The sequence below is a fragment of the Drosophila ficusphila genome, unplaced genomic scaffold (assembly GCF_018152265.1).
Source record: "Drosophila ficusphila isolate 14025-0441.05 unplaced genomic scaffold, ASM1815226v1 contig_668, whole genome shotgun sequence".
Classification (NCBI taxonomy): domain Eukaryota; kingdom Metazoa; phylum Arthropoda; class Insecta; order Diptera; family Drosophilidae; genus Drosophila; species Drosophila ficusphila.
Window position 1 is genome coordinate 614739 of NW_025064601.1, and position 144179 is coordinate 758917.

Sequence of the window (144179 nt, forward strand, 5' to 3'; positions counted from 1 at the left end):
ATTCCGCCATTGACAATTATAAATACGAATTGCGGTTAAAAGAAAATTTTTGTCGGTATTTATACATACATAGAGCTCTCGGTTTGTGATGTTTATTACTGAGTTCAGATCAATTAGATCGCCTACTGTCTGAACAGGAAACTTCCTAGCCACCTTCTGCCTTTCTCCTTGTTGCTTCGTCATCCCCTTGACAGTGGCTGTTTGCTCTGAGGAAACTTCTACTAGTACCTTGATTTTGTCCTGCGTCACTTGTTGGTCAGCTAAATATAAATATTGCATATATTAATGCTTATTTTATTAAGGGATCATTGACACGATCTTATACCTCTTAAAGCATGAACTTCATCAGCAACTTTTTCAAGAGCCACTTTTGTTTCGGCTGCAAATAAAAAAGAAAGAAATATTTTATTCAAAGCTCAAATTAAACAATAAATTAGACTCTTACCTCGTGAGGTGCTAACTAGTTCAGTTAGATCGACTATCATCTTCTCAAGGCGCGCGATGGTTTCCCCACATTTGCAGTCGGCTTTCTTATCTAAAAATTTAAGGTTTTAATACTATATTTATTCAAGATCTTAAAAAAAATTTTTTTAACTTACCGGTGTTAAGAAACTTCATTTGCATAATTTGTCTGTCTGGGTTGTTTGACATATTTTTCCTTTTTGCTTGTTTTGTGTTTCTTGGTGTCTTTTTTTATTAAAATATAAGAAATAGTTTAGAAAATAAAAGGCATTATAATTAAACCATTTAAGTAGGGAATAACGATCGCCTTACAAATTAACTGGTCTAATTTGAAAATTTCTTCTGAAGATGAGGGCTCCGCATCTGCTAGGTAAATACCCTTATCCAGTGGCGTAGCGTGCCTTGTCTGGGCCCCGTATAAAAAATTTTTTGGAGGCCCTTATATAGAGGTAAAGATTTTTCACAAAAGAAAACAAGAAAGGAAGCTAGCTTCGGCAAACCGAAGCTTTTATACCTTTGCAGTCATCAAATACATATGTCGAAAAAAATACATAACGGCCAAACAACATCGAAGCTAAGACGATTTTTCTATTCATTTTCTATATTTTCGACTATTGTTCAAATGATGGCTATATGATATACTCGTCCGATTTTGATGAAATTTAATTCGGTATTCAAGAGTCGTTAGAAAACTCTATATTCATGGTTAATCATGGTTGTCTGATGAAAAACAACGATGTTACAGTTTTATTTCCGTTATTTCTATATAGATTTTTCGATCTTTCCTATGGCAGCTATAAGATATAGTTGTCCGATTTTTATGAAACTTCTTTCTCAATATAAGAGTTTTCAAAAACTTGATATTCAAAAAATCATGCTCGTGGGATAAAAAACAACGATGTTATCAATTTATTTCCATTAATTCTATATATACTTTTCGATCGCTCCTATGACAGCTATATGATAGAGTTATCCGATTTTGATCAAATTTAATCCAAAATTTAATAACAGTTAGAAAACGTCATCTTGAAGAAATCAAGTCGATCTGATCAAAATAACGGGCTGAGAATTTTTTATTTCATTCTCTCGTATGGGAGCTATCCGATATAGACTTATGTATATACAGTCGACTCTCGTTAATTCAAACCTGCGATAACACTGTGCGACAAAATTTAACGAAATGTTTGTTTGAGTTACTTTTTTGATTGTTTTCGGTTAAGGGGCATAAGTTATGCACAAAAATATTTATGCCACCTTCTAAGTGATAGGATTTCTTTTTTTATGATAAATTTTATGAAATTATTATTATTAGAATATTTAACACAAAATATTATTTTTTTTTTTACTTCCAATAAACTATTATTTTTTTTAAAAGTGAAATTTTTTTCTGATTTTTTTTGGATTTTTCAGAGGTATCCTCGCGTAACAAGTTCCATACGTAGTCGCCCAGAGTATAGAGCAGGGAGAAAAAAATTTTAAAGCATTGTTATAAAAGCCTAACGGTATATTTGCTTAATATATTTTAATTAATAGATATTGAACTTGCATAAAACGCTTATAACGGTGAACAAATATTTTCCCAATATGGTATTATAAGGCTGTGAAATATGCAAAAACACGCGTTTTTGGGACCTTTGAGTGTGCGTAGAAGCTGATTGGCTATTGATATTAACAAATCCAAAAACTTGTATTCTTATTTTGGCTAGTAGAAGTGAAAAATAAGAAAAAATCAACTCAAACATTTTTTTGTCGCACAGTGTAATTCGAACCTCTCTATAATTCAAAGTTATAACGAGGTCCCTACGAAATCTCTTTATATTTCGAACTAAATCAATACATTTTCATACACTTGGTAATTCGAACGAAAAAATCATAGATATTTAACAAAACCACGCGTTAATTCGAAGTCATCAGCGTTTAACACTCGACAATTCAAAGTTACAGAGAAAAAAGGAGGAAATTTTGGGACAAGTTCAAACTTGCCTTTGTTTTTGTTTTGATTATGTAGTTTGACTACATTGGTTTGTGTAGTTATTCAGTTACTGTTACTCTTTCGTTGGTATGCATTTTAAAAGTTAGTGTTAGCTATGAGCCCTAGAAAGTATAAAGAACCTTTGGCAGAGGTGTCAGTTAAGGAAGCAAGATCCTCATTTGATACCTTATAAAGCTTATGTCTACAAAACGAAAGTGATGAAAAAGCATTTCAGGCACTTTTTCTCTTAAAAAAGTTATTGAGCAGTGTGAGCAACAGAATTGTGCTTTAAAGCAAACCAGTATAACAAAGTTCTTTCGAAAGATTAATTGATTCACATTACGAATACATGTATGTACTTCCACGAATGTACCTCTTAATTCTTATCATTTTTATATTAATAAATAAAAAATTAAGAAACACTTAATAATTCTAAGTTTTATTTATTTTCTGTCGCAAATTTCGAACCATTCGATATTTCAAACACTCGATAATTCGAAATATTTCAAGAGTCCCTCGAGTTTCGAATTAACGAGAGTCGACTGTACTGCGTGCAATAACTACACACCTTTTGGGAAAGTTTCAGCAAGTAGCTTTAAAACTGAGAGACTAGTTTACATAGAAACAGACAGACGGACAGACGTGCAGACGTATTCTGATTCTACTCGTGATGCTGATCAAGAATATACATACTTTATGGGGTCTGAGGTGTCTCCTTCACTGCGTTGCAACTTCTGACTGAAATTATAATACCCTTTTGCTCTGCAAGGGTATACAAAATATTGTGAGAAGAAATATTTATGTATCACATTATTTACCCATTTTAAAAATAAAAATCAAATTTTAAATATTCGCTCTTACACACTTTGGGGGCCCCCTTGGCCCGGGGGCCCCGTATAATTGATACGGCATATACGGCGGTAGCTACGCCCCTGCCCTTATCACACGAGTTTAAAGGGTCAGTATAAAAGCTCCGCAGATTTTGAAATCGTCTTGCCCTAAATTGATTTTCTGAATCTTGTACAATTGATACAATTTCTACTGGAACATCGCCTTCAATATAACAATAATTGTTAGGTTCCTTCTGCATTAATGTGCAACCTTTAAGGGGCACAACTAGTGTGACGGCCAAAACAAAAGGTTTTTTGGGAATTTTTATTAAAAAAACTAGTCAATCGATTATTTTAAAATTTTCAGAATATATTTATACATGCTTGAAGAATATACAGTGAAATTTTTAAAGAAAAAAATTAAATATTTTTTAAGTTAGAGCCGATCGCCAACGGCGCTAAAAAAAAAAACACCGGTAGCACTCCGGGAGTGCCGGCAGAAGTGAAAACTTCAATATTAACGTTATGTTTAATTATAAGTATAAAAGTACTATCATTTATGAGGTAGAATACAATGTTTATTTATTGCGCTATCGTACACAAATATGACAATTTATATGTTGTTTATATATTTATATATTACATTAAATTTTATCTCTCAGAAAAATTAACTTCCATCCATAATTTCGAAGACTTTTACACCATCGTTATTATCAGAATCATCATCGCAAATTTTTACAACTGATACAATTGGTTTATGATAACTGAAGTAAGAAACAAACAGTTTTGATTCGAACCTAATTTTGTATTTCGTTGTGCTAAAATTGCGATCATTTGACATAGTTAAACCAAATTCATTATTTAAAAATTCAATTAATGATTGATTTTTATCTTCTGCAAAGTTTATATTGAAATCTCCACTTAAAATCATTGGCAATTTATCAAAGCTTTTTCCATTTTTTTTTTTGAAGCAATGCAGATGCGTCATGAGAATAAATAAATAAATTTTCGTACAAGAAGTCTCGTATAACACGCAAAGACTTATTTGGAGAGATGTAAACAGCAACCATAATAACCCTGCAGTTCTGGCTGTTCACAAGTGAATTTCGGCAATTGCCAATCATGTGTGTAGGAAAGGGAAAGGGATATTCCTAAGTTTCCCTCTCTTCCTCACTCTTATAATACGATTTCGTTGCTTGCACCCGACGGCGGCCCGACTTTAAATTTGTCTTCTATTCTTTCGTTTTTCTAATTGCACTGTTGTCATTCTCCGTTAGAAACAAAAAATTGGGTTTCGATGGAAAATACGGCTGAGGGGCGCTCGACTTATGTATACTCTTCTGATGTTAAAGTTCTTCAAATATAAATATAATATATTATATATATATGTATATATATATATATAATATTATTTAAATTATGGAACCTAGGTAACCATAACATTGATTACAAATGTATGTGGATACATATAATATAACTCGCGTGTCATTTATGGTCGGTTATATCTAAAAAGAAGGGTATACTAAAAGGGTGAAAAATAAAATTGAACTGCGTCATTCTTTTGCGTAGTGCGTTGACAATATGTTGTCAAATTTCTTAATTTGTGCAACGGGAAGCGGAAATGTTTAAAAATCATGTAAGTGTCGTTAATATTACAAAAATATTATGTTTTTACTACAAACTTATTTAAATCTTTTTAGGATTAAGCCATACACATGTATGTCCGATAAATTCGTTTGAAAGGTAAGTTTGCGCTAAATTAAAAAAAGTAATATATAATATGTAATAACGAAAATATTTTTTGTACCATAGATGGACGCAAAACAGCCGATGTCCTGCAAATACTCTACATAAATGATAAACAAAAACTTTCGAATTTCATATTTTTAATGTGCTTATCTCTTATGTTACAAAATAAGGTATTTTATAAAATAAAAAAAATATATATATACATATATATTGTTTTTCATATGAATTTGGGGATGAAATTTTGAACATTGGCATATATGATTTCCCTAAGGGCGATCCTCGAGGAAAACCCCGCTTCCACTTCCGCTACGAATTCCTCTATGCCTTATACGAATTTTTCCACACAAAATTCGTATAAGGCACCGAGGAATCGTTCGATGAAACGGCCGAAAAGTTCATCGAGAGCTGCACCTATGAAGAAAACTTGAATCCCATACAAAATTCCTCGCGCAATTCCTCGGTGCGGGCATACCTTCGTACCCCGGTTCCTCGGTGCTTCCTCGCGGATTTCATATAGGAAAAAGCTATTTTGGAACTGCAGGGAATGAACTGATTATCACCACCCTGCAGTTCCAAAATAGCTTTTTCCTATATGAAATCCGCGAGGAAGCACCGAGGAACCGGGGTACGAAGGTATGCCCGCACCGAGGAATTGCGCGAGGAATTTTGTATGGGATTCAAGTTTTCTTCATAGGTGCAGCTCTCGATGAACTTTTCGGCCGTTTCATCGAACGATTCCTCGGTGCCTTATACGAATTTTGTGTGGAAAAAATTCGTATAAGGCATAGAGGAATTCGTAGCGGAAGTGGAAGCGGGGTTTTCCTCGAGGGTCGCCCTTAGGGAAATCATATATGCCAATGTTCAAAATTTCATCCCCAAATTCATATGAAAAACAATAAATATATATATATTTTTTTTTATTTTATAAAATATCTTATTTTGTAACATAAGAGATAAGTACATAAATAATATGAAATTAGAAAGTTTTTGTTTACCATTTATGTGGAATATTTGCAGGACATCGGTTGTTTTGCGTCCATCTATGGTAAAATTTTTTTATTATTACATATTATATATGTATTACTTTTTTTAATTTAAAGAAAACTTACCTTTCAAACGAATTTATCGTACATACAGGCTGAATCCTAAAAAGATTTAAATAAGTTTGTAGTAAAAAACATAATATTTTTGTAATATTAACGACACTTACATGATTTTTCAACGATTCCGCTGCCCGTTGCGCAATTTAAGTAATTTCACAACTTATTGTCAACGCACAACGCAAAAGAATGAGCAGTTAAATTTTATTTTTCACCCTTTTAGTATACCCTTCTTTTTTTGGGTATAACCGACCATAAATAACACGCGAGTCATATTATATCTATATTTGCAATCAATGTTGTGTTATGGTTATGTTGGTTCAATAATTTATATAATGTTGAATATATATAATATATTATATGTATATATAAGTTTATATATATATTATGTTTAATATTTGAAGAACTTTAACATCAAAAGAGTATACATAAGTCGAGCGCCCCTCAGCCGTATTTTCCATCGGTAACCAATTTTTTGTTTCTAACGGAGAATGACAACAGTGCAATAAGAAAAACGAAAGAATAGAAGGCAAATTTGGAGTCGGGCCGCCGTCGGGTGCAAGCAACGAAATCGTATTATAAGAGTGAGGAAGAGAGGGAAACTTAGGAATATCCCTTTCCCTTTCCTACACACATGATTGGCAATTGCCGAAATTCACTTGTGAACAGCCAGAACTGCAGGGCAGAGTGGCAACGACTTATGTATGTATATGTACAAATATTACCAACATCAGAAACAGTAGCATTAAACATGCTATTGTATTTCACATGCACATCCATATAATTTGTGCAATAATGAATTGAGTTCTTATTTTGATATATAGCTACTCCTCCCGATGGACGATAATTTCTTCTTAAACTCGCAGCATAGTTGAAATTCAGAATCTCAATTATTTCATCGTTACCCATATGAGTTTCGTCAATTGCTAGATCATCGTCGTCTCGTCGGCTGCAGAATTGTTTGGGTTTACTCATGGTACAATTATATAAGGTAGTCCCGTCGGCTGCAAAATCGTTCGGGTTCTTTCCCCCTATCGACCCGAACCCATAGGAAAACACTCTCTCTCTCGCTCTAATTGTAGTGTCGATAGGGGGAAGAAAAAGCCGACGGGACTACCTTATATAGTTGTACCATGGGTTTACTCCCCTATCGACCCGAACGCTCGGGTTTTCGTAGGAAAACACTCTTTCTCTCGCTCTAATTGTAGTGTCGATAGGGGAGTGACGAGCCGAAGAGACTACCTTGTATAGTTGTACGGGCACGGTAGAAAGAGTGGGAGATACTAGTTCCTCTCCCTTCCCCTCGATCTTACGCTTTTTCGATCAGCATTACGTGACCCTGACGCGAGTTTGAATGTTTTTACCCATACAAAAAAAGTGCTCAGCACCGCTAAAGAAGTTTTCACTTAAAAAAAAAGTGCCTTAACTGCTGCAGTGATTCCGGCCCTCTCCGTGGATGAAATCACAAAATGAAAAATTCTCGTTAAACTAGAAGATATTCAGGCAAGCTCCGGTTTTCACTTTCACAAGATTCTCTCGTTTTCGTTTTTGAAAACGAGAATTGGTGCTCCCGTTTTCACTTTCACAAGATTTTTTCGTTTTCAAAAACGAGCAAGTTTTTTTTGTCAAGTAAATGCCTTTTTCTACATCAAATCGGTTCTTAATTGCAAAAGGAAAAAAATAGTTGACTCCTTGGCCTATTGATGTTCATTTCACATCATCTAATTCGTATTTATTTTTTAAATAATTATTTTCTGAACCCATCTTGATTTTATACATAAAATATTTGCCGTCGGCAACAACAACTTTCGTTTTGCTGAGGGGCCGATAAATCTATTGCCAAAAGTTATCGTCAATGCTGCCGTACTTGTAGTGGAACAAACCAACCACTTAAAAATTCTTATAAAATGAAAACGAAGCTAAAATATTTGTATTTTATAAATAAATATTACTAATTTCAGTTGTTTGAACAGTGAGAAACGATGAAAAAATAAACCGTTCCGATAACGGAACGATGACAAAAAGTTTGTGAAAACCGGAGCACCTAAAACGAAAACGTACGTTTTCGCCCAAAAACGAAAACGAGAAAAAAGAGAAAACCGGAGCCTGCCTGATACTCATGTCTCATTTCCATATTCCTTTGTAGAAAGTAAGGAGTTTGTTAATCAGTTTTCCGCAGTGAAGAGGTCTGTAGGTAACTGCAGGAATTGTTTTCACTCTACCTAATCCCCAACTTTAAATACAAAATTTGAAAATACAGGCAGGCTCCGGTTTTCACTTTCACAAGATTCTCTCGTTTTCGTTTTCGAAAACGAGAATTGGTGCTGCCGTTTTCACTTTCACAAGACTTTTTCGTTTTCAAAAACGGACAAGTTTTTTTTGTCGAAATGAAAAGTAAATGCCTTTTTCTACATTAAATCGGTTCTTAATTGCAAAAGGAAAAAAATAGTTGACTCCTTGGTCTATTGATGTTCATTTCACATCATCTAATTCGTATTTATTTTTTAAATAATTATTTTCTGACCCCACCTTGATTTTATACATAAAATATTTGCCGTCGGCAACAACAAATTTCGTTTTGCTAAGGGGCCGATAAATCTATTGCCAAAAGTTATCGTCAATGCTGCCGTACTTGTAGTGGAACGAAGCACCCACTTAAAAATACTTATAAAATGAAAACGAAGAAAAAAATATTTGTAAAGAAAAGTTAAATATGCTTTTTATAAATAAATATGATTAATTTAGTTTCTTAAATGGCAAAAGTGCAGTAAAAAAGTGGTTGTGGAATGAAAACTGCAAAAAAGGTGGCAGCCCCTTATTCTGCGAACAGCTTATTTGAAATTTGGAAAATGTAAGTAAGACAACTTAATTTGTGTATTTAAAACTAAATGCAAAGCTATTGTTTTTAGGGGGAAGCATAAGTCGTCGCTCCAGGACGAAATTATTCTGGATTTCATGAAAGACAAGCCTGATCTGGCCCGAGGCTTTGTCAAAGGAGATCGAGTGGCTGCAGATGCGAAGTGGGCAGATCTTGCTGGCGCGTTGAACGCAATTGGGCCTCCCATTAAAGACGTTGCAGGATGGAAGAAGGTATGACTATTAATTAGGGGAGAGTGGGGATAGGTGAACCACTTTTTTTGTTGAACATTATTATGTCTGAACCATTCGACTTTAGGGTCTGCTGTTTATAGGAATCTAAAAGAGCATTCATTCCTTTGCATTTAAAGTATTTTGTGAAAATAATATGTCACGTTTTTTTAACTTTATGAGCATTTTAAATTTTTGTCTCAAATGGTTCAGGTATCCCCATGGGTGGGGATAGTTGAACCACCTATCAAAATAACACAAAAACTACAATTGTATAAAAAAAGTGTAATTTATTTCTTTGTGCATGCCTGCTTTCTGTTCGAATATTATGTTATTGTGTTTTTCCGCGATCAATTTTTCTGCGGTGAGTCTGTAGCAATGATACTCCTTCCTCGTTTTCTTCCCCGAGTCGTCTGTTTTCGTGGTTTAGCCTTTGGGTACCCTCGTAAGTCCTCTGGCGATTTTCCTGACAAGAACCCACGCTTTCTGATCGACAAAGGAACATCATCCAGGTCAATATTGGGAGACATTGCGGACTCGACTGAGTTATTGTTCCTCGCAGGAGTGTTCAGGAGCACAATTTCATCTTGTACGATTGCCATTTGTTGAGAATTTTGATTGTGAGTGTTTTCTGTGTTCATGTCTCTGTTAGTGTAATCACTCCCAAGAAAGTCAGATGCAGAAAACTTTTGTGGGTTGAAGGGAAAAATTCCACTCTTTTCAAAACCTGATTTGATATTTTTCGGAGTAATCCCAGCATCGTGTGCGGAATGCACACATTCTGCAACTTCGTAAATTGTTAATGGTTGCTTCAAAGATTTGATCATTGCATCCAGAGATCGGTTGTAGGCAGCTTTGAATGGATAATAGCAAGTAATGTCCAATGGTTGCAATTTATGAGACGTGTGAGGTGGCAGAGTCAAAAGTGTGATGCCATTCCGTTTCGCTAAATCCAAAGCACGGATAGATAAGTGACTTTCGTGGTTATCCAAAATTAGTAACTTTGGACTTGTCAGTGATGAGTTCGAATATTTTATGAAATGCTCCAACGTTTTTTCGAATAGCTCTGCATTCATCCATCCTGTCTTATTTGCTAGGCCAAGCGTATTTGGAATACCGTTCTTGAGCATTTTGGGAACAAATTTTACACGTGGGAAAACCATCGCAGGCGGCAAGAAACCTCCAGCAGCGTTGATGATACAACATGTCGTAACGAGCACACCTTTTTCTCCACTTGTCGCTTGCGAAACTTGCTTTGTATTTTTGGCAGCAATGACGTTTGGAGTTTTTGTTGGAACAGTTGTTGTTGCTGTTTCGTCTAGATTGAAAACGTTGGAAGGGTCGGAGAATCTGGGCTCCCGATCGTAGACCTTTTGTAAATTGTCGTAAAAAATCTTGACGTTATGCTCATTAAATGACGTAGCTCTAGTCAGGCTGCAGTTCTCCGGTTTCCGAAGAGTAATGTCTGGATTTCTTTTGCGAAATGAATGAAACCAGTCTTTACCTGCTGTTTCGTTCTCTTTCCACTGACGTGGCATTTTGATGTCAAATCAAATTTGGAAAGGTGGTTCATGTATCCCCACAAAAACTGGTTCATGTATCCCCACAAGTCATTAGCCAATTAGAAGTGATTTGAAGAAAACATGAAATATTTAAACTGCCATAGCTATCCGTGAAAATATCATAATTTGCGTCTACTTACGATAAAATAAAATTTTATGAAGTTCAATGCCACTGGCGAAGCACGATAAAATTTTTCCAAGAAAACATTAGGTCACAAATGAAGCTGACAAAGGCTAATACAAACTTCGATTAGCGATAAAAACGACAACAATCGTTTGACGCGACTGTGGGTTCGTGTGAGGTTAGGATATCGACTAATTAAACAACACACATATTGATTGGGCACAAAATCCTGATAGAAGGTGAAATATTACTAGTGGTTCATCTATCCCCATGGTTCACCTAACCCCACTCTCCCCTACTATATAAAAGAAAGCTAATATATAAAAAAAAATATTCCAGGTTTGGTGCGACTGGAAATCCAACATCCGAAAGAAGATAGCCAAAAACAAGGCTGAGGCCACAGCAGGTTATAACGGACGTGGAGAAGGAGGTGGCCAAGATCTGCGGCCTGTACGAAATGGTGGAGGGAGTGGCTGGGCCATCACATGGAGTTTCGCCCACCGTGAACCCTGATTTAGAAGGGGAGGAGGAAGAAACCCCAGATAAGGACCCGGTAGCCGAGGAGCCAAGCCGAAGCGTCGGCGCGGCCCTGAACATGATCTCCAAACCCTTTGCGCACCACAGCTCGAAGTTCTGTCGCAGATGAGCAACTCCATGTCCGAGCACTTTCAGAGGATGGAGGCTCTGCAACGGGAGGACATAAAGTTGAAGAGAGAGCTCCTCTCAAAATTCAATGAAATAATTAAAAAAACTAGGAGAATAAATAAAATAAGTAAATGTAAAGATGTTTTATTTATATAAACTTGCAGGGTTTTTTTAAATTTTATTCAGAAGTTTGCAGCAGAGGAACAATCAGTATTAAGTTTATACTGGAAGAGACAGAGCAATTTCGTCGCGTACTGATTGTCCGGCATTATTTTCCTCTGGTTCATTTTCGTCTAAAGTCTCTTCTGTATCGTCAAAATAAAAGTCCTCAGTAATTAACACATTTCGTCTTCTACAAATGTTGTGCAAGGCACAGCATACATTGACAATATGGCAACAAAAAACTGGCTCGTAATTTAAGCATCGTTGCAGGCAACGGAAACGGCTTTTAAGCACCCCAATTGTCCGTTCGATAATATTCCTGGCTCCTGTATGTCTTAAATTAAAAGTATGCTGATGCGTCCCAATCTCTGCGCTTCTGTAGGGAGTTAAAACGAAACTCTCTAGGGCGTATCCGGAATCCGCCAAAACAAAATGCCCGTTTATAGTCCTGGAAAAATATTCCCTGATGTCGGAGTGATTCCAAATAAAAGAATCATGGCAGGACCCAGGGTGAGTGGCATCAATGGCGATGATTTCCATATTATAGTTGCAAACCTAAGGAAATAAAAAGGTTTTTACATAACTTCAATTAACAGATTTGGTCGATATACTTACCACCATGGTTTTAAAAAATTTTTTTTACATTTTTTTTCTGAATGATTAATATGTCGAGAACATTGTGTACAAATTTTGAGTCAATTAAAGTCAAACTTACGGAGTTACAGCGTTTTAAACAACAGTATTTGGACGTATTTTCACGTATAAAAATACTTTGAATCGATTTTGCCGAAGACGTTATTTTAAAAGTCGGTGAACATCAGAACTCAAAATCTACTGAACCGATCCTTTTCAAATTTTTAACACAAAATCTCAACATAAATACGCAGGTAATCAGGAAGAGATTTTTTTAATTTTTAATTTTTTTCTATTTTTAAAAAATAAATTAACAGCGACTTTTTAAGCTAAAATCGCACTTTTCACTTTCAAGTGCTCCCAAAAATAGACAAAAAATAAATTTAAAAAAAACTCTTCCTGATTACCTCGGGAAATTCATTATCTTTACAACGCATATCACGCTTTTTTTTAAGATGATCCGTTAACGCCCTATGATGTTCACCGCAAAGCAACTTTTTCTTTGGGCGCTTCGGAAGATTAACCGCCACAGGCTTATTTCTAAATATTTTTTAATAATTTTTTTTTCTAATACTCTTCAAAAGTTAAACAATAACATGTAATTAAGCTCAAAAAAATAAACTTACTCATTTCGCCGCAAAAAAATCAAACATGGCCCTTTTTTTGGCCTTTAAAACCTTTAAAACCGAGAAAAAAAAGTGAAAACCGGAGCCTGCCTGATTGTCTATACAATGACCTACGATAAATAAAAAATATCAAAATTGACAAAACGGCGGTGTTTAAAAAAAAAACGAATTTTACCCAAAATTTTGGTTGTTTTTGGCCTGTCAAAATTTGATTTTTTGATCCGATCAAAAAATCGATAGGTCATTGTAGGGATAACTATATACAGAACATGTAAAAAAAATTGATTGATCGTGATCGGATCATTAGTTTTTGAGTTATCACTGCAGCAAATTCGGAAAATGCTGTTTCGAGAAAAACGCGTTTAAAGATAAAATCATCGTATTCACTGTTATACGACCGGCTACTCTTAAAATTGCTATAACTCAAAAACTATTTGAGATATCGATCAAGCACAAAAATCAATAAAAAATTGTAGATGCGCTCGTCGCTGGCTGTTAGTTGCGTCCCACAAACATGCACAGATTTGAATTTTTTTTGTAATTAACTAGTTGGAAATTGTGGATTTATATTTGCATAAAATGAATACTAAAATTTATAGCAGATAATATGCAAGATTTTTCTCCCACTCCCGGGATGGTATCCTTTCCTAAATGTCATCTAGACTTCCTAAAAGTGTCATGGCGTTCGGGAATCGGGCCTATAAAAAGTAGCCTTAACCCTAAGCTCGTCCTATTTGCCGCTACACCCTGGAGAAGACCACATCGTCAGAAAACACATCAAAAAGAATTTCTTTATTAGTATCCATACCGGTTGCAAGCCTAGACAGGCAAATTAACTTCATTATAAATAATACCCTTACTTGGGAAAAGGTAAATAATAATCGGCATTGAACACAACAAAAATTCCAAGTTCAGGGGATTTAAGGGGAAATTGCTTTTCCAGGCCATCATCGAAATCTTCCGATTTCCATTCGTCGCCAAAATTTCTCTCCGCAAGTCCAAAAAGCTTGCGGGGCGAAGAGAGAGAGGAAGAAGGGAGCAGGCGCCAAGCCAAGATAAGTTCTTCGGCAGCTTTAATAGTATTCGCCGACCTATAAATCGAGAAAGCCGCATGATCGTTACATAAACGCCGGGATCCGTTTTCGCTCGCATCACCAAAAAATGTGTAAAATGTGGTAAAATGCGTACCAAGTCCCGATCGTAAGGCAGCCCCAAATGTAGTCGGGAAATTCGTGGAAAATTAGTTCGAAAAAGTGCAGCAACATAACCCCTACGCTGACCATAGGTTATGTAATCGCCGCGAGACACCCCAAACCACGATGCCCAGAGCTGGCAAAAATCCGCATTTTTCTTTCCTAATTTTCCTTGCTTAGTTTGTTTTATAATTTCTTCTTCTTTTTTTTGTTTTTTGCATTTTTTTTGTTGTTTGAGAATTTGAAAATGAAAAAAAAAGGTGAAATCAATAAATGTGAGAGAATGGTGTGGTAAGTGAAATAATGTGAAAAGTGACTTAAAATTATCAAATAAATATATTAAAATAAAAAGGGGAAACATAAAGTGGCAGTCCCCAACGGCAATAATAACTCAAGTGAAAAATTATTAATAAATATGGGAAATCTTAGACCCTCTGATCTGGAAGCCAAAATAAAAAGTGCAGTGTACCAAAAGTGAATGAAATAAGATAAGGCAATGCAAGTGTCACCAAAAGAAATAAAAAGGTTTGAGAAGCATTGGCGAATAAAACTGAAAGTGATCTAAAATCAAAACAAAAATTCCTCTCCCCTCAATTCGCCGAAAGCGCTTTCGTCCGACTGGAAATGGAGCGGTAAGTCTTTTTTTTAAAGCTATTATCACTGTTTCGGAAACCTTTTTTAATTAAAGTCTTGCTGCCGAAATACAAAATATTAAATGAAAAGAGAACAAATTTTAACGTAAAGGAAAAAAGGAAAGTCAAAGAAAATAATTTTTGTTTGGGTTTTTTTGGAAAATATGTTGCTTAATAATAAATAAATTTGAAAATGAAGAAAAATCAAAGAATGAAAATCCAGTTGTAAAATATAAAAAAACACGCACCACTTTTCTTGTGTACGGTCCAGAAATGATGATGGAATTAAATAATACCCTTCATTTATTATTTGCCTTATATACACATATATTCCGACTTTTAAACTGTCGCAGTGCCAAATATTTTCGCTAATTATAATATTTTTATATATATATATATACCTATGCCATATTATTTTTCCCACAGCACCATTCTCACGATTTCTCACGATTAACAATAAAAAAAAGAACATCTTAAGATTATTTTTTTTGTTGCGAAAATTAAAATAAAATACCAAGCCTAATTAAACTAAATATTTTCATAGGAATTAATTTTAAACGCTACCACCACCGTAATGAAAATCTATTAGAATGAATAAATTGTGTACAATGAAAATGAACCACTGCTAAGCGTTTACCGTGGGGGGTCATGCCGAACAGCAATGTGGTAGGGTATTAAAGAAGCGAATTGAACATAGGGACCATTTAATTACAGACATAATTTCGGAGCCGGAGTAAATGGTCTAGGTTGGGTGGGCTAATGCAAGTTGCTGAACAACAACTACAGCAACAAAATTCAAGTCAAAATGTTTTAGGATTGTATTTTTCTCTTTTTCTATTGTCGATCGTTTCTTTCTTTCTTCTTTACCCTGTCAGTTTTGAGTGAGTTAATCCCTCCTACCCCAAAGCACGCGAAATCAAATAATATTACTGCATAAAACGCCAGCATTTCGAGTAGTACTCTCATAGAAACCCCCCCATCGAACCGATCCTGAGCAGCGCCGGTAGCAACGCGTGCTGTACTTCCTCGTACGTCCATCAGCTGGTCACTACAGAATACCCTGCTATTTTGTATACCCGTAATATGCTACAAAATGTGGACTTATTCGAATAAATTCAGAAAAAGGCAAATCACACATCAATCTTTAATCAGTACGTGACGTTTGATCTTTTATTATTCATTGTGCAAGAAAAAGGTACAGTGCAAAGTATAAGGTTACAATGAACAGTTACTATAATGTTAAAAAAAATTGAGGCATTATTTATGTTTTACATAAAATATGTATCTGCAAATAGCAAAATGTGAATACAGTATGTATTTTTCTTCAGAACATACACCTTAAATGAGTAACTTCCTTGATTTTTTCTTCGCCAAACGGTCGAGAACTTCCTCCGGATCAACAACAGTATCCCAGTGAATTGACATCATCGCGAGTGCACTTAGTCTGTCGTGGCCCATCACACTACGAGGTAGAGTTTTTATCCTCTTCATTGTTGAAAACGTTCTTTCGACGCTAGCTGTTGTGACTGGAAGAGTAGCCATGACCTTGAGAAGAAGATTTATCCCGCGAAAAAATGTTCCATCACAACACTCCAACAACAACAAATTCAAAGATTTCGTGCCTGTAAGCAGAGCCTTTAACTGGATCGCCAAAATACTCCACAGTTTCTTTTACATGGAGTAAACTATGTATATTGTACGTTACACTATTTCCCCCAAATTTTTTTTTGAAAATTTTCAACAAAATATGTTAACATGCGCTGAGAGGTTTGCAAATTTAATTGTCGTTGATATGGACAGCACAGCATCCTATACCCGCAATGCAACAACAATAATAAATAATATTGGTCATCAGACAATTCATTTTTAAATACGCAAATTCCTGTATAAAGTAAAAATTGTCTAAATTCAGTCGCTTTCCAGTTATACAGTTCATTTAGAGATCTTGGCTTCCTTGCGAATTCTCTGGGCATTTTTTTGTGTAAGTCAATTAATTTTGTAGACATACAGTAGAATCCGGTTATAACGACTTTCAAGGGACCGACCATTTTTCGTCGTTATAACCGGACGTCGTTATAACCGCACTAAGCAAAAGGAGGAAAAAAATTTTTTTTTGAATATTTTATGGTTGCTGTGTTTGTAATAGGTTTTTAAAATAAATCAAATTAATTTTTTAATTAAAACGAAAAATTTAATAAATTAAATTCAAAAACATAGGTTTTTCTCAATATGTACTGAAAACTGAATGAGCTTATTATTGCACATATTGCATTTGGCAAATTAAAACATTCAGTTTTACTCGGAAGAAAGCAGAAAAAACTAGAAATATAACGGCACATCTCATGGAATAGTCTATGAGGTCTGCACACACAGTGTGACGTCGGCATTGCACTTCGACTCTCTCTCTCTCGCAGCAGCGTTGTTAAGGCGACAGTTAAAACTAACAGAGAGTTGTGCCAGTGCAAGATCCTTCGGTCGCTGCTACGCACACAAGCAAGGGTGTTGATCACTGACAAATAAATACATTTCTAACAACGTGTTTTGATGCTTAAATTTTGAACTATGGCACTGTATTATTTCCGGCACGACGCAATATCCGGTTAAATTTTTCAATTTTCTTGAAAAATTTCATTCTTATAAGCGGTTTGTCGCTAAAAGCGGAAACGCTCTAAGCGGAGGCCCTTTCATATAACTTTGTATGGGGACCAACCAAACCATCGAGTTTTCGTCGCACAACCCGGACGGACACTATAAGCGGAGTCGTTATAACAGGATTCTACTGTATTATGTTTTTTGTCTTTCGTCAATTTATTATAAGTTTTATTAGTCATCAATCGAAAAAGGAATTTGCGCATGACTCCTAAATCAAATAAATGCATGCAGTCTAATAAAATTTGCGTAACCATTTTAACATTTAAAGTTTCAAAGGGTGTAATTTTTGTCAAAAACTGTTTTAAATGGTGGTCAAAATACTTTCTATTTTTAAAGTCCTCGTCTGTTATTAAATCTCCCCTTGTTGTTTTGTATGTTAACTTTTTATTATTAATTCAATTAATACATACCATACATACACACACACGTATTTAATATAATTAGTTTTACTTACCAAATAATTTGCGTTTGCTCCGCTTCTCTTCACTCAACTGCAATGCTTAGAATAACTTTGACAACCGGCAAACACAAATGCGTTTCAGCGAGAGAACGGCGCAACATAAATAGAACTAACTGTAATCAAAGTTATGCTTTCAACTTTTACTTTGCCCTTTTGCTCAAAATATCAAAAACAAAGGCGATGCTTATATTTTATTTTATGCTTTCGTGTGCTTACATATTTCTATTAGGTGATTCGGCGTTCGATAACCCTAGGGTCACCAAAGTAAGTACCCATGTAGAATCCAGCTAGTAGTTCGCAGCTCGTTTACCGTAGGATCAGTATAGTAAGTACCCATATGGTAACCGACGAAGTAAGCAACTACGCAAGGCCAATCGCTACCTCCAGTACTGCAGGGTCACTAAACTGAGCGAGCGAATATATTCCTTCCTTTTTGTTCTTTATTGTTCATTTGCTCATTTTTGCTTACTTGCTCATTTTTGCATATTATTAGGTGGCACTACAACCCGACTCGGGTTTTGGCCGACCTCAGCGTCTCCCTCCAGGCGCCTCTGTTACTCGCGCGCCTCCTTCAATCGGAAATACCCAGTGCAGTCAGGTTCTTCCCACTTGGTCCTTCCATCGGAGCTTTGGTCGTCCCCTTCGTCGTCGCCCGTAGTCGACCCTCGCTTCAACACCTTCTGAGCTGGAGATTCGTTATCCATACGCACAACGTGGCCGAGCCAGCGCAGACGTTGTATCGTGATGCGCCGGACCACGTCCACGTCGTCGTACAACTCGTAAAGCTCGTGGTTCATCCAAATGCGAAAGTCGTCCCCAATCCGAACGGGACCAAAGATCTTGCGAAGAATTTTTCTCTCGAACACTCCAAGCGCTGCTGCATCCCTCAGTGATATTACCCATGCTTCTGCGCCATATAATAGCACGGGTAGGATGAGTGTCTTGTAGAGTGTTAATTTTGTTCGGCGAGAGAGGTCTCTATTGCACATTTGCTTACTCAGACCAAAGTAGCACCTATTGGCAAGTGTGATTCTTCGCTTGATCTCCATCTAATGGCAGTGCCAAGGTACGTGAACTCCTTGACTACTTCGAAGGTATAGCTATCCGCTACCACATGGGAGTTTAGGCGCTGCGCCTCCCTGCTTGTTGACAGCATATACTTCGTCTTGCCCTCGTTTACCGCCAAACCCACTTTTGCCGACTCTTTTTCGATAGCCGAAAATGCAGCAGTGACATCACGCTTGCTGCGGCCAATGATGTCAATATCATCGGCATACGCAAGGAGCTGGACACTTTTATAAAAAATAGTGCCAGATCGATGTACACCGGCTTTCCGCAGTACCCCTTCCATCACGAAATTGAAGAGATCGCGCGACAGGGGGTCGCCTTGTCTGAAACCTCGAACGGTATTAAAAGGTTCGGAGAGGTTCGTTCCTACCTTGACAGAGCTGATGGTGCTCCTTAATGTCATTCTGCAAAGACGTATTAGCTTTGCAGGAATACCGAACTCAGACATGGTGGCATATAGGCGGTCCCTCGACGGGCTATCGAATGCAGCTTTATAATCGACAAAGAGATGGTGTGTGTCGATGTTATTCTCGTGGGTTTTTTCCAGGATTTGGCGTAATGTGAAGATCTGGTCTATGGTGGACTTACCAGGTCTGAAGCCGCACTGATAAGGTCCAATCAGTGTGCTGGTATACGGCTTCAGTCGTTCACAAATTACGCTCGATAGGACCTTGTATGAGATGGTAATCAGGCTGATTCCCCGGTAGTTGGCGCATATCGTCGGGTCACCTTTCTTCAGTACAGGACAAAGGACGCTGAGATTCCAATCGTTGGGCATGCTTTCTTCCAGCCATATTTTGCACAAGAGCTGATGCATGCACCTTATCAGCTCTTCGCCGCCGGCCTTAAACAACTCTGCAGGCAGTCCATCAGCACCGGCTGCTTTGTTGTTTTTGAGCCGCGTTATAGCAACTCGGACCTCGTCATGGCTAGGTAGTGGTATATCCACATTGTCGTCGATTGGTGGTATCGGGCTGCTTCCTCCAATGGCGGGATTGGTGCCGTCATCGCCTGCTAGCAGCTTGGAGAAATGCTCCCTCCATAACCTCAGCGTGCACTGCGTATCCGTAACCAGATTTCCATTTTCATCCCGACAGTTAGATGCTCCGGTCTTGAAACCTTGTGTCAGACGGTTGACTTGTTGGTAGAATTTTCGAACATCATTTCTGTCTCGTAACACCTCAAGTTCCTCGCACTCTCGCTTTTCTTGCTCCCGTTTTTTCCGTCTGAAAAGTCGCCCCTCTTCCTTCCTTTTCTCCCTGTAACGTTCACACGTAGCTCGCGTTGCGCCAGACTGCAGCGTTTTTCTGTGGGCGGCGTTTTTTGCAGCTGCGACGCGACACTCCTCGTCATACCATTGGTTCCGTGTGGGTGGGCGCTTGAACCCAATGCACAGTGGATCCGCTCGTATGGAAGAGCGGCCAAAAATACTAATAATGGCCATAGCGTGTTGAAATTTATAACAACAATTTTGAAAATTGGTCTAAACATATAACAAAAAAATGGGACATATCGAACGGCTATATCCTATAGCTCCCATTGGAACAATCGATACAAAATTAAAAAGAAATAATTGTTTAATGTAATTTATTATTATGTTAATGTTTACACACATAAAAGTAATATATTAAAAAAGAATGGAATATATTTATTTATACATATTATCAAAAAACTAAAATAAAAATCAACAAACAAAATATTAAGAAATCAAAAATATAAACTATCGTCAAGTAATTCATACACAGATGTAAGCAAACTTGACTTATCTTTTTTTGTAAGTTGTCTCTGTCCTGATAAAAATGAGTCTGAACGCAAAATTAAATAGTTCATGACATCTGTGTTTGTTAAGGTACGAGACACTTTCCGAATGTGCTAAAGTCTACATTTTTTGATTTCCTTGTTATTATACTCTGCAGCTTCCTCGGAAAGCTCCCCAATCGACAGTACAATAGGCAAAGGTCACCTTTAACTGCTTTGATATTTTTACTAGTAAACACACATCTGGGACATTCTTTTACAAACCGTACGGATTCGAGAAAATTTTTTTTTTCATGTCTCAGAATTGAATGAAAATTTTTTTTCAGCTTCTATGGAAGATTTTATTCGACACGTGTAAAAGGATTTTACTCAAAAAAAATAGTTTTTTATTTATTTTTTCTATACCTATATTAAATATATTATCTCCGCTTTCAGTAGTCACATAATACACATTTTTTTTTTATTCAATAGGTATTAATGTTGCCTTTCAAGTTTTTTACTTGAAATTTTTTTATTTGTTCAGAAAAAAAATTATAAACAATTTAATGGTTTCAAAGCTGATCCCCACAACATTTATAATTAGGAAAATTACAATTTAATTCTATACGTCATTCTTAAGAACAAACACTTGGATTTAGAGTGGGGTCTCTATTAGGTAATAAGATATAAAATAACATTGATCGCGCTGCGGCAGCATGTGGAGCGCGCGCTGCGCAAAGAGTCGAAAATTATTTAATTTCTCTTGATCTGATGAAGACCCCACTCTAATTCCTTTTACTGGTTATTAAGCGAAACATAGGGATAATAAATTAATTTTTTCAACTAAATAAGTTGTGGGGATCGGCATTGAAATGTCGATATAATGATTAATTTGTTACTAATAAATAAATAAAAAATTAAATTAAAAAATAAAATTACTTTTTGAAAGCTGAATTCTTGAACTAAATAATAAAAAAAATTGTAACGATACGATTAATAGAACAAGAGATAATTGATTTGACGTGTCCAAGGATAGAGAAAACCATTGATATTGTCAAAAATCATAACTTTGTAAAAAAATTTTTTAAGCAAAATACCGATACACGTGTCTTTTTATTTTGCTTCCTACACCTGGAAAAAAATTTTGACAAAAATCGGAATTGTGACACAAAAAAAGGTGTACGATTTGTAAAAGAATGTCCCATCTGCAAGTTTCTGCAGCTAATTTTAAAACATTTAATACCTTAAAAGTAAGACAAACACAATGACATACATGCCAATTTCTGGACTTTTTGGAACACAACTAAAACTTTAACTAAACATAAAGTAGACTTTCACAAAAAACACAAAAAAGGGTTAATCGATCAAATAAGTTTTTCGAAAAAACTGTGACCGCTAACTTAACTATTTTTATCTCATTTAAAGTAAATACCTTCCATTTCAAAATTAATTTCAATTCGAAACACTCCAGCTAACGTTTGAAGAGATCAAGGGCGATTTCAACTAGATAAACAACTGCCTGAGCAAAGGTTCGTTGCCAAAATGAGCCCGTGTTCATGATTTCAAAGCTATTTTAAAAAAGTACCGTTAGATTTCCAGTAAAATCCGGTATGTCATCGAAAAGCTTAGACTTTTAAGAGATAATTTCCTTACATTTTGCATAAAGAATACGTCATCCCATTTTTTGATTTTTGGCCTCTGACGGATCCACTGTGCACCTTCCCAATTAAGGGTTCGGACATTCCAGGTGCATATCCTTAAATCATAGTCCTTTTTCGTTTTGCGGTGGTCGTCAACATAAGGGGGGCTTCTTTTTTTACGAGGCGGGTTCCAAACCCTGCGCTCAACCGTTTAACGTCCGGTGACATCGCTGCACACATTAGCTTACTATCTAGCGGATACTAAGATAGCTACCCAGGAGGTGCCACGAGGAGGCTGTGTGTCAACTTGCAATCATTCGAAAACAGAGATCGCACTGGCGGCCACCAAGTTGACCGCGATCAGAAAACTTTACTCTGTACGAATGAAAGCCATCCCATCCCAATATTCCAAGTTGCCCTGTAGTGCCTGTTGGAATATTTTTAGGAAAATCTAAGCCTCATAGTCTCGACGAATTTCTTAGCGAATTTACTTCTGAGCTAAAACATTTATTTCATAACGGAATTGAAATAAACAAAAAACCGATAAAAATAAAACTGAGAGCTATTGTTTGTGATGCCCCTGCTAGGGCTTACATGAGTGGGACTCCAGCACATACATCTTCGCATGGATGCTCAAAATGTATTCAAGTCGGCAGGAAAATAAATGGTGTTTTAACATACAAAACAACAAGGGGAGATTTAATAACAGACGAGGACTTTAAAAATAGAAAGTATTTTGACCACCATTTAAAACAGTTTTTGACAAAAATTACACCCTTTGAAACTTTAAATGTTAAAATGGTTACGCAAATTCCATTAGACTGCATGCATTTATTTGATTTAGAAGTCATGCGCAAATTCCTTGTTCGATTGATGACTAATAAAACTTATAATAAATTATCTACAAAATTAATTGACTTTCACAACAAAATGCCCAGAGAATTCGTAAGGAAGCAAAGATCTCTAAATGAACTGAATAACTGGAAAGCGACTGAATTTAGACAATTTTTACTTTATACAGGAATTTGCGTATTTAAAAATGAATTGTCTGATGACCAATATTATTTATTATTGTTGTTGCATTGCGCGTATAGGATGCTGTGCTGTCCATATCAACGACAATTAAATTTGCGGAGGTTTGCAAATGCAGCGCATGTTAACATATTTTGTTGAAAATTTTCCAAGAATATTTGGGGAATAGTGTAACGTACAATATACATAGTTTACTCTATGTAAAAGAAACTGTGGAGTATGTTGGCGATCCAGTTAAAGGCTCTGCTTATGCATTTGAAAATTATTTACAGCATTTAAAAAAATATGTCCGAAAGCCAACAAAAATTTTGGAGCAAATTCACCGGAGAATTGACAAAGAAAATTATTTACCAGTCACACATATATTAGAAACTGAAAAAAGAAAAAATTTGATAATATTTAAAGATTGCACATTAATGCAGAAGGAACCTAACAATTATTGTTATATTGAAGGCGATGTTCCAGTAGAAATTTTATCAATGGTGCAAGATTCAGAAAATCAATTTAGGGCAAGACGATTTCAAAATCTGCGGAGCTTTTATTCTGACCCTTTAAACTCGTGTGATAAGGGTATTTACCTAGCAGATGCGGAGCCCTCATCTTCAGAAGAAATTTTCAAATTAGACCAGTTAATTTGTAAGGCGATCGTTATTCCCTACTTAAATGGTTTAATTATAATGCCTTTTATTTTCTAAACTATTTCTTATATTTTAATAAAAAAAGACACCAAGAAACACAAAACAAGCAAAAAGGAAAAATATGTCAAACAACCCAGACAGACAAATTAAGCAAATGAAGTTTCTTAACACCGGTAAGTTAAAAAAATTTTTTTTTAAGATCTTGAATAAATTTAGTATTAAAACCTTAAATTTTTAGATAAGAAAGCCGACTGCAAATGTGGGGAAACCATCGCGCGCCTTGAGAAGATGATAGTCGATCTAACTGAACTAGTTAGCACCTCACGAGGTAAGAGTCTAATTTATTGTTTAATTTGAGCTTTGAATAAAATATTTCTTTCTTTTTTATTTGCAGCCGAAACAAAAGTGGCTCTTGAAAAAGTTGCTGATGAAGTTCATGCTTTAAGAGGTATAAGATCGTGTCAATGATCCCTTAATAAAATAAGCATTAATATATGCAATATTTATATTTAGCTGACCAACAAGTGACGCAGGACAAAATCGAGATACTAGTAGAAGCTTCCTCAGAGCAAACAGCCACTGTCAAGGGAATGACGAAGCAACAAGGAGAAAGGCAGAAGGTGGCTAGCAAGTTTCCTGTTCAGACAGTAGGCGATCTAATTGATCTGAACTCAGTAATAAACATCGCAAACCGAGAGCTCTATGTATTGTAGCATATCACGGGTATACAAAATAGCAGGGTATTCTGTAGTGACCAGCTGATGGACGTACGAGGAAGTACAGCACGCGTTGCTACCGGCGCTGCTCAGGATCGGTTCGATGGGGGGTTTCTATGAGAGTACTACTCGAAATGCTGGCGTTTTATGCAGTAATATTATTTGATTTCGCGTGCTTTGGGGTAGGGGGAATTAACTCACTCAAAACTGACAGGATAAAGAAGAAAGAAAGAAATGATCGACAATAGAAAAGAGAAGATACCATTCTAAAACAATTAGACTTGAATGTTGTTGCTGTAGTTGTTGTTCAGCAACTTGCATTAGCCCACCCAACCTAGACCATTTACTCCGGCTCCAAAATTATGTATTTCATTAAATGGTCCCTATGCTCAAGTCGCTTCTTTAATACCCTACCATATTCTTGTTCGGCATGACCCCCACGGTAAACGCTTAGCAGTTGTTCATTTCCACTTTCCACAATTTATTCATAGTAATAGTTTTCCATCACGGTGGTGGTAGAGTTTAAAATTAATTCCTATGAAAATATTTAGTTTAATTAGGCTTGATCAGTACCACTTCAACCTCCGAAGAGACAAGTCGTATTAGAACAACATTTATCCCGCGTTCGCAAAAAACCCATTGAGCTTATCAGCAAAAAGTTGAAAAACAAATATTAAGCACAAAACAAAATATAAAAAGACAACAACAAAAAACACACCATTTTCTACCACGCGGGCGCAAGCCCTTTACAAGCAACCATGCACGAGCCACCAGACATAGCTAAATACACTACGAGATCGCATCAACTAGGAGAACCCAAATTTATTGTTATCAAAAGTAAAAATGAATCCTCATTTAAAACCGTTTCACCTTTCATCATCGCGAAATCTGTGGATTTTGCCTGCGGAGAAAGAGTTGATTCTGTGAAAAAAACCAGAGACGGCGGACTGTTGATAAAAACAAATAACAACACACAAGCCACAAAACTTCTAAAACTTACCAAAATCGCAGATATGGAAATAACAGCTACCGAACACAAGACACTTAATTTTTCAAAAGGCGTTATCTACTGTAATGACCTCAGATACATAGACGAAGAAACTATCCTCCGAGAATTAAAACCATAGAAAGTTATTGAAGTCAGAAAAATAATGAAGAGACAAAACACAAACAATAACACCAACACCAACAACTACAGCAAAACCACCAACAACAACAACACCAACAACAACAACACCAACAGCAACCTAACAGAAACCGGACTAATAATAATTACATTTGAAACCCATCAACTCCCTGAAATACTGCGAGTTGGCTATGAAACTGTTCGCGTACGCAACTACATCCCTCGCCCATTGCGTTGCAGAAAGTGTCTAAATGTCTAAATAGCGTAAACAATCCGGAAATTGACCACCAACACAGCCCTATGGACCGCAAATGCCCCACGTTACTTAAACAACAAGAACTCACCGCCATAAAAACCACAGAAAAAGTCGATCATAGAACTGCTCTGGGTATATACTTTGAGCGACACGAATACAGAACAAGAAACTCTTATGCAAACACACTTACAAACACCACAACCACAATAAGAACCCGATCCCCAAATACGCTCACATCAACATCTTCAAACGGACAAACAACATCCACATCCTGCGATCACAACCAAACAAACACACCTTCAACCTCATCTGCATCAATCAAAACAACACCGGCTCCGAAAAAAATTCTCCTAAACCACAACCAACACGATCAGGACGACACCGAAGCCATGGAAACGGACAACATTAGCCCCACCAGAATATCAACCTCATACGGATCTCAACTCACAAAGGACCTTAAACTAAAAATTTTCCCTAAAGATAAGTCAAACCCACTGAGTACTAACTTCAAACCTACTAAATCGAAAACCAAATCCTCTAACAAAAACAAACATACCACTAACAGCGATAGTGAATCGATTTAAAAGCCACAGATCTCCCCTACTTTAAGAACTTCTTACATTACCAGAATGTCACTAATTTTAATTCAATGGAACATCCAAGGATATCAAATAACTACAATAATCTCCTTATCCTGATTAAAAAATACTCTCCACATATCATCACTCTTTAAGAAACACACATACAATACACTAACAATATACCAACTCCTATAAATTACACACTACTAACAAACATAGCCACCAATAGATTTGGCGGTGTAGCACTATTAGTACACAAATCAATTCAATATTCTATAGTAAACATTCCAAACGACCTTGAAGCTCTAGCTATACACATAAAATCCAAGAAGAACATGCACATAAAGACCACATACATTGCCCCAAACAGAACCGTCACAAACCAAATGCTTGAAGACACTTTGTTCAATAACCAAACACCATCACTAATTCTAGGAGACTTTAACGGATGGAACCCTGCCTGGGGTTCCCCGAAAACTAATTCTCGAGGAAAAACAATACAACAATTTATTGACAACACACAGCTAATATTACTAAATGACAAATCCCCCACACATTTCTCAACACACAACACATACATACACACATATCGACCGTTCACTTTGCTCAGCAACACTTGCCCCACACACCAAGTGGGATATACTTAATGATCTCCACGGCAGCGACCATTTTCCGATAGTCATTTCTCTATTCCCTCCAAACACGATAAACAAATTTTCAAAACCATTTTTTATATTAAAAAAAAGCCAACTGGGAGCAATACGAGACTCTCACACATAAAAAAAAAGTGTGTGCGTACAAAGTACACATGTCAGAAGTGAAACTTCTTTGGCGAACTAATTTATCAGTCTTGTCTATATTTATACAAATCTAAAACTTTAGATTTCCGAGACTTAAGGGGTTATATCCAGTTGCGAGGCCGAAAAAATGACCTTTTTTGTAAATTATTTCTGGAGTGGCTTTTTATTGTATATATACGTGTTGTATATGAAAAGTTAGATAATTTCTTGTAGTTTCAGAATACATTTTCAAAAAAAAAATATATTGGTTTCCGTCGATCCTGTAGAGGATCTTCGAAGGGTCCACTTAAAAAAGGCGTTTTGCGGTGAGGAAGATATCTCTGATCCAAATTATCAGAAACACAAAAAACCAAAAGGATTACGCAAAGAATGGACAAATGCTGGTAATGAGACTTGGGATTTTCAAAATTTTGATTTTTGAGAAAACGGCGGCTTCCCAAACATAAAACTTTGTTTTTGGCACAAAAATTTCAACTTTGAAGTGGCTAAAAAAATCGAAATTTTTGTCGGAGCCAAAATTCCAAGTCTCATTACCTGAAAAAAAATATCTAAGAAGAGAATGTGAAAGTTTCAAGTCAATCGGTCAAGCCGTCTCTGAGAAATTTTCCTCACCGACTTTGAAGACATAGTTTCGAGAAAAACGCATTTAACGTTTTGGCTACTAGTTGAACTACATGGGAGACGTCTTTACAAATACACTGATTACTCCAATACTATTTACCGGAATACTTTGAAATTTTCAGATAATCTTCTTAGATATATATACATTCAAAATAGGCAAAAAATTTTTTTCGATTTTTTCAAAATCGCAACTGGATATAACCCCTTAAAGAAAGGGAAAAAGGAAGAAATGTTAGGATTTTAATTTTCATTAAAATATTAAAAGTGTTGAAAATTAATATAAATTATAAATTTAGTTTTTGAAGTGAAACTTCTTTATCGGCGTTGGAAAAAATTTAGCGTCACATTTTTTTTGGTTACGCGTCACATTTCTCGGTTACGCGTCACATTTTTCGGTTACGCGACACATCCCCATCCCTCTCTAACCACTGACGAACGATCTCTCTATCTTCTTCTATCCTCTCTCGCTCTCAGCGCGCTCGCACAAAGTTGAGAGCGTAAAAATTTAAAAATAGAACCAGTGTTGCCAACTTGGCTATTTTCTGGCCAGATTTGGCTATTTTGCATGACCTAAAACTAGAAACCACTCAATATGGCAGGAGCCTGTTATGTTGGCTATTTCATAAAAAAAAATGTGCTATTTTTTAGCTATTTTAAATAATTTGTAATATTTGATATTATTTATTTATTTATAGTCCACTAAAAAACCGTCGACCATCAAATTAAATTTTCGGAAATCGTATATTGGCAATAGAGACGTTGTTTGTGGCTATTGATACATAGACACCACGTTTACCGCCCAGCGTAACCGAATTGTGTATTTTAAATACTAAAATATTATTTACCCTTTTGTAGCTTTTGGGTACTTCGTGTACTTGTATAAACAAAAAGTTCGCGATGCTTGGTTGGAGGATCCCCAATTTAAGGTCTGTGTTGCAAAAGATTTAACTAACAAATCAAAAGCATTTTGCAAATATTGTAAGCGCACATTGAATGCAAAGTTGTGAAACTTTATATCGCACGTCCTGTTCCTCGCGAACTAGTGAGATGTTCAAGGGGGGCTTAGCTGAGGCCACCAGGCGGGTCGCAGGTTGCGGATAGCGAACGGCCTTCTTCGCAAGGTTAGTTGTGAATAAGCGCAAGCGAATAAGCAACCCCGGACAAACAGCGGGTACATCGGAGTCGGTGTACTGATAAGACGCTTGTTTGGCCGTCTTTAAATTGTAGCCTCACACACCCCTCCTCCCTCACAATTACCTACCAACTTCCCTTCCCGCAATCTCACTCCGGTGCCGGACTAAGGTGTCATCCGACCCGTGCCGATAGTCAGCCTGGCTGGGGGCCCGGATTAACAACTAGCCCAGTCTCTCACGGAGGGTTCAGGCAAGTGGCGACCGCCTGTCCTAACCGCGCCTTACCCGGGTATGGCGGATCTCTGCCCGGGTGGACCTTACTTTCTCCGCAACTCGTGGGATCCACTATGAGAAAGAATAACACAAATAAGTTACCGCAGGACATCCCTGCCTCGAGTGTCGCAAGACACTTTGAAAATCAACTCCTCGACGGGGAGCGACCACAGGTGGGACCATCCCCACCCAGGAGCGCAGCCACCGCCAGGAGTGCGTCTCGGACGCAAGATGTGGGACATCCCCCACAACGGTCTACTGTTCCAGTCCGGGAATGTGCGCGACCAGCAGGACCATCCCGGCTGGCTCGCCCACCCCCCGCGGCTGGACAGAGGACCAGGCCTGCCGCGAAGAAGGATGTCCTCCCAGCCAGAGGACAACCTGGAGGCATAGACGACCCCAACAGGAGAGGCCTGCCGGGGTCCAAAGCGAAATGGTACCTCAGATACCTCAAGCAGGGCATGTCACCTGACGAGGCACTGAGGAAGGCAAAGGAGCCACGACCAACGGCCCCAAGTAGTGCACCTGCCAGCAAGCGAGGTAACAGCACCCTCACCCCTCCGACAGACACCCCAAAAAGGTCGAAGTCAGAGGGCACAAATGAGGTCAAGGCAACTCCCTCCTGCCCAAAGCTTGAGGAGCCTTGCACCTCAAAGGCGGCGGCAGCACGGATGAAGCAGCCACCCTCCAGCTCCACAGCCCCTCTTACTGGCACACACACCTCCTATGCGGAGGCTGCCAAGAGGGTCAGAGTGGCGGTGCTACCTGCGGAGTTCCCACAGGTGCACTTGAGCCACGAAGAGCTGTCTGAGTTGGAGGAGGCCATCATGGACGACGTAATCACGTCGGCATGGGACACGGCAGTTGCATTTAGAGGCATCCACTTCAGGGTAGGATACCTCATAATCGACTGCCTGGACCAGGACTCAGCGGACTGGCTGAGGGGCCGTTGTGCCCTTGCTCAGGACGTGGAAGGGCGTGCCCCTAGAAACCAAGGTGGGAGAAGATATCCCCGCGGCATATAACGTCACGGTCTTCTGCCCCAGAAGCGCGGAAAGAGGTAATGAGGAACTCCTCATGATGCTCGGGCGCCAGAACAGGCTGGAGACAGACGCCTGGAGAGTGGTCTCCCGGAGGAATGATGGAGGCGGAGCACTCCTTGTTATCGGGATCGACCAGCCCACCCGAGAGGGCTAGAGGGCATCAGCTCAACTTTAGGTACGGTACCGTCTCGGTGAGTGGGCTGAGAAAGGCAGCAAAGGTGGCCGCAACGGAAGGAGCGCCCTCTGGTCCTCCAGATGGCAAAGTGGAGGTCGAGGAATCCCTCGACGAGCCACAGGAACCTATGGGTACAGAGGAGGACCCTAGCGCCGTTACAGTTGTGAGGAATGAGGATGAGGAGCATCCTACGCCCTCCGACAGTAACGACGAAATGGAGGCCGACGTCACTCTGACGGATGGCAGTGGAGGGGAACACCCGCCCCCTTCACCAAAGATGGAGCATCCGCTCCAATGATGGCTGCACACAGCAGCACGAGGCTAGCCCAGGTGAACCTACACCGAGCCAAGGCGGCATCAGCCGTCCTGGCCAGGTTGTTCACCAACCAACATCTCGGGCTAGCTCTCATTCAGGAGCCTTGGTGCAATCAGGGCATTAAAGGCCTGTACACCAAGGAATCAAAGGTAATATGTGACCAACGGGGTGCACACCCCAGAGCATGCATATTAATAAGAAAAGATATCAACTATAATATCTTTTCAGAGTTCCTAAGCAGGGACTGTGTCGCAGTAACTGTGAGCGGCGCAGGAAGACTACCAGCGATCGCCATAGCATCGGCGTATTTTGCTGGGGATGCAGCATGCCCACCACCGGAAATCATCGGGCTCGTGGAATGCTGCAGGAGGAAGAAGATGCCCCTAATCATCGGGTGTGACGCCAATGCGCATCACGTGATATGGGGAAGCACCGACGTCAACAACAGAGGTGAGCAGCTTATAGAATTTATAGTAAATAGTAACCTAGAAATCGGTAATGTCGGGTCCACACCGACATTCATTACTAGAGTAAGAGAAGAGGTCCTAGACTTAACCCTGATGAGCAGGTCTCTAGGACCACTTATTAAGAACTGGCATGTGTCGCCAGAGGAATCAATGTCGGATCACCGAATCATTAGATTTGAATTAGACTTCAACACCGCTAGGGACGCCCCCAAAAGGAATCCCAAGAAGACAAACTGGGATCGGTTCAAGTCCTCTCTTGAGCTCGATCTCTCTAACGAACCGTCAGGTATACCCAGACATTCCTTAGAATTAGATCAGGCAGTGGATAACCTCTGCAAGAAGATAACCAATGCTTTTGAGGACAGTTGCCCTCTTGGCAGACGGAAAGCAGATAGAGACGCCCCATGGTGGAACGACAACCTGGAACGGCTCAGAATCTCCACCCGCCGGCTCTTCAACAGAGCAAAAACGAGCGAGGATAACTGGAGAAAATATAGACACAGCCTGACGCTCTACAACAAAGAGATCAGGAAGGCCAAACGGAAGAACTACAGAGACTTCTGTGAGGCAATCAGCACGGCCCATGAAGGGGCAAGATTGCACAAGGCTATGGCCAAAGTTGCACCAGAAAGTAACCTAGCCCTGAGGAAATGTGACAACGCTTACACTTCCGACGACAGGGATAAACTAGCTTTACTCTTTAAAACACACTTCCCCGGGAGCTCACCCCTGGCGGAAGATACGTTCAACCCAATGGAGGCATCGTCCACTCCAAGACACTTCAGACCAAGCGCTGAGGACTGGGCAATTGCCAAGTCTCTAGTCTCTCCGGAGAGACTTAAATGGGCAATTGGGACCTTCCATCCATTTAAGTCACCTGGTCTGGATGGTATCTCTCCATCATTCCTGCAGCAGGGACTGGATTTACTCCTAACCCGCTTAAGGAGACTGATGCTAAGCAGCCTAGCAATTGGACACATCCCAAATGCGTGGCGTAGAGCTAGGGTGGTCTTCATCCCCAAAGCAGGGAAGAAAGACATCACCAACCCAAAGTCCTTCAGACCTATCAGCTTAACCTCGTTTTGCCTTAAAACGTTGGAAAAGCTGGTAGACTACCATAAAAGGAGCACAGTTCTTAAGGACTGTCCGCTGCAACCCACGCAGCACGCATACAGGGCAGGTCGTTCAACAGACACTGCACTGTACCAACTTTGTCACACCCTTGAAGGGGTAGTAGACAACAAAGAAGTTGCAATCTGCGCCTTTTTGGATATAGAGGGAGCCTTTGACAATGCGTCGCATGATGCTGTCTTAGCGGCCCTCGCCAGAAGGAATATAGACGCGACAACAAGAAGGTGGATTGGAGCCTTGTTAAGCTCCAGGCAGGCAATGGCGACCATTGGCAACAGCACAATGACCGTTGCCACAAGCAGAGGATGTCCGCAAGGTGGAGTCTTGTCTCCTTTACTGTGGAGCCTACTAGTAGATGAACTACTAAAGAAACTCGCCGACAGAGGAATACAATGTCAGGGCTATGCCGATGACATAGTAATAGTAGCCAAAGGGAAATTTGAAGAAACGCTTTGCGATATTGTCCAACTCGGACTCAAGATAACGCTCGACTGGTGCAGGGAAGTTGGGCTTAACCTCAACCCCGCAAAAACAGTCATTGTTCCTTTTACAAAGAAGTACAAACTGAAGAAGATGAGACAAATCATACTACTAGGTACTCCCGTAGCAATAAGCCGGGAAGTTAAGTACCTCGGAGTTACCTTCGACAGAAGGCTAACGTTTGCAACCCATATGCAAAAGACAGTGGATAAGTGCCTCAGGGCTCTCTTCACCTGTCGGAAAATTGCAGGGAAATCTTGGGGGACCTCACCCCAAATTATCAGATGGTTATACCTTATAATTGTGAGGCCAATACTCACATATGGGTCAGTAGCCTGGGGTAAACGAGCAAGGCTCGTTACCGCACAGAAACAGCTCCAAAGGCTGCAAAGACTGGCATGCATATGTATGACAGGAGCAATGAGAACCTGCCCCACTGCGGCACTGGAAGTTCTCATGGAACTCACTCCGCTACACTGCGTAGTAGAGTTACAGCGGAAGGCCACCCTACTAAGAATCACTTCTTGTGGGAATGGCAGTGACCGCATCCTTAGTTCTAGGGATGCAGCAAAACTACTAGTCGAACTTCCCCTGAGCTCACACCCCAGGGACGAAATGACAGTAGAATTCATCTTTGAAAAGAATTTCTCTGCTCATCTGAGCAACAAGAAAGAATGGACCACCATGAAGGAAGTACACTCCATGGCGAGTCACACTATAGCATGGTATACGGACGGGTCTTTAACACACCAAGGCACTGGCCTTGGAGTAGTAGGACCACGAATCAAATACCATGAATCGTTAGGCCAATACACCAGCATATTCCAAGCTGAAGTTTGCGCCATAGGACGGTGTGCAGAGCTCAATATGAAGCGTGGGTACACAAACAAGGACATTGCGATCCTCTCGGACAGTCGAGCGGCAATTACTGCACTATGCAGCAATAGAATCACTTCGAAGCTGGTTCGAGAAGTAAGGACAAAGCTGAACCTTCTGGGCAGCAACAACAGGCTGTCATTAAGATGGATTCCAGGACACAAAGACATATCCGGGAATGAACTAGCCGACAGGCTAGCAAAACTAGGGGCGGAAAGACCCCTTATAGGACCCGAGCCTTACTGTGGCATAGGCAGACACACAGTCAAAGAATACCTAAGAACAGAAGAGGTACATATGAGGCAAGCCTGCTGGGGAGACACCACAGGCCAAAGACAAGCCAAAACCCTCATCGTCAATTATGACATGAAGAGGTTTAAGAAACTTATACTACTAGGGAAGAGATCACTTAGGATAGTTACCGGCTTATTAACCGGACACTGTAAACTAAGGAGACACCTATTTAATATAGGGATTGCAAACAGAAAAACATGCAGATTCTGTGATAACGAGGACGAAACCTCAATACACATAATATCAGATTGCCCGGCACTAAGTAGCCTGAGGAGCAGAACCCTCGGGTCCAGGTTCCTTATACTTGGGACCTCTGGAAGCATCGACCCGATAAAGCTCCTTAACCTTATCGAAGGAGCCGGGTTGATGGGTGAGCTCTAAGCTCAGATAGGGGGGTACAATAGATCCAGTTGGGTCGAGGTAACCTTTTCCCCCCTAATAATAATAATATATCGCACGTTGAAACTAAAAAAAAAAAAAAATGCTGTTTTCAGTACGCCGTCCCCCATAAGTGTCTTTCACAGATTAGTACAATGGGAAAGTATTTGAGTTCCGAGGAGGTAGAAATTGGGCAAATTTTAAGCAATTTGCTTAGCGAAGAAAAATCATTAAATAATCAACACTGAATGTACAAAAATATAAGATTTTATTATTGAAAACTAACGGCTATTTTAATTTACTATTTTTGAAGAAATGTAGCTATTTTTGGCTATTTTTTTTTGCTTCCACTGCTATAAATGACCACTCAGAGTTGGCAACACTGAATAGAACACGGTTGCGTGTGTGAGAACAAGTAAGTGCGTATGTATGTATGTATGCTTACTTGAGCAAGAAGACGATTTTTAAGCCGAAATCCTTTCTGTGCCAAAACGAATTAATTTACAACAGTAGAAAAAAGGGTAAGAGGTGTGAGTGTCAAAAGAAATTCTTATTGAACAGGTTGCATACAGATATTAACAGTTTAATTGATGTATTAGCTTATTACAGCTTAACTATGCATTAACTATTTTTGATTGGCACCTTAATTCTTATCCATTTTTTCATCAGAGAAACATAATTTTTGGAACATAGAGTTTTCTAACCACTCTTGAATTACGAATTAAATTTTATCGAAATCGTATAACCATGTCATATAGCTGCCATATAAACAATAGTCGAAAATATGGAAAATTAATAGGAAAATCGTCATAGCTTCGATGTTGTATTTTGTTCGACATATGTAAATACATATGTATGTATTTGATGACTGCAAGGGTATATACATAAGCTTCTTTTCTTGTTAAAAAATAATATAGTAAAATCTCAGATGTTGAATATTAAATTAAATTCCTCGTGATTTTTTGTTAATAGTAAAAATACCTGACCTCAATATAAATTTATACAAAATCATTGTAAATTAATGATAACTATAAAAGTTCCAGATTTTTACTTATAACTGTTAAAGTTGCGCTTTAGGGGCTTTTGCTAAAAATGGGCTAGGAAATTTATTCATTTTTAAAAATGCTACCTTGTTATTTGTTAAAATAGCTGCGAGACAACCCGTTTTTAGAACATTGCCATGTTTTTCAAGCGAAAAACTTTACCGGAAAGAATTTATTGTCTTCTCAGATGTTTTTACTATATTATTATACTCTTGCAGAGCAAAGGGTATTATAATTTCTGTCAGAAGTTTGCAACGCAGTGAAGGAGACACCTTAGACCCAATAAAGTATACATACATATTCTTGATCAGCATCACGATCAGAATCGAAATACGAATGTACGTCTGTCCGTCTGTCTGTTCCTATGTAAACTAGTCTCTCAGTTTTAAAGCTATCTTGCTAAAACTTTCCCAAAAGGTGTGTAGTTATTGCACGCAGTATATAAGTCGGAACGGGCAGGACCGGTCGAATATATCTGATAGCTCCCATACGAGAGAGTGAAACGAAAAATTCTCATGCTGTTGTTTTTGATCAGATCGGCTTGATTTCTTCGAGATGGAGTTTTTCTAACTACTATTGAATTTCGGATTAAATTTTATCAAAATCGGATAACTCTTTCATATAGCTGCCATAGAAGAGATCGAAAAATATATATAGAATTAATGGAAATAAATTGATAACATCGTTGTTTTTTATCCCACGAGCATAATTTTTTGAATATCAGGTTTTTTAATAACCCTTAAGTTGAGAAAAGAGTTTCATGAAAATCGCACAACTATATCTTATAGCTGTCATAGGAAAGATCAAAAAATTATATAAAAATAACGGATAAGCTCCAAAAATCAGAATATAAAGTTTTCCCACGACTCTCGAATTACGAATTAAATTTGGTCATATAGCTGCCATATGATCTATAGACAAAAATATGGAAAATGAATAGAAAAATCGTCCTAGCTTCGTTGTTGTTTAGCCTTTATGCGTTTTGTTCGACATATTTGATGACTGCAAGAGTATTCGGCAAGCCGAAGCTAGCTTATTTTCTTGTTTTTAAAAACAATACTCATAGGAAACGTGTCGAATAGTGTAAATATTGAAGAAATAAATTTAAAAAACTAAATTTATAATTTATATTAATTTTCAACACTTTTAATATTTTAATGAAAATTAAAATCCTAACATTTCTTCCTTTTTCCCTTTCTTTAAGTCTCGGAAATCTAAAGTTTTAGATTTGTATAAATATAGACAAGACTGATAAATTAGTTCGCCAAAGAAGTTTCACTTCTGACATGTGTACTTTGTACGCACACACTTTTTTTAAATTTATTTCTTCAATATTTACACTATTCGACACGTTTCCTATGAGTATTGTTTTTAAAAACAAGAAAATAAGCTAGCTTCGGCTTGCCGAATACTCTTGCAGTCATCAAATATGTCGAACAAAACGCATAAAGGCTAAACAACAACGAAGCTAGGACGATTTTTCTATTCATTTTCCATATTTTTGTCTATAGATCATATGGCAGCTATATGACCAAATTTAATTCGTAATTCGAGAGTCGTGGGAAAACTTTATATTCTGATTTTTGGAGCTTATCCGTTATTTTTATATAATTTTTTGATCTTTCCTATGACAGCTATAAGATATAGTTGTGCGATTTTCATGAAACTCTTTTCTCAACTTAAGGGTTATTAAAAAACCTGATATTCAAAAAATTATGCTCGTGGGATAAAAAACAACGATGTTATCAATTTATTTCCATTAATTCTATATATATTTTTCGATCTCTTCTATGGCAGCTATATGAAAGAGTTATCCGATTTTGATAAAATTTAATCCGAAATTCAATAGTAGTTAGAAAACTCCATCTCGAAGAAATCAAGCCGATCTGATCAAAAACAACAGCATGAGAATTTTTCGTTTCACTCTCTCGTATGGGAGCTATCAGATATATTCGACCGGTCCTGCCCGTTCCGACTTATATACTGCGTGCAATAACTACACACCTTTTGGGAAAGTTTTAGCAAGATAGCTTTAAAACTGAGAGACTAGTTTACATAGGAACAGACAGACGGACAGACGTACATTCGTATTTCGATTCTGATCGTGATGCTGATCAAGAATATGTATGTATACTTTATTGGGTCTAAGGTGTCTCCTTCACTGCGTTGCAAACTTCTGACAGAAATTATAATACCCTTTGCTCTGCAAGAGTATAATAATATAGTAAAAACATCTGAGAAGACAATAAATTCTTTTCCGGTAAAGTTTTTCGCTTGAAAAACATGGCAATGTTCTAAAAACGGGTTGTCTCGCAGCTATTTTAACAAATAACAAGGTAGCATTTTTAAAAATGAATAAATTTCCTAGCCCATTTTTAGCAAAAGCCCCTAAAGCGCAACTTTAACAGTTATAAGTAAAAATCTGGAACTTTTATAGTTATCATTAATTTACAATGATTTTGTATAAATTTATATTGAGGTCAGGTATTTTTACTATTAACAAAAAATCACGAGGAATTTAATTTAATATTCAACATCTGAGATTTTACTATATTATTTTTTAACAAGAAAAGAAGCTTATGTATATACCCTTGCAGTCATCAAATACATACATATGTATTTACATATGTCGAACAAAATACAACATCGAAGCTATGACGATTTTCCTATTAATTTTCCATATTTTCGACTATTGTTTATATGGCAGCTATATGACATGGTTATACGATTTCGATAAAATTTAATTCGTAATTCAAGAGTGGTTAGAAAACTCTATGTTCCAAAAATTATGTTTCTCTGATGAAAAAAATGGATAAGAATTAAGGTGCCAATCAAAAATAGTTAATGCATAGTTAAGCTGTAATAAGCTAATACATCAATTAAACTGTTAATATCTGTATGCAACCTGTTCAATAAGAATTTCTTTTGACACTCACACCTCTTACCCTTTTTTCTACTGTTGTAAATTAATTCGTTTTGGCACAGAAAGGATTTCGGCTTAAAAATCGTCTTCTTGCTCAAGTAAGCATACATACATACATATGCACTTACTTGTTCTCACACACGCAACCGTGTTCTATTTTTAAATTTTTACGCTCTCAACTTTGTGCGAGCGCGCTGAGAGCGAGAGAGGATAGAAGAAGATAGAGAGATCGTTCGTCAGTGGTTAGAGAGGGATGGGGATGTGTCGCGTAACCGAAAAATGTGACGCGTAACCGAGAAATGTGACGCGTAACCGAGAAATGTGACGCGTAACCAGCGTTGCCAGACGTCCCGATTTTGGCGGGACGTCCCGATTTTTAAATAAAAATTAAATGTCCCGCGCGGGACAGGTTCAGTCCCGCTTCTTAATGAGAATTCGAACGTGCGGGCTGATAAAGCGCTCAGGAGTGAGAGAGGCGCGTGCGACTGCGACTTCCTCTTTTTCTCTTTCTCTTCGCTCTTTTCTTATTTTCATTTGCTTATAATTTTCTGTTTCAAGAAAACCTACGATTATCAACGAAAGAATAACGATTACCGTTTGTTTTAGTGCAGTGAAGCAGTGATCTTTTTATTAAAGAGAAAAAAAGAAACTTTAAAAGAAGTGAAATCTTCACAGAAATATCATGAACAAGTGATTGTTATAAATAGTTATTCTTTTATTGTAAGTTAAAATTAGAAACATTCACTCCTCAGACAATTGTTTAAAACGCCATATGGTTCTAATGAATAGTACTTATTTGATTTTGATTTCTGTTTATTATTATTTTTTTTATTCAGGGAACGAATAAAACCCAAATATTTAACGAAAAAGTAAATATCATTGGAAATATTATATTTTTGTTAAAATATATTTTCTATAGCTAATTTTACTATCTATTGTACTTTAGCTTAATTTGGATGGAAATAAAAAGATAAATATTTTAAAAACTTCTGGTTATATACGTTTTTTATTATGTCCCGCTTTCGACGTAAGAGTCCCGCTTTTTTCACTAAAAAAGTTCCTAAGTCCCGACTTGGCAAAAAAAAAACTGGCAACGCTGCGCGTAACCAAAAAAAAATGTGACGCTAAATTTTTTCCAACGCCGATAAAGAAGTTTCACTTCAATAACGAAATATTCCCCACTTCACTAAACGTCAACAAAGAAGCCGCACAACTTAACAAAATTATATTACATAGCGCAAACATTTCCATCCCACAGACCTCAGTAAATACAAAGCCCTACAAGGTTCCCTGGTGGAACAAAAAACTAGCACAGTTAAAAAAAGAGAAACAATTAGCTTGGAAAACACTAAATTGCAACATCAACCTTACAAATGTTATAAGCTACAGACGCTTAAACGCCAAGTACAGGTTCGAAATTAAAAAAAGAAAAAACGAAGCTTCCAGCTCCTTTACATCCACCATACAACCAGAAACTCCTTCATCTAAAATATGGAGCAACGTAAGGCGCTTCTGCGGTCTTAACCCAAGCAAACAAATTCACGCCATACATAATCCCCAAAACAACACAACAACAACAGATACTCTCGAAATAGCCAACTCCCTCTCGCAACACTTCTCAGAGCTCTCAAGTGACCTAAACTTCTCAGACGAATTCCGAAATAACAAATATAAAATCAACGCAACCAATTATACCCCGACCTCAACAGCCAAAACTATCGAGGAAAACATAACTCACCTTGAATTAATTGCAGCACTACAAACACTTAAAGGATCCACTCCATTATTAAACAGAATTTCCTACGAAATGATACGCAACGGCTCCCTTACGACAAAAATCAGAATAAAAAACCTCTTTAACCATATTTTCGACAGCATACCTCAAGCCTACAAAATAAGCTTAGTCATACCTATATTTAAACCAAAAACTGACAAAACAAACATCGCTTCGTACAGACCCATCTGCCTCAACTGCTGTCTAGCAAAAATACTAGACAAAATAATAGCGAAAAGACTATGGTGGTTTGTGACGCACAACAAACTTTTAAATACAAACCAATTCGGCTTTAAAAAAGGCAAATCGACTTCGGATAGTCTCCTATACGTAGACCATCTCATAACGAAGTCGAAAAGGCACACCTCCCTCGTCACTCTTGACTTTTCAAGAGCCTTTGATCGAGTAGGTGTGCATCAGAGAACTGCAAAAATCACTATTTTCTTGATTTAGGTAATCATACGCGAACTTTTTCAATCAACTCAACTCACTGAACAAAACACATCGATGAGTAAAAATCAACTCATTTTGCCGTTCACATCATTCCGATCATCTTGAGTCTTCGGTTCAAAATTTCTCACTCAATTCAACTCACTGAATAAAAAACAGTGATGAGTGAAAATCAACTCATTTTGCCGTACGCATCATTCCAATAAAAAAAAAAAACACCGGTAGCACTCCGGGAGTGCCGGCAGAAGTGAAAACTTCAATATTAACGTTGTGTTTAATTATAAGTATAAAAGTACTATCATTTATGTGAGAGGTAGATTACAATGTTTATTTATTGCGCTATCGTACACAAATATGGCAATTTATATGTTGTTATTTATAATATTATATCGTTATTTATATATTACATTAAATTTTATCTCTCAGAAAAATCAACTTCCATCCATAATTTCGACGACTTTTACACCATCGTATTATCAGAATCACATCATCGCAAATTTTTACAACTGATACAATTGGTTTATGATAACTGAAGTAAGAAACAAACAGTTTTGATTCGAACCTAATTAAGTGTAAGTACAAGGTAGTCTCGTCGGCTTTTTTTCCCCCTATTGGGCACTACAATGAGTGCGAGTGAAAGGGTGTTTTCCCGTAAGTGCGAAAGAAACAGAAGAATATGATGTCGTTTTACCCTTATTCTGTGCACGGGGTTTAAAAAGGACTGTTATATGACCATGAGTATTAATTTTTCCGAAATGTTTGGTTTTTACACAAAGCTGCCCTTCAGGACTCGCTCCCATATTGTTTACATTTCAAAATATTTTTCTGCAATATTACTTGTTACGCCTTGTATGTGCTTGCTGCAATAATTGCAACAAGTATTTTTCACAAGCACACAAGGGTTAACGTTTTGAGAAAAAATCGTCGACGGACAACCTCTCACTTCGAAATCCCGAGCGCACTGAACCATAGGGGGAAAAAACACGAGAGATTTTGCAGCCGACGAGACTACCTTGTATAATTGTACCATGACTCAGGCACGGTAGAAAGAGTGGGAGATACTAGTTCCTCTCCCTTTCCCACGATCTTACGCTTTTTCGATCAGCATAACGGGACTCTGACGCGAGTTTGAATGTTTTTACCTTGCTCAGCGCCGCTTAAGAAGTTTTCACTTCAAAAAAAAGGGGTGTGTCCAGCCTACGCACGACAGAAGTGGAACTTCTAGTATTCCTCTCTCACTTATCATTTCATTATCTCTTATTTTCTGTCTTAAGTTAGTTTGAAGATTAGAGGTTAAATAATTCAAGGACGAAGCATGAATTTTTGTATCTATAGTTAATCTATAGTTCCAAAAATGTTCAATTTATTTACAACTAATACAATATTACTTAAATAACAATATTATAATTAAAAATTACAAAGGAAATACATTGACAATTTACTTATCATGTGACATTTTCATTATCAATTGCACGATTATCTTTTCCCAATGTCGTGATAATTGAGTTATGGTAACTAAAGTGCGAGATATATACATGAGCACTCAAACCCTTAATAAATCGTGCAAAAACTGCATCGATTGTTGTTCCGTGTCTAGTCGTGCTAATGTTCCTTTCATTAACAATGTCCAAATTGAGGGTGTTAAATAAAAGCCCTTTTAGACGCTTAATTTTAGAGGTCTCGAAATGTGCTGGCGGCTCTCAAAAGTTAACAAACCGATTGAGAAGAAGAAGAAGACAAATACATATCGATATGTGTTTTCATTTCTAGGTCAAATAAAATGGATAGAAATTATGGTGCCAATTAATATCTGTATGCAACCTGTTCGATTTGAATTCCTTTTGACATTCACACCTCTCACCCCTTTTTTAACTGCAACCGCATTCTATTTTTAGATTTTTACGCTCTCAACTTTGTGCGAGCGCGCTGAGAGCGAGAAAGGATAGAGGAGGATAGAGACATCGTTCGTCAGCGGTTAGAAAGGGATGGGGATCCTCGCTTTTTCGTGACGGTCATGAATCGGTTTTACTCCGTCCCCGAAAATCCATAACGCGCCTAAGGAAGTTTCACTTCAAAAATGAGCATGTTTGACGAAAGCATCATTCGGATCAATTCGAGTTGATCGTGTATGAGTAAACGATTAGCGACAAGATGAGACGAAGTGAGCATTACGAATGCATAATTAAGTTTAATATAAATTTGAAATCAAAGTGCGACGAACCAATGAATATGTTCCTTATTTGTTTTAAAATAAAATTAAAACATGAAAATAAACGCTTTGTTGTGAATTATTTTCATTATGTTGTGTTTCACCTTCTTCTTCGCACATTTCATCTGTGCAAAAAAAGTTCCGTTTTCTGCGCGCATGAGTAAAATCATACGAGTTGATTTTTGTGAGTTGAGTGCTATTCTTGTTCAAAAAAATGATTGTTGAACCGAATGAGTAGCACCTGAAATCATTATGCTGAACACGAGCCGAACGATTTGGAGTGAAACAAAAAATCGCTCGCACCCGAGTTGATTTAAAATCTATATACAAATTTCATTTATTCACTGGAATCTGTTCAGTGCCTTCTGAACTTAACCTAGCGTAAATTACGAGCAAATGTTTTATGGGTACATAGTAGCCTTAAATACTAAGTAACAATTAATATTAGTTGCTAAGTAACAAAAAAAAAAGAAAAAGTGTGAATCATAAAGTGAGAACATATCATTTTATAAAATCCTACGAGTAGGGAGATCGGTGGGATGTAGCTTCTTCAGCCGTCGGAATGAAATTGGCTCAGCTAGGTCGTTCGCTAGCGAGTTTGGATGTGACACAATTCTGTCAGCGTAACGACTGCTGTGTAGGTTGGTTTGGTCCCCGATAAATAATAGCCGAAAGTCCCTCTCGATGGCAACGTTTGTAACGTACCAGGGGAGCCCGGATGCTCGCCCAGCTGCACGTGACTGCACTACTCTAAGCCTCTCAAGCTGATGCTTAGAAGCAGTGCCCCATACTTGTATGGCGTACGTCCAAGTAGGTGTGATGATGGTTTTGGTTAGCAGAGCCTTGTTTGAGAAGTGTAGTTTTCTCGAGCGCAGGAGCCAGTCAAGCTTTTGTAGCTTCTGCAGGCATTTGGCTTTGACTGCCGAGATGTGGGCCCGCCATACTAACGCTCTGTCCAGGTGTACTCCTAGGTAGCAATGGAAAGTAACATTGCTAATGGCATCTCCATTGAAGGTGAGACCATCCGCAGTAGCGGGCCGGAGGGCGAAAGTCACCTGGGCGGATTTAGCGCAGTTAATGGCGATGTTCCATTTCGCAGACCAGTTTTCCATAGAATGGAGCCAGGCCTGAACCGCGTTTGATGCAGTTTCCAGCGATGAGTGGGAGGCTAGCGTGCAGGTGTCGTCAGCATAAGTGGCCAGGAGCAGCCTCGCAGCGGAGTCGTCATCATTGCTGCCGGGGGCCGGCATGTCAGCAGTGTACAGGGTGTACAGAAAGGGTCCAAGTACACTTCCCTGTGGAACCCCAGCATTGATCTCGCAGACGCTGGAATGGGAGTCTCTTATTGCCACTTCAAAGGTCCGATCAGATATAAACGATCTCAGGATTGCAAAGAAGGGCGCAGGGAGAAGATCCTTTATTTTATACAATAGACCCTCATGCCATACTTTGTCAAATGCTTGTTTGACATCAAGGAAGACGCCGGCGGTGTACAGCTTGTGCTCAAAACCGTGTGTAATCTGGTTGACCAGGCGATGCACCTGTTCAGGGCAGCCATGGGATTTCCTGAAACCAAATTGGTGCGCCGGAATGTAATTCTCTACCTGCGGAAGATCCATCAGTCGGCTAAGGAGGATGCGCTCAAAGATCTTGGAGAAAGTTGTCAGCAGGCTGATTGGGCGATAGGACTCAATATGCGTGGGAGGCTTTCCAGCTTTGGGGATCATGACAATCCGCGCACGCTTCCACAGCTTAGGAAAGTACCCTAGGCTAAGCATGGCGTTAAAAATTTTGACTAGGCCAAGGACTCCTTTTCGTGGTAAAGATTTCGCCGCTCGATTGTCAATGCAGCCATGTCCCGGGGTCTTTTTCAATTGTAGGGCCTTCAGTTGCAACATGATTTCCTGTGGCGTAGTGTGTCTAATGGGGCGAGCCGTTTGAACAGGAATGCTCAAGAGGGTTGCAACTTCAGCACGATGTTGGTCGGATGTTAGCTCGAAGGGAGTGAAGGTAGAGGAGAGGTGCGCAGCAAAGGCGTTCGCTTTGTCGTAGTCCGTTTTGAGCCAGTGGCCACTGTGACTCCGGATGGGTGACTGAAATAGCGGTTGTCTCTTCATACCTCTAGTGAGCTTCCAAATTGAGAAATCACTGTTATTGTCTGGACCAGCTCCTTCCAGCAAGGTGTCAAAGTATTTCTGACGATTTGTGGCTAACAGCCGGTGCAGTATATTAGTGACGCTTGATAACGTTTGTTTCACGGCTGGATCACCTGACGCAATGTACTGCCTTCTTAGATTGCGCTTTTGGTTGAGTAGAGTGGTTGCCTCCGGGCTCAAAAATTGTCGTCCTCCTAACCGTCCTGGTACTAGCTTGAAGTGGGGCTGGGGTAGCCTGCCGCGCAGCTTCAGAGATGAGGGAAGTAAAAGACACTGTGTAATCCTCGAGCTCATTACAATTGGTAATGGGGACGTTGAGTTCAATAGAGGCATCCATATGTGCTTTAAAAACCTCTATGTTAGCATGTGGTGGCAGTAATTTCGGAACGCCTTTGAAGAATTGAGCGTCTTCATTTAGCTCAAAGAGCAGAGGTAAATGGTCAGACGACAATTCAGTAAGTACTTTTACTGATATTTGTTGCGGTCTAAAGCCTTTGGAGATACCAAAGTCAATAGCGCTTGGGGTGGCATTAGCACGATAGGGATAGTGAGTAGCTTCACCAGTAGCTACAATATCAATGCCCTCATCAGTCATTGCATTGCATAGGACCCTGCCTCTAGCGCACATTCTGTAGTTGCCCCACAGTCTGTGTTTGGCATTCCAGTCGCCTGCTGCTAGGAACTTGGCTCCGAAGTGTGGGAATAAGGATGATAAGTCGGCCTCGGTCCATCTATAGGCTGGATGGCAGTAAATAGAAGCCACATTAAAGGAGCCTCTGGTTGCAGAGTGTAGAGAAGGGCTGATGGGATATGGAGGATTTTATTAAGATCGCAGCGCCTCCATGCATACTGTCATCTGGGTGGTTGGCGTTGTGTAGGGTGAATCCAGGTATTCTCAAGGTGGACCGAGAGGATAAGTGTGATTCAGATAGCAAGAGCATGTCTAAGTTGTGAATAGCAGAGGGGGAGGTGCGCGTCTGTAGAAGCGCTTGCAAGAGGGTTTCGACAAGGGACATCATCCTGTCCAGCCTTGAGAAGAGAAGCTCCAGCTTGGTTTCCAAAGTACCACTTGAGCTGGCGGCGGAGGTGGGAGAAGGGTGCGCTTCCTTTATGTGGGGCTCTTCGAACTGATCGTCAGGTAAGCTGTTCCTGGCTACGCTCGCGTATGATTGCTTGCCATTGATGTAAGGAAGTGGTATAGGGTGGGGTGTATTGCTAGAGCCAGGGACAAAATGATCTTTGGCCCTCGGCTGAGGCCTCATGTTGAATGCTACTTGGAGGTACTTCTTGCATCCTTTAAAGTTGGCCGCATGGGGCATGTTGCAGTGAGCGCAACACCTAGCATCGTCGTTACCAAGCTTGCACTCAAAGGTTGGATGGCTGTCTCCACACTCTCTGCAAACGTAGTGTCTCGTGCAGTATGCCTTGGTGTGTCCATACCCCTGGCATCTCTGGCATTGCACGGGTCCAGTTTGCTTACGAAGTTTTTCCCAACTTACGTTGTTCTTACAAACAACAAGGATGTTTTTAATGAGCTTGTTGCTGTCCGCCTTTTTGAGATCAACAAATCTCATATTGAGCGGGCTTGAGGTATTCTTATTGCGAGGAGTGTATATACGAATAACTGTGTGACCTTCCTTCTGGAGGCAATTGATGATTTCCTCTGAGGGGACTCCGTGATGGATGTTCCGCATAACAATGCCAAAAGGTCGGTCTTCAGGCAACTGATGATGGTGGAAAAGGGTTCCTTTATCAAGGAAGTGCCTGGCCACCGACCTGTAGGCATCAGAGGACTTGCATTGGACAGCAATGTCTTCCGAGTTTAGTGGCTTAACAGAGTAAGAGTCTCTTATCAGAGCATCTAATTCTCTGCAAAAACCAGTGAAGTCTGTCACTTTAGGGACCATGATCCTAGGTACCTTGGGAGTACTGCGATTTATCGTGACGGGAGGCTGTTCCGTAGTCGTTGACTGCAAGGAAGATTTACCTTTTTTAGCGGCGCGGCTTAGCGCAACTTTAGATGTGCAAGGCCTGTCATCTTCGTCGTCATCGCTGGGTTCGATCACCTCCATGTCATCCTCGTTGGAAACGATTATTGGAACTAAGTAGCTTCCATTTGGCGGTTGAAGGAGACAGGTTGGTGCCTTATAAAATAAGGCATGTATTTTAAGAAAAATAGGCGTGGCTCCGCCCATTTTTCAGATTTAAAAATTTTTTTAATGAATAGTATTAAAAAAAAAATTTTTTTTTTTTTTTCTAACTAGAATTATTAAACAAAACAACTAAAAAAAAAATTCGTTGTCCTAACTTTTTTTAAAATAATTATATCGACTTTTTTTGTATTTTGAGGAACACTTTTTAAGACCCTAAAAAAAAAAAATATAAAACTTTACTTTTAGTTAATATGTGAGCGCAGCTCAATTAATATCACGCGTTCTTATTGACAGTCAAAATGCGAATGCTCTTTATTGTGTGTATGCATACATATATCCTATCAACATGTTGCTAAAGCTTAGCGATAATTTACAGATATGCTTATAGATAATTAAGTTGTGTGTATTTACAAATGTGTGATGTATAGGTTTTTATATATATATTTGTATGTATATGTATACTACTTATCTCCTACATATGTTTATGTTTTTCTGACTTATTTTTCATGGTCCACTTGGTTCTTAGCGTTTTTTATAGTAACAGATGTTTGCGAGCTTAGCCAAGTGCCATGTCTTCTCTCAAACTGTGTTAAATTTCTATTGCTAGGTTAGCACCTTAAAAATTAAATTTTGAAGAAAGTGCGCAAAAGTGCACTTTTATATTAACTGAATATAAGGAGAATTGATCACTCTACAAAATAAAACAATTTTTAAAGCTGGACTCAGCTGGACTCACTTTGTTGCTCCATTTAAAAACAAAAATGTAAGACTACGTTTCAATATTTTGAGGTTAGAACTTACACAAGATTATAGGGACTCCACAATTAATTTTTAGAATTTAAGCTCACAAACACATAATCCAAACCATTCTGAATCGACTTCCATTCACACATTTTACGAAAATTGGTTTTAAATGCGTTTTTTAAACATTTTAAAGTTTGAACAAATAAAAACGATTTTACAGCATGTGCCTTTGTTAAAAAACAGCTGACTTTGACAGCTGATATCTTAACAGTGGTGCGGTCTGTTAAAATTTTTAGTACGTAACATTTTACCTCAATGTTATCTTAACTCATTGCGATTAAAAAAAAGTGTGTGCGTACAAAGTACACATGTCAGAAGTGAAACTTCCCTGCAGTTCCAAAAGTGCCTTGTCGTGGATGACATGGACGACTACCCACTGATGTCAGTGTCCGAAGCACCTGGATCCGCACTGATGTCATTTCATATAAAGTTGTTGTATGGCATTTAAGGATTTGACATGCATGTCGCTCTCGATGACCATTTTGTCCGAGTCATCGAGCGAGGCATCGATGGCTTATACGAATTTTGTATGGAGAAAATTCGTATAAGCTATTGATGCTTTCGTTGCTGACGTGGAGGCGATGTTGTCATCTATGCCAATGTCTAAAATGTCATCCCCAAATTCATATGAAAAACAATATATATATATATATTTTTTTTATTTTATTAATTAATCTTATTTTGAAACATAAGAGATAAGTACATAAATAATATGAAATTAGAAAGTTTTTGTTTACCATTTATGTGGAATATTTGCAGGACAACGGCTGTTTTGCGTCCATCTATGGTACAAAAAATATTTTTATTATAACATATTATATATGTAGGGGAGACCGGGGGGTCATGAGACACGGGGGTCGTGAGACGCGCTTACAGCCCTGAACTAAAAAGCGCGACATCTACCAGCTGACTTCGAAACTTCTTGCTTGTTTCCAATCTTCATATCCACATCACAAATATTCCGCTCATGCCGATTCTTTATGTCTTCCCAAATAGCAACTCCAATTTTGTGATCGAAAGTTTTGTAGACCGTTCGTGTTTGCTGTCTTTTCGCTTTGTTTTACAAGCTATTTGCGAGAGTGCATACATCCGAAACATTCCTTGGTGAGTAGCCTTTTGACACACGGAACAAATTTTGCATAATCATTTAATGCGTCCGTAAAGCAGTAGCCATATTTAAAATATAGCTATTGGGGGGTCGTGAGACAACGTTCTCGGGGGGTTATGAGACATTCTATTACCGCGTCATCTAGGAACATAAAATTGTATTTTATAGCCTGATATAGTGTTTCTGTACACAGCCAAAACGTTTAATGATAATTTTGATATTTTTGATGGATTCAGTGTTTTTGATGATCGTTTTTTCTTTCTTTAGTCATCATGGTGCGTCATAAGTATAGTCAGACTGCCAAATCTGCGATTGATGTCAAAGTTTTTGTGGCTGCTATAAAAGAGGTTGCTATCGAGAAAAAGTCGAAATCTTTTCAATTTGAATAAATTGTAGACCACAAAAGATGCCTTATTAAAGATTAAAATAAACAATTTTGATAAAATGAAGCCATTTTCATTCTTATAAATTTGTGTCTCACAACCCCCCGAACATTGCGAAAATCCATAAAAAACAACTTTTGAGCAGGCAGGCAAAACTTGAAGGTCGAACTAAAATTTCAACTAATTATACTCTTGTCTGAGTGAAATTACACTGAACTATGATTTAAAAATTTGTACGGGCAGAAAAATGGCTTTTCTATTATATTTTTTGTCAAAAAACAAAACCCGTCTCAAAACCCCCCGGTCTCCCCTATTATTTTTTTTAATTTAAAGCAAACTTACCTTTCAAACGAATTTATCGTACATACAGGCTGAATCCTAAAAAGATTTAAATAAGTTTGTAGTAAAAGACATAATATTTTTGTAATCTTAACGACACTTACATGATTTTTAAACAATTCCGCTGCCCGTTGCGCAAATTAAGTAATTTCACAACTAACTGTCAACGCACAACGCAAAAGAATGAGCAGTTCAATATTATTTTGCACCCTTTTAGTATACCCTTCTTTTTTGGGTATAACCGACCATAAATGACACGCGAGTTATGTTATATCTATATTTGCAATCAATGTTATGTTATGGTTATATTGGTTCAATAATTTAAATAATGTTGTATATAAAATATATATTATATATGTATGTAACTTTATATATGTATAATATTTAATATTTGAAGAACTTTAACATCAAAAGAGTATACATAAGTCGAGCGCCCCTAAGCCGTATTTTCCATCGAAAACCAATTTTTTGTTTCTAACGGAGAATGACAACAGTGCAATTAGAAAAACGAAAGAATAGAAGACAAATTTGGAGTCGGGCCGCCGTCGGGTGGAAGCAACGAGATCGTATTCGAAGAGTGAGAAAGAGGGGGAAACTTAGGAATATCCCTTTTCCTTTCCTACACATTGATTGCTTGTATGCCAAAAGACACCGGGTGACAGCCAGTACTGCAGGGTTCTTTGGCGAACTAATTTATCAGTCTTGTCTATATTTATACAAATCTAAAACTTTAGATTTCCGAGACTTAAAGAAAGGGAAAAAGGAAGATATGTTAGTATTTTAATTGTCATTAAAATATTAAAAGTGTTAAAAATTAATATAAATTATAAATTTAGTTTTTTAAATTTATTTCTTCAATATTTACACTATTCGACACGTTTCCTATGAGTATTGTTTTATAAAAACAAGAAAATAAGCTAGCTTCGGCTTGCCGAATACCCTTGCAGTCATCAAATATGTCGAACAAAATGCATAAAGGCTGAACAACAACGAAGCTAGGACGATTTTGCTATTCAATATACCCTTGCAGAGCAAAGGGTACTATAATATTGGCCAGAAGTTTGCAACGCAGTGAAGGAGACACCTCAGACCCAATAAAGTATATATATTCTTGATCAGCATCACGATCTGAATCGAAATATGTCTGTGAGTCTGTCCTCCTGTCCGTTTCTGCCCAAACTAGTCTCTCAGTTTTAAAGCTATCTTGCTGAAACTTTCCCAAAAGGTGTGTAGTTATTGCACGCAGTATATAAGTCGGAACGGGCCGGATCGGCCGACTATTTCGGATAGCTCCCATACGAGAGAATGAAATAAAAATGCTCACGCCGTTGTTTTTAATAAGACAAGCATAAGTTTTGGAGTTCATCATTTTCTAACTAGTCTTGAATTACTTATTAAATTTCATCAAAATCGGACAACTATATCATATAGCTGCCATACGAACAATAGTCGAAAATATGGAAAATTAAAAGATAAATCGTCATAGTTTCGATGTTGTTTAGCCCTTATGCATTTTGTTGGACATATTTGATGACTGCAAGGGTATATAAGCTTCGGCTTGCCGAAGCTAGCTTCTTTTCTTGTTTTCCATATTTTTATACCCTTGCAGAGCAAAAGGGTATTATAATTTCAGTCAGAAGTTTGCAACGCAGTGAAGGAGACACCTCAGACTCCATAAAGTATATATATTCTTGATCAGCATCACGATCAGAATCCAAATCCGTCTGTACGACTGTCCGTCTGTCTGTCTGTCCTCCTGTCGGTTTCTATGTAAACTAGTCTCTCAGTTTTAAAGCTATCTCGCTGAAACTTTCGCAAAAGGTGTGCAGTTATTGCACGCAGTATATAAGTCGGAACGAGCCGGATCGGCCGACTATATCGGATAGCTCACATACAAGAGAATGAAATAAAAAATTCTTACTCCGTTGTTTTTGATCAGATCGACTTGATTCCTTCCAGATGGCGTTTTCTAACTGCTATTGAATTTCGTATTAAATTTTATCAAAATCGGATAACTCTATCATATAGCTGCCATAGGAGAGATCAAAAAATATACATATAAATAATGAAAAAAAAAATTATAATGTCGTGGTTTTTAATGCCATGAACATGATTTTTGGAACATCAAGTTTTTTAATTCCTCTTAAATCGAGAAAAAAATTTCATTAAAATCGTAGTACTCCGATTCATATAGCTGCCATAGGAGAGATCGAAAAATCTATATATAAATAACGGAAATAAAATGATAACATCGTTGTTTTTCATCAGACAATCATGATTTTTGAAATAAAGAATTTTCTAATGAGTCTTGAGTTACAATTTAAATTTCATCAAAATCAGACGACTATATCATATAGCTGTCATATGAACAATTTGGAAAATTAATAGAAAAATCGTCATAGCTTCGATGCCGTTTAGCTTTTATGTATTTTGTTTGACATATTTAGTGACTGCAAGGGTATATCAGCTTCAGCTTGCCAAAGTTAGCTCTCTTTCTTGTTGTCTATAGATCATATGGCAGCTATATGATATAGTTGTCCGATTTTGATCAAATTTAATTCGTAATTCAAGAGTCGTAAAAAAACTTTATATTCCAAAAATCATGCTTATCCGTTGAAAAACAACGACGTTATAATTTTTTTTCCACTATTTATATATATATTTTTCGATCTTTTGTATGGCAGCTATATGAAAGAGTTATCCGATTTTGATAAAATTTTATCCGAAATTCAATAGTAGTTAGAAAACTCCATCTCGAAGAAATCAAGCCGATCTGATCAAAAACAACAGCATGAGAATTTTTCGTTTCACTCTCTCGTATGGGAGCTATCAGATATATTCGACCGGTCCTGCCCGTTCCGACTTATATACTGCGTGCAATAACTACACACCTTTTGGGAAAGTTTTAGCAAGATAGCTTTAAAACTGAGAGACTAGTTTACATAGGAACAGACAGACGGACAGACGTACATTCGTATTTCGATTCTGATCGTGATGCTGATCAAGAATATGTATGTATACTTTATTGGGTCTAAGGTGTCTCCTTCACTGCGTTGCAAACTTCTGACAGAAATTATAATACCCTTTGCTCTGCAAGAGTATAATAATATAGTAAAAACATCTGAGAAGACAATAAATTCTTTCCGGTAAAGTTTTTCGCTTGAAAAACATGGCAATGTTCTAAAAACGGGTTGTCTCGCAGCTATTTTAACAAATAACAAGGTAGCATTTTTAAAAATGAATAAATTTCCTAGCCCATTTTTAGCAAAAGCCCCTAAAGCGCAACTTTAACAGTTATAAGTAAAAATCTGGAACTTTTATAGTTATCATTAATTTACAATGATTTTGTATAAATTTATATTGAGGTCAGGTATTTTTACTATTAACAAAAAATCACGAGGAATTTAATTTAATATTCAACATCTGAGATTTTACTATATTATTTTTTAACAAGAAAAGAAGCTTATGTATATACCCTTGCAGTCATCAAATACATACATATGTATTTACATATGTCGAACAAAATACAACATCGAAGCTATGACGATTTTCCTATTAATTTTCCATATTTTCGACTATTGTTTATATGGCAGCTATATGACATGGTTATACGATTTCGATAAAATTTAATTCGTAATTCAAGAGTGGTTAGAAAACTCTATGTTCCAAAAATTATGTTTCTCTGATGAAAAAAATGGATAAGAATTAAGGTGCCAATCAAAAATAGTTAATGCATAGTTAAGCTGTAATAAGCTAATACATCAATTAAACTGTTAATATCTGTATGCAACCTGTTCAATAAGAATTTCTTTTGACACTCACACCTCTTACCCTTTTTTCTACTGTTGTAAATTAATTCGTTTTGGCACAGAAAGGATTTCGGCTTAAAAATCGTCTTCTTGCTCAAGTAAGCATACATACATACATATGCACTTACTTGTTCTCACACACGCAACCGTGTTCTATTTTTTAAATTTTTACGCTCTCAACTTTGTGCGAGCGCGCTGAGAGCGAGAGAGGATAGAAGAAGATAGAGAGATCGTTCGTCAGTGGTTAGAGAGGGATGGGGATGTGTCGCGTAACCGAAAAATGTGACGCGTAACCGAGAAATGTGACGCGTAACCGAGAAATGTGACGCGTAACCAGTGTTGCCAGGTGATGAGCGCCCATATAAGCTAGATTTGTGAAAAAAATAAGCTAGAATAAGCTAAAAAAAATTTAAAAAAATGCTAAAAAACAAGCTACACCCAAATCAGAGAAAACACGAAACATTATTATGTTTTCATATGGATGGCAACAATCATTGGGGGCTATATTTATGATAAGGTTTTTAAACTTAAATTTTAATTCTTATTATTAAAGAAAGTCTTAAAAATATGTGCTTAAAGTAAACACTTAAAACAAATTAGTTAATAGTTCATCAATTCCTTCATGTTGTTCGTCATTTAAATATTTGTCATTTTTTTGTATGAGCATTAAATATTTCTCAGGCAAGGTATAGGTATGACAACACTTCCCATGCCGGCGCAATCCATATCTGAGGAATGAAAAATATGTATTTAAAAATTGAAAAATATTGATAGAACAATATAACAAACCTTATGCTTAGTATTGCATTTAGAGTATTTAAATGCATTTTGTTGCGCAATTTGGTTTTTATGATACTCATTTGGCTAAAAGCCCGTTCCACTTCGGCATTAGACCAAGGCAGGGAATGCATTTGAATGGCAAATAAGGCAACGGAGTTAAATGGTTTATTATCGCCAGCATCCTTATAATCCAATGCCTCTGCCCAAAATTGTACGCTATTATTAATATTTTCCCATTTGATGAGATGAATTTTTTCTATTTGTGATTTTAATTCTTCAATATTTGATATATTAAAGTATTCAAATATTTTAATAAAATCTAATATATTTTTTGGGCTCGCAACATATTTCCAACTGAAAATATGTGTACAGTTTTTAAAATTTCAAAATTATCCGGCAATCTAAAATAAAAAATCAAAAATATAACATAAATAAATTAAATCAAAAGCAGTTTATTCATACCTGTTACGAAGTTGCATTATTAATTTTTTGATAAAATTAATGCAGGTCATACGTATCTCAGGAGCATTTTGTTGAAATTGTGACTCTTTAATTTTTTTCTCAAACTCATATCCCAAATATAAGTCACTACTCGGGATATCCTCGATTTCATCCTTGAAAATGTCTACTATAACATCTGGCGGTATAATTTTTTCCTTAAGAGAATAGATTGTGGTTATTAATTCATTCAGCAATTTGGATGACTCCGCTCGTTCGCTTTGAAATAGCTTGTTAAGTTTTTGCATATCGCTTAAAATTGGCTTTAAAAAAAGCAAATAAAGCAAGTTTTCATCGTCGCAATAAAGATCATGTAAAATTTTTGCCTTGTGGCATTTTTCATCAGAAGCTGCCAAAGCAAAGTGTAGTTTTAGTTCAGACCACTGATGAGCAATTCTTGATACTGCAGGTTCTATCGAAAGCCACCTTGTATCGCATACTCTGGGTATTTTTAGAGGACTCTGAAAGAATTAAGGTATTCATTCAGTATAACCAATACATTTTATATCAAATAGTACAGAAGTTAATAAACAAACAACAACAATGAGTCTACTAGCTACCATTTATAACAAACACAGGGATTAGATGTTAAATCCTTTTGAACGCATTGGACAATCACGATTTACAAATTTACTGGACACGTACATATGTATGTATGTATATACCTCATCATTATTAATGCACTCATAAATTTTTTTGTAAATCATTTGGCGCTGGGAACTCTTGGAAAACCATGAATAGGTATCCGAAATTAGGAATTCCAAAGAGTCAGGCATACTATCCTTGCACGCCTGATTTACAGCCAATTGGATGGAGTGACATATACATTTAATTAAAATTAAGGAAGGGACACTTTTTTTTAGCTCGGTGTATACGCTCTTCCTCGATCCTGTCATAACATTGGCGTTGTCCGTTCCAAGGCCAATCATATTTGAAACATTTAAGTTCTTTTTTTTTAGCTCTACTTTTAAGCTTTCGGAAATAGTTATAGCATCACCGGACTCAATACTTATTAAACTCAGTAGCGTTGAAACCATACACTTATTTTTAATACTAAAATAATTAATCACGATTCCTTAAAAGATTTAAAAAGTAAACATATCCGAAGACAATTAAATTATAGACCAACACAAATATTTGTACAAAAAAGAAAGAAAATAATGTTATATTTACCAAGCAATTTTGTCACACTGATATCTGTGGACTCATCCAGCAATAAGCTAAATTTGGAATCTCCGATGTCCACGCGCAAGTCCTCCATAAAGTGCACAGCTAACACATTATTTATTATTTGCGTGCATTTCGTACGCCCCAGTTGAATTTGAGTGGCTGCACTACAATCTTTAAATTTAGTTGTGCACAACCGCGACAAATGGTCCACAGGCAATATCGCCGAGTGTTCGGCAATGAACAAACAAAGCGCTGCTTCCTGTTCCTGAGTCTTACAACACTTAGCCGGAAAATTTATTTTTCGCGATTTAGCAACTGATCCAATTGCCGAAGTGTGCTTTTTCGATGCCGCATGCTGCCTGATTTCGAAGATTTTGGCTGATATTGTCGACTTGCAGTAGCAACAATATGCTTTGGTTCCATCTTCTGGCATTTTGCGTAACCACGCCTTAAATTCGCTGTTTTGGAGCCAAGCATCCCGAAAAATCTGCTTGTATGTAACTTTCGGCATTTTGAGGACACGCTTTACTTATTTTCACACACGACAAAAGGATTGGTTGTGACGCTTCAGCCAACAAATCGATCTCCGATGACACTTTCGATTAAAAATAAGTTCACGATCACATGAAATGCACATCACTATCGGCAAAAGAAGAACACACTCCGATATTTTCATGCCATAAAACATATTTTTCGTACAAAACATCCCGTGGATGTAGAAAATATATAAAAAGCTAAAATATGCTAGATGAATTTTAAAATAAGCTATATTTCAAGCTATAAGCTAGATGGAAATTTTTCAAGCTTTTCTAGTTTCAAATATGCTAGAACTAGCTTATAATAAGCTAAACTGGCAACACTGCGCGTAACCAAAAAAAATGTGACGCTAAATTTTTTGCAACGCCGATAAAGACTTCAAAAATTTTTTAACGACTTATAAAAAATGGGTTTTGGCCACAAAATGTGGGCAAATGCCCCATAGTGCAACAGTCATAGCAAAAATGGAATATGGCCTTTTTCTATACTGACAGGCTCCGAAAAGCGTGCTAAACAAATTAAAAACACCCTTTAACACTGCAATCCGTCTAGCCCTTGGCGCCTACCGAACCACACCCATAAACAACCTACTATACGAAGGCAACATCCTCCCATTAGAGCAAAAACGAGACCTTCAAACAGCCAAACTCACAAAAAACCTTATTTTTCCCAGAGATACACCAATACACAAACTTGTCAAACAAAGAAAATCAAAAAAGAACCCATCAACCATAGACCGCATAATAAACCTTTGTCAAGCACTAAACCTACCCTATGAACCAGTTAAACAACACAAATACCAGCCACCTTGGGATCTCCCAAACCTCATAAACACAACATTTAGAGCCCACAAGAAACAAACCACACCACCAGATACATACAGGAAACTACTGACAATCCAGAAAAATTTCTTATAATTATAAAACGAATGTGCTTTCCATCAATAGATCCAACACAATTTGGAAATTGCCAAAGATTCCAATACTGATCCGCAACTTTTGTTAAATTTTGTTCTGTGGGAACAGCCATATGTAGAGGTTGCAAAACTGTCCACAAAGCTTCGCATGTTTCTATCACAATAGAACGAACCGTTGAAGCACCCATTCGAAAGTTAAAAGATATAGATCTAAATGAAGTGCCAGTAGCGAGATATCTAAAACAAGAAAGCAAGTTGAAACTATGTTATTATCGTAACTACTGAAATATTAATATATGTATGTATATTCAGCCATGTCTTTAAAAAAAAATGGAAACAGTTGAGGGACACGTTTCGAGCTGAACTGAGGAAATTTCCACCGGAACGTTCTGGGGACGCTGGACCTGATACCCTCAACGAGATGTGTTCTCAATAGATTCACTTTGAGTCGATGAGTTTTATAAAGGACCAGATAAAGTGCCGCAAGTCTTCCGGAAATTTAAGTCACCCCCAAGACCCATGAGCTGAAGGATATAAGCATTTATGTTGGCGAAGATTCTACTAGTAGTGCAGATGTAGAGGCGATGCATAGAGCAGATAAAGAGGAGCCGCAATATGATGAAGAAAATTCTTTGAGTACATTTGAAGTTGAAACGTCCACTCCAAAACATACTCCAAGGAATCTTAAACGGCGCCATAACAACATTGAGGGTGAAATCCTCAATACAGAAAAAAGAAGTTGGAGCTGTTGGAGCAGAAAAATAAAAACAAGATTCCAGCTGACGATGAGGATATGGCTTTTTTTATGAGCTTATTGCCCCACGTTAGAAAAATGGATCCGCAAACGAAACTTTTATGCAGAATGGACATGCAAAAATCAGTTTATAACCATGCGTACAATTTGGGGCGCTCTTTTCAATTTCAAAACATCCAAAACGAGGCTTCCAACATATCTACCATCACCGACTGTATTTGAATCTTCGCCAACTCAATACTCCGATAATGCTTCATCCCCACAGGAGCCGAGCCAATACGATTCATCAGGAAACATTATTACATTTTCAAATTAAGAAAAATTAAAAAACATGTAACTAAATGAAAAGATTGAAATAAATGAAAATAAATATATTTTGAATAATGTTCTACCTTAACGTTACAATTAGCCTTTCTGCAGGCATAATTGGGGTTTTGTTAAAATTTGTCCAATTTTTAATAATTAGCGGTTCAATTTTTAACAGAATGTAATCAAATGTGCTGATTTTATTCTGGTGTACTCCACAATTTTTTTTTATTCTACCCAAATTAATTGGGTGAATTCTTTCATTCACTTTTTTGTTGTATTTTAATTTAAAAAATAAACTTTCCTCCAACAGCAGCTCATCATCTGATAGTGCGCGCTGAGACGAAGATTAAGATGAAGATGAAGCTGAAGACGAATTGTTTGGGTTGCTAGCAAGCTAATAGGTTGCATAGTGCAAGACGAATTTGTTGCGATTTTGTGATGTTAGTCGCAATGGATTTCTCATCAGATGATGAGCTGCTGTTGGAGGAAAGTTTATTCTTTAAATTTAAATACATCAGAAAATTCTTTCATTCGAAGTCACCCAATTAATTTGGGTAGAAAAGCGTTCGGCGAATTTCATCATTTATTTAATGAGCTGCGTAAAGATGAAAAAAATTTGTGGAGTACACCAGAATGAAAATCAGCACATTTGATTACATTCTGTTAAAAAATTGAACCGCTAATTATTAAAAATTGGACAAATTTTAACAAAACCCCAATTATACCTGTGTGAATTGTAACATGCGCTGCGCCAAAGCATGGATAGAAAGAGAGACAAATAATAACAAAGGCAAAATAGCAAGCGATTCGTCTTCAAAAACAGTAGGGGAGACCGGGGGGTTTTGAGACGGGTTTTGTTTTTTGACAAAAAATATAATAGAAAAGCCATTTTTCTGCCCGTACAAATTTTTAAATCATAGTTTTTTCACTCAGACAAGAGTATAATTAGTTGAAATTTTAGTTCGACCTTCAAGTTTTGCCTGCCTGCTCAAAAGATGTTTTTTATGGATTTTCGCAATGTTCGGGGGGTTGTGAGACACAAATTTATAAGAATGAAAATGGCTTCATTTTATCAAAATTGTTTATTTTAATCTTTAATAAGGCATCTTTTGTGGTCTACAATTTATTCAAATTGAAAAGATTTCGACTTTTTCTCGATAGCAACCTCTTTTATAGCAGCCACAAAAACTTTGACATCAATCGCAGATTTGGCAGTCTGACTATACTTATGACGCACCATGATGACTAAAGAAAGAAAAAACGATCATCAAAAACACTGAATCCATCAAAAATATCAAAATTATCATTAAACGTTTTGGTTGTGTACAGAAACACTACATCAGGCTATAAAATACAATTTTATGTTCCTAGATGACGCGGTAATAGAATGTCTCATAACCCCCCGAGAACGTTGTCTCACGACCCCCCAATAGCTATATTTTAAATATGGCTACTGCTTTACGGACGCATTAAATGATTATGCAAAATTTGTTCCGTGTGTCAAAAGGCTACTCACCAAGGAATGTTTCGGATGTATGCACTCTCGCAAATAGCTTGTAAAACAAATCGAAAAGACAGCAAACACGAACGGTCTACAAAACTTTCGATCACAAAATTGGAGTTGCGATTTGGGAAGACATAAAGAATCGGCATGAGCGGAATATTTGTGATGTGGATATAAAGATTGGAAACAAGCAAGAAGTTTCGAAGTCAGCTGGTAGATGTCGCGCTTTTTAGTTCAGGGCTGTAAGCGCGTCTCACGACCCCCGTGTCTCATGACCCCCCGGTCTCCCCTACTGCACCGTTTGAAGCTGATTGCTTGCGTATCGTCTTCGTCTTCGTCTCAGCGCGCACTATGTTTGCAGCCTAAGAGACCCATGATTTGCCGACCCAGGAGGGTTACCTCGGCATACGGACGTTTATCTCTCGGCTTGTAACGGATGGCATTTATCGCCTGAACAGCTTTTAATGTAGGCTCTTATTCGTTTCGAATTACGCGAATGGGATTTTTGAAAACTAAAATCTAAGACAGACCGATGTCCCTCCTTCCGACAATTCCAACAAACAAGAGCGACAGCCCCAACTTCCTTTTCGGCGTCAACATCGGAAAACTCTGACGCCTCATCAGAGAGCATTTCATCGACCAATTCTGAAACTTGCTTCTTATAAGGCGCAGTCTTTTGATAGGAATAATTTCGCCTTACGTCCTCCAAAAAACTCTTTTCTGCAAATTTCCCTGAGTTGCTCAACTGAATTTATCTGGACATTAAGCAACTCGTGCCTAATTTCTGGTCTCAAGTTTTTTCGAAGAATTTCAACCGTTGTCCTCTCCGACATCGGCGTTTCCAGACCATCCATCAGAACCACTATTGCGTCCCAGAAAGAATCGAAGTTTTCCTTCTCTTTCTGCTTTCTATCGCGTATGGCTTCACGAGTATCCACATCTGACCGAGAATCTCGGAATTGCTTCCGCAGCGCTAAACATAGAATGTCCCAACGCCATTCTCTGGATGACTTGTGCAACCGCCAGAAAACAAAATGCTGGCATTGTTGGACAGAACTGCAAAATTTCCCTCCAGCGTCTGATGCGTGAGCACTTGCACCCGGTAAATGAAATTGTCGACGCTAATCCCCTCTCGGTTTCCATTGAGCCGGAGCTTCCAGCTGTTTATGATGTTCCCGACTTTGTCTGGTCTATGCACCAAATCCGATCGAAGACTACCCGGAGTCAGTCTAGCTTCTCCTTGGAAACCTAGCGAATTTCGACTGGTGGGTCGGCCTATTTCTTGCCAAGCGGGTGCTAAATTCGGATCGGCTGGAGTTTGGCTATTGCCAGGCCGATTGGCCTCAAAAAGCCGAGGCATCTCCTGAGTTAACTCAGTCAAGATCTCATTTCGAAGAGTCTGAGTGGTCTGTGTGACAATATTCCTGACTTTCGCCAAGGAAATATTATCCCGCCGGCTCGAGGTGGCTGGAGAGTCTACCGCTTGAGTTTTTTTCGAAGCGGCAGGTGTGGCTGGCGGAATCACAAAGCAGGAAATTCCGCAAGTAGGACACTTCCTATTGGTTTTCTAATGACGAACTATACAAGCCTTGTGGAATTCGTGGCCGCATTTAGTTTTATATAAGGAATGTAAGAATAACAAGAAAGGAAGCTAGCTTCGGCAAGCCGAAGCTTATATACCCCCCTTGCAGTCATCAAATATTTCGAACAGAATACACAAAGGCTAAACAACATCGAAGCTACGACGACTTTTCTATTAATTTTCCATATTTTTGACTATTGTTCATATGGCGGCTATATGATATAGTCGTCCAATTTTGATGAAATTTTATTTGTTATTCAAGAGTCGTTAGAAAACTCTATATTCCAAAAATCATGAGTAAAAATAGAACACTGGTAATTCAAATTTTTTGTGAAATTTTTTTGACTCGAAATCATTGGAGAGCGATGTGATTGTTCCTTAGCGTAGCTTTGATGCACTACATTATTTAGTAGGATCTTTTAGTCTTTGGACCTTTAGGTCTCGCCATTCCTGAGAAGGACTTTACTAATTTTATTAAATGATAAACAATATATATATTTTCATAATAGTTTATTCCATAGGGTTCCATAATTTCACTTATATTTTTACAAATTACTATTGAACAACTTGTCATTTTGAAGTAAACACTGAGCTCAACACCACGCGCGCTCTAGAAAGCAACTAATAGCCTCTATACCCTTCACTGCTTCTCTCTATTGTAATGCGAAATAAAAAAATTTCTCGGTTTTCTAAATTTTCTCCCAGGACGACAATAGCCACTTCATCAATTGTTGGCGCATTAAAACGTCCAGCATATTGTCCTGCAGGCGCCTTTTTGGCTCTGATGACAATTTTATGATTATCTGATGGCATGCGGTCTAATGCAGTTTTGAATAATGCAACAAATTCATTGTGTTGATGGAAAAATGTTTGAAGTTGTTCCACAATGGATCTTTTCACTGAGTTGTTTTGTGCGCAACGCTGATCGACTTCTCTTGCTGAATTGCCCATAAAATATATTTGCAAAAATTTATAGTCTTCATCAGGCATTGGCAAGAAGGAACCTGTTCGATGATATATTTGACCCAGAATCTGCAAGAATATACATAAATATGTATTTCGGTAATTGTATAGCAAATTGTGGAACACTTTGTAAACACATTTACACAACACTGAGTCAGCTACATGGTTGTAAAACTAAATAAAATTGTTTGCCATTATACTTACTTACGTTGAAAGTAGGCATAAAACTGTCTCGAATAACTTTTGTTGCACCAAATAATGTCATTTGAAAGCAATTATTGTATTGCTGTATATGAGTCAAAAAATGATTCGAATCTGGCCCATTTCCGGAAACCAATGAATGTAGTGGCTCTGGTGGTGGTACCAATGGCGTCAACTTGACTTGGCCGCTGGCGCAACACAATCCAGGGGCTTCATTTTTGAACTTCAATGCATTGCAATGTGGACACACAATATTCATTAGTCCAATAGCAACGATTTGCTCTGAACTGTAATCAATTGCCATTATAACAGAATGCAGCTCTATAGAGATTAAACACAACATTTCTATGTTGATTTCGATTTCGACTCAAAAATTGAGTTAAAATGCTAACTAAACACACGCTACCGTGTTTGGCAGTGTGAAGAGGTAGTAACTCACTTTATATGGTCCCCATTTTTATATATATAGATTTTATATCATCCTTGGTTGTATGTTCCCCCCTCAATGTTAGAATAAGTATTAAGTAGTCGGATTTTGTCCCCTATTGTTCAGTGCGCTCTCAAAACGGTAACCCGTGTTAAACAATGATATATTGCAGCTTTTGCAAAACACATGTGCAAAATGCGAAGTTTTTTAAGGTCAATATTTGTATGGCAAGGCAAACATTATGAGAAGGCATTCTTCGGTGCAGGCTTGGCAAAAAGGACAAATTGTGTGAAAATCTTTTCAATGCTTCTCAGTGCAAGACGTCCCCAAGAAGGCTGATGCTGACCTCGAAAGGGACGAAGAAGACCTGAAATATAAAACTATTAGATAAGGTTTTGCGGATTTTAGTACACAATCACAAGGTTTCCTTAACCGAGTCTGGTAGATGGTTAATAAAAATCAATGCCGGACTCTTTGATGTAGTGATAGACCTTATGGAAAACGAACAAAATGCCCGATGTGGGTTTTTTAATGAAATGAAGGCTCCTGCTGCTTTCGAGTACGATAGCTACCCGGATGTTATCTATAAGTTTAAAAAATTCATGGAAGTCTTTTTTGATTTTAATAAAATCATAAACATACTACACCAAAAAGGGTTCCCTATAGTAACGATTGTATCTAATTTGGGTGCTGGAAATCAAAGGCTGTGGAGTAAGCTTGGCATTTCAAGGAGTACGTTTCTAAAAAAAGGAGCATAAGCCTTCAAATATTAATAGTGTTGTATTTAAGCAAAGATCTGGTTTAGTCATCCAGCCATCCAATTTAAAAATATTTGTGTTTTCGGACACCCCTCGACAGTCAAACGGGACATTACCCACTGTGCAAGGTCAACAATAAATGTCTTAATGAATAAATGTATATTCGTCGAAAAAGTACCATATGCAGTTGCTTTTTTACTAGTCGTCTTAATCAAGGTATAGTTAAAATTTTCTTTACTATGAATCTCTTTACGGTAGTCAAATGTCCCGTCATATAATAAGTGACGCATATAAGATCATGACAAAGTAAAAGAAACAAACTAATGTTTGAGATTACTATATAACCTCTTTACGGTAACCAAGTGTCTCGTCATATTAATAGTGATAATGATAGTTAATGTATAGCCATATGACAAATAGTGACCGGTAATGAATTAAATTGTATATATCTATAAATAATATTATTTGTGAATCGTTCATATAATATCATACTACGGTATAATTAAAAAAGGTTATTAATTTATTATTACGATAAAAGTAACTGTTCGGAGCAGACAGCCAGCCCCTAATCTGGTGCGCATAGGTGTGCCGCTGCAGTTGCATATTTGTAATCCGCTCTCCAAGCCTCTCTTTGTTTATCTATTTTATCAATGCATGTTATCTATAATCGTCAGAGCGACGGTATAAAGAAGCTGCGCTTTCGTATTATCTCACCTCAGTCGTGCGTTATTAACCTACTCGTGCGTTATTTAATTACAAGGGTGGCATATTGGTTGTCTTCCCCATAAACAGTAACCTTGTCTAAGAAAAGATTTTTTAAAATACACACTTGAATGGCGGGAGTAACTGTAATTTTTAAAGTGTAGTTCAATGCCTTGTTAACCGATAAGTAAGGTTTCTCAATAAATTAGAAAAGTTCCTACTGTCCTACTCTGCTTGCCCCCTTTATGCAGATTTGCGCGACCTCAATGGACTTGGTGTGCAGCGCGTTGGCGAAACCTGGACGTTTGGAAGGATTCTGGAGGACGAGGACAGGACTCGAAGGCTGAAGGAGTTTGCTGAGGAGGTTTTCACCAGGAGAGGGAGGAACTCCTAGTTCCTTTTGTTTACGCCGTGTGGTGAGCGGAGAAGAATACTGCCACAGCCCACCATTGCTTTTCGTAGGAGGCGACTAATATGGCTTGGGCACTCTATCCGGGCTTATCGGAGCCAAAAGGGAGGGTCCACCGAACCCTGCATTTCGGTACCACGGGTTGAGCAGTGCCTTCTAAGGCTGCTCATTGAGGTCGGCCCCCTTGTGGGAGTATCGTGGTGGCTGTGGTTGATACCTATATCGCGGGTAGAACTTTCGAGTTCGACGAAGAGTTGCGTATATACGACTCGGGTGCTGTGACCCAAAGATCAGAAGAGATTTTAGATAGATCTCGCCCCTCAGCAAGGGGGAGTGTTTGCCCGACAAGCAGACACTCGAATTGCTACCGGGATAGTTGCTACGTACATAGCTGTAGCTTCTATTTTGGGGCGTTGGTCTGGCGCTTAATCTAGACACATGCACTATATACATGGGTATATAAGAGTGTCGTGGCTGTACTCCCTTCAGTGTGGAACACGCCACGTTAACTAAAACTCGGAGGGATCCGATCCACACCTGTCCTACTCAACGCGCATGAATGGATTAACGACGGACGTGTTTTTCGACGCTCTCCAGTAATACGCGAATATCTTTTGACTCAGTGCGAATCAATTGCTAATTTTTAGCTTAAAATTCGCGGACTCACCAAGCGATCATAATCGTTTAGTTTCCCGGTCGGAAAAGTGCGGTTTTCCACGCGAAAACACGGTTTGCAAATTTGTAAACAACAGCACGTGCTGGTAGCTTTCCGCTGCAGCTTTGTGTGTGTGGGTGAGTAAAGCTCAGCTTAAAGCTCCCCCCTTATTTGCAAAAGCGGCCGCAAGATGGCGCCACCACTCCCTATGGAGAAAGGTGGGCTCTCCGAGAGCGAGCTTTCGGAGAGTAGTCGGGCCAGTAGTCGGGCCAGCAGTGCCGCGAGTACGACGAGGCGTCGCGGAAAGAGAGGCAAGGCGACGACGAGCGCGGTGCCGAAGTCGACGCAGGCGAAGTTGTTGGCGCTTGACGTCAACTAGCGTCTGCCGGTAGGTGTGCTCGAGGAGAATCCCTTCTCCTCCCTGGAGGAGGCGATGGCCTCAGCCTCTGCCGCTGCCGCTGGCGTCGCTGCCGCTGGCGTCGCTGCTGCTGGCACCCCCGCTGCTGCCCCCTCTGCTACCCCCACTGCTGCCCCCACTGCTGCCCCCGCTGCTGCCCTCGCTGCTGTCCCCGCTGCTGCCCCCGCTGCTGCCCCCGCTGCTGCCCTCGCTGCTGCCAGGAATGCTGGTGGAGCCGCGGCTGCCCCCCTGTCTCCGTCTCCCCTCCCGTCATCGCGTCCGTCCCTGATACGGTGGCCGAGCTGGCCATGATCAAGGATGAGTTCCTGGACGAAGTTGTTGCGTCGAATCTGTCGACCAAGCAGGCCTGCGCCATGATGCGGTGCCTAAATAGGTACGAGGGCCTGGTGATTGCGCTATCGGCGCGGAATGCAGCCTTGGAGGCTCTCCGCGACCAGCAGCGAATGCCGCCGCCGCCACCCCCGAAGTCCGTCATGGCGCAGGCCGTGGTTTCCATGCCACCTGCTGGGTATGCAGCCGCATATCCCAGCCTGCCAGCGCCTCTAGCTGCACCGGTGCCTGCCCCGCGGAAGCCACGCGAGACGTGGTCCGCCGTTGTGGTCAGCAAAGACCCCTCCGTCAGTGGAAAAGAGGTTGCAGAAAAGGTGCGCAGGGAGATTGCTCCTTCGCTTGGCGTCCGCCTGCATGAGGTGAGAGGGCTTGCGCGTGGCGGTGCCATCATCCGCACCCCCTCATCAGGCGAAATTCGCAAGGTTGTCGCAAACAAGAAGTTTGCAGAAGTTGGCCTGGAGATCAAGCAGAGCTCGGTGCAGCGACCCAAGGTGGTCGTTAGCAACGTGGACACTGCGACGAAGCCAGCCGACTTTATGAAGGACCTCTACAAGAATAACTTTGCGGAAGTGATGGATATAGCTTCCTTTGAGAAGGCGGTTCACCTCGTCAAGCCATGGCCTGCGGCTGACGGCGCCACAGTCAATGTGACGCTCGACGTCAACGCCGTGGCCCTTGAGGTGCTGGATGGTGCAAAGGCGTACATCGGCTGGTTTGCATACAACTGCCGAGCCTTGGTGCGCACGTACGCCTGCCACAGGTGCGTCGGATTCGACCACAAGGTCGCCCAGTGTCGGTACAAGGAGAACGTGTGCCGCCAGTGCGGACAGAACGGCCACAGTGCGCGGAGTTGCACGAACCCGGTGGACTGCCGCTTCAAGGGGTATGCCTCGGGACACAATATGTTGTCCCCAAGCTGCCCAGTGTATGCGGCTGTGCTGGCGAGGGTGAATGCTAGACACTAATGTTTAGCATCATCCAGGCAAACTGTGGCCGAGGCCGAGCTCGGAGTCCGATTGAGGGAATCAGGATTTCTGTTCGCACTTTTGCAGGAGTCATATCCAGACGTCGGGAGGATGGATGTGCTGCCTGAAGGAATGAGGATCTTCGCCGATCGGCGAGGGAAGGCAGCCATCCTAGTGGATCACCAGGATGTCATCTGTATGCCAGTGGAGCCCCTCACCACCGACCACGGCGTATGCGTGAGCGTTAAAGGGAGTTTTGGCTCAATCTTCCTTTGCTCCGTATATTGCCAATTCGACGCCGACCTAGACCCGTATCTCAGATACATGGATGCGGTCCTGCTGCAGGCCAGCAGAACGCCGTGCATCATGGGACTTGATGCGAATGCAGTATCCCCCCATGTGGTTTAGCAAACTCTCTCGGCAGACCGAGGGGCAAGCTAACCGCACCCGGGGTGAACTACTGTCTGAGTGGATGCAGGAGAAAGGAGTCGTCGCTCTTAACCAGCACAGTGAGGTGTTCACGTTCGATAGGGGCAGAGCCCGCAGTGATATCGACGTGACGATCGCCAACGAAGCAGCATCTATGTGGGCCACATATGAGTGGAGAGTGGGCGAGTGGGAGTTAAGTGATCACAACAGGATTACTGTTGTTGCCACACCAACTACCACGCGCGCAGTTGAGAGCATAGCTCCTGTGCCGTCCTGGAACTTCTCCACTGCTCGCTGGCGATTGTTCGAAGAGGAGTTGGTGAGCCGGGCAGCCGGACTTTCGGAAGACTTCTCTGAATCGCCGTTGGACCAGCAAGTTTCTGCCCTGCGGCAGGTGGTGCACGAGGCGTGCGACCTTGCGCTGGGTAGGAAGACGCCGAGATCGCCTAGGAGGAGAGCACGTTGGTGGACCACCGACCTCAACTCTGCGCGCCGCGAAGTCAGAAGACTTCGGCGCAGGCTCCAGGACGCCCGCCGACGGGGCGACGTCGAAAGGACTGAGCTGCTTGTGGTCGAACTGAGGATCGCCTCAGCCGGCTACACAAAGCTTATTCTGAAGGCGAAGGAGGACAGCTGGAGAAACTTCGTGGGAGAGAACGCAGACGATCCATGGGGGCGCGTCTACAAGATTTGCCGCGGTCGTAACAAACGCTCGGAGATTGGGTGTCTTCGCGTAAATGGCGAGCTGGTCACCGATTAGGGTGACTGTGCGCGAGTGCTCCTACGTAACTTTTTCCCAGTTGCGGAGTCCGATGCACCGATTGCCTACGCGGAGACAGTCCCACCGGCGCTCGATGAATTCGAGGTTGACGCTTGTGTCGCCAGGTTGAAGAGCAGACGCTCGCCTGGCATGGACGGCATCAACGGCACGATCTGCAAGGCGGTCTGGCGCGCCATACCTCAAAACCTCACGAGGCTATTTTCCCGGTGTATTCGGTCGGGGTACTTTCCCAGCGAGTGGAAGTGTCCACGCGTAGTGGCGCTACTCAAGGGACCCGACAAGGACAAGTGCGAGCCATCCTCGTACAGGGGAATCTGCCTGCTGCCCGTTTTTGGCAAGGTGCTTGAGGGAATCATGGAGAATCGCGTTAGAGAAGTTCTTCCGGAAGGCTGCAGATGGCAGTTTGGATTTCGCCGAGGACGATGTGTGGAGGAAGCTTGGAGACACGTAAAGAGCAGTGTCGCCGCCAGCACGGCGCGATACGTGCTTGGACTTTCGTGGACTTCAAAGGAGCTTTCGACAACGTCGAATGGTGCGCTGCACTGCGCCGATTGGCCGAGTTGGGATGCCGGGAAATGAGCTTGTGGCAAAGTTTCTTCTCTGGCCGAAGAGCAGTGATCCGAAGCAATGTTGGTACCGTGGACGTACCAGTCACTAGAGGTTGCCCGCAGGGGTCAATCAGTGGCCCATTTATTTGGGATCTACTGATGGATGTACTGCTACAGCGCCTTGAGCCGTACTGCGCCCTCAGCGCGTACGCGGATGACCTGCTTCTTCTCATCGAGGGAAACTCCCGACTCGCCCTTGAAGAAAAAGGAGCGCAACTAATGTCCATTGTTGAAACGTGGGGGGCAGAAATTGGTGTAACCGTTTCCACCAGCAAGACGGTGGTTATGCTGCTGAAGGGCAACATGGTGCGCACGCCATTGGTAAGATTTGCGGGAGCAAGCTTGCCGTATGTCCGCAGCTGCCGGTACCTTGGCATCAAAGTCAGTGAGCGCATGAGCTTCATGGTGCACATCACCTCGCTCAGAATGCGGATCACGGGAGTTGTTGGAGCATTGGCGCGTGTGCTTCGAGCCGACTGGGGCCTCAGTCCTCGAGCCAAGCGGACCATATATGCCGGACTCTTAGCACCCTGTGTGCTCTTTGCTGCCTCGGTATGGTATGTCAGTACGACGAGGCAAATAGTGGCCAGGAGGCGACTTATTGCCTGCCAAAGGGTGATCCTACTTGGAAGCCTTCCGGTATGCCGAACAGTGTCTTCCCTGGCACTGCAGGTTCTTGCTGGAGCTCCCCCGCTTGACTTGGCTGCAATGAAAATTGCCGTTAAGTTCAAGCTGAAGCGTGGATACCCGTTGGAGGAATACGACTGGCTCTACAACGAAGACCTTTCAGGTCTAAGCTGGAAGCAGAGAATGGAGCGGATTGACGAATGTCTATTGCGTGATTGGCAGGACAGATGGGATGATGTGGACTCCCCAGGACGGGTGACCCACAACTTCATCCCAAATGTCGGCCTCGTCCATCGAAATCTCAATTTTGGGTTTTCGATGCGCATGGGATTCCTGCTTACAGGGCACGGGTCGTTGAACGCATTTCTGCATAGTAGAGCTCTCAGCGATACCGCCGCATGCTCATGTAGCGATCCTAATGAGGATTGGGAGCACATCCTTTGTGCTTGCCCCCTTTATGCAGATTTGCGCGACCTCAATGGACTTGGTGTGCAGCGCGTTGGCGAAACCTGGACGTTTGGAAGGATTCTGGAGGACGAGGACAGGACTCGAAGGCTGAAGGAGTTTGCTGAGGAGGTTTTCACCAGGAGAGGGAGGAACTCCTAGTTCCTTTTGTTTACGCCGTGTGGTGAGCGGAGAAGAATATTGCCACAGCCCACCATTGCTTGTCGTAGGAGGCGACTAATATGGCTTGGGCACTCTATCCGGGCTTGTCGGAGCCAAAAGGGAGGGTCCACCGAACCCTGCATTTCGGTACCACGGGTTGAGCAGTGCCTTCCAAGGCTGCTCATTGAGGTCGGCCCCCTTGTGGGAGTATCGTGGTGGCTGTGGTTGATACCTATATCGCGGGTAGAACTTTCAAGTTCGACGAAGAGTTGCGTATATACGACTCGGGTGCTGTGACCCTTAGATCAGAAGAGATTTTAGATAGATCTCGCTCCTCAGCAAGGGGGAGTGTTTGCCCGACAAGCACACACTCGAATTGCTACCGGGATAGTTGCTACGTACATAGCTGTAGCTTCTATTTTGGGGCGTTGGTCTGGCGCTTAATCTAGACACATGCACTATATACATGGGTATATAAGAGTGTCGTGGCTGTACTCCCTTCAATGTGGAACACGCCACGTTAAATAAAACTCGGAGGGATCCGATCCACACCTGTCCTACTCAACGCGCATGAATGGATTAACGACGGACGTGTTTTTCGACGCTCTCCAGTAATACGCGAATATCTTTTGACTCAGTGCGAATCAATTGCTAATTTTTAGCTTAAAATTCGCGGACTCACCAAGCGATCATAATCGTTTAGTTTCCCGGTCGGAAAAGTGCGGTTTTCCACGCGAAAACACGGTTTGCAAATTTGTAAACAACAGCACGTGCTGGTAGCTTTCCGCTGCAGCTTTGTGTGTGTGGGTGAGTAAAGCTCAGCTTAAAGCTCCCCCTTATTTGCAAAAGCGGCCGCAAGATGGCGCCACCACTCCCTATGGAGAAAGGTGGGCTCTCCGAGAGCGAGCTTTCGGAGAGTAGTCGGGCCAGTAGTCGGGCCAGCAGTGCCGCGAGTACGACGAGGCGTCGCGGAAAGAGAGGCAAGGCGACGACGAGCGCGGTGCCGAAGTCGACGCAGGCGAAGTTGTTGGCGCTTGACGTCAACTAGCGTCTGCCGGTAGGTGTGCTCGAGGAGAATCCCTTCTCCTCCCTGGAGGAGGCGATGGCCTCAGCCTCTGCCGCTGCCGCTGGCGTCGCTGCCGCTGGCGTCGCTGCTGCTGGCACCCCCGCTGCTGCCCCCTCTGCTACCCCCACTGCTGCCCCCACTGCTGCCCCCGCTGCTGCCCTCGCTGCTGTCCCCGCTGCTGCCCCCGCTGCTGCCCCCGCTGCTGCCCTCGCTACTGCCAGGAATGCTGGTGGAGCCGCGGCTGCCCCCCTGTCCCCGTCTCCCCTCCCGTCATCGCGTCCGTCCCTGATACGGTGGCCAAGCTGGCCAAGTCGAATCTGTCGACCAAGCAGGCCTGCGCCATGATGCGGTGCCTGAATAGGTATGAGGGCCTGGTGATTGCGCTATCGGCGCGGAATGCAGCCTTGGAGGCTCTCCGCGACCAGCAGCGAATGCCACCTGTCCTACTCAACCACATTCGTTTCGTGGATTGCGTACCGTGCGGACGTGTTTTGCGTGTGCTCCGGTAGTGAATATCGAAAACATGCATAATCGGCCGAATCAATTCGGAAAAACTGGTACAAACTGTGTGTTTACGTGTCAGAAACAAATAGTTGAAAAATCGCGAGTATTCGACGAATTTTTTGGAAGTTATTCCCATTTTTCGATTGGGAATTTTCCACTCGCCACGTGCACCTCGTGCGCCAAGCAAGCGGTGTAATTTAGTGCATTGCGACTCGGTTTGTGCATCGACTGGTAGTGTGCCCAGTGGGTATCGGTTGGTTTGTGTGCCGACTGATCTGCGCCAGAGTAGGTGGAGCCACTGAATACAGGTGGAGCCACTGCACTGTAGGTGGAGCCACTGAATACAGGTGGAGCCACTGCACTGTAGGTGGAGCCACTGAATACAGGTGGAGCCACTGCACTGTAGGTGGAGCCACTGCACTGTAGGTGGAGCCACTTTAGGCAGGTCGAAAATGGAGAGTGACAGCAGCGCGAGCGCAATAAGCGCAAGCAGCGAGGCCAGCGAGCTCCTAGTCGCTAAGCGCAGAGGAAGGAAGACCAAAAAAGAAGGCTCCGAAGGCTGTCAAAGCTTCTGGGCCCAAGAAGCTTGCCCTTGACGCCGATGGAGCGGGTAAGTCACCTTTCTCCTCGTTGGAATTGTCTACCGGCTCCTCAGGCTTACAAACCGACCGCGCTGCTACTCCCGTAGCAGCACTTCCCCTTGTTGCCCCATCAGTGGCATCCGCTGTTTCGACAGCTTTTGTCGCTCCCGCAGCCTCTATACCTCGCGCTGGTGCCCAGCGCATAGTTGCTGAGGGACACGCTGCCGTACTGGCCGAATTATCGGCCACCCAGCGCATAGTCAGAGCGAACTTCACTGGGATGACACGGAAGATGTCCGACGAGCTGTCAGGAGCATTAAGTCGCTATGACGAGCTTGTTGTGGCCCTTATGCTGAAGTACAGAGAGCTGGAGACGCGGTTGGCAATGCCGCCTCCCCCTGCCGCTTATGCAAAGACGGTTCCTCAATCGAGTGCGCCTCAGAGGCCTTTCGCCGCACAGACGATCCCAGTCTGCCCGATTGCTGCACCACGAAGGACCAACGTCCGCGAGACGTGGTCCACTGTGGTCAAATGCGACGATCCAGCACTGACTGGAAGCCAGATTGCGGATAAAGTTCGCAAGGAGGTTGCCCCAAAACTGGGAGTAAGGGTACACGAGGTACGTGAGTTCCGGCGAGGTGGTGGTGCGATTATCCGCACACCCTCTGCCAACGAGCTCAGGAAGGTTGTGGAGTCAAAGAAGTTCGCCGCCGTGGGACTCAACGTGGAGAGGAATGTCGCCGAGAACCCCAAGGTGACTATATTCGACGTGGACACTGGCATCGGTCCCGAGGAGTTTATGAACTCTTCGTGAACAATTTCGAGGAAAGTATGAATAAACCGGAGTTCAAAAAGGCAGTTCACCTGGTGATCAAGCCCTGGTCGAACGCCGGCAGCATCAACCTGACACTAGAGGTGAACGACAGGGCCATGGCCGTATTTCATGTAGGCCGCGTCTACATCAAATGGTTCTCATACCGTTGCCGATCACAGGTCCGCACCTATGCTTGCCATAGGTGTGTTGGATTTGACCACAAAGTGAGTGACTGTCGACTGAAGACGAACGTCTGCCGACAATGCGGACAGCAAGGCCACATCGCAGCGAAGTGCAGCAATCCGGTGGACTGTCGGAATTGCCGTAACAAGGGGCTACCCTCGGGGCATTATATGCTCTCGGGAGTGTGCCCTATTTACGGCGGGGTGCTAGCGAGGGTGAGTGGTAGACATTAATGTTTAGCCTCATTCAAGCGAATTGTGGCCGAGGTCGAGCTGCTACCATCGAGCTCGGAGTCAGGATGCGTGACTCTAGCCACTTGTTCGCACTGGTGCAAGAGCCCTATGTGGATAGGGGAGGACGCATCACTGGATTCCATCTAGAATGCGTGTTTTCGGCGACACAAGGAGGAAAGCTGCTGTCATCGTTGACGACCCGGATGCCATCTGCATGCCCATCGAAGCCCTGACAACGGAATATGGCGTTTGCGTGAGTGTCACTGGAAGATATGGCACAATCTTCCTGACCTCTGCTTACTGCCAATTCAACACCGCACTGGAACCGTACTTGGAGCACCTGGATGCGGTACTGCTGCTGGCCAGCAGTAACCCTGTTATCCTCGGCCTGGACGCCAATGCAGCATCCCCCATGTGGTTCAGCAAATTCTCAGCCAACTCTGGGAACCAGCTGAGTCACCAACGGGGTGAGCTGCTAGCCGAGTGGATTATGGGAAGTCGAGCCGGCGTGCTCAATACAGCCAGCCAGGTGTACACGTTTGATAATCACAGACCCCATAGTGACATCAACGTGACCTTTTCCAACGAAGCAGGATGTATGTGGGCGACATGCGACTGGAGAGTGCATCAATGGGACCTGAGCGATCACAACATCATCACAGTTGTTGTGACGCCAATCTCAGGCAGTACAGCGGAATGCATTTCTCTTGTGCCGCAATGGAAGCTCTCGAATGCAAATTGGCGAAGGTTCGGAGATGTTGTCAGGTTCGCCGCCGAGAGGACCGAGGAGCTGGAGGAACCGTCACTTGACTGCAAAGTGTCCGCACTACACTCGCCGGACTCATGGTGCCTTGCGCACTATTTGGTGCCTCGGTTTTGTACACCGTGAAACAGGATAAGGCCAGAGAGCGCCTCTTGTCTTGCCAAAGGCTCATCCTCTTAGGATGCCTGCCGGTATGCCGTACAGTGTCCACAGTGGCACTGCAGGTGCTTGCTGGTGCTCCTCCAATGGATCTGGATGCAGCGCGTGCCGCCACCAGGTACAAGCTGAAGAAGGATGTCCCCCTAAACGACAGCGACTGGCTATACGGACAGGACTTGTCTGGGATAGACTGGGAAAGGAAGATGGCACTAGTGGACGAGCGTCTGCTAAATGAGTGGCAACTCAGATGGGATGGTGCGGAACACGGCCGTGTGACGCATAGATACATTCCAGAGGCAGCGTTCGTCTACCTCAGGAAAGACCTCGGTTTTAACCAACGGGCCGGTTTCTTGCTGACGGGTCACGGATCACTGAACGTCTTTCTCTATGAGAGACATCTCAGTGACTCGCCTGCATGCTCATGCGGAGAGGAGCTAGAGGACTGGCAACACATCCTTTGTGTCTGCCCCCTTTACGCGGACTTGCGTCACCTGGATTCACTCGGCATTGTGGAAGAGGAGGATAGCTGGAACGTCGCGGGAGTAGTACATACTCCGGAGAGGATGCAACTTCTGGACGCTTACGCTGAAGCGGTCTTTGCGACGCGCAAGCTGATTCCGACGGTGGAGAGTGGGTTACCAGTCCCGGACCAATAGTCAAAACTGGCCGTGTGGTTAGCGGAGAAGAATACTGCCACAGCCCACCATTGCTTGTCGAAGGAGGCGACTAATATGGCATGGACACTCTATCCGGGCTTGTCGGAGCCAAAAGGGAGGGTCCACCGAACCCTGTATTTCGGTACCACGGGTTGAGCAGTGCCTTCCAAGGCTGCTCATTGAGGTCGGCCCCCTTGTGGGAGTATCGTGGTGTCTGTGGTTGATACCTATATCGCGGGTAGAACTTTCGAGTTCGACGTGGAGTTGCGTATATACAACTCGGGTGCTGTGACCCAAAGATCAGAAGAGATTTTAGATAGATCTCGCCCCTCAGCAAGGGGGAGTGTTTGCCCGACAAGCAGACACTCGAATTGCTACCGGGATAGTTGCTACGTACATAGCTGTAGCTTCTATTTTGGGGCGTTGGTAAGGCGCTTAATCTAGACACATGCATTATGTGTGCACTTGTGCGTACATTCGAATGCTGTGGTTGTAATCCCTTTAGTGTGGAACACGCCACATAAAATAAATTCGGAGGGATCCGATACACATCTGTCCTACTCAACGCGCATGAATGGATTAACGACGGACGAGTTTTTCGACGCTCTCCATAAATACGCGAATAACTTTGACTCAGTGCGAATTAATTGCTAATTTTTAGCTTAAAATTCGCGGATTCACCAAGCGATCATAATCGTGTAATTTTCCGGTCGGAAAAGTGCGGTTTTCCTCGCGAAAACATCGTGTGAAGGTTTTGCAAACAACAGCACGTGTTGGAAATTTTCCGCTGCAGCTTTGTGTGTGTGGGTGAGTAAAGGTCAGCTTCAAGCTCCCCCTATTTCCAAAAGCGGCCGCAAGATGGCGCCACCACTCCCTATGGAGAAGAATGGGCTCTCCGAGAGCGAGCTTTCGGAGAGTAGTCGGGCCGCTGGCGTCGCTGCTGCTGGCGCCCCCGCTGCTGCTCCCGCTGCTGCCCCCACTGCTGCCCCCTCTGCTGACCCCACTGCTGTCCCCACTGCTGCCCCCACTGCTGCCCCCGCTGCAGCCCTCGCTGCTGCCCTCGCTGCTGCCAGGAATGCTGGTGGAGCCGCGGCTGCCCCCCTGTCCCCGTCTCCCCTCCCGTCATCGCGTCCGTCGGTGGTATACGATACGGTGGCCGAGCTGGCCAAGACCAAGGATGAGTTCCTGGACGAAGTTGTTGCGTCGAATCTGTCGACCAAAGCAGGCCTGCGCCATGATGCGATGCCTGAATAGGTACGAGGGCCTGGTGATTGCGCTATCGGCGCGGAATGCAGCCTTGGAGGCTCTCCGCGACCAGCAGCGAATGCCGCCGCCGCCGCCCCCGAAGTCCGTCATGGCGCAGGCTGTGGTCCCCATGCCACCTGCTGGGTATGCAGCCGCATATCCCAGCCTGCCAGCGCCTCTAGCTGCTCCGGTGCCTGCCCCGCGGAAGCCACGCGAGACGTGGTCTGCCGTTGTGTTGAGCAAGGACCCGTCAGTGAGTGGAAAGGAGGTTGCCGAAAAGGTGCGCAAGGAGATCGCCCCTTCGCTTGGCGTCCGCCTGCATGAGGTGAGAGGGCTTGCGCGTGGCGGTGCCATCATCCGCACTCCCTCATCAGGGGAAATTCGGAAGGTTGTCGCAAACAGGAGGTTTGCAGAAATCGGTCTGGAGGGGAAGCAGAGCCCGGTGCAGCGACCCAAGGTGGTCGTTAGCAACGTCGACACGGCGACGAAGCCAGCTGACTTCATGAAGGACCTCTACAGGAACAACTTCGCGGAAGTAATGGATATGGCTTCCTTTGAGAAGGCGGTTCACCTCGTCAAGCCATGGCCTGCGACTGACGGCGCCACAGTCAATGTAACGCTCGACGTCAACGCCGTGGCCCTTGAGGTGCTAGATGGAGCAAAGGCGTACATCGGCTGGTTTGCATACAACTGCCGAGCCTTGGTGCGCACGTACGCCTGCCATAGGTGCGTCGAATTCGACCACAAGGTCGCCCAGTGCCGATACAAGGAGAAAGTGTACCGGCAGTGCGGACAGAACGGCCACAGTGCGCGGAGTTGCACGAACCCGGTGGACTGCCGCTTCAAGGGGGTATGTCCCGGGACACAATATGTTGTCCCCAAGCTGCCCAGTGTATGCGGCTGTGCTGGCGAGGGTGAATGCTAGACACTAATGTTAAGCATCATCCAGGCAAACTGTGGCCGAGGCCGAGCTGCGACTGACGAGCTCGGAGTCCGATTGAGGGAATCAGGATTTCTGTTCGCACTTTCGCAGGAGCCATATCCAGACGTCGGGAGGATGGATGTGCTGTCTGAAGGAATGAGGATCTTCGCCGATCGACGAGGGAAGGCAGCCATCCTAGTGGATCACCAGGATGTCATCTGTATGCCAGTGGAGCCCCTCACCACCGTATATTGCCAATTCGACGCCGACCTAGACCCGTATCTCAGATACATGGATGCGGTCCTGCTGCAGGCCAGCAGAACGCCGTGCATCATAGGACTTGATGCGAATGCAGTATCCCCCATGTGGTTTAGCAAACTCTCTCGGCAGACCGAGGGGCAAGCTAACCGCACTCGGGGTGAACTGATGTCTGAGTGGATGCTGGAGAAAGGAGTCGTCGCACTTAACCAGTACAGTGAGGTGTTCACGTTCGATAACGGCAGAGCCCGCAGTGATATCGACGTGACGATCGCCAACGAAGCAGCATCTATGTGGGCCACATATGAGTGGAGAGTGGGCGAGTGGGAGTTAAGTGATCACAACAGGATTACTGTTGTTGCCACACCAACTACCACGCGCGCAGTTGAGAGCATAGCTCCTGTGCCGTCCTGGAACTTCTCCACTGCTCGCTGGCGATTGTTCGAAGAGGAGTTGGTGAGCCGGATCAGCAAGTTTCTGCCCTGCGGCAAGTGGTGCACGAGGCGTGCGACCTTGCGCTGGGTAGGAAGACGCCGAGATCGCCTAGGAGGAGAGCACGTTGGTGGACCGCCGACCTCAGCTCTGCGCGCCGCGAAGTCAGAAGACTTCGGCGCAGGCTCCAGGACGCCCGCCGACGGGGCGACGTCGAAAGGACTGAGCTGCTTGTGGTCGAACTGAGGATCGCCTCAGCCGGCTACAAAAAGCTCATTCTGAAGGCGAAGGAGGACAGCTGGAGAGACTTCGTGGGAGAGAACGCAGATGATCCATGGGGGCGCGTCTACAAGATTTGCCGCGGTCGTAACAAACGCTCGGAGATTGGGTGTCTTCGCGTAAATGGCGAGCTGGTCACTGATTGGGGTGACTGTGCGCGAGTGCTCCTACGTAACTTTTTCCCAGTTGCGGAGTCCGATGCACCGGTTGACTACGCGGAGACAGTCCCACCGGCGCTCAATGCATTCGAGGTTGATGCTTGTGTCGCCAGGTTGAAGAGCAGACGCTCGCCTGGCATGGACGGCATCAACGGCACGATCTGCAAGGCGTTCTGGCGCGCCATACCTCAATACCTCACGAAGCTATTTTCCCGGTGTATTCGGTCGGGGTACTTTCCCAGCGAGTGGAAGTGTCCACGCGTAGTGGCGCTACTCAAGGGACCCGACAAGGACAAGTGCGAGCCATCCTCGTACAGGGGAATCTGCCTGCTGCCCGTTTTTGGCAAGGTGCTTGAGGGAATCATGGTGAATCGCGTTAGAGAAGTTCATCCGGAAGGCTGCAGATGGCAGTTTGGATTTCGCCGAGGACGATGTGTGGAGGAAGCTTGGAGACACGTAAAGAGCAGTGTCGCCGCCAGCATGGCGCGATACGTGCTTGGACTTTTCGTGGACTTCAAAGGAGCTTTCGACAACGTCGAATGGTGCGCTGCACTGCGCCGATTGGCCGAGTTGGGATGCCGGGAAATGAGCTTGTGGCAAAGCTTCTTCTCCGGCCGAAGAGCAGTGATCCGAAGCAGTGTTGGTACCGTGGACGTACCAGTCACTAGAGGTTGCCCGCAGGGGTCAATCAGTGGCCATTTATTTGGGATCTACTGATGGATGTACTGCTACAGCGCCTTGAGCCGTACTGCGCCCTCAGCGCGTACGCGGATGACCTGCTTCTTCTCATCGAGGGAAACTCCCGACTCGCCCTTGAAGAAAAAGGAGCGCAACTAATGTCCATTGTTGAAACGTGGGGGCAGAAATTGGTGTAACCGTTTCCACCAGCAAGACGGTGGTTATGCTGCTGAAGGGCAACATGGCGCGCACGCCATTGGTAAGATTTGCGGAAGCAAGCTTGCCGTATGTCCGCAGCTGCCGGTACCTTGGCATCAAAGTCAGTGAGCGCATGAGCTTCATGGTGCACATCACCTCGCTCAGAATGCGGATCACGGGAGTTGTTGGAGCATTGGCGCGTGTGCTTCGAGCCGACTGGGCCCTCAGTCCTCGAGCCAAGCGGACCATATATGCCGGACTCTTAGCACCCTGTGTGCTCTTTGCTGCCTCGGTATGGTATGTCAGTACGACGAGGCAAATAGTGGCCAGGAGGCGACTTATTGCCTGCCAAAGGCTGATCCTACTTGGAAGCCTTCCGGTATGCCGAACAGTGTCTACCCTGGCACTACAGGTTCTTGCTAGAGCTCCCCCGCTTGACTTGGCTGCAATGAAAATTGCCGTTAAGTTCAAGCTGAAGCGTGGATACCCGTTGGAGGAATACGACTGGCTCTACGGCGAAGACCTTTCAGGTCTAAGCTGGAAGCAGAGAATGGAGCGGATTGACGAGTGTCTATTGCGTGATTGGCAGGACAGATGGGATGATGTGGACTCTCCAGGACGGGTGACCCACAACTTCATCCCAAATGTCAGCCTTGTCATTCATTTTGGGTTTTCGATGCGCATGGGATTCCTGCTTACAGGGCACGGGTCGTTGAACGCATTTCTGCATAGTAGAGCTCTTAGCGATACCGCCGCATGCTCATGTGGCGATCCTAATGAGGATTGGGAGCACATCCTTTGTGCTTGCCCCCACTGTGCAGATTTGCGCGACCTCAATGGACTTGGTGTGCACCGCGTTGGCGAAACCTGGACGTTTGGAAGGATTCTGGAGGACGAGGACAGGACTCGAAGGCTGAAGGAGTTGGCTGAGGAAGTTTTCACCAGGAGAGGGAGGAACTCCTAGTTCCTTTTGTTTACGCCGTGTGGTGCGCGGAGAAGAATACTGCTACAGCCCACCATTGCTTGTCGTAGGAGGCGACTAATATGGCATGGGCACTCTATCCGGGCTTGTCGGAGCCAAAAGGGAGGGTCCACCGAACCCTGCATTTCGGTACCACGGGTTGAGCAGTGCCTTCCAAGGCTGCTCATTGGGGTCGGCCCCCTTGTGGAAGTATGGTTGATACCTATATCGCGGGTAGAACTTTCGAGTTCGACGTGGAGTTGCGTATATACAACTCGGGTGCTGTGACCCAAAGATCAGAAGAGATTTTAGATAGATCTCGCCCCTCAGCAAGGGGGAGTGTTTGCCCGACAAGCAGACACTCGAATTGCTACCGGGATAGTTGCTACGTACATAGCTGTAGCTTCTATTTTGGGGCGTTGGTAAGGCGCTTAATCTAGACACATGCATTATGTGCGCACTTGTGTGTACATTCGAATGCTGTGGTTGTAATCCCTTTAGTGTGGAACACGCCACATAAAATAAATTCGGAGGGATCCGATACACATCTGTCCTACTCAACGCGCATGAATGGATTAAGGACGGACGTGTTTTTCGACGCTCTCCAGAAATACGCGAATAACTTTTGACTCAGTGCGAATCAATTGCTAATTTTTAGCTTAAAATTCGCGGATTCACCAAGCGATCATAATCGTGTAATTTTCCGGTCGGAAAAGTGCGGTTTTCCTCGCGAAAACATCGTGTGAAGGTTTTGCAAACAACAGCACGTGTTTGAAATTTTCCGCTGCAGCTTTGTGTGTGTGGGTGAGTAAAGCTCAGCTTTAAGCTCCCCCCACTTTTAAAAGCGGCCGCAAGATGGCGCCACCACTCCCTATGGAGAAAGGTGGGCTCTCCGAGAGCGAGCTTTCGGAGAGTAGTCGGGCCGCTGGCGTCGCTGCTGCTGGCGCCCCCGCTGCTGCTCCCGCTGCTGCCCCCACTGCTGCCCCCTCTGCTGACCCCACTGCTGCCCCCACTGCTGCCCTCGCTGCTGCCCCCGCTGCTGCCCCCGCTGCTGCCCCCGCTGCTGCCCCCGCTGCTGCCCCCGCTGCTGCCCCCGCTGCTGCCCCCGCTGCTGCCCCCGCTGCTGCCCTCGCTGCTGCCCTCGCTGCTGCCAGGAATGCTGGTGGAGCCGCGGCTGCCCCCCTGTCCCCGTCTCCCCTCCCGTCATCGCGTCCGTCGGTGGTATACGATACGGTGGCCGAGCTGGCCAAGACCAAGGATGAGTTCCTGGACGAAGTTGTTGCGTCGAATCTGTCGACCAAAGCAGGCCTGCGCCATGATGCGATGCCTGAATAGGTACGAGGGCCTGGTGATTGCGCTATCGGCGCGGAATGCAGCCTTGGAGGCTCTCCGCGACCAGGCACCAGGCAGACCACTGCACTGTAGGTGGAGCCACTGCACTGTAGGTGGAGCCACTTTAGGCAGGTCGAAAATGGAGAGTGACAGCAGCGCGAGCGCAATAAGCGCAAGCAGCGAGGCCAGCGAGCTCCTAGTCGCTAAGCGCAGAGGAAGGAAGACCAAAAAGAAGGCTCCGAAGGCTGTCAAAGCTTCTGGGCCCAAGAAGCTTGCCCTTGACGCCGATGGAGCGGGTAAGTCACCTTTCTCCTCGTTAGAATTGTCTGCCGGCTCCTCAGGCTTGCAAAACGACCGCGCTGCTACTCCCGTAGCAGCACCTCCCCCTTGTTGCACCATCAGTGGCATCCGCTGTTTCGACAGCTTTTGTCGCCCCCGCTGGTCCTGCAGCCGCTGTACCGCGCGCTGGTGCCCAGCGCATAGTTGCTAAGGGACACGCTGCCGTACTGGCCGAATTATCGGCCACCCAGCGTATAGTCAGAGCGAATTTCACTGGGATGACACGGGAGATGTCCGACGAGCTGTCAGGAGCAATAAGTCGCTACGACGAGCTTGTTGTGGCCCTTATGCTGAAGTACAGAGAGCTGGAGACGCGGTTGGCAATGCCGCCTCCCCTGCCGCTTATGCAAAGACGGTTCCTCAATCGAGTGCGCCTCAGATGCCTTTCGCCGCACAGACGATCCCAGTCTGCCCGATTGCTGCACCACGAAGGACCAACGTCCGCGAGACGTGGTCCACTGTGGTCAAATGCGACGATCCAGCACTGACTGGAAGCCAGATTGCGGATAAAGTTCGCAAGGAGGTTGCCCCAACACTGGGAGTAAGGGTACACGAGGTACGCGAGTTCCGGCGAGGTGGTGGTGCGATTATCCGCACACCCTCTGCCAACGAGCTCAGGAAGGTTGTGGAGTCAAAGAAGTTCGCCGCCGTGGGACTCAACGTGGCCGCGTCTACATCAAATGGTTCTCATACCGTTGCCGATCACAGGTCTGCACCTATGCTTGCCATAGGTGTGTTGGATTTGACCACAAAGTGAGTGACTGCCGACTGAAAACGAACGTCTGCCGACAATGCGGACAGCAAGGCCACATCGCAGCGAAGTGCACCTATCCCGTGGACTGTCGGAATTGCCGTAACAAGGGGCTACCCTCGGGGCATTATATGCTCTCGGGAGTGTGCCCTATTTACGGCGGGGTGCTAGCGAGGGTGAGTGGTAGACATTAATGTTTAGCCTCATTCAAGCGAATTGTGGCCGAGGTCGACCTGCTACCATCGAGCTCGGAGTCAGGATGCGTGACTCTAGCCACTTGTTCGCACTGGTGCAAGAGCCCTATGTGGATAGGGGAGGACGCATCACTGGATTCCATCTAGAATGCGTGTTTTCGGCGACACAAGGAGGAAAGCTGCTGTCATCGTTGACGACCCGGATGCCATCTGCATGCCCATCGAAGCCCTGACAACGGAATATGGCGTTTGCACAACACCGCACTGGAACCGTACTTGGAGCACCTGGATGCGGTACTGCTGCTGGCCAGCAGTAACCCTGTTATCCTCGGCCTGGACGCCAATGCAGCATGCCCCATGTGGTTCAGCAAATTCTCAGCCAACTCTGGGAACCAGCTGAGTCACCAACGGGGTGAGCTGCTAGCCGAGTGGATTATGGGAAGTCGAGCCGGCGTGCTCAATACAGCCAGCCAGAAGGTACACGTTTGATAATCACAGAGCCCATAGTGACATCGACGTGACCTTTTCCAACGAAGCAGGATGTATGTGGGCGACATGCGACTGGAGAGTGGATCAATGGGACCTGAGCGATCACAACATCATGTTATGTGCGGCCAAACGGAAAAATTTAAAAACTAAAAAAAAATGTAAACAATGTATGTTTACCAACGGCCGCCGATGATAAGTTATCGATTAGGCGTGAGTCCAGGCAGGGTTGCGATTTTTTTTTAAGCCTCAGGAACTGGTTCCCCGAACATACTGAATCCCAAATGAACCGAAGTCGAGGTGAAAAATTTTTGAGTGGTTTTTGAGGAATAATGAAGAGAGGCTAAGAAAAAATATCAAGGAGGTTAAATACAAATGAAGAAAAAAATTGCATAATCGATTTATAAGTGAGTTATATAAAAAAATTATAATAAAAAAAGGAGAGGATAGTGAAAACCCAAATTTTTTGTTTTGTTTAAAGAAATTCAAGAAAATAGAAGATTAACTGGAGGACTGGATTCCAGACGATTTGAAACAGAGGCACCATACGAACGAGGGCGAATTTTTCGTAGTACAAGATCGGCCACTCGCTCTGGGTGGCCCCAGGTTTTTTTTATTTATTTATCTATTTAATCAGAAAAATTAATTAGATTTAAGTAACAACAAATAAACCCACATAGAATTAAAAAAATTAAAATGGAAGAATACTAGTCCCAGAAATTCCAAAAGAAAATGAAGTGATTTGAATTAACCTATTTATGTAAATTATTCAGTTATGTATTTATTTGCAGGGACCGCAAATAATAATTATGAGTTTAAAAAAATTGAAGCCCAAAACAGTCTCCAAAAAAATTGGAAAAAATTGTCATAAGTTAACTTTTCATTGCGAATTCAAAAACAAGATAAATGTTTTTTTTCCAATTTTTATGAAAAAATTGATTTTTAATACTTAAAATTAATTTTAATAATAAAAAATTAGTAATAATTATTAAGAATCAATTTTTATATAAAAATTACTCAATAACTTTTATTTTCAATTTTTATTATATAAATTGAAAAATAAAAATTATTCGATAACTTTTATTTTAAAAATTGAAAATAAAGATTGAATCTATATATCTTTTGATCCGTAGATGCCAGATCCAATATATATATATATATATGATCTACACATCAATACCTTTCAGATGGTATATAATATATATAAGTATGTATATATATATATATATATGTTTATCCGCTTATGTGCCTGTGTAGTATTGGCAGTATTCATAAATAGCCCAACTATTGTTGCGGCGGCTGGGAAAGAGTAGTTCATTAAATTATTAATCGAGATTAAATTACACAAATTTTTTAGTTTTTTATATATAAATGGCTAATTATTTAATTTCAAAAACATTAACTTTTGGACTGAGTCTTCGGCAAGGTTGCATCTTAGATCAGTAATTACTAATTTAAGGGCCGAAAATGCCCTTTCAACCGATACCTGCGTAGCAGGCTATATATATACCATCTGAAAGGTATTGATGTGTAGATCATATATATATATATATATTGGATCTGGCATCTACGGATCAAAAGATATATAGATTCAATCTTTATTTTCAATTTTTAAAATAAAAGTTATCGAATAATTTTTATTTTTCAATTTATATAATAAAAATTGAAAATAAAAGTTATTGAGTAATTTTTATATAAAAATTGATTCTTAATAATTATTACTAATTTTTTATTATTAAAATTAATTTTAAGTATTAAAAATCAATTTTTTACGTAAAAATTAAGAAATAACTTTTATTTTGTAATTTTTTGCTCTTTTAATTATAACCGTTACAGTCCCTGTTTATTTGTATACAATAGTAATTACATATTTATTTAACCTCATGTGATATTCGCCATATTTATTCCATATTTATTTATTTATTATTTATTTCTAATTTATTATTTGATGTTTCTTGTAATTCGTCCCGCGGTACCGTGGTTAGGTGTTATATATGTTAGTATTTAAGTATAAAAAAAATATGAATTATAACGAGTTAAAGAAAACATGAGTGAGTAGAGTTTGCAATAAGGGGGGTGAGATGAAATAAATATTTCCACGAATATGATATTAGGGAGGTGCAATATATGATGCACCCATGGTTGGGCGGGCCTCAGAAGACTCTATTTATATCTTTTGAGTCCATATGTATCTGTCCCAAAATCCGTTTTTTTTAGTCCATGTTCAGATTGTAGGTTCAAAATTCCGTTTTGTTTATTTTTGTTGTGTCTGCCGTGTAAGTGTTCGCTATGGTTGTTCCCCTCCCTGGGATATCGATGGCTAGTCGGCAAGCTGCACTACACACCCGAAAAAGGCAGGACATGACGATCATCAAGGTTGTTGTGACGCCAATCTCAGGCAGTACAGCGGAATGCATTTCTCCTGTGCCGCAATGGAAGCTCTCCAATGCAAATTGGCGAAGGTTCGGAGATGTTGTCAGGTTCGCCGCCGAGAGGACCGAGGAGCTTGAGGAACCGTCACTTGACTGCGAAGTGTCCGCACTACACTCGCTTGTACACACTGCGTGCGATCGAGTACTGGGACGCAAGACGCCGAGAGCCAAAGGAAAGGTAATATGGTGGAATCCTGAACTGAGTACAAAACGTCGAGAGGTCCGCAGACTGAGGCGTAGGCTCCAGGAAGCACATCGGAGTGGCACCGATGATGCTGAGCGACTTGTGGCTGCGCTGAGGCTTGCTTCTGCCCAGTACAAGAAGCTAATCCTGACGGCGAAAGAGCGGAACTGGCGAAACTTCGTGGGACAGCACAGAGACGATCCATGGGGGCACGTCTATCGAATTTGCCGTAAGCGCAAGACGACTACCGAAGTTGGATGTCTCCGATCGAATGAATGGTCAGCAGGTCGTAACGTGGCACGACAATGCGAGTGTGCTTCTGCGCAGCTTTTTCCAGTCATCTCCGCAGATGATTGCACACAGGACCATTCCGGACGAGGCTCCACTAGACCTTGCAGCCTCTGAAGTAGGTGCTTGTATTGCCAGACTGAAGAGCAAACGTTCTCCAGGCTTGGACGGCATCACAGGAGGAATAGTCAAGGAAGTATGGGGTGCCATCCCTCAGTACCTGACGGAGCTGTACTCGCGCTGCCTGACGGAAGGACATTTTCCGACCGAATGGAAGCATCCACGAGTGATACCGCTGATGAAGGCGCTGCATAAGGACAGGAGCGATCCCGCCTCTTATCGTGGCATTTGCCTGTTACCAGTGTTTGGAAAGGTATTAGAGGGAATCATGGTTAACCGACTAAAGGACATTATCCCGGACGGCTGCAGATGGCAATATGGGTTCACCCCAGGACGCGCAGTGGAGGATGCTTGGAGACACGTCGTGAGTGCAGTTGCTAAGAACCCGGCAAACTACGTGCTCGGAATCTTCGTGGATTTCAAGGGAGCCTTCGACCATGTGGAATGGAGCGCAGTGCTTGATCGGCTTGTCGACGCTGGCTGTCGAGAAATTCGCTTATGGAAAAGCTTCTTCTCCGGCCGAAGAGCAAGTATTGTCAGCAAGCACGGAGTAGCCACAGTCCCAGTTACGCGGGGCTGCCCTCAGGGGTCCATTAGTGGCCCATTTCTATGGAACCTGCTGATGGATGTGTTGCTCCAGCGCTTAGAGCCACATTGTGCTCTGAGTGCATATGCGGACGACTTGCTGCTTCTTGTTGACGGGAACTCCCGTGGCGAAATAGAGCGGAAAGGTGAGCAGCTCATGGACTCATGGTGCCTTGCGCACTATTTGATGCCTCGGTTTGGTACACCGTGGTGAGATAGGTTAAGGCCAGAGAGCGCCTCTTGTCCTGCCAAAGGCTCATCCTCTTAGGATGCCTGCCGGTATGCCGTACAGTGTCCACAGTGGCACTGCAGGTGCTTGCTGGTGCTCCTCCAATGGATCTGGATGCAGCGCGAGCCGCCACCAGGTACAAGCTGAAGAAGGATGTCCCCGTAAACGACAGCGACTGGCTACACGGACAGGACTTGTCTGTGATAGACTGGGAAAGGAAGATGGCACTAGTGGACGAGCGTCTGCTAAATGAGTGGCAACTCAGATGGAATGGTGCGGAACACGGCCGTGTGACGCATAGATACATTCCAGAGGCAGCGTTCGTCTACCTCAGGAAAGACTTCGGTTTTAACCAATGAGCCGGTTTCTTGCTGACGGGTCACGGATCACTGAACGCCTTTCTCTATGAGAGACATCTCAGTGACTCGCCTGCATGCTCATGCGGAGAGGAGCTAGAGGACTGGCAACACATCCTTTGTGTCTGCCCCCTTTACGCGGACTTGCGTCACCTGGATGCACTCGGCATTGTGGAAGAGGAGGATAGCTGGAACGTCGCGGGAGTACACATACTCCGGAGAGGATGCAACTTCTGGACGCTTACGCTGAAGCGGTCTTTGCGACGCGCAAGCTGATTCCGACGGTGGAGCGTGGGTTACCAGTCCCGGACCAATAGTCAAAACTGGCCGTGTGGTTAGCGGAGAAGAATACTGCCACAGCCCACCATTGCTTGTCGAAGGAGGCGACTAATATGGCATGGACATTCTATCCGGGCTTGTCGGAGCCAAAAGGGAGGGTCCACCAAACCCTGTATTTCGGTACCACGGGTTGAGCAGTGCCTTCCAAGGCTGCTCATTGAGGTCAGCCCCCTTGTGGGAGTATCGTGGTGTCTGTGGTTGATACCTATATCGCGGGTAGAACTTTCGAGTTCGACGTGGAGTTGCGTATATACAACTCGGGTGCTGTGACCCAAAGATCAGAAGAGATTTTAGATAGATCTCGCCCCTCAGCAAGGGGGAGTGTTTGCCCGACAAGCAGACACTCGAATTGCTACCGGGATAGTTGCTACGTACATAGCTGTAGCTTCTATTTTGGGGCGTTGGTCTGGCGCTTAATCTAGACACATGCATTATGTGTGCACTTGTGTGTATATTCGAATGCTGTGGTTGTAATCCCTTTAGTGTGGAACACGCCACATAAAATAAATTCGGAGGGATCCGATACACATCTGTCCTACTCAACGCGCATGAATGGATTAACGACGGACGTGTTTTTCGACGCTCTCCATAAATACGCGAATAACTTTTGACTCAGTGCGAATTAATTGCTAATTTTTAGCTTAAAATTCGCGGATTCGCCAAGCGATCATAATCGTTTAGTTTTCCGGTCGGAAAAGTGCGGTTTTCCTCGCGAAAACGTGTGAAGGTTTTGTAAATAACAGCACGTGCTGGTAGTTTTCCGCTGCAGCTTTGTGTGTGTGGGTGAGTAAAGCTCAGCTTAAAGCTCCCCCTTATTTGCAAAAGCGGCCGCAAGATGGCGCCACCACTCCCTATGGAGAAAGGTGGGCTCTCCGAGAGCGAGCTTTCGGAGAGTAGTCGGGCCAGTAGTTCCGCGAATACGGCGAGGCGTCGTCGCGGAAAGAGAGGGAAGGCGACGACGAGCGCGGTGCCGAAGTCGACGCAGGCGAAGCTGCTGGCGCTCGACGTTAACGAGCGTCTGCCGGCGCCGATAGGTGTGCTCAAGGAGAACCCATTCTCCTCTCTCGAGGAGGCGTTGGCGTCAGCCTTTGCTGCTGCCATTGGCGTCGCTGCCGCTGGCGTCGCTGCCGCTGACGTCCCTGCTGCTGGCGTCGCTGCCGCTGGCGCCCCCGCTGCTGCCCCCGCTGCTGCCGCCGCCAAGAATTTTGGTGCAGCCGCAGCTACTCCCCCTGTCCCCGTCTCCCCTCCCGTCGTCGCGTCCGTCCCTGATACGGTGGCCAAGCTGGCCAAGTCGAATCTGTCGACCAAGCAGGCCTGCGCCATGATGCGGTGCCTGAATAGGTACGAGGGCCTGGTGATTGCGCTATCGGCGCGGAATGCAGCCTTGGAGGCTCTCCGCGACCAGCAGCGAATGCCGCCGCCGCCGCCCCCGAAGTCCGTCATGGCGCAGGCTGTGGTCCCCATGCCACCTGCTGGGTATGCAGCCGCATATCCCAGCCTGCCAGCGCCTCTAGCTGCTCCGGTGCCTGCCCCGCGGAAGCCACGCGAGACGTGGTCCGCCGTTGTGTTGAGCAAGGACGCGTCAGTGAGTGGAAAGGAGGTTGCCGAAAAGGTGCGCAAGGAGATCGCCCCTTCGCTTGGCGTCCGCCTGCATGAGGTGAGAGGGCTTGCGCGTGGCGGTGCCATCATCCGCACCCCCTCATCAGGCGAAATTCGGAAAGTTGTTGCGAACAAGAAGTTTGCAGAAGTCGGTCTGGAGGTGAAGCAGAGCCCGGTGCAGCGACCCAAGGTGGTCGTTAGCAACGTCGACACGGCGACGAAGCCAGCTGACTTCATGAAGGGCCTCTACAGGAACAACTTCGCGGAAGTAATGGATGTGGCCTCCTTTGAAAAGGCGGTACACCTCGAGAAGCCATGGTCCGCGGCTGACGGCGCCACAGTCAATGTGACGCTCGACGTCAATGCCGTGGCCCTTGAGGTGCTGGATGGAGCAAAGGCGTACATCGGCTGGTTCGCGTACAACTGCCGAGCCTTGGTGCGCACGTACGCCTGTCACAGGTGCGTCGGATTGCACGAACCCGGTGGACTGCCGGAACTGCCACTTCAAGGGGTATGCCTCGGGACACAATATGTTGTCCCCAAGCTGCCCAGTGTATGCGGCTGTGCTGGCGAGGGTGAATGCTAGACACTAATGTTTAGCATCATCCAGGCAAACTGTGGCCGAGGTCGAGCTGCGACTGTCGAGCTCGGAGTCCGATTGAGGGAATCAGGATTTCTGTTCGCACTTTTGCAGGAGCCATATCCGGACGTCGGGAGGATGGATGTGCTGCCTGATGGAATGAGGATCTTCGCCGATCGGCGAGGGAAGGTAGCCATCCTAATGGATCACCAGGATGTCATCTGTATGCCAGTGGAGCCCCTCACCACCGACCACGGCGTATGCGTGAGCGTTATAGGGAGTTTTGGCTCAATGTTCCTTTGCTCCGTATATTGCCAATTCGACGCCGACCTAGACCCGTATCTCAGATACATGAATGCGGTCCTGCTGCAGGCCAGCAGAACGCCGTGCATCATGGGACTTGATGCGAATGCAGTATCCCCCATGTGGTTTAGCAAACTCTCTCAGCAGACCGAGGGGCAAGCTAACCGCACCCGGGTGAACTGCTGTCTGAGTGGATGCTGGAGAAAAGAGTCGTCGCTCTTAACCAGTACAGTGAGGTGTTCACGTTCGATAGCGGCAGAGCCCGCAGTGATATCGACGTGACGATCGCCAACGAAGCAGCATCTATGTGGGCCACATATGAGTGGAGAGTGGGCGAGTGGGAGTTAAGTGATCACAACAGGATTACTGTTGTTGCCACACCAACTACCACGCGCGCAGTTGAGAGCATAGCTCCTGTGCCGTCCTGGAACTTCTCCACTGCTCGCTGGCGATTGTTCGAAGAGGAGTTGGTGAGCCGGGCAGCCGGACTTTCGGAAGACTTTTCTGAATCGTCGTCGGACCAGCAAGTTTCTGCCCTGCGGCAAGTGGTGCACGAGGCGTGCGACCTTGTGCTGGGTAGGAAGACGCCGAGATCGCCTAGGAGGAGAGCACGTTGGTGGACCGCCGACCTCAGCTCTGCGCGCCGCGAAGTCAGAAGACTTCGGCGCAAGCTCCAGGACGCCCGCCGACGGGGCGACGTCGAAAGGACTGAGCTGCTTGTGGTCGAACTGAGGATCGCCTCAGCCGGCTACAAAAAGCTCATTCTGAAGGCGAAGGAGGACAGCTGGAGAGACTTCGCGGGAGAGAACGCAGACGATCCATGGGGGCGCGTCTACAAGATTTGCCGCGGTCGTAACAAATGCTCGGAGATTGGGTGTCTTCGCGTAAATGGCGAGCTGGTCACTGATTGGGGTGACTGTGCGCGAGTGCTCCTACGTAACTTTTTCCCAGTTGCGGAGTCCGATGCACCGGTTGCCTACGCGGAGACAGTCCCACCGGCGCTCAATGCATTCGAGGTTGATGCTTGTGTCGCCAGGTTGAAGAGCAGACGCTCGCCTGGCATGGACGGCATCAACGGCACGATCTGCAAGGCGTTCTGGCGCGCCATACCTCAATACCTCACGAAGCTATTTTCCCGGTGTATTCGGTCGGGGTACTTTCCCAGCGAGTGGAAGTGTCCACGCGTAGTGGCGCTACTCAAGGGACCCGACAAGGACAAGTGAGAGCCATCCTCGTACAGAGGAATCTGCCTGCTGCCCGTTTTTGGCAAGGTGCTTGAGGGAATCATGGTGAATCGCGTTAGAGAAGTTCTTCCGGAAGGCTGCAGATGGCAGTTTGGATTTCGCCGAGGACGATGTGTGGAGGAAGCTTGGAGACACGTAAAGAGCAGTGTCGCCGCCAGCATGGCGCGATACGTGCTTGGACTTTTCGTGGACTTCAAAGGAGCTTTCGACAACGTCGAATGGTGCGCTGCACTGCGCCGATTGGCCGAGTTGGGATGCCGGGAAATGAGCTTGTGGCAAAGTTTCTTCTCTGGCCGAAGAGCAGTGATCCGAAGCAATGTTGGTACCGTGGACGTACCAGTCACTAGAGGTTGCCCGCAGGGGTCAATCAGTGGCCCATTTATTTGGGATCTACTGATGGATGTACTGCTACAGCGCCTTGAGCCGTACTGCGCCCTCAGCGCGTACGCGGATGACCTGCTTCTTCTCATCGAGGGAAACTCCCGACTCGCCCTTGAAGAAAAAGGAGCGCAACTAATGTCCATTGTTGAAACGTGGGGGGCAGAAATTGGTGTAACCGTTTCCACCAGCAAGACGGTGGTTATGCTGCTGAAGGGCAACATGGTGCGCACGCCATTGGTAAGATTTGCGGGAGCAAGCTTGCCGTATGTCCGCAGCTGCCGGTACCTTGGCATCAAAGTCAGTGAGCGCATGAGCTTCATGGTGCACATCACCTCGCTCAGAATGCGGATCACGGGAGTTGTTGGAGCATTGGCGCGTGTGCTTCGAGCCGACTGGGGCCTCAGTCCTCGAGCCAAGCGGACCATATATGCCGGACTCTTAGCACCCTGTGTGCTCTTTGCTGCCTCGGTATGGTATGTCAGTACGACGAGGCAAATAGTGGCCAGGAGGCGACTTATTGCCTGCCAAAGGCTGATCCTACTTGGAAGCCTTCCGGTATGCCGAACAGTGTCTACCCTGGCACTACAGGTTCTTGCTAGAGCTCCCCCGCTTGACTTGGCTGCAATGAAAATTGCCGTTAAGTTCAAGCTGAAGCGTGGATACCCGTTGGAGGAATACGACTGGCTCTACGGCGAAGACCTTTCAGGTCTAAGCTGGAAGCAGAGAATGGAGCGGATTGACGAGTGTCTATTGCGTGATTGGCAGGACAGATGGGATGATGTGGACTCCCCAGGACGGGTGACCCACAACTTCATCCCAAATGTCGGCCTCGTCATGAGGATTGGGAGCACATCCTTTGTGCTTGCCCCCACTGTGCAGATTTGCGCGACTTCAATGGACTTGGTGTGCGGACGTTTGGAAGGATTCTGGAGGACGAGGACAGGACTCGAAGGCTGAAGGAGTTTGCTGAGGAAGCTTTCACGAGGAGGGGGAGGAACTCCTAGTTCCTCTTGTTCACGCCGTGTGGTGAGCGGATGAGAATACTGCCACAGCCCACCATTGCTTGTCGTAGGAGGCGACTAATATGGCTTGGGCACTCTATCTGGGCTTGTCGGAGCCAAAAGGGAGAGTGCACAGAACCCTGCAATTCGGTACCACGGGCTGAGCAGTGCCTTCCAAGGCTGCTCATTGAGGTCGGCCCCTTGTGGGAGTATCGTGGTGGCTGTGGTTGATACCTATATTGCGGGCAGAACTTTCGAGTTCGACGAGGAGTTCCACATATACTGTAAAACTAGGGTGCTTGCCCAAAAGATCAGAAGAGATTTTAGATAGATCTCGCCCCTCAGCAAGAGGGAGTGTTTGCCCGACAAGCACACACTGAATTGCTACCGGGATAGTTGCTACGTACAGAGCTGTGGCTTCTATTTTGGGGCGTAGGTCTGGCACTTAATCTAGACACATGCACTATATACATGGGTATATAAGAGTGTCGTGGCTGTACTCCCTTCAATGTGGAACACGCCACGTTAAATAAAACTCGGAGGGATCCGATTCACACCACCTGTCCCTATCTACTACTTCTGTTTTGACAGTCGTGCCGTGCGGACGTGTTTTGAAGTTGCTCCTGATTTATTGGTGATTTTTTTCAGTTCTACGTAATTTGAAGACTTGAAAAGTGTTGCAAAATTTGCATAATCGCACAGTGAGTACGTGTTGCTAAAAGTTCAGGAAGAAAAGTTGGATTTTGCCAGAAAAACCAGCGATTTTCGGTTTGCTGGCATTGTATGTGGCAGTGTTGGGGTGTTGGTGCGGTGTATTGTATTGACAGTTGGTGGCCCACTGTGACTTTACTGTGTTCACGCCTCTTACTGTGGTACGTGGCATAGCTGAGGTGCGTGTCGTTACTGAGGTAAGTGTCCTTACTTTGGTACGTGTCTTTACTGAGGTGCGTGTCGTTGCTGAGGTATGTGTCCTTACTTTGGTACGTGTCTTTACTGACGTGCGTGTCTCTTCTGAGGTACGCGTCGTTACTGAGGTACCTGTCGTTACTGAGTTAGTTTGTTGGGTATGCCTTCGAATTCGATTGGCGATGCTGGTCCGAAGCTTTCGGCAGCCAAAGGAAAAAAAACGTCAGCTTCAAAGGATGGACTCCAGTAGTTCGGACACGGTGACAGGTAAGAAGAGGTCTTACAATAAGGAAGACGAAGATAACCTCAGTGAAGGCGAAATTCGGGAAGACCCCATGAACATCAAAGTGAGCTCTCCGGTTGGAAAAGTTTTGAATGCTAGGCCCCTCGTGTCGGTGTTTGCAACGGATTGTAGCAAGAGCATTGGTACAATGAAAGACATAACTATAGAATGCTGGGCTAAGCAATGTCCGAGCGTTTCTCAGCAGCCTGCATGAGTAACCTTATTAAATTTGGCAACCAATATGAAGAGTTCATTTTTTCTCTAATAACCGAAAACGAGTGTCTTAAAGGACGACTTGAGGGTTGTGCTTCGCATGCTGTTCTTATGGTGCTGACACTTTGCCGACGGCTGCAGTTGTTAAACTAGTGGACACCTGGTCCTTGGTAGTACACAGCAACAATGCTGAAATGTCAGCTAAAGACGTGGCTGAAAGAGTGGTCAAAGATGTCGGACCATCTCTTGGTGTTCGGGTGCACGAGATCAAGCCATTAAAAGATGGCGGTGTCGTAATACGCACCCCATCTTTGGTCGAGCGCAAAAAAAAGCAAGCAACGCAAAGTTTGCCGAAAATGGATTACAAGTTTCAGTTAACGAGAAAATTGGGCCTAAGGTGGTCATTCAAAATATCCACAAGCGGATAAGTTGTAAAGAGTTTATAAAGGATTTATTTCAACTGAACCTGAAGGATAAGATGTCGCCTGAGGAGTTTGCTTAATGCGTTCGGCAAATATCTAAGCCATGGGAGGCCTCTGACGGAACCACAAATGTAGTTTTGGAGGGCACTGCTGCTGCTATACAACTGCTGTGGAGGGCGGAACGGTGTTACATAAAGTGGTTTTCGTTCAGGGTCAAGAATTTCGACCCTGTGGTTGGTTGCTTCCGATGCCTTGGATTCGACCATAAAGTTGCAGAGTGCAAAGCTCTGAAAGACATCTGTCGTCGATGCGGCCAGGTGGGACACCGTTCCAGCCAGTGCGGAAACGCCCTAAACTGCCGGAACTGGGCATTTAAGGGCATGCCTTCAGGACATCTTATGATGTCAGCGGTGTGCCCAGGTTTCAGTGTTATGGTGGCTCGGAGGGACGCTAGGCATTAACATGTTTAGTTTCCTTCAGTTAAATTGCCAGGGGTCATATGCGGCCATGTGTGTGATGTGGGACAAATGATGTGTGAAAGAGGTTGCTCTGTGGCTTTATTACAAACCTTTGGAGCCTTATTTAGCGTATATGGATGCGGTGCTACTCCTAGTAAGTAATGATCCCATCATCCTTGGTATTGACACGAACGCGTCGTCTCCCTTATGGTTCAGCAAAATATCTGGATATGCGTCTGGATATCCGAGCTACAATAGGGGTGAGATGCTGGCTGAATGGGTGTTATCTAAAGATGTTCGAGTTGTGAATCTACCTAGTGAATGCTACATGTTGATGTTACTTTAACGAATGAGGTGGCCATGCGGATGTTTGATTTTGATTGGTCTATTTTGGTGGAATCAAAAATCAACTCTTGTCAAAGAGTTATTATGCTAGGTTGCTTACCGGGATGTCACGATGCATCGACAGTCCGAATTGTCAGCGTGCCCTGGCCAGGGAAACGTCTCTACATGTTTTATGTGAATGTTCGCTGTATTCTGATCTTCGTGATCTGGCTGCGTTGGGTGTGTCACTGACACGAGGAGCTTTTATGAAAGAATTCATTTCACTTGGTCATATGAGTGCAATCAATAAAACAATACCGAGTGAGCCACATTATTTTATCGCATACCGGTGTGTGCTCAGACCACAAAGCACTTCAACAAAGTTGCGAGTCGTTTGCGATGCGTCAAGGAATACGTCATCACAAATGTCGATCAATGACACTCTTATGGTTGGTCCAACGATAAAACCATCTCGTTTTCGTTTGAATCCTTACGCAATTACTGCTGACATCACTAAGATGAACCGTCAAGTGGAAATTGACGAGACCCAAAGATGTTTTCAATTAATCATCTGGAGAAAGAACCCTAAAGATCAATTGCAAATTTATTAGTTGAATACGGTTACATACGGCACTTTGTCAGCACCTTTTTTGGCTATTCGGTCTCTGAAATATTTGAGTGACATCCATTTGTGGACCTCGTTAACAAGTCTTCGTCATATTTAAAAATTCTGCGCATTGTGTCGTATATACTTCGATTTATTAATGGAAAATCGCCATCAGCAGAATAACTTGGCTCGGCGTTTTTAGCAGTGGTGTCTGCATTGCAGCGAATCTAGCTCGCAAATGAAATCGCAAAGCTACTTAAGTCCCTGACTTTGCAACCATGTTATCAGAAACTTAATCCATTTTTGTATCCTTATCAAGCTGGTGGTTGTTGTTATGTATAATATCCCTGCAGTTCCAAAAGTGGCTTGTCGTCGATGACATGGACGACGACCCACCGATGCCAGTGTCCGTAGCACCTGGTGTCGCACTGATGTCACTTCATATAAAGTTTTGTATGGCATTCTAGGATTTGACATGCATGTCGCTCTCGATGACCATTTTGTCCGAGTCATCGAGCGAGGCATCGATGGCTTATACGAATTTTGTATGGAGAAAATTCGTATAAGACATCGATGATATCGTAGATGGCGTGGAGGCGATGTTGTCATGGATGGCTTTTGCGAGGGTACCCTTAGTGAAATCATCTATGCCAATGTCTGAAATGTCATCCCCAAATTCATATGAAAAACAATATACATATATTTATTTTTTTTTATTTTATTAATAAATCTTATTTTGTAACATAAGAGATAAGTGCATAAATAATATGAAATTAGAAAGTTTTTGTTTACCATTTATGTGGAATATTTACAGGACAACGGCTGTTTTGCGTCCATCTATGGTACAAAAAATATTTTTATTTTTACATATTATATATGTATTACTTTTTTTAATTTAAAGCAAACTTACCTTTCAAACGAATTTATCGTACAGCCTGTATATCCTAAAAAGATTTAAATAAGTTTGTAGTAAAAAACATAATATTTTTGTAATATTAACGACACTTACATGATTTTTAAACATTTCCACTTCCCGTTGCACAAATTAAGAAATTTGACAACATGTTGTCAACGCACTACGCAAAAGAATGACGCAGTTAAATTTTACTTTTCACCCTTTTAGTATACCCTTCTTTTTAGGTATAACCGACCATAAATGACACGCGAGTTATATTATATCTATATTTGCAATCAATGTTGTGTTATGGTTATCTTGGTTTAATAATTTATACAATGTTGAATACATATATATAATATATTATATATTATATTTAATATTTGAAGAACTTTAACATCAAAAGAGTATACATAAGTCGAGCGCCCCTCAGCCGTATTTTCCATCGGTAACCAATTTTTTGTTTCTAACGGAGAATGACAACAGTGCAATTAGAAAAACGAAAGAATAGAAGACAAATTTGGAGTCGGGCCGCCGTCGGGTGCAAGCAACGAAATCGTATTATAAGAGTGAGAAAGAGAGGGAAACTTAGGAATATCCCTTTTCCTTTCCTACACATTGATTGCTTGAATGCCACGAGACACCAGGTGACAGCCAGAACTGCAGGGATATTCTCGTTACACACCCATCCAAAACTTCTGTATTCTGTCATTTCATAAGCACACAAAAAGTTCCCGACTTTTCCACCGTGTGGCGTCTCCCAGTCAAACGATTTCAATAAATTTTTTTCCCAGATTGGTAGAACTGTTCTTTATTTTCCCACCAATTTTCAGCGTCATCGATTGAAGATACGTCCAAAGCTTAATGTAAACAACACAACGTAACTTTGACAACTGTCAATCGATGACGCTGAAAATTGGTGGGAATATAAAGAACAGTTCTACCAATCTGGGGAAAAAATTTATTGAAATCGTTTGACTGGGAGCGCCACACGGTGGAAAAGTCGGGAACTTTTTGATCAAGGTAGTATACTCTGGGCGACTACGTATGGAACTTGTTACGCGAGGATACCTCTGAAAAAGCCAAAAAAATCTGGAAAAAATTCACTTTAAAAAAATAATAGTTTATTGGAAGTAAAAAAAAAAATAATATTTTGTGTTAATTATTTTCATAATAATAATTTCATAAAATTTATCATAAAAAAAGAAATCCTATCACTTAGAAGGTGGCATAAATATTTTTGTGCATAATTTGTGCATCTTAACCGAAAACAATCAAAAAAGTAACTTAAACAAACATTTCGTTAAATTTTGTCGCACAGTGTTATCTATGTGTCCTCCGTTCCACAAATTCGACAAAGACAATCAAAATTGGGAGTCATATCTGGAACAATTATCGCAGCACTTCAACGCATATTCGGTTAGTGCAGAACAAAAACAAAAAGCCTATTTCCTTTCATGGTGTGGTGTTAATATATTCGAACTATTAAAAACTCTGTTCGGAAGTAACAATTTGAATACATTTACTTACAAAGAGCTCACAGACAAGCTCACGGAGCATTTCACCACAAAACGTCATAGTGTACCGGCTCGCTACGAGTTTTTCAAGAGGAAAATCCCAGCAAGCAATTTGAGCGTTTTCTGACAGTTTTCTGATAGTTTTTTACCCAGCATACAAAGTTAGGAGCGCTCCGAATTAGGTGTCTGAAAAGAGCCCTGCTTCGGAGCGTTTTTGGAGTAAACACATATTTCAGAGCGATTTAGGAGCGTTTTCGGAGTAAACACATATTTCAGAGCGATTTAGGATCGTTTTTTGAGTTAACACATATTTTAGAGCGATTTCGGTGCGTTTTGGGAGATAATGGAAAGTAAACACAAAGTAAAGGGCTCGATTAGAATAACGGACTGCAGATTCTTGCGACAAGAAAATGCTAGAAAATTTTCAGTTTGCTCATTACGAAAGTGAAAGTCGGACGGTTTAACACGTGAAGTGCAAGTTAAATTAAAATACTAAAAAAATAAACGTAAATATCTTTATAAATATATAAATATATTGACAATAAATAATAAAAATGAGTGATCGAAGATCAAGCCGAAATGAGTCGAAAAAAATAATTAATGCTCTGAGCTAAGCGACGCTGCAGTGAGTCTCCACCGTCAGTGATGCTCAGCGAAGGAAATAAACATATAAACATAATAAACATAAACAAACATCCAGATAATTACATTAACCAAAATTATTCATAATGTCTGACTTCACTGAGACTTTTGTAAACGAGGACACCCAGTCAGCAGAATCAGCTACTTATACCGAGTTAACTACTTCTTCTAACTGTCCATCTACATCAAGTAAATATATTTGTAAAATCTTTTTTCTAAGATATTAATTGTATAATTTCAGATATGCTGCAATTAATAAATAAAAATTTAACAGGTATATATGTACATATAATAATATATAATAATTACTGGGCATATTCTAATTTTTCATTTTATACATAGAACGAATGGACAAATTGGAGGCTGAAAATTTTAAGCTTCAAACTCGCCTTTTGACAGAGATAGTAACTCAACGGAAAATATCATCAGGAAATAGAACTCGCGTGCTGCTGCCACCAAAACCGTTCAAGAACACAGATGATATTGACAAGTTTGAAAGCAGCTTAAATAATTCATCTGAATTGTGCGAACAACTGGTAAGACAGAATAAAATCGCTCTTTTTCATGAAACTAAAACAGTCTTTTTCTATTTTTTTATATTTTATAGGAGGCCGAAATTCTGAACTACAACATTGCTGACCCTTCCAAATTTGTACGGACAATTCTTAAGAAGATATTTACAGACGAACTTGCAACAAAATATTCTTGGAAAGGGACGAACTGCAAAAAATGCATTCTAAGCATGACATTAACAACAACAATTAGAGGTAATCATTGTATTTTAAATGCCTTTCATTAACCAATTTAATTAATATTTGTTTTTCTTTTATTCCAGGAGCTTTCAATCAAAAATTTTCGGTTGATGATAAAACATTTCCAACAATATGCGGCAAATGGTTCCAGACTGCTTCGGATAGAATTAAATATTATAATAAGTCAGTAAATAAAGTAAATAACTAGTAAATTTTGTTTAAAAATAAGATAAAAAACTGAAAATGAAACAAAAATTAATATAATGGAAAAAATTTATAAAGTATGTTTAATGTTTAAGTTTATATTGAATACTATAATGTTTAATTTTTACAATTTAAATAATAAATAAGTAAATGAATAAACATGAAATCCAAATGAGTAAGAAAAAGTAACTTTTTGGGGCGATTTAAGTGCCTGAAAAACGCACATAAAAGTATCTTTTTGTGCTGTTTAAAACGCACCTAAAAGTATCTTTTTGTGCTGTTTAAAACGCTCCTAAAAGTATTTTTAAGGGGTGATTTAGGTGTCTGGAAAGGCTACTTTTATGTCCGTTTTCTGAGGGCTTTCACTGCTTCATTCGGAGGGTGAAAGCACCTATTTAGGATTCAAAAAAGAGCACTTATCGGACTCTCAAATTACCATCCTTATGACGGACCATTTTCAAGGGGAAAAACGCTCTTTCCGGTATCTTTTCGGAACACTTTATGGGTGTTTTTACCCAAAAGAAAGGTTCAAAAAACGCTCCGAAAACGCTCATATTGCATGCTGGGATATGAGCATTTTATATCATAAAGAGCCCAAAAAAGAGTCCGGAAAGAGCCTTTTTTTCCGGGAAAACGGTCGTACTTTAAGAGGTCAATTTCTGAGTCTAATATGACTCTTTTGTGACACAGAAATAAGTGCTTTCACCCTCCTAATCAAGCATTGAAAACGCACAGAAAATACTTATAAAAGTATCATTTTTAGGCACTTAAATCGCCACAAAAAAGGTTCATTTTGGACACTTAATTGAAACATTTTTTTGGTAAAATTAAATCAATAAAAATCAGATTTTATATTTGCTTTTTATTTATTTTTTTAAATTTACAGAGAATTGGAAAACTTTTAAAAATTAAGTCTTAAATTCTATGTATATGTGTATGTGTATTATAAGGTATTATATGAAAAATATGGAAGTCTTAAAAACTAAATCTTAAGTTCATAAATTTTTAAGCTTGACAAAAAACACGGGAGCAGATAATACGGGCCAATTTTTTTTTATATCAAATGGAATATTTTACAACAAATTTAAAATTAATTTTAAAAGAAATTAGCAATCAAGCCTAGCAGACGTGTATTTGAATCGCTCCGTCGAGTAACCAAAAAACTTCGAAAATAGACGATTTTTATCTCGCAAAAGTGCGTTAAACACAAGATCAGATAACGAACTTAGACCGCAAAATACAATCTGGTCAAATAACAAATAAATATCAGTGCAAACTTCTAAATTATATTTGGCGCGTCAAAATTGTTGTCGAAAACAGAATTGGGAAAAACAACAGCACAAGACCCAATCGAAACTAAGCGGAATCACTCGAAACTGAACGCGAAACAAATCACTCAAATCACTCAAGCACAGGAAAGTCACTCAAACGTAAAAACAACGTAACAGAATGCCACCTGTTACCAAGCGTCAGCGTGAAAACACTGCGACTGATCTGGGTGGAATGAGATCGTCGGATGCTCCGTCGCCCCAATTGATCCAGCTAATTGACCAGCGGTTTGCAGAGCAGGCCACTCTTATCTCCTCTAAAATGCAGGAGGCTGAGGAGCGCTTTCTGCATCTGCTGGAGGAACGCCTGGGAGGTCTGGCTGGCCAGGTCCAACAATTGGCGCAGCGTGTGCAGTGCCTGGAGCGAGAGGCTGCTGATTTAGATAAAATTAGGCAGAAGCTGGGAGTTTTGGAGTCCAAGTTTGTGGCCCAGGAAAAGGCAAACGTGGCCAGCTCGCTGAGAATCCATGGTGTGCCGATGGTGGAAGGCGAAAAGTTGAAACATTTGTTTAACACCATGTGCTTCAACTTACACATTACACCCGCGCCCGCAATTAAGGAAATATACCGAACAGCACGGAGAAGCGCGACAGCCACTGTGGTCGACACAGCGATCATGGTTAAACTGGAGCGTGTGGGAGACAAGGCAGCTATACTAAGAGCAACGGCGGCCTACCGAAGAGAGACGAAGCAGCAGCTGACTCTGAAGCACTTTGGCATTGACTCCCCTGCAGTTGTTTACATTAATGAGCAGCTCCCGAAAGGTGCGTACGAGGCTTTCAAAGAGGCTATGCGCATGAAAAAGAGTAAGCAGCTTGTTGCAGTTTTGCGCGGAGGGGAGCGGTGCACATAAAAGAACGGGAGAACAGTGAGATTGTTGCAATCGAAAGCTACCAAGAGCTTTTAGCTTGGAAGAAAAGAGAGCCCATAATTAATAACAGACAAGCCGAAGTTTCCCCACTCCAAACTAATAACCACTCTTTTCGCTCTTAATACTAATCACTTTCCTTTAATAAATGAACACAACTTCTCCCTTCTTATTTTTCTCAATCACACCCATGTTAACTCTTTCTCTATTTTATTAAGCTTATATTATCATCTTAAAATTTTCATTATGCTGTATATTGACAATTACTTAATAGGACTTATAACTACCCAATATGACACTAGCTAACGCAAAGTCCAATGCGAACAGTGAAACTTTAGTTCGTATACTTGCCTGTCGAAAGCCAGGCCTACACGTATGCCATATAAATGCTCAAAGTCTAAAGAAAAAGATTGACGAATTCAGATTTATGTTTGTAAACTCTAATGTCGATATTATATGTGTGTCTGAGTAGCGTATTAATAGATTGTGATGGTTATAATGTATTTCGAGTGGATCGTCCTAGTCGGGGTGGTGGTGTTGCTATATATGTAAACAAAAAACTTAAAGTGTCTATACATTGCCAAAGCCCCCCTGATAGTCCAATGGAGTGCATTTTTCTTCAAATCAAGAATGCACCTGACAAGAGTAAGATTTTAATAGGCTGTATATACCGACCTTACAATAATATTGACTTTTCTCATTTGATAGACCTCATTTCGACTTTTGCCTCTGCTTTTACTGACATCATTCTAACTGGTGACCTTAACTGTGACATGTTGAAAGACAATCGACTTTTAGGTAATATGGAATCGATAGGATTAGCGCTTGTCAATTCTACAAATCCTACTCATTTTACAAATTCCACAAATACGCTCATTGATTTGTTCTTTGTTAACAATCTTGACAAAATTTTAAAATATGACCAATTGGCAGCACCAGCTTACTCTAAACATGACCTCATTTTCCTGACGTATAATACCCACCCAGACTACACTGACCATTACATAGAATTCCGTGACTTTAGAAATATAGATTACAACCGCCTTGCCTATGATTTCGATTCAATAAACTGGAATTATATTTTTTGCTTAACGTCTATTAACTGTCAAATTCAACAGCTAGAAACGAACATCAACTACTTATATAACAGACACGTACCACTTAAAAAGAAAAGAGTAAGACTGAAAGAAAACCCTTGGTTCAATACTGACATTAGGATGGCAATAGCAAAACGAAATAAGGCATTTCATAAATGGAAGAGATATAAAACTGACTCTCATTACATCGTCTTTGCTAAATTAAGGAAAACCGTCACCAAACTTATTAGTTCGGCCAAGAGAAACTATCTGAGTACTAAATTTGATAACGCAGTGAACACCAAGCAGACATGGAATCATATTAAAAGTCTAGGTTTAGGAAAACAGAAGCACGCAATAATAGAGAATATAAATGTGGAGGAGTTAAACAATAAGTTCCTAAGCATAAATGTACCTGAAGCATCTGAAAATATATATCTGAATTACCCCCCAACTCATACCTGTGATACAAGATTTAATTTTATATGTGTCAGCCCAAGCGACGTATTATCAGGCATCTGCAGGATAAAATCTAACGCCGTGGGACTGGATGACCTAAGCCCTAAATTTTTGAGAATCCTCACTCCCAAAATCTTGACATATATAACCCACATTTTTAATACAGCAATAATGACATCCACTTTTCCTGATGCATGGAAAGCGGCTAAAATTATTCCTGTACCCAAAGGACGAAGCTGTGAGTTCAGGCCTATTTCGATTTTGCCATTTTTATCGAAGGTGTTTGAAAATGTAATGGCTACACAAGTGATCAAGTTTATTTCTGAAAACAAATTAATAACCGATCTGCAATCAGGCTTTAGGAAAAACAAAAGCTGTACCTCGGCAGTCATTAAAATATCCGAGGAAATTAGAGAACACCTAGATAAAGGCGAAGTCACTATTTTAACACTTCTTGACTATAGCAAAGCGTTTGACACTGTTGACCACTTGATACTTTGCACAAAGCTTCGTTCACTGTTTTTCTTCTCTGACACGGCAATTAAACTTCTTTCGTCATATTTAAGTAATAGATGTCAAGCTGTTGTAACGTCTACTTGTTCTTCGTCTTTTAAATATGTGAAACGTGGTGTACCTCAGGGCTCTGTTCTTGGTCCTTTGCTGTTTGTGATGTATGTCAATGACTTAGTCAATGTTGTGTGTGATGGTCCACTGATTCACTTGTATGCTGATGATGTACATACAAATGTGTGTTAGTCGTCCACTACATCGAATCAATGAAGGTATTGAGTTTTGTAATGAGCAACTTAAAAAAATAAGTGTATGGGCAAAACAAAATGGACTTGGTTTAAACCCATCAAAATCAAAAGCATTGATAATATACAAAAATAATATCGACACATCCAATATACTCAAACTCAATGTCAATAATTCACCTATTGACTATGTGGACCATACGGCTAATTGGGGCGTCATATTTAATAAAACATTAACGTGGAACAATAATATACATCAAGCTACTGGCAAGACTTATGGTCTACTGAGAATGTTACATACAACAAAAAACTATCTACCGACGAACATTCGGCTCTTAATTGCCAAAACCTGTCTTGTCCCAACTTTAATGTATGGTGTTGAAATTTTTGCGAATTGTGATTCAGTTAGTCTCCGTAAAATCAATGTTTGCTTCAATAATATTGTTCGATATGTGTACGGTCTAAGGTTATATGACCATGTCTCGACACTAGCATGTAATATATTGGGATTAAGTATAAAAGACTATATGAACTTTAGAACTTTAATATTACTGCACAAAATTATTTATTCAAAAGAACCAGCGTACCTGTACAGAAAACTTCAGTTTGCCTCTTCAGAACGTATTAAAAACATTATAGTTAAAAGGCACAAAACATTGACCTCAGAAAGGCAATTCTTTATTCACGCTATTCGCATATGGAATCAATTACCCTCTTCAATAAAAATGATTGGAAATGATATGCTCTTCAAAAGGGCGCTATTAAGAGTTTACCAAAATACAGCATAATGAAACTAAAATTAAAAATGAAAATAAAATAAAAATGAAAATAAGATTAAAATTATAAAAGTAAATAAAACTAAAACTAAAATTAATTCAATTATTAGATCTTAAACTCAGGCAAAGCCTTTTTAAATTTTAAATGTCTAAATGTTAGTTTTAAGTTACTTTAAGCATATATATATGGGTGATTCCATATCAGATTTACAGTCGATATCGGGAAATTCGATGAGATATTTTTTTTCATGCTCTTTATCGAAAATAAATCGACACGTATTTTTTATTTGGCTCAGAAAATTTTTTTGACAAAGTTATGATTTTTTGAATTTTTGATGAACTGCCCTTTTTTTGATGACAGTCGCGTTTTCCAGCCCCAATAACTCGAAAACCGTACGTCGCAGAAAAAAAATGAATAGGAAGTAAAAATTTCATCCTTCCTTCTTCTTTGCAAAACTTTCGAGAAAAAATTTTTAAACCATTTTTCACCACAAAAAGTTCAAATGTTTATAACAAATTCATTTTTCTCCAACTTGGACATTTTTGATTTTTTTTTTTTTTTTCACAATAAATCCTTCAATTTCTTCTGATGAACATACTAAAATTTCAGAATGGGATAAAAATTAGTTTTTGAGTTATAGAATTAAATAGCATTAAAAATTCATTTTATTGACCCTTACTATGCGCGCGCGAAGCGAATTGACGCGCGGACCGTGCATGATAATCTTTAAAATTCTATAACTCAAAAACTAATTTTGATCCCATTCTGAAATTTTAGTATGTTCATCAGAAGAAATTGAAGGATTTATTGTGAAAAAAAAAAAAATCAAAAATGTCCAAGTTGGAGAAAAATGAATTTGTTATAACGTTTGAACTTTTTGTGGTGAAAAATTGTTAAAAAATTTTTTCACGAAAGTTTTGCAAAAAGAAGGAAGGATGAAATTTTTACTTCCTATTCATTTTTTTTCTGCGACGTACGGTTTTCGAGTTATTGGGGCTGGAAAACGCGACTGTCATCAAAAAAGGGCAGTTCATCAAAAATTCAAAAAATCATAACTTTGTCAAAAAATTTTCTGAGCCAAATAAAAAAATACGTGTCGATTTATTTTCGATAAAGAGCATGAAAAAAATATCTCATCGAATTTCCCGATATCGACTGTAAATCTGATATGGAATCACCCATATGTTAATTTAAATTCTATGTGACTAGGGCAATAATAAATAAGCAATAGCTTGTAGCCCTGGGAAAATAATAAAATAAATAATAATAATAATAATAAATTTTAAAAAATAAATCTTAAATTAAAAACCATTAATTATCCTTATTCAAATTTTGTTTAGCTTTAGTATAATATTTAATTCTATTATTTGCTGTTTGAAACCATTTGCTTGAAATTAATGAAAACTGTTTTTCATCCACGGAAAATTTTTGATTAAAAGCACCTTAAAAGAGTAAAAAAATCGTTATTTTAAAAACAAACAAAAAACATTTTGGTAAAAGATGGGGAAATGGATTAAAGTGAAATATTTTAAGTGCAACAATAATTACTTCTCACGGCTGTCGTTATCGCCATGCTCAGAACACACTTTTTATTGAGAGTCCCCTTCCATGAATATTTCACAGCAATCTCATCAGAAAAAATTTTTTCCACATTGTGCGCAAAAACTTGGCAGGATCAGAAATGTTGTAATTTTTAATTTCTGATTCCTATAAAAAAAATGGAAATAGAAACAAAAGAAACAACTGTATTTTATTGAAAATTACAGAGCATTTTCAGTTATTCTTACCAGTTGTTCACACAATTCTGCTGAATTATTTAAATTCTCTTCAAATTTTAAGATCTCTTCAATATTATTGAAGGATTTTGGTGGTAGCAACATACGAGGCTTATTTCCTTGAACAAGCTTTCGTTGTGCTATTACTTCAGTTAAGATGCGAGTTTGAATATTTGTATTTTCAGCTTCCAATTTAACTAAGCGTTCTTTAAGATCTATAAAAATATATTTTGGTTTAGTCTGTAAATTGAAAAGTCTTTATTCTATACCTTCTACATTTTTGTTTAATTTTTCCAGTTGGTCGTAAATAAGCTGCAACATATCTAAAAAGTGCAAAATGACTTAGTTTTCTTTGAAGATAGATTTTCAAACCTTTACTTACTTGATGTGGATGGATTCGCATAGCTGGAAGTTAGCTGAGTATAGGCAACTTCATTGGCCAAAGTTGATTCAACTGAATGCGAACCAGTGCTCAAAAATTGCTCAGTGAAATCATTCATTATGAATTAAAGGAAAAACAATTTTGCACGCTGGTGACAAATGATTAAAAATAATAGCTTTTCGTGTAACGTCTGCTACCTTATGAACTATTGGTATATCACTTATAACTAGCGATTGGGATAATTTTATGCCTAAAAGGCTTGATTTTAGAGGTAATGTAAAAAGATCTTCATTAAGTAATATTTCATTTGATTTTACAAATACCTCGTTGTTTGCTTCCACAAAATTATTAATTTTAAAAACTTTGGAATCTATAATGTGCGTATGATCTGGAGCATTTATGGACATATATATGCTTTTATTCTTAATTGATAAAATATTTCCATTCAAACATCTTTTTAATACTTTTGATTTGGAATCTCTTCTTAATGTGCTATTTATACTTTGCTCTACGAGGCGATTATATATCTGCGTAGCAACTTGTGTTCCCTTTCTAACCATTTTTTTTACATTACACAAATTACACATGTAAATTTGATTGAAAAAAAATGCATTCATCTGCCAAATGCGATAAACAGTGAAAATTATATTTAAGAAAAGTTGCATCATAAAGCTCTGGCAATTTGCTTATAAAACTACGAATCATTTCTTTAGCGCACACATTTTTACTTAAACAATATTCATCACTTAGCAGAATTCTTATAGCAATACTTAATTGCATAAAATGTTCATAACGGCCTTCAGTTAAAACTCCTTTTAAAACTACCGGTCCAGTGTATAGTAGGAACTGCCTGAACTCAACGGCTTTCCACCTATCCATATCAAAAATACTTCTGGGTTTTCTGGCAAATTCCTTAGTTATATCAGTCTTTAAAGACATGAACAGATCTATTAAATAATCTATTTTTTCTTTAGATAAGGAGTATTTCTGGCCCCTAATTTTTATCCATCCATTCAACATAGGTACAGGGTTTCCCATATTCGACGGACCCATGTTTTTTTTTTAAATCAAAGAAAAAAATAAAAATTTGGCGGTTGGCAAACTTAATCATTTAATTTGTTCCAAGTAGATTTGTTTACATCAATTTTTGAATATGATATCTTTCAAATGACCGCCTCTGGCGTTGATGGCGTATTGTGCCCTTTTTGCAGCATTTTCCATCGTTTTCGCCAACATTTCGGCCGGAATAGCGGCTATTTCTTCACGAATGTTGTCCTTGAGCTCTTCTAGGGTCCTTGGCTTGTTAACGTAAACCTTTGACTTCAAATATCCCCACAAGAAGAAGTCAGGCGGCGTCAAATCGGGCGAACGCGGTGGCCAGTCCAAATCACCACTTTTCGACATCAAACGGCCCGGAAACAATTTCTTGAGTTTTCACAATTGACTTGTTCTGTTGAATGTAAATTTCAACTATGTATATCAGAGCGCTCGCGTGGCGTGTATTGTTCCATGGTAAAAATCTGCTGACGCTTCAAACGCGGTATGTCATTAAGCGATCTGGCATCTCTGTCAAAAGTTATGGCGTCGTCAGATGGGTCCGTCGAATATGGGCAACCCTGTACTTTTCATTACCCCGAGGCAAACTGTATGCATATAATCGATTGGTAATTGGCGCATTATGTCTAATGGAAGCTCTTCAATTTTAAGTGGAAGCAGAATGTTATGGTGCTCGATTTGTGTTCTATTTCGAAATTGGTCATCCGTTCTTGGTAAACTTTCTTGAAGTTGGTATATAATTCTCCTTTGGAAGTTCTCACCTCGTTGATGACACTTGTGGCAACCAAAATAGGCGCTATGACTTTTAATTCCAAGAACAAAAGCTCTAGCGGGCGAGTCGCAAATAAAAGCTCTAACCTTTACTTCGAAACGATTTGATTTATAAATAAAACCAGAAGAAATAAGAGAAGAAAGTTCAGAAATAAATAAATTAAGATATTCGTTAATATCTTTTGGCTTGCTCTCTCCACAAAAGACGCCTGCTAGCAATACAGGGGAAGTTCTGTCAACATTTATTAAAATCGGCCATGCCTGCATGTTAGAACTTTTAAAAAGTGGTAGCCCATCAATATTTATATTAATGTATAATGCCTTTTCATTAAAAGAAAAGTTTTCAAAAAAATCTGTCAAGCAATCAGCGATTCCATAATGCATATATTCGCCGCCATTCATTGCCATCCTTAGGTGTTTTCTTTAAAGTTCTGGAATCTAACGGCAAATCAGGTGATATATGCCGCAAGATCTTAAGAAGCTCATTTAAAGCCGAGCAAGAAATATTAAATGCAACAGCCCAATTAGACAATTTATCCCAAAGAGATTTGATCTCAATTTCTTCCGAAGGCTCAGACAGGTCACTACTAAAACTGGAGTATCCATTATTTTCAAAAAAATGTTGCTCCAAAATATGTCCTGAATCCATTAGGGGTTCATTCAACACGTCCAGCTCTGATGGCAGCGGCTCCTCACAGCGTCGATTTTTTGCCTTTAGGTCATTAATAATTTTTTAGACTCAGACCGGCTTGATCGCTGGACACTCATTTTGGCGTTAAATTACAAATTTCAGCTGAAACACTTTTTTACTCAGTTTTAATCACTTTGTTACACTTCTTTAAACACGTCCAACTTACACTTCTTCAAGGTTCAAACTGAATAAAATTGTCAATTTGAGAACATTTTGCGATAAGCGATCTGCACACCGTTATTTTAAGCGAGGTTTTTACTTTGTACTTACTTACCGCAGCTCCGAATTTGCTCACACTTAGGAGCTCTTTTTGAGCCTATGTGGAGCAACCCCCTAATTTGCTCAGAAAATGCTCTTATTTTTGTGACTACTCAGAAAACACTCTTAAAATCGGCTCTTTTCGGACACATAATTTAGAGCCCTCCTAACTTTGCTTGCTGGGATGAAGCATTCACAAACATATAGAGAGTGGGTAGCCGATTTGCGCGGGATCGCTCGTGAATGCGAATTTGTGTGCAGCAGAAGTGGTTGTTTATCAAATTATGTAGATGAGATGATAAGAGATCAGATCATAGTACATACTCCGTATGATGCAGTCCGGGCATCTGCTCTTCAAAAGTCAAAGCCAACTCTTGAAGATGTACACAACAGTTGTGGTATGTGGTGGCTGCTTAGAGTTGGCGGTCGTTTGCTGAAAGCTCTTGTGCCACACAATGCTAAGTTCCCTTTGCTCATGCCAAAAGATTGCCGTTTCGTTAAGTTATCTATATAATACAATATTTACATCGTTTAAATTGTCACGCAGGTGCACGTGCCTTGATGGCTATTCTTTGTAACGAACAACGGTGAGCTGATGGTATCCCGAACTGTAAGCCCTGCACGCGTTTTATTCCGACTTTAACTCGTCGGAAAATGTCGTGGTGTTCTGGAGAGGCTGCAGCTTATGGGTGCTCATTTAAATCCTTAACAATTAAATTTTCTTGCGTGAAAAAATAAAACAACGAGCCAAAATCGGGCGGATATAGAGATAGCATGACAAAGACAGAAAAGAATTGAATTTCCCTCAACGTACGCCACAAGATGTATGCGGGCGTGATATAAGCCCTCCCTTCCTTGGCCATGTCAATATTCCAAATATGATCTGCAACAGGCCCCATTAGAAAAAGGCAACTAAGGTGGCTCTCGGGTCAGCATGGAGTTAAAAAGATTGGTTATCTACTCAGACATTATAATTCGTTTTATTTTCTAAATATAAAAGCTAAAGATAACATAGTATAATTCATAAAGAAAATTCTTGTTGGCTTTGTAAACTTGTATGACTTCATAAAGTATAATATAATGTATCAAAAAAACCTACAAGATAAATTTGCAAATGATTAAGAACTAATTTCAATTTAATTTCTCTATAATTTTAACATGTTCGTGAATATTTGGTTCTATTCTTTACTTCTAGTTTTATTTCAAATTTCAAGTTTAATTCATATTAACAGCTATTCGTTAGCGCTTTAATTTTAATTTTACAAAGTTTTACTTTTAATGAATAAGTGTCATAAATCGCATTGTATTAAAAGATCAAATTAAATTCGTTTTTAAACAGCAGGGTTAGGTTCGCATCATACAGTAATTAAATAATGTGTGCCAGATTGGGTATTATTTAGAGTCATGCTTGGCTCACCTGAATTTCCTCCACTGATGAAAGCGCTTCCAAAAGTTGGGACTTGAGCTGAAAAATTATTAGCAAAGCAGTTTGGCAATAGCACCTAATTGGCTGATAGCTGTCGTTAATGCGACCGAACTTGGCATAACCTCTGACACAGTTTCATTTTATATTCCTTTTTTTTTATTCTTCCAATAATTTCAAAAATAATCTTTACTGCTAACGATAGTTGATATTCAGTTTTCCTAATATTCACATTATTTTTGCATTTAATCTACAATGTTTTTAACCTAGCTTAATTATTTTTAAACATAGGTGATTTTATTTCATATATATGTACGTTTTGTAAATTCACATGATTTCGTCTGTTTCCTGAGGCTCAAATTTTAACAAAATTATTATCTGTTTTACAATTCACATTTTTTTTACAATTCACTGATTTCCGTATTTAGCCACTTCTTTTAGTTAAGTTGATATTACACGCAGGCGTCTGCTTAGGCACAACGACAATTTTGCACTGCACTGCGACAGGTATCTCGGACCACTGTACTTTACTTGAACTTGAATTAACACATTTGACGGGGTCTACAAGTTCCGACAGCAAGACAAGAAAAGGCAAAAGAAAACAGCTCCTTTTAAGGGGTTACATGGGTTTCACGGTTTCAAAAAATCGATTTTTTTTTTTTTTTGGCTTATTAAATTCTATAACATTTCTAGAATATTGTCCTAAATTTTCAAGTTGATCCGAGTAATAGTCTCGGAGATACAGCCTTGAGAAGGTGGACGCTTGAGACCACTTTTATTGTCTCTTAAAACTTTAAACGCGTTTTTCTCAAAACTATGTTTTCAAAGTCGGTTGTCAAAATTTCTCGCAAACTACTCAACCGATCTTAATGAAATTTTACACAAGTATTCGAGATATCATTTACAAGGTATTGAACGAAGGATTTTTTTTTTTTTCAATTACAACTATTTAAAAAAAAAAAAATGTCGAGAAATTTTCATCGAAATTTGCATTTTTTTGTAAAAACGTCTGCCAAAAATCCAATTTTCATTTTTTTTTTTTCCTTCGTCCAATACCTAGTTTATTGTCTATACTGAAACACGTTTTTTTATTTTTACTTTGGATGATCCTGAAAGAAGTTCTGCTGACAACGCGGAGGCACCTTTTTTCCGAGGGACTGCCGGAAATGGCGTCGTAATGGCCGACATTTTGATATTTTTTTTTGAAAATTTCACAAAATCTTTATTAAATATGTATCTTTTAAATAATAAAAAGTTACATTGAAATATTTCATTTTTTATATGCAAAAAAAATGTTTGAAAAAAGGCCGTTTTTTACCCCAGGAAACCCATGTAACCCCTTAAGGTACTCGGCCACCCAGTGCACTCAGCCATTTAGTGCCTAGTTTCTGGCGAAGATCACTGACTCATTATATGGTACCCGACAGGAACTAGCTGGTGAAAATAATCCTTAATCCTTCCTCCTATGCGCCGCAGAAATTAACTTGACGATACTGCTTGAAGACGGTCGACTGAACTGCCCCCTGTTTGGGGAAGCAGTGATTGCTGACGGTATCGTAATTCCCGCCTCCGCGCAGGGAATACTTAAAATTCCGAGTGTACCTATTCGGGTACGGAAGGGGAATTAATAGACGAAAATCTGGTTAAAAATCCCTTGTTCACTTACACTTGCAATGGACTTGCAGCAGGGTTATGCAATCTGCTGCACGTCGACTGGTGAAGTCGCGCTCCAACCGGACCTTGATCAGACACAACCTTAATTTCTCACTTTATATTAAAAACACTGGCTGGACCACACCCAACCGTTCACGCCGAGCTTCAAAATTTGAAAAGGAAGTTTAAGATTTCCCTCATGTGGATTTTGGCGATTTAGTGATGCTAAAGTCAGCCAAAAATGACGTTAGCGTAAATACAACCGTACCTAATATCGAACAAACCTCTCGGCCACGGTTGCCAACTAAAACCGACATCCCAACCACCACTGACATATCCAAAAATGCAGTTGTACCTAACATAGAATACCTCTCACGCCAACTAGTGCCATTATCCTCCCCTAGGTGGCGCAGGAAAGCTTGCGATCAGCTGTTTTTTTATTTACCTATTCGCTACATCTTCGGCATCAAATTTGGTTGATGAACGCTCGTCAAGCGTGTAATAGCATTGCACGGCAGTGTGTACATTGCTTTCGGTGTAAGCCAGTCTTGGCAACCCAAATAATGGGAAATTTACCTGCTGATCGTCTTCATGGCAATAGACCATTAGAAGTCAGTGGATATTTGTTTGTTTTGCCTCTAAGGCTGTTCACATAGAACTTGTTTCAGAACTCACCTTTAAATCATTTATCATGTGTTTGGCTAGATTTGTTGGCCGGCGTGGGCGTGTCCAGAAAACTTACTGCGACAATGCCACACCTGAAAACCGTGTTGTAGAGGAAGAAGCCATTTTAAATTCGAGGCCCATGGTCGTGGACAGCTCCAACCCAAACTATGGCGAAGCAGTAACCCCAGCTCATCTGCTGGTCAAGACAACGTTCGTTGCGCTGCCATTGTTTCAAGTCGCCAGTAACAGACGACAAGCTGAGCTACTTAAAGAGATGGCAACTGATATCCGCCGTCAAGCAACGGTTTTGGGTAGATTGGAAACGCGATTACGTCCTGAGCCGTCAGCTTAGTGGCTAAGCGAGAGCCACAACATCGAAATTGGAACTATCGTCGTGGTCCACGAAGACAACAGTCCGCCTTAGCAGTGGCTCCTAGGAGTCATCGAGGAGGTGATTAAAGGCGAGGAAGGAAAGGTTCGAATGGAATTCGAGGAAATGTTTATGTTTGATTACATGGGGAGGGAGGGGTCTTGGATATTGATTACGTAATCATTTTATAAAAATTTTGTTGTTAAAAGTATTTATTCAAAAATTGGTTTTGCGCCGATTACTCCGTCAATAAGTACCGAATGCAACTCTATTATAAATTAAGTCGATATACATATTCTATTATTTGTATATCGAAAAGTTTCGGTTGTGACATGTTCTCGTGTGTTTTGCAATGTAATCAAACCTAAGTGAACTATTTTAATCGTTTTTTAAATCATACAAGCTGCCATATCCAGATAAAAGACCGTCGGATTGCCAAAAGATGCAACGGCAAAATGGAAATCAAAAATATTTTCAAACATATATAAAAGATATAATAAAAAAAATATGAAAATCAGGTGCTACAAAAAAAATCAAAACAATATATGTGTATTATTCTAGGTAAAATTCAAATGGCTTTAGCACAATTTCTTTTAACTATCTTAAAAATATAATTGTAATTTTATAATTTTCATATTCTTATTGTCTACAAATGTAATACTAGTGAAGATCGATGCTTAATTATTAAAGTAGATTAGTTGTATTTGTTTCATACTCTTTATGTCTACAAATGTAAAGCTAGTAAAGGTCAACGTTTAACTATTAAAGAAGATTACTTATATTAGTTTTTTTAAGAAAATCTAGAATTTTAAGAATGTTGGTGGTTGTGGGGTTGGAAAGGGAAGAGTTCAGATTTTTATTAGGGAATTCGGCACGGGCTGGATCAAATGCTATGCACTCATTTAGAATGTGATTTAAAGTCATTGAATCATGGTTGCAAAATTGGCAGGGGTTGGATGTTGCCTGCATTAGTCTGTACTGATGGGTGAGTCTTGAATGACCTAGACGTAATCTAATGAATTTTGTTTGGTCTCGTCTTGATAGGTTGCTAATTTCGTTTTGCTTAGAGTAGTCGTTGATATTTATTTGGCTTGTATTTATAGTTTGGTACCAGCTTGATGTTTGTTGTATTTGGTTTAGGGAATTATTTGATAGTTGAGATTTTATGTATCTGTTGATGTCGGTCTGGTTAAGATTTTTGGTAGTAATCAGAGGTGCTCTGGTTGAGTATTTTGCGGAGTCGTCAGCAAATTCATTTCCCGAGATTCCCACATGGCTTGGAACCCACAGGATTTTAATTTTCGGATACAGGTTTATTAGTAATCCTCGAATTAATGTGGGATAATATGAGGCATTGTCAATGTTGTTTATTGAGTTTAAAGCAGACAGTGAGTCAGAGCAGATACAAATTTTCCCTTTGATTGTACGACCTATCTCAATGGCTTCTAATATTGCGACTATTTCTGCTGTAAAAACTGAGGAGTATGTCGGAAGTATGGCCCTTTTAAGAACTGTGGTTTCTGTTGTTATAGCATATGCAGCTATATTATTGTAAAGTGATCCGTCAGTATAGATAAATGTATAATTGTTTAGTTTTGCTTTTATGTCTAGAAATTCTTTTGTAAATACTGACCTATTTGTTTGAGTTTTGTTGTATTTGCTTAGACGCATGTCTATGGATTCAGCTTGTAAATGCCAGGGTGGCTTTGATTTTGGTAGTGATTTTGTTGGGCTGACAGAGAGGTCAAGATTAGCACAAGAGGTAATACATTTCTGGATGGCCGAGTTTCTGTATTTTCTTTTTTGTAATTTTGTCAATGATTGGTTTTAGCGGAGTATCAGTTGATTGGGTTATAGTTTTTGAAAGCTTAGCTTGAAGGAGCTGTATTCTGACTTCTAGAGGAGTAACGTTGGATTCAAAGTAGATATTAAAAATAGGTGTTGAGCAGAAGGCTCCTAGTGCAGTTCGAAGGACATTGTTGGTAATGGTGTTTATTGGTTTTATGACTGTTTTCGGTTCTAGTCCATACAGTGGCAGACCGAAATCAATTTTTGATAGGGATAAGCTTTTCGCGATTTGGACTAGGGCTGTTGGCTGGCAATTGTACTTTTCATTTGCCAGGAATTTAATTATGTTTGCCGACTTTGTCAGGGATTTTTTAAAGTTTTTTATGTGTGGTTTCCAACTATACTTAGAGTCAAAGGATAATCCTAATATTTTTATTTCTTTTACTGAGTTAATTATGTGTGATTGTGTGGATACTTGGCAAGTACAGTTATGCTTTCTGCAAATATGCATATGTTTGTATTTTGATACTGAAAGTGATGCTCCTGATGTATCACACCAGATGTTAATGTCCTGGAAAAGACTGTTTAGATCTATTTGTAAGTTCTTGTCCTTTTTTAAGTCTGCGATAATGTTGTAGTCATCTGCATACGCAATCCAATTAAGATGTTTGTGCTTGCTTATGGTGTCTGATAGGCTATTAAATGCTATTAGAAATAGTATTACCGACAACGGGGAACCCTGGGGTATCCCGTTGTGGAGTGGGTGTATATTCGATTGACTGTGATTTACCCGAACTCTGATTTTGCGGTTTGTCATGAATTGTGTTACATATTTTGTTATTTTGGGTCCACACCCCCATTTTATCAACTGACTTTTTATGGTGTGTAGCCCTACTTTCTCGAATGCCTTTTCGAAATCAAGAGATATTATTGACGCGTGCTTTTTTTCGGATAAGGTCCTGCTGATGATAGCGTCTACATATAGTAGACAGTCTATCACAGATTTCCCTCTTTTAAATCCTACTTGACGACTGTTGAAAAGTTTGTTAGAAGTAACAAACCACCAAAGTCGTTTTGAAATTATTTTGTCAAGTGTTTTTGATATACATGGATTAAGGGAGATTGGTCTGTATGAATCTATTGTCGTTTTGTCTTTGCCAGTTTTATGAATTGGAACTATTGTACTGATTTTAAAAGCTTGAGGAATAAAAGAACTTAGAATTGAGTTAAAGAATTTGATTAATCTGATTTTGACTGGTTTTCCAATGTGCTGTATCATTGCATAGTTAATTCTATCGCTCCCTGGGGCGTTTCCCTTTAGACTGTTCAAAGCAGCATTGAATTCTAAATACGTTATATCTTGTTCCATAAAGTCTGCTGTTTTGTTAGTTAGATAGTCGTTATCTAGATTGGATGTGTTGTGTTTGGCGTCTATAAACGCCTGAGAAAATTTGTGATCCTCAGAATTAGACGACCAGTGTTTGGAAAAGACTGTGGCTATGTCTTTTGATTTTATAATCGTTGAGTTTGTATTGTTGTCGTGAATACCATGTATATGTGTTGATTTGTGAATCGCACAAAATTGCCTAATGTTGTTCCAGATCAGTTCCGGCTTAGATTGGCTTGAAATGGTGGAAGTGAGTGAGTGCAAGCTTTCTTTCTTACTGAGCCGAATTTCTCTTCTGAATTGAGCATTGCTTTTTTTGAATTGAATTAGGTTTTCTTGGCTCATATCCCTATTAAACATTCTCCAAGCTCGGTTTTTGTTTAATTTCAAGGTTTCTTATTTTTTGTTCCACCATGGAACATTGTGCTGAGTTTTTGGTGGTTGAGATTGGGGAATACTACTGTAGGCGCTATTTAATATGATTTTATTTATGTTACTGTGTTCTATGTTTGTGTTGGTTGATACTGGGATTTGACTATTAAGACTGTTGGTAAGACTTTCAAATTTTGCCCAGTTTGCTTTTTTGGTTATGAACCTTTTTGTGTAATTGAATATCTGTTTTCTTGTCTAAAAAAGTTTATTGTTATGGGGAAGTGGTCACTACCCTGGGGTGTGTTCATGATTTTGAATTCGCAGTGAATTTGAAGGCTTGGTGAACAAAAAGCAAGATCTATGTGAGTGTAAGAGCTATGAGTGGAGAAATGTGTTGGTTGGCCGTTGTTTAGTAGAATATAGTTATTTTTGAGGATGTATTCACCGAGAATCTTACCCCTGCGGTTGCTTTTAGGGGAACCCCAGAGGGTGTTCCAACCGCTAAAGTCACCGGTTATTAGCGAAGGTGTAGATGACTGTGGTATTGTGTTTTCTAAGTCTGAGTTGGTGAATTTTTGTGAAGGTGAAATATAATTGGAAAATATGTTAAATTTTTGTTTGGAGTGTATTTCTAAGGCGATAGTATCGAAAATTTGTTCTAGCGGGATTGGTTTATGTTGGATAGACTTATGGATGAGTATGGCTACTCCGCCTTTTGCTATAATCGCAGTAGTATTGTACATTTCATAATTAACAGGGATGGGAAATTGTTGGGTGAGTGCTATGTGTGTTTCCTGAAGGCTGATAACTTTGGGTTTGTGTAGTTTTATAAGCATTAATAATTCGTTATAATTGTTAGTGTAACCGTTGATGTTCCACTGTAATACTTTGAGTGACATATTTTTATTAGATTTAGTGGTTATTTAGATTTAACGATTAGTCTTTAGATAATTCAGTAATATTTTTAAGCTTAGACCTTGTAATGATATTGCTGGCAGATTTTTCTTTATTAATTAGATTTCTTTTCGTTTTATTACTTATGTTTCTAGGGAGAATATTTACTGTCCTATTTGTCCTATCCTTAGAGATATTTTCATCGCTTGAGTCCGTTATCATATTTTCGTCTTCCTTGTCGTCATGTCTTATCATGGGTCTGCCGGTGTCTTCTGATGATGTTGGGTGGTGGGAGGTTGATGCTGAGGTCGAAGTGCTGTTCTGTGTCAATCGATGTGTTTGGGGTATGTTTTGTTTCGTTGAGCTTGCAACCGATGCGTATAGGGATCCGTCATGCTGGTGTCTCTTACTGTAGATGGACCAGGCCGTTCTGTTGTCTACTTTTTGAAGAGTTTTGATGGCTTGTATTTCTTTCTGTGTAATAAATACTGGGCAGTTTCTGTTTATTATTTATTATTATTTATTATCCGGCATCTTTTTTTCGGTGCAATTGATGCAGCAGGTTCCACGCAAGCATTTTTCTCCAATTGTCATGTCGATATGGGCTGGTTGGCTGCACATGAAGCAGGTCTCTGTGTTTTTACAGAATTTTTCGAGATGACCTAGACGTAAGCAGTTGTTGCATCGCATTGGGGCTGGTATATATGGCTGAACTTGAACTCTTTCATATCCTATATATATGTATTCCGGGAGGTCTAATTTTTCGAATGTTAGGATGATAAGTCCAGTTTCGGTCGGCGTTTCTATGAGAGTCTTCATCATTTTCCTAACTGCTGTCACTTTTTGGCTTTTCAAGTTTTCGAGGATCTCTTCTCCATCGATGCCTTATATTGAATGGTGAGACTCCTGCAAAGGTTGTCTCGTCGGTTCTCGATATTATAAGGAATTTACTGGTTGGTGAAGGTTTTTCCTTCCAAATGTCAGGTGGATCCCGCATTGTTATTTGGGTTTTAAGCCCTTTATATTCGTCAGAAGCTTGTCACAACCGATGCACCAACTGATAAGCAATCTATTAATAGAAATGTTCGTGTGTTTGTTTGTTTGTTTGTCACTTAAGCTTGACTCGCTTTGAAGTTTGCTTTGGGAGAAAAACACGACTGGACGCTTCGACTGCCAAACGTAAACTGTATTTTTAATTTAGTTCGCTATACCTATACATTTATAGTGTTGTCAAAATAAAAAAAAATGTGTTTTAAATTGTGACAAACACATGCTTTTGCATGTTGGTGGACAAAGTATTATATTTTTTTTTTTAACTATTTACAGAACATTTGTACTCCCAAAAACGATGATCCTCACTCAGCGATCGATAATGAAAATTCTATCAATCTAAGGTCTCAGCAAGGTAAGTGAATAATAAAACTATTTTAATATTGGGTAAAGAACGAATCACCCAAAAACTTTTAAATTTTAGATGAAAATGAAAATCATAATCCTCAATCAGTGATCGATTCAAATGACCATTCCATCGATCTACGGAATGAACATGGTAGGTAAATAATAATCAATATTAGTTAACAGACCAACTAAATCACTCTCGAACTCTCTGGCTTTGAAGGCGAACGGTCGTGTTTTTTTGTGCGCTCTGAATTTTGATTTGTTTTTGCTGAAGCCACCGGTGCTCCACCGCGGTGGTTTTAAACCAATTCGTAAAATTCGCATTTAAACCAATAAACTTTTAAACTCCGTTCGCTTCGCGAGTGAATCAGTTTCTGACTGTGTTTTATTTCAATAAACAAATATTAATTTTTTTGTGCTTTTTGTTTTCTGATCTGTGTCTTGCATTTCTACAAAACTGCGGATAGTAGTGTTGTTTTTGTTGTTGTTAGTGCAAGCTAACAGCGCTGTGTTCTCCCGCTTTTGCTCTCCCACAAAACCTAACATTCCATGCGTGCAAAACAAAGGCCGATAACATTAAAGTGGACAAATTTAACTTTTCGGGATATTTCATCCTTCAAGAGCTTTTTTCAACCATATGTTTGCGTAATTTCTGACCGGATAGTATGGTGGTAAAAGAGTTCGAAGCTAAGATCGAAAATAAAAAGCCCTTGGGAATAAAACTTCCTTCGAGTGGCCAGACCACTGAACCCTTACCTATTTCTTCCTCTTCTTCCTCTTCCTCAAAAAACTGACATCAAGCCTTCTTCTTTCCTATCAAAATGCAAGGGGGTTGCGAAGCAAGCTAACTAAGTTGTATTCTGATAGCTTTTCTTTGCATCCCATATTATTGTGTTTGCAGAAACGTGGTTAAAGTCGGAGATCCTTAACTCCGAAGTTTTTCCAGGTATATGCACAATATACAGGCATGACCGGCCTTCCAAGCGGGGTGGTGGAGTCTTGATTGCGGTTGAGTCCACCCTCACTTCGGAGGAGGTGCTTTTGGATGAGCTCCATAGCATAGAATTTATATGCGTAAAGCTGTCGCTTCCCAAAAGTCTTATTTATATTACTTGCTCCTACATTCCGCCACCTTCTGAAATATCAGTTTACTTCAATCATCTGTCTGTTTACAGTCTGTTTCGGATAAGCTTTCAGATAGGGACCAATAGGTAGTTCTATGAGATTTTAATATACCTGGAACTATTTGGCCCTCAGATGAATGATCAAATGTCCTACTGCCTATAGCACAAAATGACTTTATTGACGGCTTGCTTGACATATCATTGTCGCAAGTCAATCATATACGAAATACTTTAGGTCGTTTACTAGACCTTTGTTTTGTATCTAGTCCTGAAAATGTTTTTCTCCCCAGGGTAGCACCAATTACTCAACCTGAAGATCCATATCATTCTACTCTCGAGGTGACAATCGACATAGGTACCATGATAAAAGAGCAATCGGTCAAGTCTACCAAACGAATTCAATGTTTTCGCAAGGCAGACTTTCTAAGGCTAAGAACTTTAAGGGGCACAACTAGTGTAAAGTTTTAAAAAAATCAAAAAATATTTTTCATATTTCGGTAGATTACACCTTTAAAAATAACATATTCAATTTTGAAATCGATATCTCAAATAGTTTTTGAGTTAAAGAGCAGCCGCTCTCATAACAGTGCAAACGATCATTTTATCTTTAAACGCGTTTTTCTCGAAACAGCATTTTCCGAATTTGCTGCAGTGATTACTCAAAAACTAATGATCCGATCACTATCAAATTTTTTTACATGTTCTATAGGGGAATGTCGTCAGGGTTGGACACACTTTCGACCCTTGCCCATAATTATCGTTTTAATAAGAATCAAGATCATTTGCGTAAATAGTTTGAAAGGTAAAGGCAAAAGGTATGTCTGACAATGAACATTATGTTGTGAAATGAAAAACATAGAAATGGCGAGTATTTAAAAAAAAAAAAAAATGTAGTCAGGCTTGGCCACTGTAGTCAGGGTTGGACACTTGAATTGCTACTTCAGAAAAGTAGCAATAAAAGAGGACATTATCCATGGAACAGGTATATTTTATGTCTTTTGACTCTTTTTTATTGTGAACAACAAATTTTACAACCAAGTATGAAAAAAAAAATTAATCAGATTCGCAATTAGGACAAACAAAATAACTTTTTGTCATTTTGGCACACTTGAGGTGAACGTCTCTTTTACATTCTCTACATGCAACAGAGTTGTTGCGATTCAAGTGTCGTGGCATTGTTTGAAGCATATTATGCAAAAGTCTGTAAAAAACATTGGAAAAATTAAAATATTCTGACAAAAGGGAAAAAAACCAAGGGTGTCCAACCTTGACAACAAAAAGTGTCCAACCCTGACAACATGAGTCATAACCCTACCGCACAACATAACCACCAAATCGCTTTATTTAGAACAAATTTTTTTTAGGATTTCGTTAAGGGGGAACCTCTTAACGTATTTTTAGACTCACCCTGCGGATGACATATTTTCCGCTGAATTATGCCACTTTTTTTGCGCGTTCTCCGAAACTTTTTTCGTCACTATCACGACACTATGTCAACAAAACAGGAAAATTAACAGTTCTGTGATGGCACTTGGCATGAAAAGTTTCCCACAGTGGGAACAATTAATACCACATTCGCACACAGATGGCGATAGTTGGTTTATTAGAAAAATGGCAAGTGTCCGACCCTGACAACTGTCCAACCATGACGACATTCTCCTATATAGTTCTCCGTACCATGAACTATCGGTTTTTTGATCCGATCAAAAATCGAATTTTGGCAGGCCAAAAACGACCAAATTCGATTTTTTTTTTTTTTTTTAACGCCGCCATTTCGTCAATTTTTGATATTTTTGTTTTATCGTAGTTCATGGTATAGACAATATCATCTAGTTTAACGAGAATTTTTCATTTTTTGATTTCATCCACGGAGAGGGCCGAAATCACTGCAGCAGTTAAGGCACTTTTTTGAAGTGAAAACTTCTTTAGCGGCGCTGAGCTCTTTTTTTTGTATGGGTAAAAACTTTCAAACTCGCGTCAGGGTCACGTGATGCTGATCGAAAAAGCGTAAGATCGAGGGGAAGGGAGAGGAACTAGTATCTCCCACTCTTTCTACCGTGCCCGTACAACTATACAAGGTAGTCTCTTCGGCTCGTCACTCCCCTATCGACACTACAATTTGAGCGAGAGAAAGCGTGTTTTCCTACGAAAACCCGAGCGTTCGGGTCGATAGGGGCATGGTACAACAGTGATGCCAATTTGTCCTTTTTCCGGACAGATCTGTCCTGTTTTTAACCCTTCATCCGGAAAAAATTGAAAATCATCCGCATACCTGAAATCTGTCCTTTTTTAAGATTTTTCATCCGGAAATCTGTCCGGATGTTAAATCTAATATTATTTGCTTTCAAAAAGGCTAAATTCTGCCTATTTTAAATATATTTTCAATAAATTCTAAGATGAAAAGCAAAATAATTTCACAATATTCCAATATTCACCTAATAAATTGGGAAAATATTGAAAATACTTCAACATTTTGGTCAGAAATGCAGAGGTATCGGGATTCTGCAGGCAACAACCCCTATGAGGACCTCTCAGCCTGCTTTCATTGCCATGGTCAAATGCTGAGGTAGAGAGTTTTTATCCAAGTAAACTTGGTGAAAACCAAAATTAGGAACCGTTTAGAGGTAGATTCATTAAATGCTATTTTGGCAATCAGGTAAATATACATATATATATTTTCAAAAGCTTACCGCTTATAAATACATGTATGTACATGTGTTCTTTCTTGAGATTTGGATTGCGTCGTCATAAATTATGTTGTCATAATTATAACTTGCCTGAAAAGTCTCTCCAATTAATTGGCTCCATGCCTACTTATGAGGACAGCAATAATGACGAAGGAAAAATAATCGAAGATGCCTTAAAACTATTATTTTAATAATAAAAAATAAAATTACTGTGAAAAAACTTTTTGTCCTTTTTTCTATCCTTTTTATAATATTTTAATCCTATTTTTCCCGTTTTTTTTCTCAATTTGTCCTTTTTTTTCGAAAAAATTTTGGCATCACTGTGGTACAATTATACAAGGTAGTCCACTCGGCTTGCCGAAGTCGTTCGGGTTTGGTCCCTTATTTTCCTTGTGCGTGCCTGCTTGTATGTAGCCGTTTCACATACACTTACTTGTCAAAGCTAAAAATAGGGGACTATGGATTTTGCCGAGTGGACTACCTTGTATAACACTGTGCGACAAAATTTAACAAAATCTTTGTTTAAGTTACTTTTTTGATTGTTTTCGGTTAAGGTGCATAAGTTATGCACAAAAATATTTATGCCACCTTCTAAGTGATAGGATTTCTTTTTTTATGATAAATATTATGAAATTATTATTATGAAAATATTTAACACAAAATATTATTTTTTTTACTTCCAATAAACTATTATTTTTTTTTAAAGGTGAAATTTTTTTCTGATTTTTTTTGGCTTTTTCAGAGGTATCCTCGCGTAACAAGTTCCATACGTAGTCGCCCAGAGTATAGAGCTGGGAGAAAAAAAATTTTAAAGCATTGTGATAAAAGCCTAACGGTATATTTGCTTAATACATTTTAATTAATAGATATTGAACTTGCATTAACGCTTATAACGGTGAAAAAATATTTTCCCAATATGTGATTATAAGGCTGTGAAATATGCAAAAACACGCGTTTTTGGGACATTTGAGTGTGCATAGAAGCTGATTGGCTATTGATATTAACAAATCCACAAACTTGTATTCTTATTTTGATTAGTAGAAGTGAAAAATAAGAAAAAATCAACTTAAACATTTTTTTGTCGCACAGTGTAATTGTATCATGGATAGGGGAGTAAACCCGAACAATTCTGCAGCCGACGAGACGACGATGATCTAGCAATTGACGCTCTTGTTAAAAATATGAATGTGCTAATTTTATCAGAAACTCATATGGGTAACGATGAAATGATTGAGATTCTGAATTTCAACTATGTTACGAGTTTAAGAAGAAATTATCGTCCAGCGGGAGGAGTAGCTATATATCAAAATGAGAACTCAATTCATTATTGCACAAATTATATGGATGTGCATGTGAAATACAATAGCATGTTTAATGCTACTGTTTCTGATGTTGGTGATATTTATATAAGTCGTTGCCACTCTGGTGATAATCAGTTCATTATTATGGTTGCTGTTTACATCTCTCCAAATAGGTACATAAGTCTTTGCGTGTTATACGAGACTTCTTGTACGAAAATGTATTTATTTATTCTCATAATGGATCTGTATTGATTTTAAGTGGAGATTTTAATATAAACTTTGCAGACGATAAAAATCAATCATTAATTGAATTTTTAAATAATGAATTTGGTTTAACTATGTCAAATGATCGCAATTTTAGCACAACGAAATACAAAACTACTATTGATGCGGTCTTTATTAGACACTTAAGGGGGGTAAGGTTTTAAAAAATTTTTTTACTTTTTTTTTTTTATTTTTTTATGAATGACCAATATGTCGAGAACATTGTGTAAAAATTTTGAGTCAATTAAAGTCAAACTAACGGAGTTACAGCGTTTTAAACAACAGTATTTGGACGTATTTTCACGTATAAAAATACTTTGAATCGATTTTGCCGAAGACGTTATTTTAAAAGTCGGTGAACATCAGAACTCAAAATCTACTGAACCGATCTTTTTCAAATTTTTAACACAAATTCTCAACATAAATACGCAGGTAATCAGGAAGAGTTTTTTTTAATTTTTGATTTTTTTCTATTTTTAAAAAATAAATGAACAGCGATTTTTTAAGCTAAAATCGCACTTTTCACTTTCAAGTGCTCTCAAAAATAGACAAAAAATAAATTTAAAAAAAACTCTTCCTGATTACCTCGGGAAATTCATTATCTTTACAACACATATCACATTTTATTTTTAAGATGATCCGTTAACGCCTTATGATGTTCACCGCAAAACAACTTTTTCTTTAGGCGCTTCGGAAGATTAACCGCCACAGGCTTATTTCTTAATATTTTTAAATAATTTTTTTTTCTAATACTCTTCAAAAGTTAAAAAATAACATGTAATTAAGCTCAATAAAATAAACTTACTCATTTTGCCGCAAAAAAAAATCAAACATGGCCCTTTTCTTGGCCTTTAAAACCTTAGTTGATTTTTCTGAGAGATAAAATTTAATGTAATACAGTAGAATCCGCTTATAGCGACTTTCAAGGGACCGAAAATTTTTCGTCGTTATACCCGGAAGACGCACTAAGCAGAAGGATTTAAGTGTATAAGTCTGTCTGGGGACCAATCAAGCCATCGAGATTTCGTCGCAAAACCCGGTCGGACACTATAAGCGGAGTCGTTATAACAGGATTCTACTGTATATAAATAACGATATAATATTATAAATAACAACATATAAATTGTCATATTTGTGTACGATAGCGCAATAAATAAACATTGTATTCTACGTCATAAATAATAGTACTTTTATACTTATAATTAAACACAACGTTAATATTGAAGTTTTCACTTCTGCCGGCACTCCCGGAGTGCTACCGGTGTTTTTTTTTTTTTAGCGCCGTTGTAGATCGACTCTAACTTAAAAGATATTTAATTCTTTTCTTTAAAAATTTCACTGTATGTTCTTAAAACATGTATAAATATATTCTGAAAATTTGGAAATATGTAATTGATCATGTAGTTTTTTTTTATAAAAATTCCCAAAAATCATTTTTTTAGGCCGTCACACTAGTTGTGCCCCTTAATATCTTGCTTTAATCTTTACACTTGTAATAATATGGCGGATGCCATAAATATATTTTATACTGTGATCAAGACTTTTTTTAATTCTTGTGTTCCGAAATACTATCCGTCTATCTCTAGCAAACCTCCTTGGTTCAATAAAGAGTTGACACACTTAAGAAATGTAAAATCCAGACTTTATAGGAAATTTAAAGATACCGGTTCTCACTCTATCTTTTCAAAATATTTAAAAGCTCGGTCAAATTTTACCGTGCTTAATGCTCAGTATTACAAAAACTATTTAAACCGTTGCAAGGTCCAGTTTGCGCAGGATCCGAAACAGTTTTATAAATTCGTTAATACTAAGCGTAAAACATCTTCTTTCCCTTCCTACTACGGTAACATCGGATCAGGCAATGGCCGATTCATTTGCCCAGTTTTTTCAAACAACTCTGCGTTACCTCACTATGATCAGCCCTATTCTTATGCTGTATCCAAGTCGAATTTAGTATTCTGTCCCACGTTAAGCGAGAGCTCTCTACTTTGCGATCTTCAGCGTGTTAAGCCTGTATATTCGCCAGGCCCCGATGGAATTCCTGGCTGTGTGCTTAAATATTGCGCGGAAGCCTTGTGCAAGCCGCATCTCAAATTGTTTACCCTCTCTTTGGAAACGTCACAGTTTCCCCATATGTAAAGTCTTTTGTAATTCCTCTTCACAAAAAAGGTAACAAATCGGATGCAAGCAATTATAGAGGTATCTCTAAATTATCTGCCATTCCTAAGCTTTTTGAAAAAGTTATCACCCCTCACTTGCAGCACCTGTGTGGGCCAATAATTTCACTGTGTCAACACGCTTTTATAAAACAAAGATCAACAACCACTAATCTCTTGGAGTTTACTTCATTCGTGATTAGGGGTTTTAAACACAATTTTCAAACAGATTTCATTTACACTGACTTTTGTAAATCATTCACTTCTTGTAAGGAAACTTGACTTATTAGTAGAGCTCGGATAGTCACGCAAATGCATGTTGCATGCATATTGTGCATATTTGTTTCCTTAGCGCATATTTGGATCAAAAATGCATGTTTGAGCATATTTTATTATTTCATTCATCAAAACTGATAATAATTTAGCTGTGACATATGAAAATCATTCTGATACGAATAACAACAAAAAACTGAGTACATTCAATAACAAATCTATCTAATTGTGATAAGATTATTGCGTGGAGTTGAAAGTAATTTGACTTTGATTTTGTTTATTTTCATTAAATGATCAACACTGGGTACATTGATGACTCATCAATGTCCTCTCAATGACTTATCATAATAAACGATTTATTATAGGGGAAGGTGGGGAATCGTGGGCCACGTTTATATTTTGTTAAATATCTTAACAAATAAAATTTTTTTTCCAAAATTGTAATATGGTATGTTATTCTACATTAAATTAGGTAACTTTTGACTATTACACTTTCTTACAATTCTTTTGTTTTTTCCGACTTTTCGTGGTTTTTAAAAAAATGGTGTTTTGGCGATTTTCAAAAATGGTGGGGAATCGTGGGCCACCCCCGTATTTTAATGAAAATCAAACAATTATGATGCAAAACTTTATTCAATTAGTAGAAATGACAAGTACAGTTATTTTAATCGAGAAAATGGAGAAGGTTTATGCACAATCAATCTGATACGCAATTATCATATTTTCCATAATATCGTGGCATTATTGCTGAAAACTAACAAAGAAATAGGAAAATTTAATACATAATATTTATTTATTGTTTTATTTATTGATTTACAGCCTCCATTTTGCACAAAACATCATAAACACAACATACCAATGTGATTGATAACAAAAAATTTAAAAACACGGGTGGCCCACGATTCCCCACCAAAAGTGGCTCACGATTCCCCACAAGCTACTTTTTGCAAAATAACGGCGTGTAATTGACTTGTTGAAGTGTCATGCAAAATTACTTTTGTATGTTGAAAAGGAAAGGTCTAACGATAATGTGAAACATATTTACCTGTGTTTTGTCGTAGCAATTCGTCCAAAAATGATGGAAATAAAACACACAAAAAAAGGTGTTGCCGATACTTTTTTTGGGCAAGTATTGTGCAAAGCGAATAAAACGCGTGCGTTTGTCAACAACCAATCTAAAAATGATTTCAGGTTAAAAGAAAACGATGACAGGTGCATTTCACTATTTATCTCAAAATACTGCCGAGAGATGGCGGTGGCTCACGTTTCCCCATGGCCCACGATTCCCCACTTTCCCCTATTCTTAAAATATCATTCGTCTTGGGCATTCAAAACAATCGATTGTTTCAAAATTGTTCGGAAAAAATAAAAAAGAAACGCGCGTTGAATTTATATTGTGTATGAAAGCCGAATTTCCCAAATTATTTTGGTCTGATCAGATCAGTTTTATTTTGTACGTATTGTGAATGTGCAGTTCAAGGAAAAAAAATATTCCAAGTAAAGCAGCATATTGCATTATTGAAACACAAAGCTGCCAAAGATAGAGAGAACAAAAATGCCGATCAGGGAAGCCAATCGTTAATATCGGATCTTGAACCAAAACCAGGACCAAATTTGTCGGAGTTCAATGTACAGTGGCTCTCAGCTCATTTCGAGCAGTAACCTAAAAAAAAGTTCAAGTCCGTATTCTTGCTGTTGGCTGAAGCCAGTTTTATTTGTTTTTTTTTTGAATTGTTAGAATAAGAACTATGGAATGGAATTTGAAGTCTAGTATAAGTTAGTTTAGGGCGAAGGCGGGAGCGCAATAAAGCTTTCGTTCGCTCTCTGCGAGTTCGCTCCGTCTTCGCCAACCTTCGGTAAGCTAGGCTTAAGTACGATTGTGGAGAATAGAGCATTCGTTGAAATTAATTACTATCGAGCGCACGCATTTATTTCGTTTTCGTTTCGTTTTGCCAAAATAAAAAATATTAATTTAGCCACCCAAGTTTCGGTATTTAATAATTAGAAAAACGCTTCTAATTTTTCACTTGCTAAATTAAGAAAGATATCAGAAAAATTTAAATGCAGTATTTTAAAAGGGAATATTTACATATTTATTAAACAAAAACGATTTTCTTAATCATAAAAACAAAAGAATTTTTCAATAAAAACAAAATGAACAGCCTTTTTCATGTTGCAGCTTATTTCGTGCAGTATGTGTAAAGTACAAAAAACTGAACATTAAGTGTGAAAAATAGCAGTTTTTTTATTAATTGATCATTAAAAATACTAACAAATGCATATTTAATGAGTTTCTAAGCTTGGTCATACTAATATAACGGGATTCATGGGAATTAGCGAAATGGCGCCACGCACTTCAATTGAACAACGAGAACTTGTGCTTAAACACAGTGGCGTAACTACCGGTGTTCCATGTGTTCCAGGAACACAGGCCCCCGAGCTTTGGGGGCCCCGAAAGGGCAAGGCTGGGGCCTGGGAAATTTAGAAAGCTGCACAAATTTTTGTGACCGTCACCTTTGTGGACCCCGAAGGGGCCCTTAAAGGCGTGTCGTGGATTACGGAAAATTAATGAAAAATTACATTTTTCGCAATTCAGATCTTTGGGGGCCCCTTCGATGCCTCAAAAGAACAAGATTACGAATGATTTTAGGAAATGAAATAAGATGAACACTTCTGCGCAAATTCTTGATTTCATTCTATTAAAAAATTTCTCCTCGAGCAGTAGTTTTTCTGAAATTGTTACAGCATGTTGTCTGTTTCTCACCATCCCAGTCACCGTCGCAAAAGCAGAAAGATCATTTTCGAAATTTAAGATAATAAAAAATTATCTTCGCAATACGATGGGACAAAAACGATTGTGCTCTCTGGCTCTAATTTCCTTCCCGTCACCGAACACAAGTTTTTCTGACGCAGTTACGCCACTGCTTAAACACTTTAAAAGTGGAAAAAGCAAGCGGGTCATTGCAGAAATGGTATCCCTAAGCCCAAGTACTGTACAATATATAATCCAAAGTTTTGTCCGAGAGAACCGTATTGAAAATAAAGGCCGAAAAGCTCCCAATAAAATTTTAAACGATCATGAAGAGTGCCGTATTGTCCGGAAAATTAGGAAAACCCCCAAGCTATCGGCTCCAAAATTAGCTGCAGAGGTCGAGGACGAAATGGGAAAACAGTGTAGTCCTGCTACGGTGCGTCGTGTGCTGCAAAATAACAACTTTAATGGTCGAGTAGCACGGAAGAAGCCATTCATCAGTACGAAGAATATTGCTGCTCGTCTAAAGTTCACAAAGGAGCACATTCTTCTACCAATTTCGTTCTGGGATGATGTTATTTTTGCTGACGAGTCAAAACTTAACATTTATGGATCAGATGGACGACAATTTGTGTGGCGGCGACCGGATACAGAGTTGCAGAACAAACACCTGAAACCTACGGTCAAACATGGCGGGGGTCACGTCATGGTTTGCGCCTGTATGCCAGCCTCTGGCGTGGGCAACCTAATTTTTATTGAAAAACTGGGCATACGAGATCGTTTCCGATTTTATCAGGACAACGACCCCAAGCATTTAGCGGGAATCGTTGAGTCTTGGCTCATCTGGAACTGCCCTCATGTGGTTATAACGCCAGAACAGTCTCCAGATTTGAATTTTATAGAAAATTTATGGGAAATACTGGACTTGGCTGTGAGGAAGAGGAAGATTGCCAAAAAAAAGGCCTTAAAACTGCTCTAATGGAAGAATGGCAAAAAATTCCAGTGGAAACCACGAAAAAGTTAGTTTCCTCCATGGGAAATCGTCTAAAAGCTGTCCTGAACCAAAAAGGAGGACATACGAAATATTAGCTAGTCAAATACAAATATTAAGTTAAGAAAAATCAGCTGCACGAATAAAGCTGCAGCATGAAAAAGGGCTGTTCATTTTGTTTTTATTGAATAATTCTTTTGTTTTTATGATTAAGAAAATCGTTTTTGTTTAATAAATATGTAAATATTCCCTTTTAAAATACTGCATTTAAATTTTTCTGATATCTTTCTTAGTTTAGCAGGAATAAGGACTTGAACTTTTTTTAGGTTACTGCACGAAATAAGCTGAGAGCCATTGTAGATCTGTGCAAAACTTTAGTTTTGAAATAAAGAACCTTCTTTGCCAACATATTTGACTATTTTTTGCATGATTCTTACATATTTTGTTGTATTATTAAATGAATGTTCACGAGGATATTGTGCTATTTTTTGTGCATATTTGCATGCATATTTTGGCCTTTTTTAGTGCATAACTGTCCGAGCTCTACTTATTAGGTTTCCCAGTTGATCTTTTAGAATGGATTTTAAGTTATCTGAATGGCAGGACACAAAGGGTCCTTTTTAAAAATTCACTTTCTTGTGTTCTCCGAGTCACCTCCGGCGTCTCTCAAGGGAACCACCTTGCCCCGCTACTATTTACAGTAGAATCCTGTTATAACGACTCCGCTTATAGTGCCCGTCCGGGCTGTGCGACGAAAACTCGATGGTTTGGTTGGTCCCCATACAAACTTATATGAAAGGGCCTCCGCTTAGTGCGTTTCCGCTTTTAGCGACAAACTGCTTATAGGAACCAAATTTTTCAAAAAAAAATTAAAAAATTCAACCGAAAATTGCGTCGTGACCAAAAAATACAGTGCAATACTGCCAAATTTAAGCTTAATACCCTGCAAGCCTTTGGAAGATAAATGTATCCCCTATCGTCTAGAAGACACTTCTTAGTCACTTCTGGAAGATAGAAAGACGATAGCACACATTTTACAAAAACAAATATACAAAAGAAACTATCGCCCAACTCACTACTGGAAGTTGATAAGAAGATAGTAAAGCAAAATGTGTATTTTGTTATTGTAATTTTTTTTTCAAATTTTTTGGACGCCGAGATGTACAGTGCGCGGTCTAACATGTGAACACAAAGTGATACAAATGTTATGTAGTGTTAATCCAACTTAACATTAATAGGGTAAGTATATATATTTTATATATTAAAAAAAATATATCAATATATAAGCTTACATATACAATGGTGGCCATAAGTATTTTGTCAAAATAAAAGTGAAATATACTCGAAACCTGAACTTGCTTCTTTTAACTTTTGGTATCAATGGAAAGGTAATTCAAATGCCTTTTGAATGATACCATACTTTTCTCAACTCATTCGATATTTATTGAACAGGGCAATTTTTAAAAAAAGTCAAAAAAAAAACTTTTTCCCTCGGCTTCAAAACTAAAATTTTTGGATGCAAAAAGTTTCTTTAATCAAAAATAATAGGAACTGCAAAAAGAATTTTTCAAAAATAATTTTTCTTCTATTTTTTATGATTTTTTGAAGGTGACAATGTCGGAAAAAGTTTGTTTGGAAAAGAGAAAAATATGGCTGAAATGCGTATTTCTAGTCATTTTCAAAAAATTATTAAAAATAGAAAAAAAATTATTTTTGAAAAATTCTTTTTGCAGTTCCTATTATTTTTGATTAAAGAAACTTTTTGCATCCAAAAATTTTAGTTTTGAAGCCGAGGGAAAAAGTTTTTTTTTTTTGACTTTTTTTTAAAAATTGCCCTGTTCAATAAATATCGAATGAGTTGAGAAAAGTATGGTATCATTCAAAAGGCATTTGAATTACCTTTCCATTGATACCAAAAGTTAAAAGAAGCAAGTTCAGGTTTCGAGTATATTTCACTTTTATTTTGACAAAATACTTATGGCCACCACTGTATATAAATATATTGAAAATTTTTGATTTTATTTATATTATATTACATAAAATATTTATTGAAAATATTACAATAACATTTTATTTTAAATTAAAAAAAAAATAATCATGTTGAAAATAATAAAAATATATTATAATAACACAACAATGGTAAGCTGATGTTTCGCTGTATCGATTGTGCACTGTTTGTCAAAGAACAAATTGAAAACATTAAAAGGAGGTTGCGAGAAAACCGCTGTTATTCCTCTTTTACTCAAAATTCCTTGGTTTTTCTTTTGGCCCCCGCACTTTGTTTTCGTTTAAGCGTCATTATAATTGGAGATTTTGTCTGGTGAGTTTGACGCTATACCAAATTTTTTGTTTAGTGATTTGTGATTGATTTTAAATATTATTCCTTGTGTTTTTTGTGTTATTAAAATGTCGACAAGTGAGAGGGCTTTAAAAATGCGTGCAAAACGGGAAGCGGCCAGGTTGATTTCGGCAATATATGAGTCTCACGACTCAACAATTGACGACAACCCGGCTAAGCGAGAATGCGTAGAAGTCTGTGGTGAAATAAATGAGCCTTGTGATTTTGTAAATATTCCGAATAATTTTGATGACCAAGTGCATAACGAATTTGACCAAGTGCCTAACGAATTTGACCAAGTGCATTACGAATCTGACCCGTTAAGTAGTGATTCCGACGACTTAGAATTTTTTGATGAGGAAACATTTTCCAATCAACTAAGGCAGTGGGCCATAAAGAATAATATAGCGAATAACGTTTTAAATGAGCTTTTGCTGATATTAAGGCAAAACAATTTAAACGTTCCCAAAGACTGCAGAACCCTTAAAAAGACCCCAAGGGATGTTGTGAGTCGAAAAATGGGAGACGGCAATTATTCTCATTATGGATTGTCCGATGCTCTGACAGATTTTTTAACAGCTAATAAGTATGAGTCCGATTGTATAAATCTTGATGTAAATGTTGATGGTCTGCCCCTGTGCAAAAGTTCAACCAAAAATGTTTGGCCAATTTTTGTGCAATGTTCCCAACTATCAAGACGTATTGTTAGTTGGCGTTTATGAGGGATATTCGAAGCCCAAAGATGCTCGAGAATACCTTGCCGAATTTGTTAGGGAAGTAAACGACCTCATAGAATCCGGGTTTATTTATAAAAATAAAACATATAATGTTAAAGTTAGGTGTTTTATTATGGACGCTCCTGCCCGAGCTTTTGTTTTAGGTATTAAAGGACACACCGGTTATTATTCGTGCACAAGGTGTCTTCAAAAAGGAGAGATGCAAAAAAACCGCGTTGTTTTTCCTCAAATCGAGTTTGGCTGCAATCGCAATGATTTTTGACGTGACAACGTCTTAAATTAGGTTGCGGCTGGGAGTCACTTATGAAAAAGTGTAACGCTCGGTAACGTTACGATGAGTCACCGAACGAGAGAGAGGCCCGCCGAATACCTTGCGTCTCTCTCCCACTCAACTATGATCGGTCTGCCGCGCGCGCAGCACTAGAGAATTAGGCGCATTGAATCGGCGCATGCTTGTGTCTCTGTCTTTGTCTTTCTCGAACGTTCTTGGCGTTGGAAAAACAAGAAAGCGTCATAATACAAGTTCACACGTGTGGTTAAAGTATCGTCAGCTGTGTCTGTAGTGAAAATGTGGAGTGCTTAGATTCGTCATTTACAACAACTACAACAATAAAGGTAAATAATTGTACACTGATATTTCATTATCGTAAACTATGATTGATTGATTAATTGTTAGATTGACACAAAAGTTGAGAAACTGAGTTTATAGGTTATGTCATACTATTGATAAATGTTGATAGTGTTAAGTAAATTATTAGTTTAAAATTAATTAATTAATTAATTATTATTTTACAAATTTTCATTAATTTCAAATTTATTTAGCAAAAATTTGAACCTTCAATCTGAATAAATGTTTTGATTTTCGAATTGATTCTTTAAAATTACAAATATTAAGAAAAAGTGGCAGATATAAGAAAACTTGATTTAAACTGTGTTGAGCAAGAATTTTAACATCTAATTTAAGTAAATGTTTTAATTTTCAACTTCATCATTTACAATTACAAATTTTAATTAATTTCAAATTTATTTAGCAAAAATTTGAACCTTCGATCTGAATAAGTGTTTTGATTTTCAAATTGATTCTTTAAAATTAAAATTCATCCATTCAATTTCAAATGTTCAACAGGAATCACCACTCTCAAAACAATGGAAACGGACGAGCAAATGCCTTCAACTTCCAGTACATCAATGGAGACGGAGGATATCGTGCCGTCAACGTCTGCAGTACCTTTCGTTGTTCCACACACCACCTCTACCGCCAGAACGAATGCTCAGCGACAACGTGAGTACAGACTACGTCAAGCATTGACCAGAACTCCTGAACAAGTAAGAGCCTTTGCAAAAGCGGCTGCGGAGAGGCAACGCAGGTTCAAGCTACGTAAATCTGCTAACATAGCCCTCACCAGCGGTACGTCAGAGTCACCTGCTTCAACGTCTTGTTCTGTGGTGGAGAGAACAAGCGTTCCTGTCGTGGCGGAGAGAACGAGCGTTCCCCTAACTAACGCTCAACGGCAACGTGCATTCCGACAACGTAGAGCAGCATCTTCTCGGACTGATGTACAACCGAATACTTCTTTAACCCAAACAGCAATACAACTGGAACAATCCACCTGGTATACCAAATGGTCATCGTCAATACTAATTTATGCAATTTGTGCAATTCTTATTTTCATTCAATTCCTTGTTCCTATTGTGCAATTTTATTATATTCATATCAATAAATATTCTACCGAGAAAAAGACGTTGTCACGTAAAATCTTCGCCCGTAAAACCGACTTTACAGGCAACCATTTTTTTCATTTAGAAGCAGAGCCCAACTCGAACACCATAACAAGCAAGACAAAACCATTTTGGAAGAACTTCCTATAGATATGGTAAAGCAAGTGGGCCTGGACTATATGCATGTGGTATGCCTAGGAGTTGTCAGGACACTTTTAAAGTCTTGGGTAAAAAAAAAAGGTGAACAATATTCTTTGACTTCCTGGAAAATTTCAGAATTGTCCACGGAGTTAAAAAATTTAAACAAGTCCTGCCCATACGAGTTTAACAGAAAATCTAGGTCGTTAGATGAGTTAGACCGTTTTAAGGCTACCGAATTGCGAAGTTTTTTGTTGTATTATGGCCCATTTATTTTAGAATCCATTTTATCCAAAGAAAGATACAGCCATTTTTTAAGGTTGTCTCTTGCAATAAGAATTTTGCTAGATGACAAAATCGCTGTTGGAAAAAATAAAATTGCAAGAAATTTACTTATAAGTTTTATAATTGAAATGGTGCCACTGTATGACATAAGTTTTATGACGTGTAATTTCCATTATTTACTTCAGATTCATGAAGACGCATTGTCGTTCGGATCGTTAGAATCCATTAGCGCTTTTCGTTTTGAAAATTATTTGCAGATAATTAAAAAACAAGTAAAAAAGGCAAATAACGCAGCAGCGCAAATATACAATCGACAAGTGGAAAAAAGTTACACTCTAAGACAAAAAAGAACAACTTCAAATATAGTTTTTAGTCGGGCAATAGCAAATGAAGAATTCCACACATTTGTAAAAACCGACGATTTTTACTTTGCAGTTTCTGCACCTAATAACATTTGTTACGTAGGGGACCATGTTATACAAATCGAAAACATAATAAACGTAAATAATGTTCCGCAATTTGAGGGTAAAATAATGCAAAATTTAAAGGCTCTTTTTGAAAACCCATTTGACTCTACAAATTTTGGAATATTAAAAGTAGATACCATCAAAGTTGGCACAGAAATCCTCTTTAAGCTTGAAGACATAAAAAACAAGGGAATAATATTTAAAAACACAAGAAATACATACGCGATTTTTCCTTTTCTTTAGATACCACCCAAAACAATGGAGGCAAACACAAACACTGGTAAGTTCATAGATAAAAAAAAATAACACAAAATTAATTTCATTTGGTAAATAATGAAATTAAACATTAATTGAAATTTCAAAGATTTTATTACTTATCAATGAATTTTTTTTGAATGTATGACTAATTTATCTTTTTTAACAGGAAAAACTTATACCAATATGGGAGCTGTGCCACGTAGTAAGTGCATTTTATTTTGAATACAAATTCAAGAAAACTTTTTAAATTGTATTTTAACCTTCAAAATTTTAGATACAACGGACCCTTTTACACAAATTTTAAGGGAATTAGAATTCTGCCGGAAAAGGGAGGAGGCGATTATTAGGGAGTTGGACGATAGCAGGCGAAGGGATGCAGTTAACCAAACTCTAATAAAAACATTAACCGAAGAGGTTATTATGCTTCGCGGCGAAGTTCGCCAGCTGAAATCTTCACCCGTCGTCGAGCCTCAAAGCAAACTTTTGGGCAGTTTACCTTTTAATTCCCTTTCTGAATTTAAAGAGTTCGATAGGAATTTATTTGTTGATGACCAATTGCGAGCAGAACTGGTAATTTATTTTAAATTTATATGCGGTGACAATTAAAAACATGTTTAACTTTCGTTCAGAAATCAAAGCTTAAAGGGATCGGTGGGAATGATTTCCCATCATTCACCAGGATAGCCATTAAGTCCGTCATAGACGACGTTCTGGCCATCAATATAACTTGGCGAGGGACGCCGGAAAAACTTAGCATTCAATCTTGCTGTACATATAAAATAATTAAAGGTAAACCATAGAAGTTCTTTTGATGTACAAATTTAATATGTTAATCATTTAATTTTTTATATTCTTTTAGAGTTGGCCCTAAACAAGTTTCCAAACAGTACGGAAATGGAAATAAACAAAATCATCCAGCAACATTTTCTTCATGCCAAAGACCGAGTCTTTAAACGGCAGAAGATAAATTAGATTTTCATTAAATGTTGAATAATTAAAGGAAAATTAACTATTAAACACATTCTTTTAATTATTTGCGATTGGAAATCTCTTTTGGGTAACTTTTGGAAGTGTCGCGGAAGTCACTTCTGGAAGACACTTCTTAGTCACTTCTGGAAGTGTCGCGGAAGACACTTCTGGAAGTGTCGCGGGAGACACTTCTGGAAGTGTCGCGGAAGACACTTCTGGAAGTGTCGCGGAAGTCACTTCTAGAAGTGTCGCGGAAGACACTTCTGGAAGTGTCGCAGAAGTCTCTTCTGGGGGTGACGCAGAAGTCACTTCTGGAAGTGTCGCGGAAGTCTCTTCTGGGGGGTGACGCAGAAGTGTCACAGTTCTTCCCGACGGACGTCACTTCCGCGATCCGAAAGCTATAGTCGCGGAAGATAGTTTTATCTTCCAGAAGTCACTCAGAAGTGTCTTCCGCGATAGAAAAGGCTTGCAGGGTAACACGCTGTTAGAAATGTACATATGTATTTATCAGTGATCGGCACCCTTGGCTGTGTGCGTAGCAGCGACACGAAGGATCCCTGCAAGCCTTTTCTATCGCGGAAGACACTTCTGAGTGACTTCTGGAAGATAAAACTATCTTCCGCGACTATCGCTTTCGGATCGCGGAAGTGACGTCCGTCGGGAAGAACTGTGACACTTCTGCGTCACCCCCCAGAAGAGACTTCTGCGTCACCCCCCAGAAGAGACTTCCGCGACACTTCCAGAAGTGACTTCTGCGTCACCCCCCAGAAGAGACTTCTGCGACACTTCCAGAAGTGTCTTCCGCGACACTTCTAGAAGTGACTTCCGCGACACTTCCAGAAGATACCCAGAAGAATATTCCCAATTGGAAAAAAATAATAGAAAATATTTGTACTACATTTATTAAAAATTTAATTTTTTTTAAATATAATAACTTATACATATGTTAATATATTTTTTTTAATATAATTTTGTATATTTTCGACGCTTGTACACCCGATGAACTGTTGATGGAAGATTTTTTGATTTTTCAGCTCTGAATAATCCAGAAATTTAACAAATGTAAACTCTAAAAGAAAAAAAACATATAATATTATAAAAATGAAAACCATATTTAGAAACTGATGTGCATTACCTTTATATAAAAAATAGTTGATCTTAACATGTGCTGCATTTTTTCCGGCATTGTACGCGTTGTTAGACGCAATAATATCTTTAAACACTAAACAATTTTCAGACTTGAACTGGCAAGACAGCAGTCTAGAAACTAAATGACGCCTTGCAGCAAAATCTGTACGCGGGTCAAAAGAAAATACACAAAAATGTTCAGTAAAACCAGAATATCGGTAAATTTTTGGGACCTTTGCTTTACTATCTTCCTATCAACTTCCAGAAGTGAATTGGGAGATAGTTTTTTTTGTATATTTGTTGTTGTAAAATGTGTGCTATCGTCTTTCTATCTTCCAGAAGTGACTTATAAGTGACTTCTAGGCGATAAAAAACTCTTCTTTTTTTCCAAAAATTTCTATCGTCTTTCTATCATCCAGAAGTGTCTAAGAAGTGACTTCTAGGCGATAGATGTGTATTTTGTTTTTGTAAAATGTGTTCTATCGTCTTTCTATCTTCCAGAAGTGACTAAGAAGTGTCTTCTAGACGATAGGGGATAAATTTATCTTCCAAAGGCTTGCAGGGATCTTGCACTGGCACAACTCTGTTAGTTTTAGCCGTCGCCTTAACAACGCTGCTGCGAGAGAGAGAGAGAGAGAGTCGAAGTGCAATGCCGATGCACACTGCGTGTGCAGACCTTATAGCTTATAAAAACTTAATTTGATTTGTTTTAAAAACCTATTACGAAAACGGCAACCATAAATGAGCAAACAAAAAAATTTTTTTGTTTCTTTTGCTTAGTGCGCCTTCCGGGTATAACGACGAAAAATCGTCAGTCCCTTGAAAGTCGCTATAACCGAATTCTACTGTACAGTAGAATCCTGTTATAACGACTCCGCTTATAGTCTCCGTCCGGGTTTTGCGACGAAAACTCGATGGTTTGGTTGGTCCCCATACAAAGTTATATGAAAGGGCCTCCGCTTAGAGCGTTTCCGCTTTTAGCGACAAACCGCTTATAAGAATGAAAATTTTCAAGAAAATTGAAAAATTTAACCGGATATTGCGTCGTTCCGGAAAAAATACAGTGCCATAGTTCCAAATTTAAGCATCAAAACACGCTGTTAGAAATGTACATATGTATTTGTCAGTGATCGGCACCCTTGCTTGTGTGCGTAGCAGCGACACGAAGGATTTTGCACTGGCACAACTCTGTTAGTTTTAGCCGTCGCCTTAACAACGCTGCTGCGAGAGAGAGAGAGAGAGAGTCGAAGTGCAATGCCGATGCACACTGCGTGTGCAGACCTTATAGCTTATAAAAACTTAATTTGATTTGTTTTAAAAACCTATTACGAAAACGGCAACCATAAATGAGCAAACAAAAAAATTTTTTTGTTTCTTTTGCTTAGTGCGCCTTCCGGGTATAACGACGAAAAATCGTCAGTCCCTTGAAAGTCGCTATAACCGAATTCTACTGTACAGTAGAATCCTGTTATAACGACTCCGCTTATAGTCTCCGTCCGGGTTTTGCGACGAAAACTCGATGGTTTGGTTGGTCCCCATACAAAGTTATATGAAAGGGCCTCCGCTTAGAGCGTTTCCGCTTTTAGCGACAAACCGCTTATAAGAATGAAAATTTTCAAGAAAATTGAAAAATTTAACCGGATATTGCGTCGTTCCGGAAAAAATACAGTGCCATAGTTCCAAATTTAAGCATCAAAACACGCTGTTAGAAATGTACATATGTATTTGTCAGTGATCGGCACCCTTGCTTGTGTGCGTAGCAGCGACACGAAGGATTTTGCACTGGCACAACTCTCTGTTAGTTTTAGCTGTCGCCTTAACAACGTTGCTGCGAGAGAGAGGGAGTCGAAGTGCAATGCCGACGTCACACTGCGTGTGCAAACCTCATAGCCCAGTGTTTCCCAAACTTGTCGGGACCGCGACCCACTTACACAAAAAAATTGCACAATCTATATGACAATTAGTACCCACCAAAAATCTACCCGCGACCCACCAGTGGGTCGCGACCCACACTTTGGGAAATACTGTCATAGCCTTTTCCATGGGATGTCCCGTTATAAATCTAGTTTTTTCTGCTTTTTTCCGAGTAAAACTAAAAGCGAAAATTCGGCAAATGCAAAATATGCAATAATAAGTTCACTCAGTTTTTGGTATTATGAGAAACCCATGCTTTTGAATTAAATTTATTAAATTTTTCGTTGTCATTAAAAAACTAATTTGATTTATTTTAAAAACCTATTACGAGCAGAGCAATCATAAAATAAGCAAAACAAATATTTTTTTTTCCTCCTTTTGCCTAGTGTGTCTTCCGGTTATAACGACGAAAAATGGTCGGTCCCTTGAAAGTCGTTATAACCGGATTCTACTGTACTTTATTTATTAATGACCTTCCATTAGTAATAACTAGAGTTGCCGCGAATAGTGATTTTGCCGAATACCGAATACCGAATGTTCGGCCATGCTGTAAGCCGAAGCGCCGAATATTCGGCACAAAGTACATGCTACATTGTTGCCAGTTTAGCTTATTATAAGCTAGTTCTAGCATATTTAAAACTAGAGAAGCTATAGTGAGAGGTTGTTTTCCGAAGCAGGTATTATTTACGATGAAAAGCGAAATCGGTTACTACCGACAAATGCAGAAAAACTGGTGTTCGTTCATCACAACTTACCGCTAATTAATTTTACTTATTGACATATTTTAATTTAATAATAAAAAAAGTTTTGATAAAAGTGATGTGTTTTTTTCATGATTTGGCACTATTCGGTATTCCGGCCGAATACCAAAAAAGTGGCCGATTAGGCCGAATACCGAATACTTGCCGAATATTCGCGGCAACTCTAGTAATAACTCACTCTCGTGTACTTATGTAAGCAGATGATGTTAAATTGTGCTTGCAGTATAAGGACATTTCTTGCCGTTCGAATTTACAATCCGATCAAGATACAGTTCGCTTCATTTGGATAGGACACCTACCAACTTTTATGTTTGATCGCTCCTAGCGAGGACATAAACTATTGAAAGCTAAAAATTTTTTTTAGTTAAAAGCTCTGATCTATTGTGATTCTAAAATACAGTTACATTTTTTCATCATTGCCTCCCCCACTTTTTTATTTGAGGTTTTGCACTGCTGCATGGTTTTTTGCATGCCGAAAATCGTATCATTTGGATAGGACACTTCATCAATTTTCAACAAATTTTTATTTTAACCAAAAACTTATAACGATTTAATAGTTAATACATTTGTCATTGCCTTTTAAAACTTGAATAGAATAGAATCCGCTTATAGCGACTTTCAAGGGACCGACGAGTTTTCGCACTAAGCAAAAGGATATAAGTTTATAAGTCTGTCTTGGGGAGGGTTGCCAGATGAGCTGGTCGAAAAATCCGTAAAATGGTGTTGAAAGCTTAAAAAAATCCGTAAAAATCCGTATTACCAAAAGTGCGCGTGAGAGTGAATGAGAGACATATAGATACTTATTCGTTGGTCGCAGAGCATGCATACATACATATCGACGCATTTCCGCGAAAGTATCGTATGTCGCTTTCGTTTCGAAATTGAGATTTTAATGCAAAATTGTTAGGCACCTAATGTCTCACTACCCTGTGAAATATTATAACTGAAAGGCCTATAGTTCCGA